Below are 144,179 nucleotides of genomic sequence, written 5' to 3' on the forward strand. Positions count from 1 at the left end.
ACTTTGTTTTCTTTGGCTAGCTCATGGAAGAATTTGAATACTCAGTAAATGTTTTTGCAGAGTGAACATTTTGTTTATTGAAAGGAGATGAGTTGAAGTAGAATCTACAGGTCTAAAGCTCTAAGAGTTATAATCTTGGGCTTCCTTCAGAGTCATTCTGTTGTCAATATCAGAAGGAACCATTTACTTGAATAATTTACCATCTATGCTCCCAAGTGAGTGTTTAAAATTGTCTCTATTTTCTTTAACTTTTTATTGTGGGCATTTTCATACACACAGAAAATTAAAGAGAATAGCATAGCAAGTCCTATATATCCATAACCGTGCTTCAACACTTAGCAACATTTTCTCAATTATTTTGAAACTTTCCACTACCCTCACTTTTTCCCCCTAGAGTGTTTTAAAGAGAATCCCAGACATCACATCATTTCACCTGCATGTAATTTTATTTGCATGGAGCCCTTGTTAAAGGTTAAGGATTGTATAAGAAAAATATTCAAATGAATGTGACAAACACAAGTATCTCCCCTGGATATGCTCATGTGGTACAGTATTGAGGAGCCCTGGGAAGTTTCTAGTTCCCTTGAGTTAGAAGTCCTGACTCAGATATATGCTACCAGTGGGATTTTGGTCATGTACCTTGTGTTCTATGTCCTCAGTTCTCATCTCTAAAGTAGGAATTAAAAACTGTCCTTTAGCTCAGAGGCAAATACTGGCTTGTTATAAGGATGAAATATATAAAGAATACAGGTTCACTTTAGAAACTTCAAATACAAAATATTAAGACACCTTTTATAGAGAATTGAGCATTGTAAACACCAAATAAATGTGTTAAATGGAAGAATGTGCATGTAAAAAACAAATTAAAGTTATTATCTGTACAAGGTTGTGTGGAAAGTATAAAGTTGGATCACTTAAATATTTTGCTCAATTGACAGAATAGGCAGCCATTTGGAAATAGCAATTGTGTATATAGCCTATAAAATGTATGCCTTTAAGCCATTTGTTATTTTAATTTTTTGTCATTAAAACGACCATATAATTGACAGATTTTTTTACTTTGGTGCTTTAAAATGCTGTGTTTTGCACACTACTGCTTATGTTAAATGTCAGATCTTTGCATCTAGTTTCTAACCTGTGTCTTTAGGGAACATTGCTGCCTAATGTGATCACAAAATGAATCTTCTTGCATGGATTCTGGTTGATCATAGATTGTCCATAGTGATCGCAGTGGTTGACTGTGGTCAATAAAGTTTTTTTCTCCCTAAATCTCTTAAAAGTAAGATTTTTTGACCTGGTTAGTTAAACTTAGTTCAATCAGACACGATGTCTCTTTGGAAGCTATGTTTTTTATGTGGCTGTCAGGTATGCAAAGATGAAAAAGCCATGGGCACCACTCTCTTAAGAGCTTGCACATCCTTCCATAGAGAAAAACACGCAAAAGAGATCCACTGCTGGACAGAATAAAACAAGTACTTTCATGGAGGTCCAAATAAATGAAGACAGAGAAAGGAGCAATTAAATCCAGAGGAAAAGAAGAGTGAGAAAGAAACAAAATGCTTAACTAGAGGGTTGCAATTTAACTCCAGAGCCTGAGAAAATCAAATATAAGGTAATATATTTTCTTGCCCTGAGAGACCACTTAAAACAAAACAAAACAATTGTGTGAAACAAGTTTGAAGTCTAAAGAAAACAGCGTAGGTTTTTCTTTCTTTTTTTTTTTTAATCCACAATCTCAAAGGAAGGTTGATAATATGTGTGGTATTTGTAGTCAATAACAGAAAAAAAAATTAATAAGGTAAAAGAGGGTATAATGAGGAGTTTTTCTAAATGTACCATATAACATTGTAGGTTTAAATACTTTCCATGAAAAAAATAGCATCAAATTATAGTACGCTTTTTAGTCAAAGCACCTGCTCTCATGATTTGTATATGGTTTACTGAATTCACACAACTCAAAGAGCTTTTTCAGGCACCACGTGGTTGTTCTTGTTTCATTGCACTGCAATGCTCAGTTGTCTGTACAAACCATAAAAGGTTCACAACGTCTAATAAATGGAGCTGATGAGATTTTTAAGGGCTTCACTCTCGCCATCCTAGTGCTATGTAACAAAGTGTGTAAAATGTAAGAATTTGTTTTTTCTCTTTTAAGAAATGTTGGGGAACCTTTGAGTGTATCACAGCAGCACTGGGAGGATGCAGTGTGAAACTCAGTTGCTGGGAAGTAGAAGGTGAGGGATACATTGACACCCACCAATTTAAAGCCATGTACCTTATCCTTCCAACTTTTATTTCAGGTTCAGGGGGTACATGTGCAGGTTTGTTACATGGATAAATTATCTGTCCTGGAGTTTTGTGTACAAATTATTTCTTCACCCAGGTAATGAGCATAGTACCCAATAAGTAGTTTTTCAGCCCTCACCCTTCTCCCACACTCCCACCTCAAGAAGACCCCAGTGTCTATTATTCCCTTCTTTGTGTTCATGTGTACTCAATGTTTAGTTCCCACTTATAAGTGAAGACATGTGATATTTGGCTTTCTGTTCCTGTGTTAATTTGCTTAGGCTAATGGTTAAACACAGAGTTACCATATGACAGCATTTCTCCCCAAGCAAATGAATATCTCCCCAAGAAAAATGAAAACGTATGTCAACACAAAACATGTACGTGAATGTTTAAAGCAGCTATTCATAATAGCCAAAATGTAGAAACAACCAAAATAGCCATCAACGGATGGATAGACACACAGAATATCCTAACAGTGGGATACTATTCAGTCATATCTAGGAATGTATTGATACATGCTACAACATGGATGGACTTTGAAAACATGCTAAGTGAAAGAAGGCAGTCACAAAAGACCACATATTACATAACTCCATTGATATAAATGTCCAGATTAGGCAAATATAATAGAGACCGAAAGGAGATTGGTAGTTGACTGGAGTGAGGTGTGGGAGGAGGAGAAATAGAGAATGACTGCTAACGGCATGAGTGATGAAAAAGGCCTGGAAGTAGATAGTGGTGATGCTTGCACAACCTTGTGAATACACTAAAACCCACTGAAGTGTACACTATAAAATGGTGAACTACATGGTATGTGAATTATAGCTCAATAAATCTGTTTAAAAAATAATAAATGGGAAATGAGAAGGAAAGAAAGAAAAGTAAAGGCAGATGCTTTTTGCTTTTGCCCTGAGGAAAGCACACTGGCTGGCTCTAGTGGGAGAAGGGGCCTCTTCTGTCCCTCATCCAGACACTCACCTTAGTTCAATCTTCTTTGTCTTTGGAGAAGCCCTGGGTCTGGCTGAGGACAGCAGTTCACAGAATTCCCTCTACAGTTCCCTCTACAGGCTGGCTGGCCACTAAGTAAATGGAGGGGTGTGTGTGTACAGGCCTGTGTCTAGTGTTTCCTTGGCCACACATCCTTTTGGACTCACCCTCATCTTTCCTGAACTCCAGTATAGCACTAATGTGACACACAGTGCCCATCTCTTTTCCCAGCTGTCTGCATGGCTCCTTCTCCAAGAGTGAAGGGGGGAGCATGCTTATTATACAGATAGAGTCGATTGATTTCCATTCAGTGTGAGTCATGTTCACTTTAATTGGTACATATTCAATGTCCATTCTACTAAGACAGTCAGTATGCTCTTTTGATGAATTGCTTTTAATTTTTCTCTGGCAGTTTGTGGATAGATTCTCAAAGGTGATATTACCTTGTTCATCTAAAACTGGAAATTCTAGATTTATAGCCACTGGCAATGTTCTGACATTAAATTAAACTCATTTGAAGAAATATAATACTAACGTTTGAAATTCTCTATGCCAGTTTCTGTATTTCTCTAATTAAAGACAGTAATATGTAGAAAGATACTAATAAAACACAGAGTCAGGGGAAATGACCATTCAATTGATAAGTGAGTTTGTATCTAAGGTTGAATTATAGTGGTTAGAATTGAATTACGAAGAGAAGATTTAAGAGTGGGTTTTAAGGCGCCATTTGTAGTTGAGACAAATGTTTTCCACTACAATTTTATTTAAGAATTAAATTTTTCATTCAGTAGCATAATCACAAAAACAAACCAATTTATCAGGATAGTGTGAAAAATATTAGTCAAACACTGATGGCTTACAAAGATTTTTTTCTCCCACTTTTGTTTTAAACAACTGAATAGAAGTAAGTAAACTTATTGTTAATTATTTGTCTGGGAAACATTTGTAACTTACATAGATTCTATCTACAATCAATTTTATTATCTGATTAGAGGATTTTAAATTTCAAAGAAATATTAAAATTATCTAACTTAACAGCACAGCAAGTAAGAAAGATGTAACTAATATCAGGTCTCTTGAATCCCACAATTTCCACTATGTAATTTATAAGGCTATTTATTACATGTTTTAAATTAATCCTTTTGTAATATTTTACTTGATACATTGAGCTTTTGCATTTCTTTAGAAACCTGCTATATTCTCTAAACAAGAAAGCCAAATGCTGTTATATGTTAATTCAACATGTATTTATCACATTACTACAAGACAAACCCCTAGCTTTACAGAATTTATGCACACTAGGGAGCAAGACCAAAAAGAAAAGAAAAGAAAAAATGCATTATATGCCTGTATCAAAGTATCTTATGAAAAAGAAAAGAGAAAAGCAGGCACTTACAGTGGAGCATGATAGATGATAAAATATAAAGATCATCATATAGCATTTTGATTGCAAAGAAAGGGCACAGATCAAACTTTGGATGTGGTGGGTGCCATATAATGGGGTTAATTTTAACTTGAGTTCTAAATGATTAGTTGTTACCATAGTGAAGAAGGATGGAAATATGTTCCAGAATTAGTGAAGGAAGTGTGGAACAGAGTATACAAAGGCTCAGAAGCAAACTGTGCAGTACTTTTGTTTCCATGGGGTGCTAGAAGACTGATTTTGCTGAAGCTGAGTTTGTTAAAGCTGGGTGAATACTAAGATATATGAATAGAGAAGTAAGCAGGGGTCAGATAATACTTGGACTTAAAACTGAGGGAAATAGAGATCTGTTGAAGGGTATTAAGTAGAATGTACAAAATTCACTCTGATTTGGAGGGCAGGGACAGACACCCCTGTGGCCAGGGTGATTATTTTACTATGTGATGTTCTTGCTTAAAATCATACAATGGCTCCCATTCTCCCTAGGACAGAATGTAATATCCTGATAAAGTTTACAGGAATCTGCCTTGGTTTCTTCCACTCTGATGACAACAGCTACACTGGAACAGACTATTTCATTCTAAGAAGACTGGCCTCCAGAACATTGAAAATGCTGTTTCTGACCTGGGACACTTCTCCTTTTCCTCTTTGTCTGGCCAACTCCTCCACATACTTTAGATTTCAGCGCAGATGTTGCTTCCTCCAGGAAGCCTTCCTTGAAATAACCTACTCTAAGCTGGTTTTTATCTACTCTGTGTCTTTGAGATTCTCTGTACCATCACTATTATACCATTGTCATCCTATAGTATGATTGCATTAAAATGTTTGTGTTCTTAAAAAAATTGAACATGAATAAGATATGTGTATGTGTGTATAATATAGGAAATAAGAATAACCACACCAGCACTAATGAAAGCAGAAGTTATGATTGCAAATTTACTTGTTTCTCTCCCCAGTGGTTATAAACTATGCTCAGTAAATGTTTGTTGAATAAATGAATTGGGATGGTATAAAACTGAGGCAGTGAGTTCAACAGGAAGCAGTTACAGATATTTGTAGGAACTGACCAAGGGAATGGCAGTGGAGTTGGATAGAAGTGGATGGGGTCTCAAGCTATGAAGGAGATAAAGGGGAAGAATCGACTGGACACAGATATCAGTTGTAAGGGATTATGGCAGAATGTTGGTTGACCTTCAGGTTTCTGGCTTGCACAATGGATTGATGATGGTATTAGGCACTGAAATGGGGACCTCAGAGGCCAAGTACTTATGGAGGGTCAAGATGAAGACTTTGGCTCTATGTGTCTTGCATTTTGGGGCCTGTAGGATATACAAGTAGAACTGTGCTCAAGACTATGGCAGGTGGGTCTGGAGCTTCACAGGATAATTTGGCTAGAAATGTGTGAGTTATTGGCATAGGAATGTCAGGGGAAGTATAATAGAGTGGTAGAAAAGAGCTGAGGTGGCAACCCTACTGAACAAAGCATTAGGATTGGGAGAAGAAGAATAATGAAACTACAAAGGTGCAATGAGGTAATAATAACAGTTAACATTTATTGTGGGTTTACTATGTCCTACAGACACTTAAACCCACAATAAATCCAGGCAAGTCCTGTGTCATTTAATCAATCTGACAATACAATGAAGTCTATTACATCCCTATTTCTCACTTTCTCTTTCATATTTTATAGCTTTCAAATTAATATATTCACATACAACATTCAAAATGATATAAATATATAATTTAGAAGATAAATATCCTATGTAATCCACTCTATAAAACAACTTTTGGTAAAGCATAGTGCATATTTCTTTAATTTTGCCTACTCTGAACATTTATATTGCTATCAACAATTCTTTTTTTTTTAATGTGTTATTTTGGGCAACTTACTTTTTCCAAATGATCATAACTGATTTCCTTTATACTTTAAAATAGTTGCCTGGAATTCCCCTGTATGGATACAATAAGCAATCTGCTGCAATGAGTAATATTTACAGTGAAGAAAGTTAGGCTTATAGGGAAAATTAGGTTTAGAGTAAAATTGTAAAGAGAAAGTGGCTAATTGGTGAAAACTGGACTCAGAAAAGCCAAGTAAATATCATATTGTGGAAGCCTAAAGATGACAAGATAATGTGACAAGAAAGATGGGAAGATTAACAGTGCAAATGCTCAGCGATTAAGTAAGATTTAGCAAGAATTTGTTAGTGACAACTACTAATGCATGGCTTCAATGTTAACGGAGTGAGTCAGAGGACACAGCTGAGGATGAATGGAGGGTGGCTAAGAGGAGATGTTACTTTAAACAGCTTTTTCAAAATGTTGAAGAGGAGACGAAGAATGAGGATGGTAGTTAGAGAGGTTTATGGGGTTGAAGAAGCCTACAATCAATACCATTTTTTACAGATGATAGATTTTGAAAATCTAAAGCCATTTCAATAGCTCATCAAAACATCTTCCTTTGATTTGTAATTAAATAACTATAAAAGCATCAGAGAAGAGGGGCGATCACATTCCTAAAGATAAAAATTTATACTAAATAAATGTGTAGCACGTAATTTGGCCTGTATATAAGGTCACCATAGTATATGTATGAATGAAGTAGCTATGATTTTTCATCTTTCTTAAAAGCTTACTATGAAACATTTAAGATAGAAACAGATACAAAGAGTATTACAAGAAAATCTTTATACTCACCCTACATCCTAAAATATAAAATAGTGCCAGATCATTTAAACCCTCATGGGATAACTCTTTTATCTTATCCCTCTGTCTTTACCTGAATAGTTACAAATATTATGAATTTAGCGAATCCTCTGCAAGAGGTCAGTTTTTTTTTCTAAGAATATATTCTCATTTTGTCATTTTCATGGAGGTAGGATGACAGCTAATAAAAATTAGTATAATGTTGTTCTACTATTTGACAGTATAAAAATCTCAATTTTGAAACAGTTCAAAAATATATTTTATACAAGTAGTAAAATGAACTTTAGAGGGTGGCTTAAGCCATAACAACTAAGTGAATTTTTATGTCAACCGGACAGTCTGGGCATTAATGTGAAAGACAAAGCTTATGATTTAAGCTAAAATATTTGCTTTGTCTGATGCTCCTAATTTCGTATCATTTCCTTATTCTCATGGTATCTAATATAACATTTTATGCTCAAAATGACATTTTCCAGGGTAAGTCTCTCAGGCTGAAGCAATTCCTTCTGAACTATGCTATTCATCTATTGGAAGGGACATGTCGAGTCTCACAGCAAAGTTAGGGCAGTGGACCAGGGATGTGAGATGGAGGGAGGCTAAGACAGGACATTATTCCAGACATATCAGTAGATATTTAAGTTCATTGCTCTTCCACAAAGTACTCCTTGTCCATCCAGTGATTTAAATCCAGGTCACATTGAGATCACTCTGCCACCAGAGTACAGCTAACTATTTCCTGTAAGAGCGGAGTGTTCAGTTGTGCATAGAGATGTCAGTAGTTTTGAGTGTTCAAAGAGAAATAGTACAATTTTATGTAAAGAAAGAGGAACTTTTTTTTACCAGATTACTTTTACTTTCTCTTTGTTTTTTAAAAAAATTCTCAATTATACCTTGATTTATTGATCATTTTAAAAACAAATATAGCTCTCGATGCTGTAAGACACCCATTTATTTTCTTTGGAGAAATACAATTTTTAGTCTCATAACTATAACAAATCAAATCGATAGACACTTAGAGTCATATCTTTTGAAACAAGTTTGTGTCCAGTACCGGAGAGTCAATGATGAACAAGGTTCTATTCTTTTCTTGAAGAAGCTGAAGGATCTTGTGGATGCAAGACAGACATAGTTGTGCCTGCTGTTTTTAGTTCATTTAAGCCACAGGATATCTCAAAGGCTGGAATTATACTCAAAGACACATGTAACTCAAACGTCCACGAAATTTCTCTGAACTTCCAATTCTTCACCTCCTTGGTTCCCTTTCATGAGACAGGGGAATGTCTTAGAGTCTCTGCCCTACTTCCAAAAGTAGTTAGGGCAATCACATAAGATGGGTCAGATAAGTCAAATGACTGCTTCCCAGCCTGCAGGCATCCTTATTGAGCTCCTATGCAAAGTCCCTCTGGAGTCCACTCCTTATATTCCACCCACTACCACTATCCCATAGTCTAGCAGGCTACTCTCCTGCAGACATTTGATCATCTGACCTGGCAGGTGCAGTGCCATCACCATGAGGATGATGTTGCTAACCAGCTCCTTCCTGCTTCCATTTCTAGTATTGATAAAAGAGGCCCTGTCTTTTACTGTTAAATGTTACTCTTCTTTCTTCCCCTCTGTAGCCAACTGACTTTTCAACCAGGGTTGCTGGAGAAAAGATACGATGTCTAATTAGATTTAAGTTTAACTTTAAATTTTTAAATTATGTCTCTAATATTGCATAGTCCATACTTATTTTGAAAATTTTTGTTTGTTGTTTATCTAAAATTCAAATTTATCTGAGCATCTTCTTTTTCCTGCGTAAATCCTCCAACATGGCATTCAATAGCCCAGAGCCCAAGTGACCACTAAGCTTTTGGTCGTGGGATGTTAGTCCAGCTCTATCAAGTTTACAGCTCCCTGTGCTGGGAAGCCACACCAAATCTTGAACTGTAACTCTGGGGCTGTGAGCATGGAGGAATGGATGGCACTGGGAGAATGGATATGCTGATTGTAGGAGACAGTGAGTGGATCACTTTGCATGAAGTAGGCAGTATTTTGAAGATTTGGGTTGAAAATTTTTTCTATAAGTTGTTTTATAGTTAAGAAATTATTGCAGCCTTATTAAGTCAATTATTCTTTGACTAATTTTGAAATCATGATGCCAGTATTTTATTTCTTCTATTTGACAATAAATATATAACAAACTCTTTTGCTATTCCCTTGTACTGCCTTTCAGCAAACTTGAAGCTATCTTTAGTGTCCTGTTTTGTAGCTTTTAGAGGATTACAAGATCAGAAGAAAGAAGTAAGATATGATTTTCAGGGATTATTATTCTAGCAATAGATAATTTGAAAGGACTAGATGCAGAAAATTGCTACTAACAGTTTAATGATTTAATATTCTTATTATGTTTTGTCTCATTGTGAGAGTTGCTTATATCTTTTTCAGAGTGACTTGATAGGCATATGCTACAAAGTTGCTGAGTTGTAGGAAAGTATTTATAGTGAAGATGCCTCTTAATTTTTGCAACCAAGCAGTATGAAAATGGACCGCTCACAGTTTGACCAAGCTGCTGGCCGCTTTTACAGGGCAGAGTATCCTGGTCAGTATATTATGAGTGGTTTTCACTCTGGTGGTCAACAACAAATGATCCATAGTTTCTTCAAACGTGGAGATAAACCTACATAATTCAGAGGGTGGAAAACAAAGTCCTATTCTGGCCTATCCATTGCATATTCTTAAATTACAGTTTTGGTGAACTGAGGAACAATGTTTGTTGGATAAAGAAGGAAGGATGGAGCCCTAAAATTTCTCTAAGATGCTGCTAGGCTTCAGGTGTTTATATGGTGGGGATTGCATTCTTAGGTCACAGAATTAGAGGAGAGACCTGCTGTCAACCATGATTCTAGTAGCAGTAGATTCTGGGACCTGGCTGCATGTTCAGGTAGACAGGGTGCAGCCTCCAGTCCCCATCAGGGTGGAAGAACATTCTGAAGTCGGTGGGTTTGTGGTTAGCTTCTGGAAAAATTGTCTATTAATAATGGGTGCCTAATTTCAGATACAAGGCAATGTTCCAGCTGTTACAGGTAGATAGGCATGAGTAGAACAGCAGAGGTCTCTCCCCACACCCACCAGAAATGTCGGGTGATGATTCAGCAATTATTGCATTGCTTCTCTCAAAGTGATACATTGTCAGCCTGCACCAGTGACAGGCGAGTTCCTGATTGTCCACACCTGTTAACATTAAAGTGTTAATTAAAGGCAGACCCCAGGGAAAAGCAACTTCCTGGGCATGGACATTAAGAGACAAAAATGGCCGGGCCTGGTGGCTCATGCCTGTAATCCCAGCACTTTGGGAGGCCAAGGCGGGTGGATCATGAGGTCAGGAGATGGAGACAGTCCTGGCTAACACGGTGAAACCTGTCTCTACTACAAATACAAAAAATTAGCCAGGCGTGGTGGCGGGCGCCTGTAGTCCCAGCTACTCGGGAGGCTGAGGCAGGAGAATGGCGTGAACCCGGGAGGCGGAGCTTGCAGTGAGCCAAGATCCTGCCACTGCACTCCAGCCTGGGCAGCAGAGCGAGACTCCGTCTCGAAAAAAAAAAAAAAAAAAAGACAAAAATGGTGAAGTATGATCTTCCAGGTAGGTTCCACCAGAAAAAGGAAGAAAGCCTTAGATGGTCACGTGTACAACTCCCTAAACACACTGCACGTGCTCACTTCCCAAGGGTAAGGAGGACTCTGCTCATGCGGGCAGCCCACCCTAAGCGAAGAATCATGGGAAAGAGGTGAGCTTATAAAGGTCCTAGGATCATGGTTAAATGGGGACTTGACCTCTCTCTTTAACCTTCACATGCCCTCTTGAATCTCTTCTAAGTGAACTTTCCTTTCTTTCCTGTTCTAATGCCTTTTAAATTAACTTCCACTTCTGCTCTGAAACTTGCCTCTGTCTGGTCTCTTTTTCTGCTTTGTGCTTCTTCAGTTGAATTTTTTCTTCTGAGGGGGCAAAGGCTGAAGTTGCTGGAGAGCCTATGGATTTGCTGCCGGTAACTTGGAGTAACTTAGATCTCTTCCACCACTAACACAGTCACAGGGAGAGCAACCAGAAGGAGCAAATCAGAATAACAGGTGGCTAGCCAGTGTGTAAGGGTCTGGGGCATGCTTCACAGCTCAGTCCTGTGGATTGAGTCCACTGTGGGTCAGATATAAGGAAGTTTTCAGGTGCTGTTGGGGGAGGTCAGTGTGAGTGCACAACTTGAGCATCCAGAAACTGGAATGATCCCCAAAATCTCAGGTTTGAAGAATGAGAGAGGAGTAGCTTCGGCAGAAGGTTTTATGTAATGTCAAGAGTTGCAAACTGGTAGCCAAGCAGATGGTTTGGTTGCCTGTGCAGTATGAAAAGAAATCAGAACATGTGGAGGCTGAGCATGTTCTCTAGTTTGCCACAATTACCATCAGTTCTTGTGGCCTCACATAGGCAGCTTCATATCTTCAGATGCCCTGCTGGGCCCTTAATGACACTGGGGACCTTTGGTTTACACATCACTTTTGTTTTGGTTGATCTGGAAAGCAAAGAAGGACCAGAATCTTCTAATGCAGCCAACACTGAATTCAGCTATGCAAACCTGGGTCAGTCAGAGGCAGAGAAAGTAAAGTTGCTGCTGACACTGCTAAAGGAAAAACTGTCATCGAAAGTACTGTTATCAAAGGCATCTAATTATTCAGACACAGAAACTAGCTAAGCTTCAATTCAATTGATGAAGCCAAGGCCAGTAGCTCTTAATTACAAGGAGCTGACACACACACTTTGTGAATGATCAATTGTGGTGTATTGCATATAATGTGTTGCCACTAGGACTTGAAGGACTGAAGTTTGAAAATTATTGACCTTTACACATAAAATCGACAGTAAAATTCCTGGTTATATTCTTATAACTCATTCTCTTTTTTCTGATATACTTCTTTGAGTGGAAAAATACTGGACAAGGCAAGCTTTCCAGGGATTAAACAAAACCTAAAGGCCTATTTTTCTCTGTGGGTTCATGGATGATGTCCTCACATGTGTTGATATGCTAAACATGTTGAGAAAACATAGTTTGAGTGGCTAAGAAAAACGGAGCTGCTCCTGAAGGGATGCTAAAGGATACCATTTTGGTATAACATTGATTTGAAAAGCCACAGTATCACTGGTAGTGGCTGGTCGCTATCCTGACCGGTTCTGTTTGAATTTATAGATATGTCCCCATCTTAAACTAGAAAACATGACTATAGCAATAAAATCCTAAAAATAAGCTTTTGGGAAATAAGCATCTATTAGATAATTTACCTGCAGTATATTCTACAGCAGTGAGCTGAAAATGAAGCAGAGGGGAAAGTTGCCTAGTACAAAGCCTGCATCATAACTGGTTCTCAACAAATATTTTGTGAAACAATAAACACATTAGTAAGGGACTGAAACTCCATTTGTATGTTAAAACAACATCTTTTTCAAATTTCATGTGAGGATTAACCCATAACTTATTTGAGTGATTTTTAAAGTGGCCTTTAACATATGGCAGCCAAAAAACGTATGAAGAAATGTTCAACATCACTAATCATCAGAGAAATGCAAATCAAAACTGCAATGAGATACCGTCTTACACAAGTCAGAATGACTTCTATTAAAAAATCAAAAAACTTAAGAGGCTGGCCAGGCTGTGGAGAAAAGAGAACATTTATACACTGTTGACGGGAATGTAAATTAGTAGAGCCACCATAAAAAGCAGCTTGGAGATTTCTCAAAGAACTTAGAACTATGATTTGATCCAGTAATCCCTTTACTGGGTATAAGCCCAAAAGAAAACAAATTGTTCTATCAAAAAGACCACGCATGTTCACCACAGCACTATTCACATTAGCAAAGACGTGGAATCAACCTAGGTGCCCATCAACAGTTAACTGGATAACAAAAATGTGGTGCATATACACCATGGAAGACTACACAGTCATAAAAAAGGACAAAATCATGTCCTTTGCAGCAACACGGATGCAGCTGAAAACCATTATCCCAAGCAAACTAATGCAGGAACAGAAAACCAAATACCGCCTGGTTCTCACTTATAAGTAGGAGCTAAATATTGAGTACTCATGGACATAAAGATGGAAACAATAGACACTGGGAACTACTAGACGGGGAGGAAAGAAGCGGGGAAAGGGTTGTAAAACAAACTATTGGGTACTATGTTCACAACCTGGGTGACTGGTCATTCATACCCCAGACCTGGGCATCACACAATACACTCATGTAACAAACCTACACATGTACTCCTTGAATCTAAAATAAAAGTTGAAATTATAAAATAAAATAAAATCTCCCCTCCTCCTAAAAAAGTGGTTTTTTAAAAATATGACTAAGGATGTTATCTTAACAACCCATCAATGAATATCCAACTGGACAGGCTCAAGGTCTTCTTGTACTGTATAAGCAACACTAGTTGCCTAGTAAGCCAGAAGATAAACAGTTTGGAAAGGCACATGAGTATCTGTGACTATTGCCAGAGAAAAGGTCAACCAATGGAAATCTAAGAGAAACAGTTTCAAAGGACTATTCAACTGAAGTGCCAAAGAAATCACAGCAATTGATCACACATCGACTCAAATGTCAAAAAGAATTACTTTAAATAATTTGAAATATTTTATTTGTAGATTATATGAAGTATTTCCATAAGGAAAACATAGCCTATATCTGGAACATACCACTTTTTTTTTCGCCTTCGTGAGTTTCACTTTTCTTCCACTTGTTTGCCTACTGGGTGGCCTTTTGAGTGCTTAATGCACACTAGACATGAGGCCTATGAGGCAGGACAAAGAGACATATGATTTCCAGGTTTCTGGAACCCTGGAAACAAACTTACTTGTGTTTGTGGTAAAAATCATACTTCCAACGCTTATCAAGTTTAGCTAATCATGTTCCACTAAAACAAAATCAGAATCATCAGGTCCTATTGGATGATTTTTAACAGATAGGATGCAATTACAAGATTGTCAATATTTTTGAGAAGAAAATGACTCCTGAGAAAATGAAAGGGGTTCAAGTTTGAACAGTTGGTAGGAAAATATGTTACAACTGAAATTACATGTCTTAAAACAAGAGCAACGAGGCAAAACTGACTTTGTTCTTATCTAGTGGTGAGACATCACCAACGGGGTGACATTTAGTCACAGGCATGTTTGCTGCCATTGACAGTCCTAGATATAACTGAATTCATTTAAGAAATGACAACTCTGGGAGAGTCAGCAAAATAGCAGTTTTCCACATGTTTATCTATTGAAGTATCTTCACCCTAAATAGATGCTTTATGGGGGTTAGCATTGCTCATACCAAGCTGCTGCCCAGGGAGTGAGCACATGGTTGCTGATTAAGTTAAAAACAGTTGAGCCTCTTATATATCCAACCAGAACTTCATCCGTTTTTGCCTGCACACGTGCACACACACAGTCATGCACACGTACCCCTCTCAAACCTGTTAGGGAGTATTTTTCTTTGAGGTGGCCCTTGATGATTATTTCAATCTAGTTCTACCTGTATAATTATGTTGGAACTATTGACCCATGGAATTAAGTGACTCAAGCAAATTATATCCTTTTATGAAAGCCCTTATTAAAAGTAGAGTGTAACATTGCAAAATAAAATAACCAAAAAAATTGACTTAATATGATCCATGAAATGAAAACTGTTAAAAATATTTGTATATAGTATGTCTTATAATTTTAGATAAAACTCTTCAGACTAATAAGATTTAATATAATCACCTCCTTATTACAGCTCAGAAAGAAAGGAGAGCACTACAATCTCCACTGCATCTAACCGGGTATCTGGAAAGCATTTCTATCACAAAGGGACTAGCTGGATCAATTGGCTATCACTGGCTTCTGTGAAGGTGTGATATTATTGATAACACAACACTAAGATGAAATGAGATTTTGCCAACTATATCTGCAACATCTATTCTATGCAGTGCTTTTAAAGGCAATACCCTCATTTTAATTAACTTATCTGTAGTTCTACCTAGATATGAAAAAAAAGGAAGAAGAAACTGACGTAAACATCTGGAGGTAAGCACTTTGCCTATTAAATACAACAATGACAATGGTGATTGTGAATTATTCTGATGACAATGATAATTTCCAAATTATTATTTCATTGTTCTTAATGTTCCCCTGTGTTTAGGAGACTACTAGTTATGAACTCTCTAATACAGCAGGCCTCCCCAGATGCAGAAGCCACTATGCTCCATGTACAGCCTGCAGAACCATGAGCCAAATAAACCTCTTTGCTTTATAAATTACCCAGCTTCAGATATTTCTTAATAGCAATGCAAGGAATGGACTAATACACAAAACTATAGTACTCAATCAGGATATTGATATTGATACAGAAAAGAGTCTGTTCTGAGCATTTGCCAACTACATCTGCAACATCTATTCTATGCAATGCTTTTAAAGGCAATACTCTCATTTTTAATGTAACTTATCTGTAGTACTACTTACAGATAATTTTGGGATCTGTTGTCATTTGTCTGTGTGTGATACTTGAAGATGATGAAACAAATAAGCACTGAAAAAATAAATGCTAAAGGGAAAATTTAGAAATATGTTTTAATGCTTAAGTAAAAAGCTTTGTTGTTGTTATGAACATGTGAGCTTCCGGTAGTGATTTAATAATGCAGACATAATTTCTTTTGGTGAAATAGTTTCTAAATTATACATTAAATATAGACACAGATGTAGCAGAAAGAAGATTCGAAAGTCTTTGATGCCTTTAGATATATTAGGGGAACTGGTCTTTTGGGGTCTGAGGGTGAAATAGAGCTTATAGGAAGTAAGTTGTCTTTAAAAGGGCAACATAATGGATCCCTATGTTGACTTTTTTAGTCAGACTCTTTTTTGTATCAATATTCTCATTGTAACACTGTACCATAGTTTTGTGTATTACTCCATTCTTACATTGCTGTTAAGAAACACCTGAAACTGGGTAATTTATAAAGAAAAGAGGTTTAATTGGCTCATGGTTCTGCAGGCTGCCTAGAAAGCATAGTGGGTTCTGCTTCTGGGGAGTCCTTAGGAAACTTACGATCATGGTAGAAGGCAAAGAGGGAGTAGGCATCTTACACAGCAGGAACAGGAGCAAGAGTTGAGGGAAGGTACTACACGCGTTTGAACGACCAGACCTCATGAGAACTTACTATCATGAGGACATTACCAAGAGGGATGGTGCTAAACTGTTCATGAGAAACGTGGTCCCATGATCCAATCACCTCCCATCAGGCCCCACCTCCAACACTGGGAATTATAATTTGACGTGAGATTTAGTGGGGACACAGATCTGAACCATATCATTTTGTAAGATGTTACCATTGGGAGAAACTGGGCTAAGGGTCCATGGAGTCGCTCTGTATTATTTCCTAAAACTGCAGTGAATGTACAGTTTTCTCAAAATAAAAAGTTAAATAATAATTCCTAAATTTAAAGTTTAATTTAATTATGTTTTAAACCTATAAATCTTTTCTCATACTTTTGGGATCAGCTGTCACTTGTCTGTGGGTGATACTTGCAGATGATGAAATAAATAAGCACTGAAAAAATAAATACTAAAGGGAAAATTTAGAAATGTGTTTCAATGCTTAAGTAAAATTATTTGTTGTTGTTATGAACATGTGAGCTCCCAGTAGTGATTTAATAATGCAGATATAGTTTCTTCTGGTGGAATAGTTTCTAAATATCTTCTAATTATACACATAAATATGGATAGAGATATAAAATTATAATCTCTGACATTAAAAAATCCTCTACCAGTAATAAGAAAATTTGGAAACTGGCTTAAGTTATTCTTCAGTCTTGTAAGAAAAAAGAATCAGTTTAGGTATTTTGGAGATCAATCCTCTGGCTGAGGATGTCTAGAAGTGACAATAAGTATAAGCAAATTCTGCCTAGAGATATCAGACAGTTACTATGGTAGAATCAGAGGAAGTTTAGATGAGGTAAGTCCAGTACTTGGGGCTACTTTTTTCAGTGGAGATACTTTATGATTGAAGAGAGAGCAACTTAGAGTTTGAGAGGCTGACCACTACTTTTGACATCTTTGAAGTTCTACGGGATTGGTTAGAGTCCATAACTCATAAAGGGGAAGTGTATTAGAAGCATCTTAGTCTGTTGTGCCTGCTATAATAAAAAAATACCATAAGCTGAATGGCTTATAAACAGCAGAAATTTATTTCTCACAGCTCTGGAGACTGAGAGGTCCAAGATCAAGCCACCAGCAGATATGTCTGGTGAGGGCTGCTTCCTGTTTCACTGATAGCCATCTTCTTGATGTAATCTCACATGGTTGAAGCGGTGAACAAACTCTCTGGGGTTTTGAAATATCAGCACTAATCCCCCCATTCATGAGAACTCTGCCCTCATGATCTAATCACCTCCCAAAGGCCCCACCTCCAAACACTATTACATTATGAATTAGGATTCTACTTATGAATTTTGGAGGGAACAAAGCGTGCAGCTCATTTCCAAACAGTTTTATTCCCTGAAATGGGATTGAGTTGATCTGCATTTCTAGTACCCAATTGCCCATGAGTGCTAGTGTTTTTAGGTGGCTGATAGAAGCCAATGTAAAAACTCTTTGGAGACAGATAATATCATCCTAGGCCTCAATTTATTTTGTAAGTGTAAGGACAAGTATATAATAAAAAGATAGAGCCATACACTGAAAAAGATAATGCAATACAACTTAAAATAAACACAATCAATAGATAAAATAATAAATAATAGAACATATCTACCAGGGACCCAAATATTAGAGTTATTAAAGACTTTAAAATAACTGATTATTATGTGCAAGGATATAAAAATATTTTTTGTGCATATATGTCTGTGCATGTATCAAGTAGAAATCCTAAAATCGGAAAACACAATAATTAAAATTAACAATTCAATGAGGCTGGGTGCTGTGGCTCACGCCTGTAATCCCAGAACTTTGAGAGGTCAAGGTGGGTGGATCACGAGGTCAGGAGTTCAAGAGCAGCCTGGCCAAGATAGTGAAACCCTGTCTCTATTAAAAATACGAAAAAATTAGCAGGGCATGATCGCAGGTGCCTGTAATCCCAGCTACTCAGGGGGCTGAGGCAGGACAATCGCTTGAATCCAGGAGGTGGAGGTTGCAGTGAGCCTAGTTTGCACCACTGCACTCCAGCCTGGGTGACAGAGCAAGACTCCATCTCAAAAAAAAAAAGAATTCAATGAAGAGACAGCGAAGACAGAGAACAGCAAATTAGAAAGAGCTGAAGAGTGATTTAATAAACTGAAAGCACATTAGACAGAAAATATCCAAAATAAAAGATGGAGAGAAAAAATGATGAAAAATGCACATGATACAGGATGAGATATAGAGAAAATAGTGAGGAGATACAATATGTGTATAACTGGAATTCCAGAAGCAGACGAGAAATAAAATGAAGCAGAAGTAATATTTGAAGATGTCAAGACTTAGATCACTCCAAAACAGATAAGAGCCATCAAGATAGAGTCAAGAAGCCCTATAAATGCCAGGAAGAATTTTTAAAATGTATAAAAAGTAATAAAGGAAAGAAAGAGTGATAAAAGAGTAAAGTAATAGGTGGTTGGCAAGATAGCCGAATAGGAAGAGCTGTGGTCTGCAGCTCCTAGTGAGATCAACCTAGAAGGCACGTGATTTCTGCATTTTCAACTGAAGTACCTGGCTCATCTCACTGTGACTGTTTAGACAGTGGGTGCAGCCCACAGAGGGCAAGCCAAAGCAGAGTGGGGTGTTGCCTCACCCGGAAAACACAAGGGGTTGGGGAACTCCCTCCCCTAGCCAAGGGAAGCCGTGAGGGACTGTGCCATGGGGAAACAGTGCATTCTGGCTCAGATACTACACTTTTTCCACTGTCTTCACAACCTGCAGACCAGGAGATTCCCTCGGATTCCTACACCGCCAGGGCCTTGGGTTTCAAGCACAAAACTGAGTGGCCCTTTGGGCAGTAACCAAGCTAGCTGCAGAAGTTTCATTTGTTTGTTTGTTTTTTCATATCCCAGTGGCACCTGGAATGCCAGTGAGACACAACTGTTTACTCCACTGGAAAGGGGGCTGAAGCCAGGGAGCCAAGTGGTCTAGCTCAGTGGATCCCACCCCCACAAAGCCCAGCAAGCGAATATCCACTGGGTTGAAATTCTCACTGCCAGGACAGCAGTCTGAAGTCTACCTGGGACACTTGAGCTTGGTGCAGGGAGTGGCATCCACCATTACTGAGGCTTGAGTAGGCAGTTTTCCCTTCAGAGCATAAACAAAGCCCCCAGGAAGTTCGAACTGGGTGGAGCCCACCGCAACTCAGCAAAGCTGCTGTAGCCAGACTGCCTCTCTAGATTCTTCCTCTCTGGGCAGGGCATCTCTGAAAGAAAGGCAGCAGCCCCAATCAGGGGCATATAGATAAAACTCCCATCTCCCTTGGACAGAGCACCTGGGGGAAGGGGCAGCTGTGGGTGCAGCTTCAGCAGACTTAAAGTTCCTGCCTCCCAGCTCTGAAGAGAGCAGCAGATCTCCCAGCACAGTGCTCGAGCTCTGCTAAGGGACAGACTGCCTCCTCAAGTCGGTCCCTAACTCCTGTGTCTTCTGACTGGGAGACACCTCCCAGCTGAGGTCGACAGACACCTCATGTAGGAAAGCTCCAGCTGGCATCCGGCGGGTGCCTCTCTGGGACGAAGCTTCCAGAGGAAGGAACAGGCATCAGTCTTTGCTGTTCTGCAGCCTCCACTGGTGATACCGAGGTAAACAGTGTCTGGAGTGGACCTCCAGCAAACTCCAGCAGACCTGCAGCAGAGGGGCCTGACTGCTAGAAGGAAAACTAACAGACAGAAAGAAATAGCATCAACATCAACAAAAAGGATCTGAACATCACCAAAAACCCCATCCGAAGGTTACCAGCGTCAAAGATGAAAGGTAGATAAATTGACAGAGATGAGGAAAAACCAGCGCAAAAAAAGGCTGAAAATTCAAACTACCAGAATGCCTCTTCTCCTCCAAAGGATCACTACTCCTTGCCAGTAAGAACAAAACTAGACAGAGAATGAGTTTGACGAATGGACAAAAGTAGGTTTCAGAAAGTGGGTAATAACAAACTCCTCCAAACTAAAGGAGCATATTCTAACCCAATGCAAGTAAGCTAAGAACCTCGAAAAAAGGTTGGAGAAATTACTAACTAGAATAACCAGTTTAGAGAAGAACATAAGTGACCTGATGGAGCTGAAAAACACAGCACGAGAACTTCGTGAAGCATACACAAGTATTAATAGCCAAATCGATCAAGCAGAAGAAAGGATATCAGAGACTGAAGATCAACTTAATGAAGTAAAGCATGAAGACAAGATTAGAGAGGAAAGAATGAAAAGGAATGAACAAAGCCTCCAGGAAATATGGGACTGTGTGAAAAGACCAAACCTACGTTTGATTGGTGTACCTGGAAGTGACGTGGAGAACGAAACCAAGTTGGAAAACACTCTTCAGGAAATTATCCAGGAGAACTTCCCCAACCTAGCAAGACAGGCCAACATTCAAAGTCAGGAAATATAGAGAACACCACAAAGATACTCCTCAAGAAGAGCAACCGCAAGACACATAATCATCAGATTCACCAATGTTGAAATGAAAGAAAAAATGTTAAGGGCAGCCAGAGAGAAAAATTGGCATATCCACAAAGGGAAGCCCATCAGACTAACAGCAGATCTCTCTGCAGAAACCCTACAAGCCAGAAGAGAGTGGGGGCCAATATTCAACATTCTTAAAGAAAAGAATTTTCAACCCAGAATTTCATATCCAGCCAGACTAAGCTTCATAAGCAAAGGAGAAATAAAATCTCTTACAGACAAGCAAATGCTGAGAGGTTTTTTACCCCCAGGCCTGCATTACAAGAGCTTCTGAAGGAAGCACTAAATATGGAAAGGAAAAACTGGTACCAGCCACTGCAAAAACATACCAAATTGTAAACACCATGTGACACTATGAAGAAACTACATCAACTAATGGGCAAAATAACCAGCTACCATCATAATGACAGGATCAAATTCACGCATAACAATACTAACCTTAAATATAAGTGGGCTAAATGCCCCAATTAAAAGACACAGACTAGAAAATTGGATAAAGAGTCAAGTCTGATCGGTGTGCTGTATTCACGAGACCCATCTCGCATGCAAAGACACACATAGGCTCAAAATAAAGGGATGGAGGAATATTTACCAAGCAGATGGAAAGAAAAAAAAAATCAGGGGTTGCAATCATAGTCTCTGATAAAATAGACTTTAAACCAACAAAGATTAAAAAAAAACAAATAAGGGCATTACATAATGGGAATGGGACCAATGCAACAAGAAGAGCTAACTATCCTAAATATATATGCAACCAATACAGAAGCACTCAGATTCATAAAGCAAGTTCTTAGAGACCTACAAAGACACTTAGACTCCCACACAATAATAGTGGGAGACATTAACACCCCACTGTCAATATGAGACAGATCAACGAGACAGAAAATTAACAAGGATATTCAGGACTTGAACCCAGCTCTGGACCAAGAGAACCTAATAGACATTTACAGAACTCTCCACCCCAAATCAATAGAACTTACGTTCTTCTCAGCACCACATCGCACTTATTATAAAATTGACCACATAATTGGAAGTGAAACACTCCTCAGCAAATGCAAAAGAACAGAAATCATAACAAACAGTCTCTCAGACCACAGTGCAATCAAATTAGTACTCAGGATTAAGAAACTCACTCAAAACCACATAACTACATGGAAACTGAACAACCTACTCCTGAATGACTACTGGGTAAATAACAAAATTAAGGCAGAAATAAATAAGTTCTTTGAAACCAATGAGAACAAAGAACCAATATACTAGAATCTCTGAGACACAGCTAAAGCAGAGTATAGAGGGAAATTTATAGCACTAAATGCCCACAGGAGAAAGTGGGAAAGATCTAAAGTCAACACCCTAACATCACAATTAAAGGAACTAGAGAAGCAAGAGCAAACAAACTGAAAAGCTAGCAGAAGACAAGAAATAACTAAGATCAGAGCAGAACTGAAGGAGACAGAGACACGAAAAACCCTTTAAAAAATCAATGAATCCAGGAGCTGGTTTTTTGAAAAGATTAACAAAACAGATAGACTGCTAGCCATACTAATAAAGAAGAAAAGAGAGAAGAACCAAATAGACACAATAAAAAATGATAAAGGGGCGATCACCACTGATCCCACAGAAGTACAAACTACCATCAGGGAATACTATAAACACCTCTACTCAAATAAACTAGAAATTCTAGAAGAAATGGATAAATTCCTGGATACATACAGCCTCCCAAGACTAAACCAGGAAGAAGCTGAATCCCTGAATAGACCAATAATCGGTTCTGAAATTGAGGCAGTAATTAATATCCTACCAAACAAAAAAAGCCCAGGACCAGATGGGTTCAAGCCGAATTCTACCAGAGTTACAAAGAGGAGCTGGTACCGTTCCTTCTGAAACTGTTCCAAACAATAGAAAAAGAGGGACTCCTCCCTGTCTCATTTTATGAGGCCGCATCATCCTGATACCAAAACCTGGCAGAGACACAACAACAACAACAAAAAGAAAACTTCAGGGAAATATCCCTGAAGAACGTCAATGAAAAAATCCTCATTAAAATACTGACAAATCGAATCCAGCAGCACATCAAAAAGCTTATTCACCATGATCAAGTTGGCTTCATCCCTGGGATGCAAGGCTGGTTCAACATACACAAATCAATAAATGTAATCCATCACATAAACAGAACCAATGACAAAAAACACATGATTATCTCAATAGATGCAGAAAAGGCCTTCGATAAAGTTCAACACCGCTTCATGCTAAAAACTCTCAATAAACTAGGTATTGACGGAATGTATCTCAAAATAATAACAGCTATTTTTGACAAACCCACAGCCAATATATTGAATGGGCAAAAGCTGGAAGCATTCCCTTTGAAAACTGGCACAAGACAAGGATGCTCTCTCTTACCACTCCTATTCAACATACTATTGGAAGTTCTGGCCAGGGCAATTAGGCAAGAAAAAGAAGTAAAGGACACTCAAATAGGAAGGGAGGAAGTCAAATTGTCTCTGTTTGCAGATGACATAATTGTATATTTAGAAAACCCCAGCGTCTCAGTCTAAAATCTCCTTAGGCTGATAAGCAACTTCAGCAAAGTCTCAGGATACAAAATCAATGTGCAAAAAATCACAAGAGTACCTATACACCAAAATAGACAGAGAGCCAAATCATGAGTGAACTCCCATTCACAATTGCTCCAAAGAGAATAAAATAACTAGAAATACAACTTACAAGGGATGTGAAGGACCTCTTCAAGGAGAACTACAAACCACAGATCAAGGAAATAAGAGAGGACACAAACAAATGAAAAAACATTTTATGCTCATGGATAGGAATAATCAATACCGTGAAAACGACCATATTTCCCAAAGTAATTTATAGATTCAATGCTATCCCCATCAAGCTATCATTGACTTTCTTCACAGAATTACAAAAACTACTTTAAATTTCATGGGGAACCAAAAAAGAGCCCATATAACCAAGACAATCCTAAGCAAAAAGAACAAAGCTGGAGGCATCATGCTACCTGACTTCAAACTATACTACAAGGCTACAGTAACCAAAACAGCATGATACCAGTACCAAAACAGATATACAGATCAATGGAACAGAACAGAGCCCTCAGAAATAACACCACACATCTACAGACATAGGAATGGGCAAAGACTTCATGACTAAAACACCAAAAGCAATGGCAACAAAAGCCAAAATTGACAAGTGAGATCTAATTAAACTAAAGAGCTTCTGCACAGCAAAAGAAACTATCATCAGAGTGAACAGGCAACCTACAGAATGGGAGAAAATTTTTGCAGTCTATCCATCTGACAAAGGGCTAATATCCAGAATCTACAAGGAACTTAAACAAATTTATAAGGAAAAAACAACCCCATGAAAAAGTGGGCACAGGATATCAACAGCCACTTCTCAAAAGAAGACATTTATGTGGCCAAAAAACATGAAAAAAAGCTCATCAGAAATATGCTGAAAATTAAAGATGAGAAGAGAAAATAAAATCAGGCAGAGACAAATAAGAGATTACTTTCAAAGGAATAATGAAAAAATTGAGTTAACTTGACTACAGAAATAAGACAAGCCAGAGAAAAAGAAAAAAAATATTTAAAGTATTGAAAGGAAACAGCTGCTAATTTAGAATCCTATAGCTTACAAATATGTTTTTAGAGTAAAAGTAAAATAACTTTCAGACAAATAAAACAAATAATTTACAACCCTCAGATCTGTACTAAAGGACACATTATAATGTGTTCAAGTGAAAAAACAAACAAATCACTACTATATGGAAACTCAGAGATACGGGAAGGAATAAAGAAGAGTAAAAAGGATACATATGGGGTTAAATCTAAAGCATTGATTCTCAAATTTCAGTGTAAATTAGAATCATTCAAAGGACTGAGCAGAAAACTTTGTGAGTCTCTGAATTTTAGGGAGGATTTCTGATTCAATATGTCAGGCATGGGAGTTTACATTTCTAACAAGTTCTCAGGTAATTCTAATGCTGCTGGTCTGGGACCCACATTTTGGGAACCACTGAGGAATATTGGTTGTATAAAAAAAGGTGGAGTTTAAAATTTACATTAAATCACAATCTACTCGCATGTGAAAAATTATTTTTGTGTGACAACAGTTGCGCTGTCTAGTAGGGAAAAAAAGATGATCTTTTTGATAGTCTCCGTAAATGGTACTGAGTAAACAGGTTATTCACATAGAAAAAAATTACTTGACCTATTTCTCACATTATGAGCAAAATACAATCTGGTGAATTGCAAGTCTAAATGTGAAAGGCAACAACAATAAAATTTCTAGACAGTAAACTGGAGAATAAATATCTGAGTAATTATGGGATATTCTAAGCAGGACCTAAAAAGCACTATTCATAGGAGAAAAACTGAATTACCTAAAAATTTAAAATTATGTTGATTAAGAGACAGGGCTAAGAGAGTGAAAGAAACAAGCCATGGACATGGAGAAGATATTCACAACATGTGCAGCTGACAAAGGGTTTATATTCAGAATCTATAAAGAAGCTCTACAATTCAATATTAAAGCAATCAACACCCCACTATAAACATCAGCAAAATCTCTGAAATGACACTTCACACAAATAATGTACAAATGGCCCAAAAAACGTGAAAGTTTAACCTCATTAGTAGTGATGGGAAAGCATACCAAAACCATAATACAATACCCTTGTTCAAAATCAGAATGGATAAAGTTAAAATTATAGACAATAATAAGATTTCTGAGAACATGGCACAGTAAGAACACTCATATATTGCTGGGGGTTGGTGAAACAACCATTTGGAAAACAGTTTGGCATTATTTACTAAATTTGGAGATGCACATTACATATGACCCAGAAATTTTCATTCCTAGGTCTCTCCATGTGCACCAAAAGACATGTGCCAGAATCTTCATACATCATGGTTCATAAGAGCTCCAAACTGAAAACAACCCAAATTTCCCTCCACAGTAGAATGACACACATATTGTAGTAGGTGTATAAAAATGAAATTCTACGGCTGGGTGCGGTGGCTCATGCCTGTAATCCCAGCACTTTGGGAGGCCGAGGCTGGAAGATCATGAAGTCAGGAGTTCATAACTAGCCTAACCAACATGGTTAAACCCTGTCTCTACGAAAAATACAAAAATTAGCCAGGAGTGGTGGCGTGTGCCTGTAATTCCAGCTACTCAGGAGGCTGAGGCAGGAGAATCACTTGAACCTGGGAGGCGCAGGTTGCAGTGAGCCAGGATCACCCCATTGCACTCCAGCCTGGGTGACAGAGGGAGACTCCGTCTCAGGAAAAAAAGAAATGCAATTTTATGCACCATTACTGAATATGAGGGAGCTGCTACATACAACAACACTGACAAAGACAAATCACACAAATTTAATATTGAATGAAAGAGGTCAATCATAACATTACATATAAATGATTACATTTAAGTTCAGAAACAGAAAAACAAAATTGTAGTTATTTAGTTGGTAAAATTTAAAAAAAACAAACAAGGATTACTTTTAAAATAAAGACAGTGTGGCTTCCTTTGTTGGAAAGAGGCCAGTAGTTAGGAGGGGAATGGGAGGGGGCTTTCTGGCTACTGACAATGCTTGGTTTCTTAACCTGGTTGGACACTTACATGTGTGTTTCCCTTGTAAGATAGAATTGAGCCGTACATCTTTATTTTGTGCTCCTTTTTGTGCATATATTTTATTTAACAATAAAGGGAATAAAATGTTTTAAAACATAAAGTACTTACTCTACTCATTTTAAATATAGCAGTAAACCAAACTTTTCTTTCTAGTTACTTGAAAACACCTGAAGTCCTTGATTTAATTATTTTTCCAATAATGCTTTAATTAATACTTTTGTTTAGATAATTTATTCTCATATTCCAGTTCCTACATTACTTTGCATTAATTTGGCAAGGTAGATTAATATTGAATGAAAATCAAATGCTCTGATGTCATCTGAATAAACACCTTGTTTAATTTTAGATGGCTTCGTGTATTCATTTTGGTTTCAGAACTGAGTTCAAATGTATAAGTAGAGAGAGAATAACAGTATAATCACTAAAGTTTTGTAAATATGATTTAAAAATCTTATATATACCTAACTGACCTGCTCCAACAATCCTACTGGGTGATAGAGACTATTTCTATCATATGTAGATATGTTAAAATAAATCTATTTGAAGCAATTCTGTTATTGGTAAATAATAAATAATAAAAATGTCATCCTTCAACCTTCAATACTGGTCATAACATATGCTGGGCCAAAAAATACATTTTATTTTATAAATTCCCTTAAAAATATAGTCTAATATGTCCATCTCAGAGAACAAAATTAAACAACTGTTTTTTCATCAAGGTGAAAGATCTGAATTTTAACTTCACTTACAGGCTAACAAGTTAGCTGGCTGTAGTTTCATGGATGCCGATGGAAGATGCAAAACTCTTGGCTTCGAGATAAAGGATTTTGTCACTCAGGCATAGCGGGCAGTATGAGCATCTGCATATCTTGCATTGACTGGTCCCCTGAGCTCTAATTCCCACAGATAGCTAAGAAAAGAGGATCAAGTGATACTGGCATAAACAATGGGTGGCATTACAGCAGAATAGCTCTGAGTTTAGGGAATTCAAATAAGCTTGCCTACCTTTTGGTCAGGAGAGAGATATCACAGCTTTCAAGGCTTTGTTTCAGATGGAGGTACTATCTCTATCTTCCAATATCTTCCAAGACTATTTACTGTACAAATACCCTTGAGAAGACAGTCTAGAAAAAAGGGCAATTAGTGCCTTGGTCATAAGACAGGTAGAAACACAACGGATCCAGGGAGAATTGTCTCTCCATGTTGGTGATGACTAAAACTTCTTCATACAGTTGATACGAAACATAAATTTTCTTCAACCTCTAAAATATTAGAAAAAATGATTTTTTCAAATGTTTTAAAATGAGAACCAAAAATTTAACAGTTCACATTGCATTCAGCATGCTTGAGAAAGTCATAATCACTTAAAATCCTAGAAGGACCTTATATATAGTGCATATATATAACACACATATACACACACTTAAGTGGTTTATTTTCTGCCTTCCCCATTTAAAACATAAATTCCTTGACAATAATGACTGTGTGTGTGTGTGTGTGTGTGTGTGTAATTTATTGTCTTATTCGGGTTCCTACATTAATTTGCATTAATTTAATTAATAAATGCTCTAGCTCTACCATACAACCCTTTTCCTTCTTTCTTTTTATCAACACCATCGCCATGAGAAGAGCAAAAACAAGTGTGCCTGTATTTTGAGGGTTCTCATAGTCATCAACATTGAAAATGACAAGATAAGAAATGTCAAGATAAGAAAATGACAAAATTTGCTTATCTTCAAGACCACCTCCTATACACAGAATGCAGAAAAATGCCCCACACCTCGTGGAACTCAGTAAATATTAGTTGCATTGAATTAACTTCAATTCAAGACCCCATTCTACAGTTTATAAAGTCAAAAGTTGCTCTTAGTAACACGCTCAGTAATATGTGCTGTGTTTTGAAAATAGAAAATATCCCTTTTCCTCAAATCCATAGATAGTCATATTAAGCGCAAGGACTTCTGTTTATTTATAATGATTCTCATATACAGATGCATACAACTGAAGGAAGGATGGTATGTGTTTCCAGAAATATTTGCTTTATGATGAGATATGAGTGAAGTTCCTATTTTTTTCTTCCTTTGAGAATTATGTTTTTATTATCATTTACCCTAGTGCTCATTTTCATCCTCTTCAACAGAAATTTAGCAGGGAGACTGGTTGAAAAACTATTCATATAAGTTCCTCCGGAGGCTTAATCATCAGTACATTGTCTTGGAACCACTCTGGTGTTTTCTAAATTAAATATCTCTGTCTACAACAAATGCGAAAAGTACAGAATGTTTCCGTACTCCTTCTACATCAAAATTGCCTCCTACAGGAACGAGAAAATGCGTGTCAATGTGAATTACCGTCTACAACAGCTACTCTCCAGGCTGATCTGGGGTCTTGCACACAAAGGGCGAAGAGAGGGGCGTGGGGAGGCTGGAAAGCATGGTTGCCCCGCCTGGCCCGGCGACGCCCGCTCAGCAGCCTGCTGAGGAGTGGGGACGAAGAGCAGCCTAAACTTAGGGCTCGGGATATTTCGATGCCACCCAAATTGCCGTCCTACCCCAACGAGGCAGGGAAAGGAGCGGAGCGCGCGCGCGAGCTGAGTGAGTGCTTACGTCGCAGCGAGATCTGTGCTGGGATAATTAGAGAGGAGTTGGGCTGAGCCGAGTCCTCTTTCAGCAGCAGCAGCCGGAGCCGCCGCCGCAGCCCGGTGGGGCAACCCTGACTCGGACCGCTCGGGAGAGCCCCAGGAGAGGCCAGCGCCGCGCAGCAGCCGCCCCGCTGCGCCCACCTCCCCGGCTGCTCCCGGAGGGCTCACAAAGGCGGTGGCCGCCCGAGTGGCCTTCTCCATCCAGGCGTTCGCGTCCTCCTCCCCACCTTCTCTCCCGAAGGCGAAAATGGCAGGGCCAGGCGAGAACCTGGGACAGCGGTGGCCCTAGCCCTGCGATCCTCACCCCTCCTGCTAGGAGAGGCTGCGGGCTGCCCGCGGACGATGTGGCCGCGGCTGCTCCCGAGCGCATCTTCGGCCCGGGTCCCCGCCGCCACCCCTCTTCTCTGCTCCTTCCATCCCGCCCAGAGGAGTTGATGCCGCTGTCGCCGCCGCCGCCGCTGCTGAAGCCGCGGCTGATGGATGCCAGGGAGTGCCGCATTGCTTAGCGACCCCGCCTCTGGGTTTGCTGGTAGGAGCGGCTGCTCTTTCTTCTTTCTTGCTTTGGGGTTTTATAGAAAAGATAAGGACATTTTTATTTTATTCTTCACAACGTCCTCCCCTTCTCTTCGTTTTTGAAATGTGCATTCCCAGAGATATCCCCGGTCCCCTCCCTCCCCCTCCCCCCTTTTCTCCAACCCCGCGGCAAGTCCGTGGAAATGAAGGGCTAGAGGAAGGCAGAAGTTGGGGGTGGGGTTGGGGGAGCCCACGCTGGTACCAACGCCACCAGAACCCCTGCTGGTGCCTTATGAGATCACGGTGTATCTCAGAGGGGTGGTGGGAAGGTGCGCTATCTGCAGAGTCTTCACCTAATTGGATCACAATAATCTTAAATAAATCACACAAATTTGTCTTTTAAAAATAGCGTCTTTGAATAAGTACAGGGAGAAATAATCTCCTTTCTCCCCCCTCTTTCTCTCTGTCTCTTTTTCTTTCTGGCAAAGATGATCTCTCTCCGCCCTGGAGCTCAGCGCTGAAGAGCTACCTTATTATTAATCAGAATTTCCATCGCCACCCCTGGCAGGCGTATCCTTCAGCAGGGACCGCAGGAACATTCACAGTGCAGGGGCTGAGATGTGCGTGGGGGTTGTTTTTGTTACATCTTGGAAGAGAAGAGAAGAGGACAGTACCAAGATCAGAAACACCCGTGCTAGGTGGAATTAGGGGTGATTTGTTAGGAAAGAGAAAGGACAAGAAGAGGAGTGCGGAGCCCTTCAGGGGTTCACATCTCTTTAAAGGAAAGGAAAGAGGGAGCCAAAGTAGGGTGTTGTATTTTAGGGGGCAGAGGAAGAAGTTTACACCCCCCGGCCCCCCCAGCTTTGCTGGGGGAAAGCAGGAGCAACAGGGCACTTGATTGGACACCAAGATTATTAATTTCCTGTAGGGGAGAGGAAGCAGGCAGCAGGAGGTCTGGGGGCTGGAGTCTGGTGGTGGCAAGGACCAGGTTTGCTTTGGGACAGTCAACAAGGTCTTCTGAGGGAAAGCTCAGAGATAGGCAGAACAATGACTCATTTGCAAGCCGGTCTCTCCCCTGAGACCCTGGAGAAAGCTCGCCTGGAGCTCAATGAAAACCCAGACACGCTGCACCAGGACATCCAGGAGGTGAGGGATATGGTCATCACCAGGCCGGACATTGGCTTTCTGCGCACGGATGATGCCTTCATCTTACGCTTCTTGCGGGCTAGGAAGTTTCATCACTTTGAGGCCTTCCGCCTCCTGGCGCAGTACTTTGAGTACCGGCAGCAGAACCTGGACATGTTCAAAAGCTTTAAGGCCACCGACCCTGGCATCAAGCAGGCACTGAAGGATGGCTTCCCTGGGGGCCTGGCCAATCTGGACCACTATGGCAGGAAGATTCTAGTCCTTTTTGCTGCCAATTGGGATCAGAGCAGGTAAATCCTAAATCCAAACTTGTATTCTCCTTTTACTCTCCCATTTTCCAGAATTTACCCCGAGTAGTGTCATGGTTTTGTAGATTTGATATTTTTGTTTATTTGGCTTGGAGAAAAGAGAAACAAACCAGGAGATGAGTTTTTGGTGGGCACCCTGGGAAGGGAGGAGGGCTTGTATTTTTACTTTTAAAACTTACTTCACTAACACCCACTTTCTACTGCAGCTTTAAGGTGCTACCTTAACCACGTTATTGCACAGAGATCTAAATCACTTAACTTGTAAATAAAGCTTCTCTGTATGTTTCACCTTCTGAAAAAGTTTATTGGGCTGGATAAACCAGTAAGAAAATGGGGACAACTTTTCCTCCTTCTTCCTAAAAAAATTCTTAAACTAGACCCATCATCATTGTCATCATCATCATCATCATCCTCTCTTTGGTACTGACGTTTTATCTTTTAAGCATAGCCTGGCGTTCGACCAAAAGCAAGTAGTTTTGTTGCTTGGGAAGTTCTCTGTTTGGTGATGTGTAGAAGAAGGAATAATATGATTTGTGTCCCTTCAGTGAAAGGAAGAGTTGCATCCTCTGTCGCTGAGCATGCCTGCTGACACTGAAAATGTACACTGACTGGTGTATGTGTCCTACACCTGCCACTAATCTAAAGAATCTGTCTCCTGTCTCATGTGATTTTTCATCTTTTGGAAGGAAGTGGAAAATATTCAGATGTGTCAGTTGGTGGACTTTTTGAGCTCATGTGCTACTTAATAGAGAAGAAATAATATTCTTTTTATCTACATTATTATAGAAAAATGCAGGCAATGACACTTCTCTGTCCTCCTTCAGAACTGTTTTCTCAGACTGAAAGATATAAGAAATTATAAAAGGCTCTTGTGCAAGGTAGTTTCAATTAAGTTCAAAGTTAAATATATTTCATGGGACTTAAAATGCTACCAGAGCTATGAATCATAAGAAGCTGCTTGTTAAAACATTGGTGTATTTTTAGTTCTGTGAATGGTGACTTTCAATGCATCTGGTTAGTTTAAATCATCTCTGGAGCCATCGTACAAGACATTTACAGTTACCAAGAGGGCTTATGGATCATAGAGATTTCCAGATAGGCTTCCGAGTCTTGGTATCTTAGAATGTAAATTAATATTTTTAATTATTTTTTCTCTCATTTTATTGTGATTTTTTTCCCTGTAATTCTAGGTTGACAATCACTCCAATTTTTTTAGGCAAATAGAAAGACAAACTACTACCTGAAGATTCATAATGCTAAGAAACTCATACAGAGTTAGCCATTCAGAGGGAATGGAGTTTTGTTACTTACTTTGGCCAGTTATAGAGATGTTATTCCACTTTTTATCAGGTAGCTGAAAATTTTAAAGAATTACAACTTTTTATTCATTGACCACAATTTTTGTTTAAAAATGTTTTCTTTTCATCCTAAAAGTACATTGTAGGATCATGCAAATCAATGACTGTGTATAACAGAACTGAAAAATTTTATTCAAGGAAAAAACTAATATTCTGTATGTCAGATTGGAACTTTGTTAATTGAGCTATAGTGAAATGGAACCTGGAAATTTTATATTTATATAAATCTCGAAGTCTGTTAGAGATACCATTATGGGGGCAGATTGCATTCAGAGAGGCATACATATATATCAGACCTATTTTCATGAATTTCTATAAGTGAACTAATATTCATAATTATTTGTAAACCTAATTAAGATGAAAGTCACTTATAGTTTTCATATATATGAGAAAGTGATAATTCTGAATTTATTAGAGACACTGTGTTTTAGTTGTCTATCTCATGCTTCCATATAAAGGGCAGACAACTAGTAATCAAATTCTCTTTCCCTAGAAATCTATAATGGAAACGGAGTTAATAATTGGTATATAGAATTACATTTCATTAAACTTACACATAATCTTAAATACTAAAATGTGTATTAGAACAAAATGAGAAGCTGTGTTCTGTAGAAATTTCCTGTCAAGATGTCTAGACTTGTAATTATGAATTCTATTTCTATGGTTGGAAATAAACAGGTATAATCAAGAAATTATCGCACCTCAAGGTGAAAAGGTATACAAGTGATTTAGAGCTTAGTCAAAATTTCAGTTGAATTTCTTCCTATATTAAAAAAATAATAATTCCCTCTTCTTTCCCACCTTCCTTTTATCCTAAATCTACATAACCCAATGACAGGGACTAGTAGACAAACAGATCTGTCACCTTTGCACCCTCTATAAACCTTTATCACTGGAGCATGTGCATAAAAACGTCCTTGGCTCCTGCTCTGAAACTCAAAGGACAGCTGCCTTTCTGCCAATGCCAGGATGTTACCAACACTTCTTAGCCTGAGTCCCTTTCCTCTACCCCGAAGGCTCCTTGACTCCTACAGAAGTCTGCCTCTTTCCCTAGGTGTTTAAGTTACTATTATTGCTCTGTTAGGTGGATAATGCCATGTGCTAGTTTCTCTTATCCCTCATCCCTCCCCTGTTCTGTGAGTGAGATGTTCTCACCTTCCAGGCCCTGATCCCACCAATCCAAAGCTACCTGGATTTCTCCAGAAGACTGCATGTCTGAAAATAATCCTGGCAACATTCTTTGAGTTGTTAAGTGAAGCACCTGGCTTTCAACAACTTTCTTAAAAAGTAGCCTGTTTTAAAGAAACAGTGTGTGAGAAGTGTAGATGATTACATAGATAAATTCTAGAAATGAGGCGGAAGAAAATGCCTCAGTTTATTTGGAAAACAGGTTATTTATAATTTTCCAACTACAAAAGGAAAAACAAGATTTTATGAATTTTGAAACAATTCGTAAAGACCCCCAATAGAATTGATCTAACAAAAAGACTGTCATGTTATTATATTTAGTACGGCACTTGAACTAGAGTAGATGCTCAATAAATATTTGAGTTGAATTGAGTTATGCATTTGTATAAAAAGAATTCTGAGTAGAGATTTATTTGATATACGCTTTCTCCTATATGAAATTTGTAGGACAGTTTTCTGTGCTCTTCAGGACACTGAAAACAGTAAAACCGTGTGAGACAGTGACTATAAATAAAATAGTGTCTGTTTCTGCTGCAATTTAGTGTAGTTTACTTTTAGGTTATTGTAAAGAATTGGATGATTTCCAAAGCCTTTTTGAGAGACATGGCATCATTAAGAAGACTAACATAAAATCCTAATATTTACAGTGTACCCACCTTCTAACAAATCTAAAAAAAAATGGAAATACTCAAATGTCAAAATGAGTTGCAGTGTGGCCTGTGGTTCTTCCAAAAAACAATAGGGCAAGCCCAGATGACCTGTTACATTTATTGAGCTGTACCTTGGAAAAGATTCATATAATTTTATCTCCTTTTAGATTGCCTTACATAATTTCTGACAACAAAAGTAAATGCCATGGAATTAAAAACTATTTGACTGTTACACTGCATCACAAAGATGCCTTCGTCCTCCATGTATTGCATATTGTTTTCCTTCCTAAATGGTAGTGACCTGCTTAGGACTCAGCAAATACCTTCAAATGGTTCGCAGGATCTTATCAACAGGTGTGAGGATAATGTGCCGTAAAGCTAGCAGAGGTTAACACTGCTGGAGAAAAGGAAGCTTGGAAAGAAAGTACATGGCATTCTAGGTCCTAGAGCATGCAAGCATGTATCTAGGAAGTTGAAATCCACTGTCACATAATTGTTGGAGATATTCATGAGTGAAATTGTGTCACCTGAAACATAATGATGATAGGAAGTGTCAGAGTTCACCTGTAAGTTGTCAGCCTGCAAGTCATATTTTATTTCTCTAGATCTCATTAGAAGTATGTACTTCACTATACTTTAGTACAGCAAACAACCATTTATCTGGAATATGGTTAATAGTCATTAGAAACAGTAATTCTCAGTAATTCTCTGAACTTTAGTATAGCAAACAACCATTTATCTGGAATCTAGTTAATGGCCATTCGAAAACAAACACAGTTAGAACCAAAATGATTCTTAATATGGTGGCAATCCAGAAAGCACTGGCCACCTTGCATGGTCTTTGGCTTATCATAGTGGACATTGATTACCACTTACAGTAGCGAAGCTCTGGAAGGGGCAGAAAACTGATTGGTCAGACATTGATATGATACTCTAACTTATCCTGGAATTTGCCCAAAAAACTTGTCAGTTTGCTCCTATTGTGTGGCTTTTTCATTCAAAAGCAAACATTGTATGAATGGTTGCTATTTGTGGTTCAGTTTGAATTATGATTATGCTTGCATTTACTAAAATAATATGGCCAATGTTCAGAATAGAAGGTTATGGTGATGATAACTTACAATTTAAAACATAGCCATAGACTACACAGATGGGCATTAATGCCAATCACAAAGCTTTACTCATCTCTGGAATTGTACTAAAAATAATAAAATAAAATAAAATAAAATAAAATAAAATGAACAGGAATAGATTAAAACAGTCCAGGGCAATTATCCAGATAATTATGGAGAAATATTTTTACTCTGCAACAAAAAAAGCAAAAAAATAAGAAGTTTAATTTTTCAGCTTAATTTTTCAAGAATTCTTTTCTCAGTTTATTAACATATTAAATAATTCCCAGCTTTTTGCTTCACATTGTCATACCTACTGGCAGAGTCTGGAGTCTAGGAGTCCTTTTCGTAAAAATTCTGGAGGCATGGCTTTGCCATCTTTTGGGTGGATACTGGTTAGGGCAAAACCACAAATGGCAGATATGTATTCCATGGGACTTCTCTCCCAGCAGAGCTTCCATCTTGCTTCCTTTCAGGGAAACTCTTTTAACAAATCCTCTGCTAACTGCAACTTATTCCAAACTATAATCTTGGTACATATCATGGCAAATAGGGGAGGAAAAAAAGTTGTCCTGAGAAATGTTGGAGGAATATGGTGATGAATCTCTGCAAAAATAGGACAATCTCCAAAAACTGGGGCAATTATGCAATAATTAGTAAAATAATCCCGAAATAACAGCAAAAACTACAAGTGCCAACCTTCAGTAGGACGTTGACTAAGGCTGGCCTGAGCCAAGCTATTTTCATGTTTCAAAATCAACTTTAAAGAAGGTCGAGAAGCAAAGGACTTGAGGTTACTACGGTGTCCTGAAAGGATGCCTCAAAAGAAATGTTTAAAGATATTTTAAAACATGAGCCAATAGTTAGTATATTAAGAAGTTATCCTTAGTAAATTAATACATCTCCTCCTTTCTGTGGGAAATGTTAAATTCTCTTACTTTACTGAGGGCAGGTACATCTATTTCACTATTATAGTAAGTGGCTATTACACTATTATCGTAACATGAAGGAAAGGATACTCCTGTATGTGGGATCGTTATGATACCATATGACAAACTGAGTGATTAATATTTTGGTCAAATTAATTGAAAAAAATACACTTTGAGAATTTGTTATGTACATAGCATTTTAGTAGGTACTGGGGGCAAATAAAGACACATACTTTGTACTTTTAAGCAATATGTAACCTCTCTGGGAAGAAAAAACATGTAAAGCTGAGTAACTATCAGAGGTCATATGCAGCTAATGAGGACACTGTTTACCAGTGCTAGAAGCTGGGGACAGGTGGGCAGCTGTGGGCTACTCAGTGTTGTGTAGGAAAGACATTGCCTGCTTGGTTAACTGAATTCAACATTTATTGTTCCATTTTATTCATTATTCATTTCAAAATAATTCTACTGTGTGTATTGTAGCAATTAAGTACTTCACTCATGATCATACAACTGGTAAGTGAATTAGTCGCTTTTTGTGTGTGTGTGTGTAGACAGTTACCAACCTAAATCTAGGGAAAGGCAAATGTATAAAAAAAATCAAATTCTGATAATTAAAGATAATTCCATCTATGGTTTAGAAAATCTCGATTAAATATAACAAAACAGGCAATTAGGAACAGAACGTTAAGATGGAAGAATAAACTTTCTGAAGTCAAAGACTTTAGTTAACTAGATGTTTGCTTAGAGTACTTGGCCCTGATAAAAATAATTGCTTTCTGATGTGTTTGTATTCTCCCAGCACAATTCTGTTTTATTTTGTTTTATTTTTTGGTGGCAATAGATGCAAAAGTTTTTTCTTTACCCGTCTTCTTCAGAGAAAGACATTTTGCCCGCAGATGTTTCATTTCCAACGATTCTCTTGTTCTCACTCACCTACATTCCCACAGCAGTAAAATTAAAGCAAGGCTCAGACATCTAATCTTCTGTGCTCAGTAATACAAGCCAGACAGATGAAATTTCAAGAGTTCATATTTATTCCAGGGATTGTAGATTTAGCCATTTCTTATTCTGAGTCCTAAGGATGTCTTATTGCTTTTCCTCCACCAAAGCTCCCTATTGTGGTGAGGCTGGAGAGTGCCAGGATATTGACTTCCTGATCTCCTATTTTCTGACATATATATTATGCTACCATGAAAAAGCAGACCAGGCCAGGCACGGTGGCTCACGCCTGTAATGCCAGCACTTTGGGAGGCCAAGGCGTGTAGATCACCTGAGGTCAGGAGTTGGATACCAGCCTGGCCAACATGGTGAAACCCCGTCTCTACTAAAATTACAAAAATTAGCCAGGCCTGGTGGCGGGCGCCTGTAATCCCAGCTACTTGGGAGGCCGAGGCAAGAGAATCACTTGAACCCAGGAGGTGGAGGTTTCAGTCAGCTGAGATCGTGCCATTGCACTCCAGCCTGGGCGACAAGAGCAAAACTCCATCTCCAAAACAAAAACAAAAACAAAAACAAAAACAAAAAACAAAAAAAAAAAAAACCAATTATCTATTCATCAAACTCTGTTCTGAGTAGGAGGCACCATGGAGAGGGAAAGAGCACTGGTCTATGTGGTATCAGAAAGATTTGGCTTTGAATCTAGGTTCCCCTTTTTTCCTAAGGTGATTTAAAGCAAACTGTTTAATTTTCTCTGAGACCCTCTGTCCTCATCTGTAAAATAATAAGAACAAATCCAGCTCAGAGATTTTGCAATTGTTTTGAGATTAAGATAATGCATTTGAAATTGCTTTGGAAATCTTAAACTATTACCCAGATAGACATATTATTATTATTACCACTCAGTAATATAAAACACCTAGAAGGCTTCATCAGCTTTACCACTAATAATACCCTGAGGCATTAATAAAGGTAATTTTTCTCCTTTTTTCCCCTCCCCCTAGCACCTTCTACTATGAAGTGCTTCAGACATTAGAAAATGTGGCTTAATGAAAACTGAGGGGTGGGGGAAGCCTAAATAAAGAATTTAATAATGGCTGATTGATTTAGTGACAAAGAGAAATTGCTGGTGTTATGCTGCTCAGTGCGATGCCAAGATGCTAGTTTTTTCTTGTCATGCTGAAAAGGTTGAAAAGTAGAGGGATATGACCTATTTGTCATTAAGTTGATCTTTGCACTGACTGAAAGCTATGGTAGAGGAGGAGATGCTGAGAACCCCAGCAAAGAAGCATGGGTCAGGTAGTCACCAAAAAAATTGCATGGCCAGAGGCAGGAGAAGAAGCTTCTCTGATCTAAAAAATTGAGGGGGCTCCTGATTGCAGGCAGGGTGCCACCCCTCCACAGTGTGGCAGGACAAGGCTCTTGTCCTCTTTCTGGTCCAGGAGCATGTTTTGTATTGGGCTGACAGGGAAGCCTTAAGTGAATGTTATATTTAAATGATGCCATTATGGCACTTTGATGACTGTAAATGTAGATATAGGTAAAATAAAGCAGCATGGTCTATGCCCTTGGGAAATAGTTTGATTTTAACATATATTATTGTGCACCCACAGTGTGCAGCGAACAGTATTTGGTGCTGAAGATAGAAAGTGGTATCAAACAGTGAAAGAGTTTTTAAGCTAAGCTTATATGTCTGGGGCCATAGAACAAACACTGAAGCACTATAATTTCAGAATATGAGAGAGAGGGCGCTGAGGTCTCCAGCAGGTCAAGACAATCTTGCAGAGCAGGGAAAGCTGGTGGCGGGCCCAGAGGAGGGCAGAACTTAGGTGAGGTGAAAAGGAAGGGGAATGTTCCCCTAGATTTAAGTGAACATAAAGCATCGGAGTGTACCAGCTTGTTGGGGGTTGAATATGACCTTGACAGCTGGGGTGAGCCTATGCATGGGTGTACAAAACAAGAAGTATGGTTATTAAGGGAATGGTGCAGTTTTGAAAGAGCCATGGGGGAGTGGTGTTGTGTGCAGGACAATTTTTCAGGCCAATTAATGTTTTAGGACAATTTATCTCACAATAGAGGGTAGGCAAGATTTCTGGAAGAGAAAGATGGGAGAGAAAGAAAAAGAGACACAAGTGCCATTATATTAGGAAATAAAGCTAGGACTCTAGTAGAAAGAGTTAGATGCCAAAGATGTATAAATATATAAAAGACAAAAAAATTTAGGACTTGGTGAATAAATGTAGAGGGAGAAGGAAAGGGAATATTTGAGAATGATTCTTCATTAATTGATTAATGTACGCAATCCCAGAGGAAAATGGGAGACACTAAATTGAGTTACACTAATATATGTCAGGTAGCAAGGAGTCACTAAGGTGCTGATGTTCAGATGGCAACTAGAAAGATGAGGATGTTGCACAGGACTGACACTAGCTCTGTGGATATCGAGCCGTCACCAATGTATTGGCCAAGGGGATGAGTGCATGATTTGGTAACTCCAGGAGATACTATATGATGACAGCAGGGGAACAAAGTCTTATTTCTACATTTGGATGATCGCAGCAGGGAACCAAAGATGAAAGATAATAGACTGACCAGAAAAGTGGAAGGAAAAAAAGTTCAATGCAGCGTCACAGAACCAAATAGAAGAGTTTCAACAGCAATAATCGCAGAAAATATTTATGGTTTCTATTATATGTCAAGTACTGTTAAAAACTTTACATATATTATTTTGTTTCATTTTGTCCTCACAATAATTCTATGAAGTTAAGATTAAGTGGTTAAAAAGTACAAAAAGCAAGTATAGAATATGTGATTGTTGAAAAAGCAAAAGTCATACAATTGTAGAAGTCATAGAAGTTAACATTTATTGTTTGCTATGTGCTACCCATTGGGCTAAGTAGTTTACATTCTGTCCTATGAGGTAACTATTATTATCATCATTTTTAAAAGAGAAAAGGGAGACTTAGAAAAGTTCAGTAACTTCAAGGTGTATGAGACTAAGCTGCGATTAGGCAAATAATCAAGGATCCCCATTTTATTTTGTATTTGTTAATAGCTGTGAGTTTTACTTTAAAAAAGGCTTTTAAGTTACATAAACATGCCCCAAATAATTAATTCATGAATATATATCCTACTGTGCAAGGAAGACTGATTTCATAACTGAAAAATTTCAAGAGGTATTAGATGTTTTCCTTCTGATTGCACAGGTAGTACATAGTTGCTATGGGTATTAAAGTCTGCTCCATATGTTTTTTATGTGTTCTAGCAGCTTTTATTCTTTTCAAGAGCAGTATTCTACATAGTCTGGTGTCAGTTGTAAAATTTCTTATTGGTGTCATGATTTCTTCTTACTGCATGCTACACAGCATTCTTTTCACAAATTCAAATTTTACTTAATGCTATTTTGAGAAGCACAATCAGGAGTCAAGAGCTGCAATTATGTGCTAGTTTTGATTTATAGCTTTCTTTCAGCATACAAGAGAAGAATAACAATAGTGGAACTCACACAATTTCAGTGTAAACCCCAAACATGAACAAGTAGAGTATTTCATTGTAGTGACCTCTAATTTGTAAATTATAACAGTTAAAATAATTTTAAAAAGGAGAGTATGGCAGGAGTCCTGAAGAGATAAAATTCATAGATGCTACATTTCTTTGGAAGATATTTTACAGATTCTGGCAAGATCCTGTGTAGTACTGTTCTGCTGAGGAATAGCCTGCTGAGCTGCTAATGGTAATAATGTGAGATGTTTGACAACAGAGGAGTGGAGTTAAGAGTGGTTTTGACCTGCCCATTGAATGGAGTTAGCTAGTGTATTTTTATGTTTCTTTTTCTAAACTTCTAAATTAATGTAATTTTTATAAAAATCATTTGATTCTCTTCTTGGAGCCAGATATTGAATTCAAAAAAGGTGGTTAGACTTACTCTTGATAATTTTGCAAACCTACTTTTCTTCATTGCTGATTTTGGGATTTGCCTTATATTATTTCCTTTGGAATAATGATATGTGTATCAACGTTTATCTTGATTTTGAAACAGTTTAGGAGAACCATACTTCAAGTGTGTTATTTAAAACACATTGCCTCTTGTTTTCAGTCCTTACTGGTACCTTGATTAATTTTTACTACATACAATGTATCATCCTTCCAAAGCTGATTTCAAATTTAAATTTTATTTAATGCCATTTTGGTATTAATGCTATTTGATTTCTTATGGATAACATAAGAATGGTCAACCTCATAATGAGGGAAACCTTTGAAGTTAGACTTTTTGAATCCTTGATTTTCTTCACCGTGATATTATTATGAATTTCAGAAATTAAAACTTTTTTTTTTTGGTGGGGGTCTGAATTTCAACCAGAAATACAGTCTTCCTGCTCCAACCTTCCAATGCCTGTGTTTATAGGTTTCAGGTCCTGACAGTGTGTCAGGCCATTATGTTTAAAATGGAGGTAGGCCAGCCATAAAGGGACTTTTAAAGGTGTTCACCCACACATGTTTCAGAGATTTAATAACAAATACATAGCAGAGCTCTATAAAAAGTTTTATTATTTTATATATTCAGATAGTTTTTTGGATGCTGTATCCCTAGGCCTTTTGACTTTTGCCTTTTATAATACTAATAGCCTATCCTAAAGATTATCATTTCTGATTTATACTCTGCCTAGTAAACTATATCTGTGCTTATCATTCTAACAAAAAGTATGCTATGTGTGTATTCCAACCAACATTTACTGAACACCTGTTTATACCGAGAACTGTGCAAAATTGCACAAATGTTTTCACCTGAGTCATCTCTTTGATGACTCTCTGGTGCTGCCCTCAGTCCTCCCCCAAACATGGCCAATGAGATAATGAGAATAGCATGAGATAGGGACAGTTAACTGATCCTCAGAATTATAAATCAGCGACATATCCAGGACCATATGGCTAATGAGGTGCTGGGCAGAGATTGCATCTTGAAGTCTTCTGACACCATGCCCTGTGCTTGATTAATGCTAGGATTCTAAACAAGATTCTGTTCCAAACTGCTGATTTTACAGGTGAAGAAATGAGGTCCTGAAATGGTAAGAAATTGCCTGAAGTGCTAATGTTAATTATTCTTTCCTTTCTGAACTACTATGCTTTCTCCTAGCACATCCAAGTGTTTTTAGAAGTAAAAATAGACCTACTTCCTCATATATCTTCACTGTATCATACTGCCTTCCTAACGAACTCATCATTTCCACTAAATGGGAATGATTTCGACTCCTAATCCACTCCCCTCCCCATCCTGCCTCTTCCCTGAGGTCCAGATCTCTTTCTCTAGCTATTCCTGAAATCTCTCCTGAGTGTGTCCGGGGAAAAAACTTAAAATGCAAAGTGTACAAAAATTGAAATTGTTAACATCTTCCATAAAATTTCTCACTCCTCTTAAAGTGCTGAGATTTCTAGGGATTCCCTTTTTAGAATAATTATCTGATATTTCTCTTAGCTCTGACTGCATTACCTCCTTCACTTCATTGAACTTAGAGTCTATAAGCTTTTAATTCCAGAATTTTCAGTTTTGGGCTCTCCCCTGAGTTTAGGATCCATTTGTTTCAGAAGCTTGCTTGATATACCTCTCTGGGTATACTACATGTTTCTCAAATACAATAAGTTCTATTCAAAACTTTGTATTCCCAGCCATTTCCAACAGTATCCTATTTTTGCATTATTGATATTGATTAAAAATTTTACTATGTATTCAGGCTCTGAAGCTAAAATATGTGTCATTTTTTACTCTTCCCTAATTTCAGTCCTCACATTGTCACAGTATAACAAGATTGTCTAAAATGCCACTCAAATTTGGCTTCTTATTTTTGTTCTTAGTTCCGTTGCCTCCATTGAAGCAGTGTCTTAATCTCCAACCAGTGTCTTTCTACTCTAGTCAAGTCACTTTCACAGTAATATAAAGAGCATTTATTGGGTTACTGGAACGTTTCAGGAACTAACCTGCTAAGGTGAAAAGCAGAAAACAAAACAAAACAAAACACAACAAAAAAAGATCCAACCCTTGAATTAGGATGGTTTGTATTATTGTAGGTAAATTTCCATGACTTTTCCCACTTTTATTTATATTTATCTCCTTCTCTTTCTATCCCTACCACCTTTCCTTTTCTTTATGATACAAACTCAATACAAGTAATTTGAATTGAGTAACTTTTATTGATAGCTGTCATGTACAGTGTTTTCATTTATTGATGAGACTCACTCAAATCTCATTCTCAGTTTTTTCAAATACGAAGATATGAAATGTCAATATTACTGAAGGCATTCTTGAACCACTTAAAACGTGTGATGCCTAGTTTTGGGTTAGTTGAATGAGATTTTAGAAAATCAAAAGAAGGCCTGGAGGTAAACTAAATGATGATAAAATATGAAAAAGCGTTTCCATTTGTTTGGGCAGAATACATGTTAAATTCGATTATGTTCTTGGAGTACATATAAATTAAACCTCTTCCTAAAATAGGTTTTTAAACAAAATTATTTCCTTAAGATTCTGAAGGTATTTTAAAGTGAATTTTTAGTGTGCTAGAAAATATTTTATAGCTTTTTGGAAAAGTGGTTGTCAGACCTAATTTAGTACTTTTCTGTCGCCGATAGGTACACACTGGTGGATATTTTGCGTGCCATCTTACTTTCTTTAGAAGCCATGATTGAAGATCCTGAGCTTCAAGTGAATGGGTTTGTTTTGATCATAGACTGGAGTAACTTCACTTTCAAGCAAGCCTCTAAACTCACACCAAGTATGCTGCGATTAGCTATTGAAGGCCTGCAGGTAGGATATGGAAATTACCTACTTCCTTGGTCTCTTGTGTTTGACTTCTCTTGTCTAATGTGTTAGAATGAAAAAATGTCTTACTTACAGAATAACAAAAACAAAAAAAATCTGTAGTTTTTGAGCACAAACATTAAAATACTAACTGAAGAAAGGATTATAGAAGAAACGCTGAAGGAAGAGAGTTTGTGACACTAGTACAGTGCTCCCTGTCTAAACAAATACAGGTAATGAGCTGAGATTTTTAATCTGAAAATCAGAACAAGCAACATTTTTTAGATTGTAATGATTAGCTATTTAGGCTTGTTTTTGTTTCTTTTTTCTGTGCCTATTAATTAGCTAAATATTTTCTTCATTATTTCATTTAACCTGGTGAATTTGGGATATGATCAGCAATATGTTCAACTGTTGGAAAGTCAATCAATATGTTTTTTGGTCTCTAAGATGCAAAGATCATCTCTCTAAATTTTCTTTAGACTTCATTGGGTTTTTTTGTGAGTGGGAGGGGCTGTCACATGGAATTTATATAGGAATAGTGCTTCTTCCAGTGAGTAATGTTTAACTACTTGGGAATTAGAAGATGGGAAACATATTATTATTTAGTGGTCTGTCATAAACCTGCTATTGTCAAGTTGCTTTTAACTTCCAGGGTGTCCTTCTATTCTCTCTCTTTGCTTTATGCTACTTTGTGTACAATGCTTATGGAATTGATTTTAAACTTCTAAAAATATTTACAAGTTAGTCCTTGAGTGATGTAATTCATTAGACTGGGGCATCAATGTTGAGTAAGCCCAAGTCATCTAGATTTTTACTCATTAGTAATTTCTGACTGCATCTATACACACCTAAATTGATAACTGCTGACCTCTTAAAAGTGGGCAACTTTTCCAGGTGCTGGAAATCTTCGATTTCTGCCTCTGGACTGAATAAGACACACTGATGTTTCTTCTCCATATAGGTTTTTCCTGATGTAGGCTTCCTGACTTGCTCTTGGTGAGACAGCCTTGCTCCTCTCTTATCTTAAACAATGCTTTTTAAAAACCTCCACAGGGACAGTTAATACAGGATGGTAGACAGCATAAGATAATGCATGTTTGGAAATGTGTATATCATATAGAATCAGTCCTAACTCTGCCCTTTTTCCAGCAATGTATATGGTGTTCTTCAGTTTGTGAACAAGATTGGTTACCACCCACTGTGTTACCTAACACAGAATGGTAACCTAGCCTTTTATAATTGTTATCCCTATTTAACCTGTGTCTTCTCTTTGCACTAGAGCTAGGCTAGGCCTTCAGCTCCTGAAGGACTGGAGAACTCATATTTTTCTTTCCCAAGAAATTAAAAAAAAAACACTTCAAGAATAGACTCTTGCTATTTTCCAACCTACTTTATGGAGTTTTTTAATAATACTGTGATAAGTCATTGCAGGAGAACAAACTGACAATTTGGAGATGTTTGGGAGCTTCCTTGTTAGCTGTAACTACTATCAGAAGTTCTTTAAGTGCTACCTGTGAACACCAAGGAACTACACTCAGATGAAACCTCTGTGCTTATGTCTAGTGAAGGAAATAATCCCATTCTCTGCATGGACCTGTAATGGCTGCACATTTGGAGCTGCCTTCTCTCTGTTCCCCAAAAATATCTCAGCCCCTTTCTCCTTTTTCCCAGAACACAAGACAGAGTAAGAAGGGTTGATTCCTCCTAATTCCCAATTAAGACGCCACTTAAGAGAAAAAAGCTCTTCCTGGGAATAGATTTGATGTGTTACTAACCTTTAAACTCATTTTTATTTTAAGTTCAAATTGACTTTTTAATGCTATATAATTACATCTATACCTATGTCTGTGTCTGTATCTGTGTCTGTGTCTACTCTATGTATATCTAAAAACAATGGTAATTCTGAATAAGAATATAGGATTGCTAGAAATGTTCCGTTGTGACATGCATGATCTCATATTTAGTCTCGTACTGAAGTAACACTTTCTGACTTTTTAAATCAAGTCACTGTTTTACTTTGCATTTGCTATGTGACAAATATTGTGTACCACTATATGTTTCATTCAGAATATGAATAAACATTTTTTTCAATATCAAAATAAGACCACAAAATGTTTGAAGTAAAGATACATACACAGTTTTAGGTTGCTAAACACAGCCACCACCATGCCAAGACCATCAACACCACAACAGTAATAAACCTCTTCCAGTTAGTCAGTAAAATGAAGAAATGAGAAGATTTTAAATAAGTCAATTAGAACTTATGCCATAATTCTGCTATCATGTCACCTTTATTTAGAAAAACATAAAAAAAAATTATAGGGGATTGAACCAAAAATAAGAAAGGCTATCAATCTAGCAGCCAGAGAGGAAACTTACGTGCATTATGAATGGGATGTAACTCTGTTTTGAGGACTCCTTGTCTCTTTTTCTCTTGAGTTGGCTGTAACCTATCAATCCACATCATAAACCTACTTATTTTTTTGCATTTTATTTTATTTTTTTATTTTATTATTATTATACTTTAAGTTTTAGGGTACATGTGCACATTGTGCAGGTTAGTTACATATGTATACATGTGTCATGTTGGTGTGCTGCACCCATTAACTCGTCATTTAGCATTAGGTATATCTCCTAATGCTATCCCTCCCTCCTCCCCCCACCCCACAACAGGCTCCAGTGTGTGATGTTCCCCTTCCTGTGTCCATGTGCTCTCATTGTTCAATTCCCACCTATGAGTGAGAACATGCAATGTTTGGTTTTTTATCCTTGTGATAGTTTGCTGAGAATAATGGTTTCCAGTTTTCATCCATGTCCCTACAAAGGACATGAACTCATCATTTTTTATGGCTGCATAGTATTCCATGGTGTATACGTGCCACATTTTCTTAATCCAGTCTATCGTTGTTGGACATTTAGGTTGGTTCCAAGTCTTTGCTATTGTGAATATTGCCGCTATAAACATACGTGTGCATGTGTCTTTATAGCAGCATGATTTAAAACCCTTTGGGTATATACCCAGTAATGGGATGGCTGGGTCAAATGGTATTTCTAGTTCAAGATCCCTGAGGGATCACCACACTGACTTCTACAATGGTTGAACTAGTTTACAGTCCCACCAACAGTGTAAAAGTGTTCCTATTTCTCCACATCCTCTCCAGCACCTGTTGTTTCCTGACTTTTTTTTTCTTAAGCAAGAGTATTTAAAGTGACCTGGCTAGCACCATATACCTTGTATAAAGATACATGAACCATTATTATATATATTCATACATGAATATAGTATAAGATCAATTAAGGGACAATGTGGGAGGGTAGAAATAGAAAAGCTTCTAAAGGCAGACAGAACAGGATTTGGATGGCAACCCTGCCATGCATCAAATACTTGGGCACTTGTTTGAATCTCAGTCTATTCATTTATACCAATTTTCAAGTGTTATTATATTAGAAATGATACGTCTTCTACCTGGCAGGTAATATCAATGATTAAAGTAATTGATGTGGATCAGCTCATTTTTCAGGTGCCATATTTTTCTGGATGTGTGCTGCCTTTCTCACAAGTCAGTGACTACATAAACTGTGATGAATTAAAGTTGAATGACTTTGGGAATCTGAATAATACCATAGTATTCTTTTGGTGCTCAGACTTTAGATACAGATACACAGACTGCAGTCTTTTCTACAATTTTTCTGTAGTTAAATAGCATCTAGATATTTTTATGTTGGGTGTCAAATAAAATACATTTTCATGTTAGAAGCAAAGAATGAGATTGTTTCACCTGGTGAAATTTCACCTGTGTTTCTTTTGGAAGAAGCTCTAGGCATAGCTGGAAAGGTGAGGATTGTGGAGCTATCCTTGGCTTTGAAAGTTGAGTGAAAGTTTGCTAAGTGGACAAAAACAGGTAGGACATACTGATCAGAGCAACATTGGGGAAGTACTCTGAACAAACATGCAGCTATAGGGGGCTGAAAACACAGGATGAATCTGTATTAACATGGCTAGAATGGGAAATGAATTGAGGAAAATAACCAGAGATGAGGCTGGAAGGGCAGGCTGAACCCTGGCTCTATGGCATAAAAGACTGCATACTATATGGTGTGGCTTGTGCTCTCCAAATATAGGGAGGTTTGGGACAGGAAAGCATCCTAATCACTTCTCTGATTTGGAAACATCCTTTGGATAAATGAACTGACTTAGATCAAAGGAAAGAGAAGTTAGATCTGGAGAACCCCATACCACCTTTGAAATAATTATAATAGTCTCATTTTTATAGGATAGGAAGTGAAACTTTGAGGAGTTTAAGATGCTTAATCAAGTTTTCTCAGCTGACCTCAAGGCTTGAGTCCTGGTTGTCTGACTCCAAAGGCCAATGTCTTTCATGAATCTTGTTTCTATTGTTTCCAGGCCTGTTTCTAAGAAACAGTAGGTAGGCTCAGATCAAAGTAACTTCTCCCACCAATACTCAAATTCTCACATATTAATATAGGTGAAATTTATTTATTGGAATAGACAGTGCAATTCTAACTAAAGATGTCACAAATGGCTGGCCTGTGGCTTTGGACTTTTTTGACACCGCATGGCAGAACCATGTTCTTTTCCCAGTGAGCCATCTCTTTAAGTGACTATTAGCCTCCCAGTTCTCTAGGATAAAGCATGAAGGCCAAGGGGAAGCCACTTTGCTGATCACCAAGGATAACTTTTATTAATATAACAACAAAGTGATAAGCCATTCATAATATTGGTCCAAGGTAAGTTTATATGCTTTCTCTGTGCAAAAATCTTCAAATGTTTTCAAATATGAAAGACAGCAACCATTTTTACCAACAAAATGTATTTCCGTGATAGGTAAGGCACAACATCAGACTTTTTTTTTTTTTTTTTTTTTTTTTTTGTGGAAAGGGAGTATTCAGGGTGGCAAACAGAAAAAAAGAAAAAGAAAAAATTAGAAAGTATTCGGCTTTGATAGAAAAGAAAAAGAAAAAATTGTCTTCCTACTTACAAGAGTTAACTGATTAGGGTAGTCATAGAAACAGGAAGTTTCTTAGAAAATCAATACAAGATTAAGTGAATGTAACTGGTCGGCTAAGATATCTGCCTGGAAAGCCAACTAAAACACAAACTGTTTAGAAATACCTACAATCTCTTAGACTCTGAATTTACAGTAAAATTACGTGCTTTTTTTGGGGGGGAGGGGGAGGGTTACTGTGTTTTTTTAATAAAATGTCTCTAAAACTCTTTATTAATGAGAAACTTGGACTTTTTTATAAATCCAGAATCTCCCAATTTATAGATGATTTTTAGCTTATCCTAGCCCTACCCTGCTGCCCTTGAGACATATTTATGTTTTTCTCCCTTGCCTCTGCCCTACTGGGTCTCTGTGCTTTTGCCTTCACAATTTCACAGAACTCCCCAGACTCCATCTGCCAATAAGTACATAATGTAGTCAAGGCATGGCTTGCTGGCAAGGGGTTTGGCTGTAACAAGGGATTGAATAGCTCTTTGAATTGCTACATAAGACTCAGATGTATGGCCATCACAAAATGCCTAAAATAGTGCCAGATAGTGTAAGAGCCCTTAATAAGTAGGACTTGTGACAGAATAAAGAATATGTAATCAATTCACTGGTCCTTTCATTTGACTCAAGGGCCCAGTGTTACCAGCGGCCACCAATCTGCTAGCTCTGAGAGCTGTGATCATTCATGTGGAAGGCAAAAAGTGCTGCTGCTACACATTCTGGCTCTAAGCGTTTGGAAGCCCAGTCCTACCTAGGGAATCTTGCCAAAAACGCAGGACATGCTAATGACTTGGAACATCACTGTCCAAGGCTGGGGCGTGAGGAGCTCCCTTAGCTTCACTATAGCATTTGCTTATTCAGTCCTTCAAGTCCTACCTATTTGTAATTTCTAACAGCTTTGAAATTGCATGTGTGTATGTGTGTGTGTGTGTGTGTGTGTGTGTGCGTAAGATGGTTAAGGGAGAGTGTAGAAAAGAACTTAGTGAGATATTGACTAAATTAGGAATTCATAATAAAACAAAAGGAGTCTGTGTTTTACAACAGTGTTCTTTGCAGTGGTTGTTAAGCTGCCAATAGTTTTCAGGCTTAGAATGCTTTAGACAATAGCAGAAACCTCTTGTTTACGAGCTACATTTTAAGCTTAAGGCAGCATTATGATACATTGATGGGAGGGGGCTGAAGCAATGCCTATCTTTTTGAAAGTAAACACACAGACTCGTGAACTGTATTCATTCAGGCAGCCTGGAGATGGGAACGTTTATTTCTACATTTTGTATGCAGAGGCATTACCACATTGAGAAACAGTGACAAGGGTAGTGTGTAAAAAAAGTGACATTTTGTTCATCACATGCATAGCTGACTGAGCTAAGTGTGCTTCTTCTTAGTTGTTACTTAACCTAGAACAAAATGAATGAAAACCCTAAAGTTGCTTTATTTCATGGTGTGAGAATGTAGTTTGGCTGAGAGGTTTAGTTCTCAGAAGTAGGACGTTGTAAGTCTTTCTTAAAAGCTGACAATAGGTAAAAGCTATATATAATATTCAGTTCAGCAAGCAGGCTAAGGATTATATAATCTTTGATAATGGACTAGATTAATTCTGTACATATGCCTATGTATGTACATATAATTGATGTATTTTTCTTGTGTTAAAATTGCTGTTCATTTCTTTTGATTTTGAAATCTGTTAAAAGTGTCTAGTTGTAGGAAGCAGGTGTCAACCTTGACAAAAAGTAAAATAGAGAAATGAGTGCTCTAGGGTTATTTAACATTTACTGAATTAAAGAGAATTACTAATTATTAATAAAATTTAATACTTCTACACCTTCAACCACTGACAATGTGACTTGTTATCATTTTGCTTCAAATAATAGAACAATTGAAGTAACACAAAGGAAAGAAGAAAATAACACTTTTTGGTCTGAGTCATTGAGCTAATGACAAATGGATAAAAAGTAATTATCTATAATGAAAAACTGAACAAAGCATATGAACTACTCTGGATTTCATTTTATTGGCTATGTTTAGACATGTCCTGAACTAGAGAACAAAAAAGATGAGTGAATGCAGGCCCTCTCTTATTCTTTTCAGCAGCAATGTAAATGCATCTTGATGTGTTCTTCTTTCCCAGCAAAACCTCGTTTTTTTCTCTCTTCAGATCAAAACTCCAAAATGTGAACATCAATTTATCCTTTTAGAACACTAGGACTCAATGGCATCGGTTTTTTCTGTAGATACTGATGAAATTGACATGCTTGTCTTTTAAATGTCTATTCATTTCATTTTTATAAATTTTATCTCATGAACACTTAATTAAAATCTTTCAAGTATCAATTTAAAGGGTTAGTTTTGTTTTCTTATATTTAAAAATTCTGGTACTATATTGCCAGAATCTTAGAAGTGAGTGATTCTCTCTTATCCATGAATAATACTCTTGTTCTATTCTCTTAAGATTGTTCTGAAAACTAAAATACTCTTTTTTCTTTATGTTCTGAATAGCTTTTTTTTTTTTTTTTTAAAAAAAAGTGGGCTTGATTTTCTTCTCTTCTGCATTTGGAGAAGCCACAGTAAACTCACAAGAGAAATGCCTCTTTGGTTTCATCCTGGGATACCATTTGATGTGCAATTAATAACAGTGTGTTTCTATGACCTAAAGTCAACTACATTTTGAAAGTCTTCAATTTGAGTTTTAAAACATGGATGAGTATAAGGTCATTACTTAATTTAATGAAAGCTGCTGTAACAAACAAACCAAAATGTGTACATTGACTCAACCATCTCTCACATGAAGTCTAAGTGATGGTGCTGCTCCTTTTGATTCAGTGGCCCGTATTCCTTCCACCTTCTTGCGCTGCTGTCTTCTCCATATGGTTTCCAAGGCCACTTTGCTCAATTTTATTCCTTTTCCCTGTAGGGTAAAAAGCAGGGAGAATCACATGCAATAGATTCCTATGGGTCAGATCTGGATGTGTTGCACATCATTGCCTTTTGCATTCCACTGGCTAGAACTCAGACAACGGACAATCATGACAGGGGAGGCTGAAAAATTGAATATAACTTGGTCTTAGGACGAGGAGGAATGGGTGGGCACCTGTACTCTCTTTCACAATGATGACCCTCTAAAATAATTTTGATGATTCTTCAGTTGGCACTGTAAGGGGTGTTTTGCTTATGTTCTGTGAAAGGAAGAGTTGATAATCAGGCAGTGTTTCGAGGAACTTTAATTCCTACATTCAAGTACAAAGGAATAAATATATCATCCCTACAATTCATTCTATGTACTGACTGTTCTCTGTACCTGACTAGCTTTGCATAGGTTAAGGGGCAGGCGATTTCTATTTTTTTGTATCAGTATAGCTATATCTCTATAACAAATGCAATACACCTGTGATTCTATCAATTCTACTCTCCACAAATTTCCCTGGCTCCTGTGATGAGTATTTCCAAACATCCTGAATTTAAAAAGAAAAAAAAGGTAAATTATTCCTGTAAATTCTGAAGACTCTCTCCAGGACAGCTGCATTAGTCTGGGTTCTCCAAAGAAATAGAACAAATATATAAGGCGATTTATTATATAAGACGTTGGCTTATGCAGTTATGGAGGCTGAGAAGTCCCAGAATATGCACTCACCAAGCTTGAGACCTTGCAGGGCTGATGGTATAGGTCCAGTTCAAGTCCAAAGGTCTGAGAACCAAAAGAGCCTATGGTATAAGTTATATTCCAAGTTCAAGTTCAAAGGCAGGAGATGATCAGTGTTCCAGCTCAAAGACAGATAATTAGAGTGAGACTCTTACTCTGCCTTTTTTTTTTCTATTCAGACTTTTGACAGATTGGATGAAGCCTCTCCCCACTGGGGAGGGCAGTCTGCTTTACTCAGTCTATCCATTCAAATGTTAACCCTATCCCAAACACCCTCACAGACACCCAGAATAATGTTTAACCAAACACCTGAGCACCCCTTGGTCTAGTCAAATTGATACAATAAATTATCACAATAGCTACATAGGTTGAATATTCCTTTATCCAAAATACTTGGGATCAGAAATACTTTGGATTTCTGTATTTCTCAGAGTTTGCATTATACTTACCAGTAGAGTATCCCAGATCTTAAAACCCAAGATCTGAAATGTTTCAACAATCATTTCCTTTGAATGCCATATCAGTGCTCAAAAAGTTTTGAATATTGGAGCACTTCAGATTTTGAATTTTCAGATTTGGGATGGTCAAACTGTAGCAATATAGCTGTTGCTTTGCCTTGAAGTTAGAAATCATCCAAATTTGGGATTCAGTTGTCATACAATGAGAATAAGACATTTTTAAAAATGAGGTGGCCTAACAAGAAACTTTCAGAAATGAATACTAGCTGCTACAATACTGAGAGAGTTTCACGATAAAGTCTTGTTGTATGTGTGGACTTAGAGAATAGAATCACTGTTAAGCTTCAGCATGTCAATAGGATTCACCATATTATCAAGATTTATCAAGTACTTTACAAACTGGTTGGAGGTTTACTTACTGTTTAGCCACATACTGAAAACATGCAGAAGTCAATACAATTTTAATCAGTATAGAAATTAATAAATAAAATTTAAAATTACATTATCATTACTTAGTCTATCAATTATATTATATACTTCAAATAATCAACTTTCCTCTTGGGAATATTCTAGAAGCTCTTTATGTTATAATTTTTCCCTCTTTTTATTAGTCCTATATTAGAGCTGTCATCCTAGAAATTTAAAAAATTTCACCTTTGTGTCATCTTAGCTCTTGCTCGAATTTCATTGCTGCAAATCTTAGAACTCTTTTCTCTCTCTTTCTTTTGTTTCGTTAGACTCAATCTTAAGGGCTTTTGTCATTGTTCACTTATCTGAAAGAGTATGGGGGGGGTAAAATTGCAGAATATTTGCATTCTCTAAAATGTGTTTATTTTGTTTTCACATCTGTTTGACAGTTTTACTAGATATACAAATATGACTTCAAAATAATTTTTTTCTTAGTACTCTGAAATTATTACCTTATAGTTGTTAGGCATCCATTATTTCTGATGAGAACTTTGAAATTATTATCTTATAGTTGTTAGCCATCCATTATTTCTGATGAGAACCTTGGCTTCAAACAAGTTCTTATTACTTTGTAGGTAGCTGAAATCTCTCTGTAAAAGATTTTATTACCTTTTTTGTTATGTTTGGCATTTAAGCACGCAACCGGGAGGGGATCTTTTTATGTGTCCACCAGACACTTAATACATGCTTCAGTTAAAAAAAAATTATTATTTTTTCCTCTGATTTTTTTTGGTGTTTCTATAGCATGGATTTTGTATTTGTGTTCTTAGTCCTCTGTATATAATAACATTTCTGTTTTGTAATTACATATATATGATAAATGTTTTATTTTTATTTTGAGACCATTGTATTATAGGTTTATATGCAGTTGTAAGTAATAATGCAAAGAGATCCCATATATGTCTTTCCCAATGGTAACATCTTCTAAAATGATTGTATAATATCACAATCAGGAAATTGGCATTGGTACAGCAGGAATGAAGGACCTGGTTGCCTACGCAGCCTTCTCTGGCATCACTCAGATGGGGATGAGATGCCTTATTACAGCTTGGTGAGGGTGTAACTCTAGGCTCCCCTCTCAGCCTTTGCTGGTATGGGTGAGGATGAGGCCATATTTTTTTTTCCTGATATTTGGCTAGAATAGTACAGTTATTACCTAAAATTGTTGCTAGTATGTATCTTTCCTGGTTCTTTGGTTAGTGAGAACAAGCTTTTCTTATGGCTTTTAGTCTTTGTGTGCCCATAGGATTTTCCAGTTTCTTTAGCTTTAAATTTGGGATCTATGAGGCAAAATCAAACTGAGGAAGCTTATCACCGTGTCATTCTTTGGGTATCAAGGCCCCTAGCTGGTATGCCTTATTCTCCTTACCTTTCAGAGTATTCTTACGTTTATTTTATATATAATGTTTAGGCATTTTAGTTATACTTAATGGGAGGAATGGGGAAAATTATTACCATCCCATCTTTACGGAAGCAGAAGTTAGAGCCACATGTACATTTTATCTTCTAAAATTTTATCAAACTGTCTGATTTACTAATGTTAGTCTGCCTCATTTGGTTTCTAGTAGTGTTGAAAATTCACCATAGTTTGTACTGTCTGCTGTCATTTAAACTTGTGGAGGGAGGTAAGGAAAGTGTGCTTATTCAGTCTGCCATGTTGACTTGGAAGCTCCTTAATGCCTTAAAGCCAGTGATTAGTTTATGATTACAAGATGATAAAAATGAAGGTCAGTAGCCACCATTTTTACCTTAGCATAATGGTGGTAGGAGATAAATTATTCTTTTTCTATATGGTAATTGTTGTATGGTGATGATAATGATGATGATAAAGATGATACTCTTCGATCTGGATCCCCAGAGAGGTCTTTTTCCCCCCCCAGGGTAAAATATGGAAGAAATTTATTTCCAAAATCAAAATTCTAATGGATGTACTTATAATTCTTGGCAAATAAATGCAACCAGCCTTGAACTAAGACTCTTAAGCTTAGAAAACCATGCTTATTTGTAGCTGGATAGTGATGCAAGCAGATTGGCAACTTTATCACTTGATTTCAAAAGACCTCAGGGAGATACATCTGGTCAGCCCATTATTTCTCTTAAGATGACTAAGAGAAAGCACATTCTGCCTCACATAGAACAATGATGGGTTTCTGCAGGACTGGACAACAAACTACATTTAATGATAACTGAGGCATGGTGTCTTAACATAAGGTGGATGATAAACATCAAAGCAGGTCCTATTAAATGCTAAATGTGGAGACATAATTTAGTTAGGGAAAGGGAAGTGAAAACACTCTTATGTAAATAACAGGAAACTGTGTTCCAGTTTTATAGATATTTAGAACTAGGAAGTACCTTAACTCAAAAAGAGTAAAAGTAACTTAAACATCGTTTAGGAACCATCAGAGGAAGCCTAGATTGACTTCAGCAGCACCATGGAGAGCTCTCTGGAACTCAGTTGCTGTGGTGTGTCCTTTTCTCTGCAGTTCTGTTTCTCTCTAGCCATCAAGGCCTTTAAAGAAGGTCTCTCTCTTAGAATAACTTGAGGCTGCTGCAGAAGTAGGGTTTTCCTGCATTGTCCCTGAATCTCACAGTTTATGTGTTTGAGTTGCCAAGCTTCTCCCTACAGGAGTGCTTGTTTTTCATTATTCAGCTCTTGTTTTTAGAGTTGGTGGAATTATTTACTGGAAGCTTCTGTGTTGGTATTAAGAATAGAATTATCCCCTCCCTTTTCTTTTCCCTTGGAGGCTTCCCATAAGGTTATTTATAACCTAATTTACAAGCACAAAACATTCTTAAGTTATATACAATAATAGAGAATTGATGTACTGTGATTTGAGTTTTATCATGAGGCCACATAAGGAAGAAAGAGATTTACTTTTTCTCATCCAAGAAAGCATCTAGGAAAATCACATTTTGATTATCTGCCTTCTTCATAAAGAGATTTTGGAGAACAATTACATAGGATATAGTCCAATCACAGTTTTCTCTTCTCTTGACAACAGCTAGGATAGGTTAGACTTTAGAATCAAGCATTCCTGGGCTTAAATCTTGCCCGTATCATGTCCAGATTTTAATTTTGGATAGAATACTTAACTGATGGAAGTCTTTTTATCACATCAAAAATAGGGCTAATGCCTCTACCTGGTATTGTGATGATTATATGAATTGACATACATGAAAGAAATTGGCATGGTACCCAGTCCTATAAGGTTAAAATCAGCCTTGGTCATTCATTTCTTTTTTGTCCTATGCTCAAGAAGAGAATGTAAGTAAACTTATGTAACAAGAAGATGAACCCTTCAGGCTGAAATATGTTTTTTATATAATGTAATTAATCAGCCAAACCTGGCACATCATACAAAACTCACCAACAGAAGTTTGATATGAAGAACATATACCATCCCCATTTTCTGAAAATAATGTTCTTTTTAAAAAACCATAGGCAGTCATAGGTAGTTTTTCCCTTAGAAGTTTATGGCCACTGCCTCTGGCCTTCCATGTTGTAAGAAAATGATTAAAAACGATTATCATAGGTATTAGCTCTTTACAACAAATGGAAATCACTGGTTTATTCCTAGGACACAAAACTTGAGATTTTCACTTTTGGGAATGTCACAAATATTTTCTACTGAAACCACATGAAGAGATTTGTATATACATGATTAATATACACATATCTCCTCACTGTTCTCAACTACATGAAGAGACCCTCAATGGTAACAAAAACACTCAATTCAGCTAACTCACCAGGTGGCAGCAAGGAGGGTCATGCCATTGGCTCTGGGTGGACTAAAGGCATATGGTAGAATTTTGATTATTAAAACTTCCACCTGACATGAAATAGGGTAGGATTCTCTTCAGAGGCCATACCCTGGAGGGTTCAATATCTCAGGCATTTGAAAGATTCAGGATAAGTAGTCATCAAAAGGACTATGAGAAAGATATCTAATGTATTAGAGAAATACTTTCTTGAAAAATGGCGATAATAAGATTTGGAAATAATACTGGCCAAGTTGTGGCATTTTAACATCAGAAGTATGTTGGGTGCAATTACTGTAATGAGTTGTCACACTTGGAATGGCAGCATAGGGGACGCCTAGTACTCAGGAAGCTTTGGATATAATTATTAAGCCATGTGTTCCTAGGAGAAATATAAATGGGAAGACAATAAAGGTATTAAAATAGTCAACCAAAAGAAATTCAAAGGATGAGGGCAGCTATCCCAATATACGCCTAGGATACCATGCCTACTTTCTTCACCTGAGCCAGTTCTCAGACTCCAAATCCATGAACTGAAGAAGAATATAGATCCCCATGAAGAAAGACCCTGCAATACCAAGGGTATAAAATTACTTCATCCGTTGTTTTCAAAGAGATTTACAGTCATTCACCTGGGTAACTAAACACGAGAATAAGGGGGTTGCCCAGCTATTTAAAGGTCTGTTGGACACAGGAATTAAGCTGACATCAATATCCGGGGACCTGGAAAGCCGTTATTAAGCACGCCTTACCCCCCACATTAGAGTGGGAGTGAATAGGTGCAAAAAAATGAATAAATGGAGTTTTAGCTGTGATCTGATTCACAGTTGGTGGACTGAATCCATAGCCCAGTTCTTGGCTCATTGTCATTGGTTGGGAAAAATGCATTGTAAGAAGGAAGTGCTTTGAGACCAGCAGCATCTGTGAGAGCTGTGATTTGTCTCACTATCCTGTTTTAAGTTCCTCTCCACAAGATAATATGAACATATATGAAGCAAGTGAATCTGAGTGGTATAAAGGGTGAACTGTAATGGATAGTGCGGTGTGCTGCCTAGATTCCCTTCCTTAGGACCAAGGCAGTTATACTCCCAGGTGCCAGGAATGTTCGCTGCTGATAGCTCAAGCTGAGTCCTTCTCCAAGAATTGCCCTTGCTTAAAGGGAGCTACTTTGCCAGACTTTATGTCCCCAGGGAACATAAGTAAACATAATGTGATAGGTTCAATGCACAAGTACAAATACTTTACCCATTTCCTCCATCATGGACAATTCTGAGAGACCACCTCAACTCCAGAGCTTTCTGTGGAGTTTCCTCTGTTGTAACTGCATCATAGTTGAATGTCTCCCTCTGCCTAGTTTCTTTCTCTTTCTTATGAGTTTTGCTCCTGAGATCACTCCCTGATAAAATTTCTGTAAGCAAATACTAGTCTTGGCATCTGTTACCTAGGAAATGCCACTTAAAACACATAGCACTATTTATGATATTTATTATAAATTTATAAATATATTGATAATTTTAATGCTGAAAATTGTGACCCACATAGTAGGCATATAGTAAGGAAATAGAGTGAGACAGATTTCTATGAAGGATGATCTTTCCATGTTAAGAGTAATATTTGCAAAGTGTAAAAATATGAACAATGATTATGCATAATATTAAGTGGAATATGTGCAATATAAACAAATGTAAAATATTGTCACTTTGATGTAAATAATACATTCAAAGAAGAAAAGGCATTGGAATGGACACAATGCTTATATGATACTAATAGGACTATGGTGAAATTTTCTTTTTTATTTTCTGCATTTTACATATTTTGCTATTTGGAACATAATATTTTCACTCTAAAATCTTTATTTCAAAGAGACATGATATATGGTAAAAAGTAAAGCAAATTATTTTGCAAATAAATATACAATGCATTATGTTAAAAAGGTTAGTCTCTATTTCAAAAATAATATTAGCATACTTTGATGAGCAAATTAATAGAATCAGGCAGTTGCAGCTGCTCATCTTAGGAAAATTATGCATTGTGGATACATATAGCTGTGATGGGTCACATTTGGGGCCACAAAGGAAATTTATAGCAAGACCTGAGGAAGCAGAGTTAGTGAAAATGTAAATATGCCTTAGAGAAAAATATCAGACATCTTTTGAAAAGCATATTTTATGAAGTTATCAGATTCATATAAAATCCCAAATATCATGCTAATATTGTACCTGGCATGTACGTATCAGTTTTTGGTAGGGGAAAGGAAAGAAGTTGAATTCAGTCTGGTAGCCATCAATAAGCACCATTTAAAAATAGTTTTATGAAAATCTAGAATAAGATAGCCATGAATGAAGTTAAAACAAAAAAGGGGAAAAGTTACATCATATGAAGACACTCACACTTTTAAACAATATGCATTGTTCTTGTCTGTTAGTTATATTCTTATGTTATTAAAATCAATTCAACAAATGGCAAAATAAGTTTTACAGGATTTTCTTGGGGTATGTGGAGAGATGTACGTAGGGAAACAGCATGAGCTAAGGTACAGAGGCGAAAATGCATATATTGCATTATGGGTATCGTAATGAGTCTAGGCTGTCTGATGTGAAGAGTTGATCAAAGGAAGGCAAGCAAGATAAAGTAAAGAAGTCATCTGTTAGATAAGGGTCAAAATGTGATGCACTTTGAATTTAAACTCTATTTTATGAAGAATGGAGAATCAGTGACATCTTGAGTAGAGGAACAAATCATGAAAAATGGACAATAGAAAAATTAATGTGACACCATTCATTTGTTTATACTTTCACCCTATAAATACTCATAAAATGGGATAATTTTAAAGAGAAAAGTTCAAGGAGTAAGAAGTTTAGAGACTTTCGTAGCAAACCAGCCCAGAGATGCTAAAAGTCCACATTAGTGCAGGCCAAGCGATAATTCAAAGGAAGGGGGAGATAGTTTTGTCTACGTCCTCTCCCATTCACATTTTTCTTCCATCCTCATTTAAATCTGTTTCATCTCACCTTGGTTACCTCAGAACATGAGGACATTGCCTTGCCTTTAGCCTGCCCCTGTTCAGTCTCTCCTGTGCATGGTGATTACAACTGTCTTCTGAAAGCATGATCTCTCTCACAGTCATTCTCTCTGGTCCACTGGTTTTCTCATCTTGTTTCTTCTGCATAGACTAGAAGTAAGGGCTCTGCAATACTATGTGTACCTGGAGCTCATCAGGCTTAACTTAAGTGAAATAAACCAGGAGTCTTGGCAAGACAACAGTTTGGGACTTAATTTAGAATGCTGCTTAAAGAGATTCTTTGAAAAAAAATTAAATAAGTTGTTATGCATGTTAAAATCTCTTGTGGAAAGGATTTGCTTGAGAAGGTTTATATTTGCATTTGCTCTGTATCTGATGATAAATTGTGTTTATTATATTAATGTACTGTGCATTTACAGAGAAGTACATTAATAGCACAATATCTTACATGAATTTTTAGTAATAACATTTATTTTCTTCTAAAATCTGATCAAATGTTGGTAAATCATAAGCAACTTTGTATACTTTAAAGGTTTAAGGGTTACAAATTCACAGTTGGACAAATTATTTTTCATTTAGACTTTCTAGACCAATAATTAAGTGCACATGAGTGAAAAACTGAGTATTAAAATATCGGAGAGCATCTGAATGTGATTGTTCTCATTTAATAGGGATTCTATTTCTTGGCATTCTGTGTTGAACTGTTGGCTATGCTATACAGATCTAATCAGTTTTAGCAGATAAGCACATGCTATATTAGATCCTGTATGAAAAGTTTAGTGCAAACATGTCTAGAATCTTAGAATTTTAGCATTTGAAGGAAACTTAGAAATCGCTGAACATCTTGTGTACACATAACTTCCAGGCACGGTGGCTCATGCCTGTAATCCCAGCAGTTTGGGAGGCCGAGGCAAGCGGATTGCTTGAGCCCAAAAGTCCGAGACCAGCCTGGGCAGCATAGTGAGAACTTGTCTCTAAAAAACAAACAAACAAACCAAACAAGGTCATGCAGCTTTTGTTTATGCACATTCAGAGCATGCTAGTGTACTACTTCACACAGCAGCTCTTTTCATCTCTGAGTTTGGCAACAAAAGTCTTTCCTAAATTTAGCTAAAATCTTGAACACAGGATTAATGCCACTCTACTAAATGCAGTGTCTTGTATGAAACAATTTTTCAAAGACAGGCGCCTGTTTCTTTGAACACTGGAAGCTATCTGATATTATTCATTTTTATATTTTTTTCTCCAAATGTTTGTGACCTGTTTCTCTATCCCTTTCTCTTCATGACGTAGTTTTAAAATAGTGTATTATTCACCTTCTAAACTCGCAACATTTTGTCAGTTTATCGTCAATGCTAGGGACTGAATGTTTGTGTTTGCCCTACCCCCAAATTCATAGGCAGAAACTCTAATCCCCAGTGGGGTCATTGGAAAGTAATTGGGTCATAAAGGTGGAGCCCTCATGGTAAGATTAGTGCTCTTGTAAGGAGAGACACACAAGAAAGTTTGCTTTATCTTTCTCTGTCTCTTCCACATGAGGAAATCAAGAAGGAGACCCTCACCAGAACCTGGCCATGCCTGCACCCTGATCTTTGACTTTCCAGCCCCCATATCTGTGATAAACAAATGTTGTTTAAACGACCCAGACTATGATATTCTTGTTATAATTTTTCATACTAAGATACCAAAGTAGAAAAGTAATCACTCCACTTGTGTTTTGATCAGTGTGGTACACATTTCCCACTATTAGAAAAGTATCTCATTAAAAAGCTAAAGGCTGTGTTAACGTAAAATTTCAAATGCTATGTAAAAGTGCAAACAACATATGAAAGGAAAAGGAAGTAAAAAGCCATTAGTTCTTGCTTAGGGAAAGGACTGAGAAAAGAGATATCCATAGAAAGCCCTTTTGAAAGAAAGAAAATGCATCGTTGGAAGCATTATAGACTAAGAAACAGTTGATGGAGAGGTGATCATATACATGATGCATTTGGGTATTAGGAAGTAGGTTAGTTTAGTTGTATCTTAGCATTCATGAATAAGGAAATAAGGAATAAGGAAATAAGGTTGGAAAGTTTAGTTGAAACAAAATAGTAGAAGGACATGAATGCCACTGTAAAAAAAAATAAGTTTTTTGTTTGTTTGTTTGTTTTGTTTGTTTGTTTTTGTAGGAGAGTTATTGACTTGACAGGACAAGTGTATTTTGATAGATAAATCTAGCATCCCTATGATAAAGAATGTATTAAACAGGGGAAGATATTATAACAGTAGCAACATGCAGTTGGTTCACTTTAAGTATGTCAGCAGCCATATTTCTTACAAATACTGCCTGATGATGGAATTCATAGGTAGCAAGGAGCCTGGCATTAAAACAGATCGATGAAGCAGTTTTTGTCAAGAGCATGGTGTGACCAGTTCTCATGCATCGTCCTACGTGGAGAAAGGCTGTTAGACCTGAAGATGCATCACCTTCACTTAGTGAAATGCTCATAACCTCTGCACACTGGACATTTACCAAGTCATACAGAAAGAGCAAAGTAAAAACTGCGCAAGCGCTGGCTGCCAGAAAAAGAAGTACAGTTTATCACCATCACAGTGTTGTCTTGTAATATTCCATTGTCTCCTTTCATATCATATTTTCTTATTTCTTTGAAATAGAATTTTAAATGGGCTGTTAATAAAAGTGTGTAAATTTAGTTCTTTTTTTGTTCATTTCTATCCGTGTTGGATCTTTCATCTCATCTCTGTTCCTGTGGAGCTATTATAAGAGACAGATAAGAGACTGGATTCTTGAATTCATTGTGTAGTGTTTAATCTTCAGTGGAGTCCCAGTTATCCAAGAACCTTGTCTAATGTTCTGTTTTAATGTTTTCAGGCTCTAGCAGGGAGAAGAAGGAATGAGTCATTTTGAAGTCAAGCTTTATGCCACCTAAAACTATCTGTTGTTCAGACTCATGTGATTGTTTGTTTGGAAAATTGCTCATTCCTTGCTGGCTGAGCATAAAGGTCAGCCCTATCTTCAGTAATATTTTCTCCAGTTCTGCTTCCCTTTGTCTCTTTCCATAGCTCCAAACTGGACTTTGCAGTCCAGGTAATATTGAAGTGGAACTAGGCTGTAGACTGTATATCCAAATGATAGCATATACTTTTTTCTTCATGTTAATATCTGAGACCAGCACATACTTTCTTCTTTATGTTAATATAGGAGTAGCTCAGCCAAACTAAATCGAGTTAATCTTAGGGCTTTAAAGTTTACTTTGTTTGCTAGCATTAGGGCAGAGTCAAAGTACTTTAGTAAGGAGAATATATATATATATATAAAATATATATATATACACACACATATATATTCTCATATATATTTTCAAATATATATATATATCTCATATTCTCAAATATGTATCTCATATATCTCATATACATATATTCTTATTTGAGGCAGGGTTTCACTCTGTTGCCCAGGCTGGAGTGCAGTGGCACAATCATGGCTCTTTGCCGCCTCAACCTCCTGGGCTCAAGTGATTCTCCCACATCAGCCTCCCAAGTAGCTGGGAATATGGGCATGCACCACAACTCCTAGCTAACTTGTTGTATTTTTTGTGCACCACCATGCCTGGCTAATTTTTTGTATTTTTTGTAAAGACAGGGTTTCGCCATGTTGCCCAGACTGTTCTCAAACTCCTGGGTTCAAGTGATCCTCCCTCCTCAGCCTCCCAAAGTTCTAGGATTGCAGGGGTGAGCCCTTATGCCTTGCCTAGAATCTCAATCCTATCTAAAATGTTATCATTACCTCTGTTTGCACAAGCAAATGTCAGTTCTAACTCCAGCTCACACATCTGTTAAAGGAGGGGGAAATGGGGAGATGTTGGTCAAAAGACACAAACTTTCAGTTATGCAAGATGAATAGTTCTGGAGGTCTCATGTACAGCATGGGGACTATACTTAATAATAACTGTATCATTTACTTGAAATTTGCTAAGAAGGTAGACTTTAAGTGTTTTCACCACACACACATACAAATAGTAACCATATGAGGTGATGGATATGTTAATTATCTTGATTATAGTGATTATTTCACAAAGTCTGTGTCTACCAAAACCCTAAGTTGTACATCTTAAATAGATACAATTTGTATTTATCAATTATGCCTCAATAGAGCTGGGGGAAAAAGAATACAATGATCTTTTAAGTGGCTGTTTCCAGAAGATTGTCAGGGAGTAAAACTCCAAACTCTGCTGCTAAGACACCCAGGGATGTATTGGAAGTCTACCAGTAGTACCTTTTTTTTTTTTAATTGCCTTAGCCTCATTATGAGGGACTTGGTCTTATTTTTCTTTCTTTGACTTGATTTAATATTATGTCATGTAAGATACTTACCTCTTCATGAAGATTAAATAGAAGAGATTATAGTTACAAGCCAGAACCCCCTTTTCACTATTTAGTGCCAATATCTTATAGTTAACTTTTCTTAACACTTTTTTGGGCAATTATTTCTATTCTTTTAAAAATTATTCTTTTAGCCCAGTCACTTTCTTTTCTAATTTGTCTAATTGATTCCTGGTCTTGTTGCAGCGCTAATATCCTAGATTGGGTTCACTTAACTCTTAACTTAAACCTACAGTTTCTTGTTTAATTCACGTACATTTTCCCCTTAGTTTTTGCATTTATAGTGCCTTTGATTTTTCCCGGTAGGCTTTTATCTCCTTTTCCTATTTGAAAATACTTTGAAATAATTGATATGATGATGTTTTTCCTCCAGTTATCTCACTATTTGTGCTTTTCTTTTAAAAAATGTTTTTCCTGTCATTTTAAATAAAATCTCAGGAGTAGGGGAGACAAATATGTGTTTTCAGTCTGTCACTTTAAATCAGAAATACCTATTTATAATGATACTTACTTTATCAAAGGCATTCTGGTAAAATATCGAGTAAAAAATCTTATTTCAATTAGAAAGGAAAATCCATGGAAGCAGGCATTGGTGTCTTACACTTACTAGGGGAGTGGCAAAAATGACATTTAACAAATATTCCTTAAATTACTTTATCATCAATAAAATATGATTTTTTAACCTAAACAAAGAAAATTATAAAAGCGAGTGTTGGTTGTAGAGTGGGTGAATGCTGCATGGCTATAGGAGTATGTGAAGTAGCATATTCTTAGTATGATACTCAGCTCTGGTTTAATATTCAAATTTTGATCTCTTTCCCACTTACCAGTGAATACAAAAATTATAGGTAAGTGGAGTAAGCAGTAGATTTGAAACTTTGGTAGGGTCCATGCTTACCTTGATCAACAACAGCTTGATTATATCGGCCTTTAAACTTTCTGTGCCTCAGTTTCTTCAGGTATGAAATTAAGATCATACAATGACAGGTTTGTCCAAGGCATTATGGGTATTCTATAAATCCAGAGCAGCAAAGATTTTTTGTTGTCTATTGTTTCTTTATATAGGTAAGAGTTTTTTGAATTAGTCATTTCTTAGTTGTATTTTTTTCTGCTAATTTTTCTCAGTCTTTAGATAATGTATCTTTGACTCAGGTGTATGGTTTATCATTTTCATGGTGGCATATTAGCCATTTTTGGTTTAAAGGAAACATTTCACACTAATATTATTTGGTTCATGAAGATGAAAAATTAAAATGACAAGATAATCTGTCAGCTTTGGGGGTAAGGAATTATTTTATTAAAAATCAACTTTAATTTATCTTTTAGAGAACAACATAAGATTATATTTGAAAGATATTTTTAATGTACATAGTGAAAAGAAGATTTTGTTCTTTTTTGTCAAATTGATATAGCAGTAATAGTATTAGAGAGATAAATATTAGAATGTGGAACTAACAATGGGATAAACATAGATCAATAGAACAGAGGACCCAGAAATAGACATACACAAATATGTCCAACTGATAATTGAGAAAAGTGCAAAAGCAATTAAACAGTTGAAATATAGCTTTTCAACAAATGTTGCTGGAAGTAATTGGAAAAGCACAGGCAAATGAAACAAAAGAACCTCAACTTAAAGCTCAAACCTTAGGCAAAAATTAATTCAAATGGATTATGTATTTAAATGAAAAACAGCAAACTGTAGAACTTTTAGAAAAAAATAGGCGACAATCTTTAGGATCTATGGCTGGGCAAAGAGTTCTTAGACTTGGTGCCCAGAGCATAATCAAAAAATAAAAAATTGGTAAATTGAACCTCACCAAAATTAAAAAAAAATTTGCTCTGTGAAACATCCTGTTAAAAGGATGAAAAGATAAGCCACCGATGGGGAGAAAATATTTGCAAACCACATATCTGACAAAAGACTTTTATCTAGGGTCATATAAAAAATCATTAAAAATTCAACAGTGAAAAAACAATCCAATAAGAATATGGTTAAAACACACGGACAGACATTTCACCAAGGAAGAGACACAGATGGCACATAAGCACATGAAAAGATGTTCAACATCTTTGCCATTAGGGAATGTAATTAAAACCACAGTGAGATATCACTACATACCTCTCAAAATCATTTAATTTTTTAAAAAGTGAAAATAGTAAAGGCTAGCAAAGATGAGGAGGAACTGGCTCTCTCATTCTTTATTGGTAGGAATATAAAATGGTACAGGCAATCGGGAAAACAATTGGCAGTTTTCTGTAAAGCTGAACATGAGACCATATGATTCAGCAATTGCATTCTGGAACATCTAATGCAGAGAAATGAAAACTTATTTTCACACAAAAACTTGTACACAGACATTTATAGTGGCTTCATTCATAATAGCCAAAAACTGGAAGTAACTCAAATGTCCTAAAATAGGTGAATGGTTAAAGCTGTAATACATTCATACCATAAAATACTACCTTGCAGTAGAAGGAAAAACAAATAAAAAAGCTATTGATACACACAACAATTTTTGTGAATATCAAGGGCATTACAGTAAGTGAGAAAAGCCAATCTCAAAAGGCAGCATACTGTATCATGTACATAAAATTCTCAACAAAATCCATCAAAATTACAGAGCCAGAGGAGAGATTAATGATTACTAGGGATTAGGAATTGAGGTCAGATAGATTGAGCGTTACTCTGAAGGGGTAGCATGAAGCAGCCCTGTGGTGATAGAACATTTCTGTATCTTGAATGTGGTAGTGGTTACACAAAGCTACATAGATAATAAATTGCCTAGAAGTACATACATGCACACATTCACAAATGAGTGCTTGCAAAATTGGTGGCATATGAACAGGCTCCACAGATTGTACCACTGTCAATTTCCTGGTTTTAGTCGTTATTCTAGTAATTTCACTGGGAGAAGCCGGGCAAGGGGTGCATGGGACCACACCCAGCTCAGTTTTTGCAACTTCCTGTGAGTCTATTATTATTTCAAAATGAAAAAAAATAATAAATCAATAGATAGATTCAGGTACTTTCTGACTGGTGTAAAGTAAAAATATACAGTCAGCATCCCACTACCAGCATTGTGCCAATACAGAGTATCGCAGGCACAATAAATACTTGTTGAATGAGAAGAAAGAACAGTTTATTATATCTTTTGAAGAACACCATGGCATTATCTTCAGAAAGCATTTTTGTTTTGCATCATTAAAAGAAGTAGGGTATTTTGTTACTGTTTTGTTTTTGGTCAAATCTATGTGGCAAAGAGAATAAAAGGGATAAAAGCAGAATTCTTCAAAGTAAAATCTACCTATTTGTTAACTTTTACAAGTGAAGGGTTTTTTGATTTTTTTTTTTCATGTGAGGATTTTTTTAGGATTAATACATAAATCTTAAAATGGAACTTACCATTGGGTACACACATACATACCCATACAAACATGAACACATATAAGACATGTTCAAGGAATGGGAAACAGATGGTAGAAAAAAGGAAATATTATCAAAATCTGATCCAATGACAATCTACATGGATGAGGTCGGTTAGAGTGTTGAAGATGAAGATGTTGGGTAAAAAGTCTCATATTTTATCTTCAAAAATCTCTGGAATCTACCTAGTTGAGCTACACTATCTATTCTAAAAAGTAGAGATTAGGTTTCAAAAAAAAATGAAGATTGAAATACCATAAATATGTCACATACTTCCATGTTTGAAATGACTTGCATTGCCCCAGTGGCAGTCAGATTCTCATGTTCTGTAAAACAGGTTATTGAACCAGGTTTTTTTTCTAGTGTCAGAATTGCTTTGTTCAGTTAGGTATCAAGGGTGGGTGGAAAGGCAAGGCATGTAATCTTTTTCACTTGTACTCATACATTTCAAGGAAAAAGTTGAAGCTAGGGAGGTCTCTTAACCACACAAACACACCCCCATATACACAACAACTGTTGGAAAGAACATTTCTTTATTCAGAAGATCTGTTCTTCCTAGAGGATTTTATGCAACAGTGATGTGGCTGGGATGGACATTTTTTCTTTATATGACTGAGATTGTGAAAGGAAAGACTGTAGATGTGTGTGGTCGTCCTGATGTGTACGCTTGGACAAACAGAGATGCTTGCATATCTTCCACATGCATATTAGTAGACCAAATACTAGTATAAACACTCCAATTCCATTGTAAAATTTGAGGGAATGGAAGCATTGAATGCACAATAATGCTAGGGGCAGACAGTAGGTGCTAATCATTGACATCTCCACTCCCATGAACTGCATGATGGTTCAACAACTTGTTGAATATTATTTCCTGAGAAGCTTTATTTGTTGGAGGACTTTGTAGCAATGTAAAATAAAACTTCTAGAGAATAGCTTTGGGTGATTATTACTTTCCAATAAAGTCACAGGGGGTAAAGCAAAAGGAGGAAGAATTCTACTCAGGCCATCTGAATTTCCTGGTGTTTTAATTAGAATCTACTCCAATTAACCAAAATTAATAAATTTCTGTAAGATTTTTTGTAATAAATCCAAGAAAAGCTCAGTAAAATCTTTGAAGCATTGAATTAGATGTTCTTTTTTGTGTTTAGAGGTACATTCATTAAGTGTTTCTGGATTTTGAAAAGAGGGTAATGATCCCAAGCTGAACGCTTGCTTCTTTCTTGTTGTGTTAAATAAAACTAACAGGTAAGAGGAAGTAGATCCTCTTAGATTAGCTAAACTGAGGTACCATCCCCTTTTCCCTTCACCTTTTCAGGAAACATTTAGAGACAGAATTAGAGTTCCTCATCAGCACTTTCAGACTGAGGGGCTGCCTACATGCTGAGCCCCAGTCTTGCTGTTGTTCATGTGTGCTTTTTTGAAGAACATGTGCCTGAAACATCTTTAGATCCTCTCAAGCTATCTTTATAATCTACTGCCTCACCATCCATATGGACACCACACAGTTCTGAAAGGAGGTGGTAGAGCTAAAAGCGTTCTGGCAAGTGATTGGAAATCATCACTCTGGCTCAGTAACCTCCCTCTTCTCTCCAACACGTTAGTCGAGCCAACTCCATGATATTGGTCAATAACTTAAATTAGAGAGAAAAATGTGTATTCTTATTATTTTCAAATATACAGATTACTGTGGCACTTAAAAATGCCTTTACATGTATTCATGAATCTTTTATTTTTTATTTTTTTTCTGTGTTTTTGCTTTTCTACATCTCTACCGTGGCCTGAGCTATCCCAGCTCAGGAACATCTTCATGTGTGTGGTCTACAGACACTTGAAATTCACATCACTCTCTCAAATATGATTCTTTTCAGTTTCTAGTACAATTAGTGGTCTCTCAACTAACCCAGATTAAACTGTGGCAAACTGCTTTCAGCTATTCTCTCCCACATCCCCTCTGTATACAATTGTTCGTGAAGTTGTAGAGCCTCATGTCACTCAAATGTTCAACATGGTTACCTAGTTTTTCTTTTATAGTTAACCCTTTGGTATGACTCAGATTTGGGCTCTGGTTACCCTGCCAGTACTAACAGCTTTGACTTGACATCTCCAACTTCACTTTCTCTCTACTTGAAATCAAGTAAGGTAGAGAATTTTGCAGGTATTTAGCAAACAACCTTGGCAGGCCAGAACATAAAATCACTGTCTTCTGCTCTAAGAAATGTGCACCAAAGACACCTATGACCCTTATTCCACTCATATCTCCATCAGTTCTCAAGTCTGACTTCAGTGCTTACCCAGCCCTGACCCTCACTGCCTTAACTCAGATTTAGGTGGCCATGATGTGAATTGGGGGAACCTGGTATGTGGATGTCTGTCTCACACATTACTTAGTCATTAAAAAAAAGCTAAATTAAACTAAAATAAACTAAACTAAAACTCTACTTGCTACTGCTGTTTTTTCTTTACTTGTGACTCAATGTCTCCACATTAAATTGGTTGCACTAAAATATAAATATTAAAATGTGAAGTTTCTATATCAAGCCATATGCCCCTACTAAATCAATGTTCCCGCAGCACAGCTTTAATGTGTCACACCCTTCTCAAGAATACCCAGTGCCTTTAAGATATGCACAAACCTTTCTGTGAGACAGCAGGCACTATCCAGGTAGGCTCCACATTGTCTTCTCAGCTGTGCTGCCAAGATTTCCTTACACTTACCTTCAACTCCAGACAAACAGTTTTGACAACTGGATCCTAAAGGTGGCCTGATCTTTCTTGTCTCTGTTCCTACTGCCCCTTCTTCCTGGGACACTCTTCTACCAGATTCTTATTGACACTTCTGAGATCCATTCCTAATGCTATTTCTTTTGTGAGTTCTTCCCTCATCCCTCCAACTTTTCAATCTCTCATTCTTTCTCTTCTTTAAGCCTCTTAACACCTTATGGAAGTTATCTTTCCTTGCTTTATGTTACTTATTCTCTACCAGAATATAAACTCCTTCAAGGTAAATACTACTTCATTCACATTCGCCTTACATTTCCTATCCTTGAGTAAGTCTTAGTAAATATTTGTTAAGTTTAATTAATGCTTACAGTGCTATATAATTTGTCTTTGTGCCAATTTTTTTTAAAGGATGTGATATTTTTCTATTATACATATTTGTAAATGTGTATACATGCATGCATATGTATAGTACATTGGCCATTTCAGAACATTTGCAAAATTTAAAATGTACAAAGAATAAAGTAAGTCATCTATTATTACACAAATTTAATCAGGTTAATATTTTGATGTATTTTTTCCAAGCCTTTCACATTATTTTTTAAATAAATTATTTTTTCCTAATTTATTAACCTAATATTGTATATTGATTTTTTTTTCTTTTGGTCATTAGGAATTCTTTGAAAATGCCGCTTACTGGCTCTTTGATATTACATATTATAAACACATTATCCACATATTCTTTTGTTGAAGTAAATTTAAATTGATTCCAACATTTTTCCTAATTACAAAATGTAAAAATGAAACAAACATTCTTGCACAAAACATTTTGCCCAAATTAATGATAATTTTCTTATAACTGATGTCTGGAAGCAACATTATGGACATAACAAGTATGTTTTGAAGTTTATTCCAATAATATTTTACCAGTGTATGGCCCCTCCTCAGAATATGACAGTTCCTGTCTTGCCAAACCCTCGCAGCACTGTTTCATCATTAAATTCAATCTTGGCTAGTTTCACATGCCTGATGTAGGCAGCAGTGTCCTGGAATATCCACTAAAGACTTTAGCCTGATTCTTACTGTAATTTTCTCCTCTCAGTTTCTCTAGCCTACATTCTGCCACTTACCTCCCTTTTGGCAATTTTAGATACGAGAACATCAGCACTTCTAAATGTGTGTTATCTAAAGTAGCTTGAAAGTCAAGTAGGAGACCCAATCCATTATTGATATACTAGCTGGAGTAATAGTATGACCTTTTTGCTGTCAGATGACAAATTGGAGCTACAAGCCTCAATACGGTTCATAGAAAATTAATACACTCACTCCTTTGATTAAAAGTGGCACAGTTATTTGTGACCCTTACTGTGCATTTAGTTTTAATAAAGGAGCCTGACTTAGGAACACATTTTTATAAGGCGGTAGTTTTTGCTCTGCGTTCTCTCCTGCTGTTGTGCTTGATTGAGACTGGTGCTTCCTAGACTGCGAGGTGGTGTGAGAATGACTTTGTGTCACATTCTCTAGGCTATTTTACTCCTGATTGTATCAGGCACACACCAGCAGCAGCTGACTTAAACAAGCCCTGTGTCTTCCTGTTGAGGTGTGTGGCTATGACTTGCTTCCATCTGTTATCAGCCTTCTCTGGCAGAAAAGGTAACTGGTGAGAAGGCCATGTATGTTTTGCTCACAAAAGAGAGATCTTCTTGCCCATTCAGTTATGATGACTAAACATGTTACAGATTAGTTTTTAGTGTTGGTTTTACTTTGAGAAATAGGTAGCTAGGTAAAATTAGCTCTTTAGCTATGTAAAACTCCCTCTTTCAAGGGAGAATATTTTATACAGTATTCTACTTTAAGTTGTCTATATTTACGGTACTCAGGACTCAGACATTTCACTCCATATGCAAAGTTGATGTCATTGAATCACTAATAAAACAGCAGTCACCAAAGCTGAGAGTTTTATCCTGGTATAGAGATCTATCCATACAAATACATTAACATCGTATCAAGGGTCCAGGCTTGGGCAGGGGTGGGTTGTATCTGAAGTGCTGTTAGGCTTCACCAAGTGATCAACTGTAGGCATAGAAAAACTGTAACAAAAGAATGATTTGTCAATAATTGGAATAGGCCTCAGATTTTGAGATAGCCTAATCATGTCTGGCCCACACATGTCAGAGGCCCTGTGCATATAGTCATAATATACTCCTGTAGGTTTTTTCCCCATAATAATTCCTCTGCTCTATTTGGTAATTCTGGGTATATGGCTGAAACTGAAAAGCGGGGATACCTTTGCTGTTACAGACACATTGCCTAATAGGTTAGTGGATTTATTACTGGAAGCTGGGAGTCAAGAATGTTATAGATTATTTCAGTACATGTGTTCAAAACAGACGAGAAAAAGAAAAAAAAAGAGTAACGTTGTGTTCTCCCCGCCATGGAATCAATATATAATTGTTAATTACGCGCCAGGCGCAGTGGCTTATGCCTGTAATCCCAGCACTTTGTGAGGCCGAGGCAGGTGGATCATGAGGTCAGGAGTTCAAGACCAGCCTGGCCAAGATGGTGAAACCCTGTCTCTACTAAAAATACAAAAATTAGCTGGGCGTAGTGGCGGGTACCTGTAAGCCCAGCTACTCGGGAGTCGGGAGGCTGAAGTTGCAGTGAGCCGAGATCGCGCCATTGCACTCCAGCCTGGGTAGCAAAGTGAGACTCCGTCTCAAAAAAGAAAAGAAAAGAAAAGAAAAGAAAAGAAAAGAATTGTTAATTACAAGTGATAATTAAGTGGCAAAAGAGGAAATGAAGTTATTCATTGTATATTTGGACTATTCATACAGTTTTTTTCAGAGTTTAAAAAATTAAAAATTTGGAAATGATAGTCTACATTATGATTACAATAATGATAAGACCATCACAAAACTCTCATTTTTCCATAGGCAGGTGACAGTTGTGTGCTATCTTGTATGAAACAAGTGGAACTCATGCCATTGTATGGGCCTGCATTTTCATAAACTGGAGCAGCCCTGAGCACCACGTTGTTTTTTGAACTTAATTAGAAATAATGCCCAAGTGAAATGATGTTGTCTGATAGGCTCCTCTACAGGTTGCATAAAGAAAAACTTGAAGGACTTAATAAAAGGATAGTTCTGAGTTGCAGGGAAAATTCCTTCCAGTCATCTTGAGTAGAAGTTGAAAACTCTCCCTGTCCAAACTATAAATAGTGATTGTAGAATCACCAAAGCAATGCAGCCAAATCCTTCTGCCTTCAAAATGTTAGTGTGAGACCTGTTCTCCCTACAGTAAATGCCCGCCCACAGTTTAAAGAACACAATTTTGTAAAACCTTAAGAATCCATGGCAGATTTTCTAGTAGTGTGCACCGAGAAGATATGTCACTTGGGCATTATCTCTAATTAACTTTAAAACAGCAATAACAACAAACAAACACCCTCAGACAGAAATGAAACAGAGTAAAGCTGCAGATCTCTATAATGGGAACTGAATTCCCTTAAAGGAGAGTGACAGGGCAAAAGAGAGATTTTCCAGGAGTCACAGTGTTGTGAAGTCTTCTTTAGCCAATATTAACACATATAGAATGGGGAAATGATTTTTTTTAATAGTAATGGCAGAAAGGATATGTATGCCTTTGGATAGAGCATATTCTGTTGACTACACTTAAGAGAAATACATGTTGACACAATTATATTCATGATGGAAAATTTAAACAATAGCTGGCATTTGGCTGAGGGTCTTAAAGAGATACTATAAAGTATCTAGATGTGAATCTAGAACATCAATTTTCAATTTAAAAATTAATGCTAAAAAGTTATCTACATTCTAGTGCATATTTGGAATTAAGATTTTAGCATCTGAGAGGGCACAATTATTTCAAAATATATTCGTATTTCAAAAATTGAATATTCTAAAAAAAGTTACCTACAAAGCCACATATTAATGGGAAATGATTGTATCATTTTAATCACTATTTTAAGTGATTCATTATGGTAAATCCATATTATTTCTTAAAACACTTATTAAAATTGAGACACTATTTTTAAGGAATCATGAATATGTGATTCATGTGCATTTCATTTTAGAGAATGCTCATCAAGTAAAAACCCTTTCTAACCATTGATTTTAAAATACAGTGTTGTATATCTCTAGAGACTGATGTCTCCTGTAACAGGAATTGACTATTCATTTTTCAAGCCATTCAATTATCTTTTTTTCTCTTTTCTCTGATGGCAAACTCCTAAGTGTTAAATAACTTGGTAAGAAAAAATATTATTTATTATTGCTTTCCTACATATCAGACTAACTACTTCTTTTTTCGGGTGAAATTTGGCTTCTACACAATTCCTTGCATCTAATCAAGTTCCTTTATTGTGTGTGTGCCAGGGCAGCATGAGATTTTAATGAGGAATGAAAGTTAAGTGGACAGAGGTGGAGCTGCCTCTGTCATGTGTACAATCCCAATTTAAACTCTTATCTCTGTATGAAGGATGAAATCTTTTGTTTTCAATCCATTCATTCAAATATGGCTCATTACCAGTTATAAGTGAGGCACAGAAAAAGACATTCCAATTAGCTGGTAATTAAATAGTTTCCTGGCTGTCTCTTCTCAATTTGGCAGAAGACACTGGTTGGAATGTTTTGGTAAAAATCTTTGCTTTCGTCAGGAAGGCAAGTGAATGGCTTGCCTGGATCTGTCTGTCCACTAGTGATAATGAGCAGCGATTTGGAACTGGGAAAAGCATGACTTTCTTCAGGAATCAGAACCTTCTAGAAGATGAATAAGACCTGTATACAAACAGCTAATACAACATTCTAAAAAATGGATACAAGGTATCCAAATGCTGTTATACTATCTAGAAAAGACACCCCCAAAAGTCATATTTAGGGAATCACAGTGTGGTTAGCATGTTAAGGCAGACCAAACTTAAATTCAAACACATCTGAAGGAAGCTAATAGTGATGTTCCTGAGGGAATTAGCAATACCAACTGCCACAAAATCACTTCTACTCTCTAAACCAAATCACTTTCAGAAACAGTGATATTATATGTGTTGTACACCTCTGAGCCATTACCAATAACTATTATCATAATTCCAGACAGGTACATCAAGTTTCATATCATCTATATAAAACTTGGAAAAAAACTTGAGCGCATACATCAAGATTCTTAGAGTATTGTGTCTTCCTCTGGTTGGTAAAATTATGAATGATTTTTTTAAATTATACTTTTTTTGTATTGAAAATGTCTAGAGTAAGTATCTTTTATATTTATACACATAGTGTATTCCTAGTGTCAAGTAGGATTAATGCAATATTTTAGGTCCTAGTATAATTTTATGGGTAGAGTTATGGAATTAAACATGTAATTTCTAGGTGCTGGGCGCTACACCTTATCACTATATGCCCTTTGCTATGGGGCCTATAGTAGTTGAAGCTAAATGTTTCAAAAAAGTACAAGAAAGTGATTAAATAAAAATATTTTAAAGGCTGATAGATTTAATTTTAAATAAGTAAATTACGCATACGATTTCTGCTTATGTTCACACTGAAAACACATATTAACACAACTGATTGGTTTAGGACCCTAGACAGTGTTACTTGTGACCAAAGTTGTGGATTTAATTCTTATAGAAAAGTTCATTTTGCTCTCATTTGGAGCCATAAACTGTATCCTGATGACTGTACCAGAAATTATACTGATTTATTTTCTTCATAAATCAGACAATATTACTTGTAATAGTATTTATCCTAACACATCATTTTTGTGTTTCATCAAAATTTATTTAAAAGTTAGAATAATGTGCTATGGTTCGGATTCTTTACTTTTTCTTTCTGAATAGTTAGATATGTGAGGCAAACATGTTTTTGCTAGAAATATATGAATAATTCACTGATACACATACACACACACATATAATGATACATATCAATTAATTTACCCCATAAATGACATCCAACTTTCCATTAATTGAAGCATTGAGGCAAGTCAGTCTTTGCATTAGGCACAAAGTGCTTTGCTCAAAGAAAAACAAAGGAGTGGAAGCAGGTGAATTGGCAAAACCATTTGGAAGTTAGAAATTTTATTACCTTTTTTCAACCCATCTTGGCTGCACTCTTCCTGATTGCCAGGCCATTCTATTTCATTGTCTCCAGTGAAGAACTGTGTAGCCAGCAAGTCAATGATTGGCATATTGTATATTGTGATTTTTATTATTACTTTGTACTTTGTAGGTCAAACAACTGCCGCTTAAACCACAGTGTAAAACTAGCTCTGTAAAACCAAAAGCGCTTTAGATAGATCTCAATCAATTTAAAGGGTTATTTCACCAAAGTTGAGGACGTGCCTGGGAAAAGGAGACCCAAGCCACAGTAGGATCTATGGCCTGTGTTTTTTTCCAGAGAGCATTTTGAGGACTTCAGTACTTAAGGAGGGATGAGTGGGCAGGAGGGAAAGGGGAAAGAAAAAAAAAACAAGGGAGGATAAGTAGTGAGATAAGGGGTCATATTCTTGTGAAGCTTTGATTAGCTGCCCACTGAATCTACATAGTAGGTGTGAAGGGAGGGTCTAGAAGAACAGTCAATTATGCATTCATCTCCTGCTATTTGGTAAATCTGCATTTGTCTCGGCTGGTAGAGGGATGATTTCTAGTCTTGTCTTTGTCCTGAACCTGTGAAGATAAGCTGTTAATTTAGATTGTCAGGATGAGGGAGACCACTTGGGAAGCTATGTGGCCTTCTATCTTGCAGCTATCTATTTAGGAACAAAGGTAGTTTTTTTGTGTGACTCAGTTTCCAAGCTTAACTTTTCCCTTTGGCTTAGTGAGTTTGATGTCCTGACATTTTATTTTCCTTTCACTCTTCCATGGTCATTTCCACATTTGTAAGATGGGGCTTGTGGTTAATATGGTAACCCTGTATCTAGAGGGTGTGCTGAATAATTAACAGATATTGTGAGTGATCAGTAATCCTATTAAATGTTGTTCCCATTTTACAGATAAGGAAATTGTGAATCAGAGAAGATAGTTTACTTAAATAGTTTTTATCTAGGCCTACTCAGTGAACATTTATCTACCTCTTTTGGGACACACACACACACACACACACACACCACATTTTTGAAATTCTGGGAATATAAAGATGAATGAGGCACAGTCTGGCTCAGAGTTCAGTACAACAAAACAGAAATCTCTTTGGATAGTTCAAGAACAAACGGATTTAATACTGGGAGTTAGTGTTTAAGGCCACATTGGAAGACCTAGGGCAGTGGAAGTTAAAGGAGGACTACAGCTGAATCCTTGGTTTTGAGGCCACATCCCTGTGGAAGTGATTCAGAGTCAAGAAACTAGTGCCCACATTGGCTACTGCTGTCCCGGAGGCCTCTCACCTCTAAGTGACACCGAGAAAGAGGAAGGTGGGGTTCAGACATTGCTGCAAACAATCTCTCAGCTAATAAGGTGCTTAGCAGCTGCCACTGCAACAAAAAGGTGACTGCTGCCTCCCTTTGGTCCCTTAAATCTTGCTCAGGTACATCTCATTGGCAGAACTCTCCCATTTAGAATGCTATGTTTAACCTTCCATTTCCACCTTATAGGGTAGGGGATGATGTGAGTGGAAATGGATTACAGGCCAGGCACCAATAGACCTACAGAATATGTAACCTCTGCATTTAAGGAGCTCACGGTTTAATAGTGGACGCAGACAAAGAGACAGTTTCAGGGTCATATGGCAAGTGCAGTGATGGACCCAGGCTTTTGCTAGTGATGGCAGAGAGTGGGCTTTTATGAGTGAGAAGTGAGAGAAGAGATCAAAAAAACTTCCTGGAAATGATGTTTTTGGAGCTAAATCTTAAGGGATTAGTAAAACCAGATTATACTCAAAGGGAGGGAAGGCCACAGTAGGTGTGTGGGAGAGAACAGTTAACAAGCCGTAAAACAGTATGTTGACTACAAAAGTGAAGGGGAGGCAGGAAAATGACATGCACTTGGGCATGACTGGAAGCGAGGAAGATCACAGTGAGGGAAAGAAAGAAATCAAGGGCTACGTTCTTGTTTTGGACTTTGATGCCTGACAGGTGACACTAAGCCAGAATTTTAAGCTAAATCTACTTGATTGCAAAGTCAGAGATTTCCCTGCTCTTTCACTCTGCCTCAACTGTGATTGGGTATTGATCAAGTATATCTAAAGCTGTGTCCAAGAAAGCCCATGACATTGCATTGTGTGCAAGTTATGTGTATATGTTTGCATGTTCATGTTTTTCAGGAGAGAAGAAGAAGCATGACCTTCTTGTGATTCTCAAAGTTTAAGAATCATTTGAGCCGGCCAGGTGCAGTAGCTCACGCCTGTAATCCCAGCACTTTGGGAGGCCGAGGTGGGCGAGTCACCTGAGGTCAGGAGTTTGAGACCAGCCTGACCAACGTGGTGAAACTCTGTCTCCACTAAAAATACAAAATTAGCCGGGCGTGGTGGTGCATGCCTGTAGTCCCAGCTACTCAGGAGACTGAGGCAGGAGAATCGCTTGAACCTGGGAGGAGGAAATTGCAGTGAGCCGAGATTGCGCCACTGCACTCTAGCCTGGTAATAGGAGTGAAACTCAGTCTCAAAAAAAAAAAAAAATAATAATAATAATCACTTGAGCCAAGACTTTTGGCTTAATAGCTGGTGTTCCTTTAGTTTTATTCTAGAGATTGCTTCAGGTAGTGCAGCAGGTTAACAATTTTTAAAGATCTTTTTGCCATAAAGTACCAAGATGTTGGTTTCATCACAACAAAAATATTTCCATGTGCGTTGCTGAACTCTCAAGAATGTGAGACAAATCCTTCTAAGCCAAGCACACACTAAAATCTACAGGAGAAAAACAGGAGAGCAGGTGAAGGCTGGGAGGAAATTCTTAACTACAGGAACCTAGAACTTTGGAGAATAGTGAGTGGTTGCCTGAATTGTAGGGTGCTCAGGAGGAAAGACTAGGCTTGCACACATTGAGGGCAAGTGGGGGACTGGATGCGAGACCTCATTCCTATAGGTGCTACATTCTTAGGGAAACATTAAACTAGGAAAATACCTGCTGGCCAGGAAACCTGTAAGGAAACCTCTCTATGACTCCCATATCCAGGTGAAATAATAATTATTAATAATAATATTAAGATATATGAGTATTTGTCTTAGTATTCTCTTATTTAGGTATATACTATCTTCTTTTTATTTATACATATTTCATAACTTTAAAATATACTATGCCTGTATTCAGATTCATTTCATTATTATAATAACCTCTCAATGAATGAAAACCACATATTTACAAAAGAAGTAAGACACTGGCATAAAAAGTAAAAGTTTTATCTTAAGCTATTTTATTATTTGTTGAACTACTATTGCTTTATAGGGTATTATTCTCAGAGGTAGAAGTTGCTTCGCAAAATGAAATTTGGCAGCTCTGCAAATCAATATGCAAATACTAGATTAATTCACTACTGCTCGTAAGTGTCCAAAATAAAAACAAAATATTTTTATAGGGTTATGCCCTGCAAGTCTTTGACCAGAGACTCTTATTCAAGAGAACATTTAAATTGAAAAAATACAATTATTTTAGTTCCTTTACTTTTCTTTTCTTCCTGCTTGTGCTCTAAATAGAATTCAGAAGAATGCCGAGTATTATGATGCCACTTCAGAGGCACTTCTAGTAGGCTAGTTTTTTTTTTCTTTTTAAAGAAGACCTTTGTAGTGAGTTCAATGTGTAATTTTGAAAGAGTAGCAAGGATCAGATCCATTTATGTAGAATCATTAACATACTCAAGTGCAGTGTCAAATGTTGCCATTCATTTGGGTTAAGGGTTCCCTTCATATTTTGGAATGGGCTAGGGCTGTACCTATTTAATCATGGGTAGGAAGAGGAGGAGGCTGGCTTTACATTTTCCTCCTGTGGAGTGAGATCAGAGAGATTCGATTTTCATTTAACCTAGCAAAATACATCCTTAAGTTTCTTACAGTACAACTCTGCATTTTTATTTTGCTTAAGCATGTTACTTTCTTGTAGTTAAAATAAGGAAAAGATAATGTTTATAACTAAGTTGATAAAATAATAAGATAAAGAGAATAAAATGAGTTTTGTGTCTGGCATTTCTCACACTGTAGATGACTAGATAGGGATTTAATAAAATATTTTATTTAAAAAATAGATTTTAATATAAATATAAATAATTTAAATGAAACCTTTATAGAATGTAGATTCATTATTTGACAAATCTCTAATGACTTTTGTTTTTGTTTCTTGGCCTGTACTGACTATTAGCAGTTTATAGGCTTAAACTACGACCCTCTTAAAAATGCTGAAATTCTTATCAATAACCTATTCTTGGGAAGGATTTGATTTATTATACATTGCTTCAGTTACTGTATGAAAAGTACAATGTTTAACGTGGTAAGGTTCTTCTTTTCTCTCCTTAACTCCACAGATAATCTCATCTAAGTATGTGAAAGAATAAATTTGTATACCATATAACCTTTCCTAAACCTTCTCAGTCTATTAAAGCATATTTTGATTGTTTTTTTCTCCATGTTACTCTAGGATAGTTTCCCAGCGCGATTTGGAGGAATTCATTTTGTCAATCAACCATGGTATATCCATGCCCTGTACACCGTGATCCGGCCTTTCCTGAAGGAGAAAACTCGGAAAAGGGTATTCTTTTCTTTGATTTTTAATCCTTTCTCTTCCGCCATCCAATGAATTATAATGCATAATGTGTATATAATGTTAGCTATAGTAAAATGTACTTCTACATTGTATAGAAATCAACATAGAAGACATTTTAAGATTCTTCCAGATTTTGTGGTTGTGAACAGTATATCTGTGAAAGAAGCATTTAAAAGCTAGCTCTCCTACTTGCTCACAAAAAGGAGGACATTTTAGCATATTCACTGTTTGTTAAAGACTCAATTTAAAGGCCAAAAAAAACTCTTATGCCATGTTACTATAGTGTTATTGATGCACTTAATTTGAAGTAAAGTCTAAACAAAAGTTATAATTTTATATGCTGGTAAGTGGATGTTTTTTCACAGTATGTACCGCAATGAATGTAGTGAAATCTGTGGTATCTAATATAATTTTTTACAATGATTATCATGATCAGTCACACATTTTGAAAAGAATGCTAATGTGTGGAAATTTTAATATTTCTTTAAATTATATGTTACTTGAAGTCTCTTTAAATTCACTTTAATCTAACAATGAGGATAGTCAAAGTGCATAAAACAAAATAATTTTTCTGAGATTGAGATAATTTATGTAAAACATTTGATACAGTGTAGGGCACAAGGTAAATACTGAACACATTATTTTTATTAAAATAAGTCTTGATGTACATTTCACTAATTCTTGCAACAGCTCTGAAAAGTAAATTTAGTAACCATTATTTCCTGTTTTAGAGCTGAAGAAACTAAGTCCTGGAATGGATAAATAACCTGCTTACTCACATACACAGAAGAAAAGTTGCAGAGCTAGTATACAAACCCAAATATTTCAGCCCCATGTATAGAGCTATTTTTACTTCCTGGTGCTGTTCCCAGTTTTCGAATGATTAGTTCCACAGCAAAATACATTTTCCTCTAAATCTATATGGAAGATAATTTTCCATGTTTCTCAATGACCTAGAAGGCACTTCAGGTAGAAGCTTTATTGTGAGTGTGAAAGTGCAATAAGAACACATGGACACAGGAAGGGGAATATCACACACCGGGGCCTGTTGTGGGATGGGGGGCGGGGAGGAATAGCATTAGGAGATATACCTAATGTTAAATGATGAGTTAATAGGTGCAGCACACCAACATGGCATATGTATACATATGTAACAAACCTGCACGTTGTGCACATGTACCCTAAAACTTAAAGTATAATTTTTAAAAAAGTGCAATAATTACACGTCTATATCAAGCATTAATGAACAAAGGGCTTACTGTAAGTGAATTTGCGCTCCTGAAAATACAATAATTACATGTTCATATCAAGCATCAGTGAACAGAGGGTTTACTGTAAATGAATTTGTTGACAATGTTTTAATAGTTTAGGAGGAAGAATTCTATAAACAATTATAATTTATAGTAGAAATTGTTTCTACCACCAAGTATTAAATTAATTCATATTTTGGAATTCAGAAAGTTTATTGAAATGCCTCACAAGTGCTTTTGCAAGATTTGCTTTAATGAAAGGATGATCAAGTGATCCAAAAAACCTGCAGGGGCTTTTAGTACAAATTATACTGGTGAGTGCTTATACAGTATTCACTCAATGCCACATGCTGTTCTCAGTGCTTTGCATAAGTTAACTCATTTAGTACTTACGACACCACTTTGGAGTATATATTGTTATTTTTCTCATTTTATGGATGGAAAAATTAGGCTTGGAAGGTTAACCAATTTGCTCTGAATCACAGCTAGCAGATCGTAGAGCCGGATACGTGAATTTATGGGAAAGAGAGTTTCAGGCAGAAGGAATAGCAAAGACAAATGTCTTCAGGTAGAAACACACCTAGTGTATTTGACAAACAGCAAGAAGGTAGAAAAGCTGGAGCAGAATGAGCTATGGGGGCAGATGATAGGGGATGGAGTAGGTGGTAGAGGATGGGATAGGGGGGACTGCTTTGTACCAGATCGCACAGGGACTCATATACCATTGCTGGAATCTGGGCTTTCAGTCAGAATGAAATTTGAAGCCCTTGAAGGTCATTGAATACAGGGGTTACTTGTTCTGAAATGATTTTTAACATGATTCTGCTCTGTTGAAAAAGACTGAAGAGGATCAATTCTGGGAAACAAGGAGTGCACTGCGTTTTGGGGTTTTGTAATTGAATTGGACAGCTTTGACAACCTAGAAGCATGCACTGCTAGCATTATTCCAGATGGAAGGAAGGTATCTAAACTTTACCATTTTAGTTAAAATTATATGACTTGGAAATTTTCATATGAGAAAATAATTATATATTTAAATACTTTAAATTTCTACTTATATAATCAATACACAGTGCAAAGCTATTAAATTTCTTCACTGATATTCCAAGTGAGTCAGTATCACAATATTACTCACACACCTTATGCTTCGGATGCTATAAGTCTATGTTCTGAAAAGCTAGTAAAAGAGAACTGAGGAAGCAGTTGTGAATCTTTTTCTACAAACTCAGGTGTGCAAGAATCACCTGCTTCATTTTCTTAAATTAAATTAAATTTGACTTTGAGTCTCCAACTTACTGGGCTGCTGGGAATATCACCCTTAGTACAGGTGTCCTTTTCCCTCAAAAGCTCACCAGTATCTGGAGTCTTTCACGCAGAGCCAAACTTCCCATCCATCATGGCCACTTCTGATGTCCTCATTGTTCAAACCAATATTAGTTCCTTAAACTAAGGTCTCCTACTGCTCCCAAGTTATCTGTGAAAAAGGGGTATCTTTGCAAAAGCTAAAATCCAATGAAACCCACTACCCTAGTGTATTCTTCAGCAAGTCAATAGTTGTGCTCCTGCTACTTAAAAGTTGATGGGAAACAGGTTTTCCTACTAATTGGCACAAATTTCTTCCTTTTAGTCAATATGGCCAATGTTGTCTTCTACTCCTTGTTGATTCTCAAAAGACTTTCATCTGTTCTTTTTCACTCCAGATCACTTAGCATAATCTCTTTAATAGCACAGTGTAGAAAAGTAAAATAAAAAATGGAAGTATTATTCAGGCTAATTCTCAGAATTGTAAGGTATTCAGAGGCACAGGAACCAACAAGGACCAAACTTCTTGCATGAAATGGAGGAAGGAAAAACATATAAGGAGAGAAAAATAGTAAAATGTTAATAAATGATGTTATTACACAGAACTAGTGAAAACAAAGAAAAATCCAAAAGTAGAAACTTAACAATTGGGCAATTGCAATGCATCTTTACTGCCTGGTCCAGAGATGCAATTCACATGTAAGAGTTCTAAAAGAGCATCATCATATAATATATATTTTTTCAACAAATCTTGGCTTTGGAGAAATAAGAGCATTATACTTAATGAATTGCCAAGACAATATATGCATGATTTAAGTAAGGAAATTATATGATATATTAGAAGTTGGGAGGTGCTGTCAAGAAACATGATACATAGAAAGTGGATAGGCTTCCCAGGTTGGGCAGGGTTACAGTATTAAATAGGTTTACCAAGGAAGGCCTTCCTGACAAGGGGCCTTTTAAGAAGAGATGTGCAGGATGTAGGTCAACAAGCCATGAGGACATTTGGGAGTAGAAATCTCCAGACAGAAGAAATATCCATTATAAATGTTCTGAGGCAAGTGCATAGAAGGAGATGGGTTCAAAGAAGTAATTCTTATAGGACCTTATAGTTTCATGCTAAGAGAAAGAAGTCAATGGGGAATTGTGAGGAGAAAGATATGACCTGACTTATATTTTGACATGGTCATTCTGGCTGCCCTGTTGAGAATAGAGTGTAGGTGGAAGAGTGGATATAGAGAGGACAGTTAGGAGGCTCATGCAAGAGCACACCTGAAAGGATAGTAGCTGTGTTATGGGTGTAGGGGTAGAGCTAATCAGAATGATTGGATTTGGGATACATTTTGAGGATAGCACCAAAAAGATTTACTGACAACTGAGATGATGAGGGGAGTAAAGGGCTGAGTTGAAAGTTTTGGTCTGAGAAAGTGGAAGAATAGTGACACCATTAACTGATGTTGGAGATAGGGAGGAGCATATTTGAGGTGGGGGAAGATTATGAGTCCAATTTTGAACACGTTAAATTTGCAGCAGCCATTGAATATTTAAGTGGATATTTTAAGTGGAGAGTGGAAATACAGTTATGGAGTTTGAAAAAGGGGCCTGGATTCAAGACATATATTTCTAGTGCAGGGATATTATTTTAAAGCCACTGACTGAATAAAATGAACTTAAAGAAATCACCAATGAGAAAATATAGTTAAAGAAGAGAAAAAATCCAAAGACTGAGACCAGTAGTTCTCCAGTTAAAATATTAGGAAAATCAGGCCAGGCGCAGTGGCTCGCGCCTGTAATCCCAGCACTTTGGGAGGCCAAGGCGAGTGGATCATGAGGTCAGGAGATCAAGACCATCCTGGCTAACATGGTGAAACCCCGTCTCTACTAAAATACAAAAAAATTAACGGGGCATGATGGCGCGCCTGTAGTCCCAGCTACTCGAGAGGCTGAGGCAGGAGAATCGCTTGAACCCAGGAGGCGGAGGTTGCAGTGAGCTGAGATCGCAGCACTACACTCCAGCCTGGGTGACAGAGTAAGACTCTGTCTAAAAGCAAACAAACAAACAAACAAAAAAGATATTAGGGCAATCAGCAAAAGAGACTGCCAAGAAGTATTTAGGATGGTAGAAGAAAATCAGAAATGCATGAAGAAAATGTTTCAATAAACAGAGTCATCTATTATACCCATTGCTACGGAGGGTTAAAGATATATAAGGACTGGGAATTGGATACTGAATTTAGCAATGAGAAGGACCTTGACAAAAGTTGTTTTCATTCAGTGGTAAGAGACAAAGCCAGACTGGATTCCATTTAGGAAAAATGAGGAGAGTATTTGGACTATGAATATAGACAATTCCTTGGGTGAATTTTGCTATAAAGAGAAGGAGAGAAATAGGAAAGCAACTGGAGATGGAAGTAGGGCCGAGAGAGGTTTTATGTGTCTGTGTGGGGGGCGTGGAGTCAGGATGTTCTTTCTCTGATGGGAAAGATCCAGCAGAGAGAGGAAATCTGAGGATGTGTGAGAGATAGGAGAGAACTGTTAAGAAATACAACCGAGTAGGGGAGAGAGGACGAATTCTAGTGCGCAGGTGGAGAGGTTGCCCTTTGTAGGGTTTATCTGTTCATTGTACTAGCAGTGAAGGCAAAATACATAGACACAGATGCTGGTGGGTGGGTTGATGTCATCTGGTTGTCCTATTTTCTTAGTGAAAGTGGAAGCAAGGCCAAAGCGGAAAATGATGCTGCGGAAGGAGGCAACAGAGTGTTAGAGAAGAGAGAGGAAGTAGCGTGCTAGGATTACACTGACTGCTCCAAGGATTTATTACCATGACTCTTGCATGAGTTGAAGAAGATTTCTTATGTGAATGATCCCATTTGATAAAATAAAAGTTATATATCTAATAAAATAAGGGTTGCATGTGCCATAACTTAACTTTCACAGGAAAATTATTTTCATTTCTTCTTATAAGAAGAACACAGGGGTGCACATGTGTTTTCCTGGATATAAATACTGGCTGTTGTGCCCTCAGACAGGAGAGGGAAGGTGTAAAGTTTGCAGTTAACCTGGTGTACTTTGGGGCAGATGGCCTCTTCCACCTCCTGTGGGCCTCATGTCATGTACTCCAGACAGCTGTTTGCTCTGCCTATTTTGGCCAGTGACCTGCTGTTTCTGCTTTTACTCTTCTATAATTTGTTGAAAATGCTTATTAAGTGGCAACTACCATCTTCTAATTTTATTTGATATTGTAGAGTAATCTTTCTTTGTTTCCCAATGTATTTACTTCAGTGGATTCTGAAGGTACAGAAAGCAAATATGAATGTGTTAGCTTATTCTTCTTGAACTCAAGAATGAAATTATTTTTATGACTTACTATAATTTTGAAATAAATATTATATAAATGTAGATGAGACAACAGTGTTGTAGCAGAGAAGGCCAATCTGTAGTTTTGAAACTGAAATGAAAGAAGAGCAAAGGTAGCAGTTTATGGAAAAACAAATCTTGAGTATGTGGCTTGAATATGCCTCAAGTTTTTTTTTTTTTAAAGCACTATTTAGGATGGTAGAAGAAAATCAGAAATGCATGAAGAAAATGTTTCAATAAACAGAGTCATCTATTATACCCATTGCTACTGAGGGTTAAAGATATATAAGGACTGGGAATTGGATACTGAATTTAGCAATGAGAAGGACCTTGACAAAAGTTGTTTTCATTCAGTGGTAAGAGACAAAGCCAGACTGGATTCCATTTAGGAAAAATGAGGAGAGCATTTTGTCTATAATCATAGACAAAATGATTAAGGTATGCATACAGCTTTACATTTTTAATTCATTGTTTCTTTTTCTATTTGGACAGTCAGTATGGAAATCTTTAGTAGAGAAGATACTGGCAACATTACAGAACATAATGTCCTTTGGGACATGAACTTCACTCAGCCTTTCATTATGACGATGCTAATCTACTTTGGTTATTTACATCACCCACTTTGCATTATAAAACAGTAATTTAGTGGTTACAATATTCTTATTTTTATTGATGATAAAGAGAAAGCCTTGCAAGTGACAGCTTTTTGGTGTAATAACTTGCATAGGCTCTGTAATTGATGAGTCCCTTATGAGAAGGGTCTGTTTTCACAGCATTCATTATACACATCATCAAGTTTGCACAACTAACACCAGGATGATGTACAGATCAGCATGTACGTATTATTCTGCCCATGTCCCTGCCTATGAAGAAGGAAACCAAATTTGTGGTTGCAGCTCTTTTACCCAATAACTCTCTGACCTTCCAGAAATTACTTAAAGTGTCTGAGCCTCAGGATTTTGGTATGATATATTAGGATAACAGTACCAGCTCTGCCTGTTTTACAGAGTAGATGACTGGCTAAAGTACTTTAACAGACATGCGAAACTCATATTTGCTATTGCTATCCTCACATCCCCCCTGTAGGATTTAGATGGTATTTAGTTTCCTCTGTGTCTTTCCCTTCCTCCCGTCTTCTTGCATTTATAGATATTTTTGCATGGTAACAACCTGAACAGTCTACACCAACTAATTCATCCTGAGATCCTGCCCTCTGAGTTTGGAGGAATGCTGCCTCCTTATGACATGGGGACATGGGCAAGAACACTGCTAGACCATGAATATGACGATGACAGCGAGTACAATGTAGACTCCTACAGCATGCCTGTGAAGGAAGTAGAGAAGGAACTCTCCCCAAAGTCCATGAAGAGGTATGCTGGAGGTAGACTGGGGAGTGGGCTGGGCCAGGGCAGGGAGAGGCATCCTGAGTCAAACTCAAAGCTTTCTGTTTTTCTGTATACATTTTTCTGGTGGGATTTTAAAACTCTTTATGCCCTATGATTGTATGTCTAAGAGTTTTGAGTCAAAGATAAAGTCATTTTCTTATAGTGAGAACATTTAAAATTTATTCTCTTAGCGGTTTTCAAATATACAATACATTATTATCATATATTTGAAAACTGTAGTAACCCTGATGTATGATAGATCTCCCAAACTTATTCTTCCTGTCTAATTGAAACTTTGTACTTTTTGATGAATATCTCCCTATCCACCCCCCCAAACCATCCTGCCTCATCCCAGTGCTTGGTAACCACCATTCTACTATCTATTTCTATGAGTTCGACTTTTTTTAGATTCCACATATAAGTGAAATCATGCAGTATTTTTCCATCACATTGTATTCCATAACTATATGCAATTATCTGTCAATTAAGGAAAAGATAAAGTAATTTGAGGTAACCTCAACTTAGTGTTGTTCCAAATTCACAGACAGTCTAGCAGGGCCCTTGGAAGTCACCAAATCTGGTGGTTTTCAAATTGTATCCTGAGAAACCAAAGGTTTTGAGGGGGTGCCTTAGGCCAAGTAGGTGGAGTAGAGAGAGTGCCCATTTCCACTGTTGTGGGAGCAACTCTCCTATAAGCAATTTATTGGATTTCTGTGTAAGATTTCTTTTGAAGAAAGCAACCACACACACCAGTTCAAACACTGTGTTCAAAGTTTCTGGTCCTTTTTCAATATCTCTGCCAAGTCTTTGTCTAAAGGTCTAAACATTACTGGTACAAAACATTGTATTTCACTTCAGTTTTAATCTTTATAGAGTTCATTGTTGAGTCAGAGTCCAAATACCTGCTTTGACTCTCACAGCACTTTTATGCCTTTTATCTTTCAATCAATAGTCTGGGGAGTTGTCAGACATTGCACAAATGCATACCTGGCTCTGAGTTTGCATTCTGTCACAAACAAGTAGATGTGTAATTCTCAGACTTCCCAGGCAACCACAGCTCAGGGTCCATTTGGATAACAGTAACAAATATTACTTCTCCAGTTCATTTCACATTCACAGAAGTATGGGCACCGTAGCCCCTGCAAGTCTCCCCTCACCTAGCTCAGGGAGGATACAAGGACAATGAACGGGTCATGCCAATGTCTGGCATCCTTCTCTGATGAAAGCCTTAAGGCCCTTTGCCCATAGCTCTGACTCATGGAGTAATGTGCCTGTTCTTTAAGGATGGTCTTCTTTTTTTTTTTTTTTTTTTTTTTTTTTTTTTGAGATGAGTCTAGCTCTGTCTCCCAGGCTAGAGTGCAATGGCGCGATCATGATTCACTGCAACCTCCACCTCCCTAGTTCAAGGGATTCTCCTGCCTCAGCCTCTGGAGTAGCTGGGATTACAGGCTCCCAACACTGCACCCAGCTAATTTTTGTACTTTTAGTGGGACAGGGTTTCACCATCTTGTCCAGGCTAGTGTCAAACTCCTGACCTCATGATCCACCTGCCTCGGCCTCCAAAATACTGGGATTACAGGAGTGAGCCATTGCGCCTGGCCAGGATGGTCTCTTTTATGCTGCTGCCTCTGTTGTGATTGTTGTTAGTATGTGTGTGCATTGATTTCCTCTCTCCAGGCTGCTGCACAACTCCTTGGAGAGAACGGAAAGGCCAGAAATTTTCCCTGCTCTAATTTTCCACTAGTTAGCAAGCTTATATTTAAACCAACTTTAGGCTTCTTAACTCCCTTCTTTTAGAACAGAACTTCTCAAGATCTCTGCTCTCCTAAGGGGTTCATGGATGGGCTCTCAAAGGATTCTGTTAAGTGCTAAAAGTTGTATGCAAAATTTTGTGTGCGTAAGTATGAATGTACTATATGTATATGTCATGCATATATTTTCTGGGGAGAAGTCATATATTTCATCAAATTATTTGAAAGTTTTTAAAAACAAAAGTGGTTAAAAGCAACTCCCCCTAAAATAGTTTTCTTCTAATAAAATAATCCTAATGATAACAGTTGTTATAATCTATCATTTACTAGGTACTTTTCATGAAGTAGGTGTCTTTTTTTTACATTAATTTATAAATCCTCACAACAACCGTGTTAAACAGATACTGCATCCTCAACGTTAGGTAGTCTATATATAGTGGAGCAGAGGGCTCCACTGCATGAGATGTGGAGTCTTTCACACCACTGACATAAAGCCTGCCTACCCTTCGTGGCACAGAGGCCCTTTCTCAGAACTGAACTACATAAGGATTTGGAGGCAGCTGTCATCGGTGTCCACTAGTGTTCTTCTTTGTCAGCTAATGAGGCCCTTTTTCTTCAGCCATTCTGCCTGAGGCATGATTCCTCATGTGGCCCATCACGTGAGCACATTTTTCTCTGTATCTTCTACACATCACCTGCACTCTGCTCAGCTGCACCCACCCCCTAAAAATTATTTAACTGTTCTTGTTGATTCCAGCCTTACCTGCTCCCCTACTCCCAATTTATTATCCACATGGCAATCCAAAAATCTTTTTAAAATATGAATCAGACCATGTCACATCTTGGCTTTATTTTTATTTTTATTTTTGTTTTTTTGAGGCAGGTTCTCTTTGTGTTGCCCAGGCTGGAGCGCAGTGGCGTGATCATGGCTCACTGCAGCCTCCAACTCCCTGGACTCAAGCAATGCTACCACCTCAGCTCCACAAGTAACTGGGACTACAAGTGCCTGTCACCATGACTAGTTAATTTTTTATTTTTATTTTTTTGTAGAGACCAGGTCTCACTATGTTGCCCAGACTGGTCTCAAACTCCTGGCCTCAAGTGATCCACCTGCCTCAGCCTCTCAAAGCACTGGGATTACAGGTGTGAGCCACCAGGCAGGCCTTAGCTTTATATTTTTAATGACTGCTATTTATACAATGAATACAATCACCTCCTTATCATGGCTTACAAGATGCTACCTGATCTGACCCTGCCTCCCTCTCTCCTCCAGGTGTATCCTGTCTGCTTCCTCTTCCCCTGCTTTTCAGACACATTAGTCTTCTCTTTTTGCCCTTGTCACCGCCACCTGGAATGTTCTTTTCCTTCATCTTCAAATGGGTGGTCCCAATCAAAGGTCAGCTCCTCGAAAGAGTCTTTTGATCTTTGTCACCCACCTGGTCTTAGTCAGTTCTGTTTCCTCTTCATTCTGGTCACTCCCTGTCCATCACCCTTCTTTATTTTATTCTCTTCATAACACTTTTAGCCTTTGAAATTGCTGATTTTGTTTAATTTTATATCTGCACCCCACCCCAAAGTAAGCTTCAAGGAGACCATATTGTCTATGTTTACCTTATTCTCTGAATCCCCAGTGCCTGGAGAAGGTCCTGGAAAAACAGAGGGTGCTCAGGAAATACCAGTTGAATGCATGGAGGAGTGCTCTGCTGCCCATCAGTGGCCCCCTTTAAGTGCAGTATTCATAACTGAATAGGGAACATCTAACCTGGTATTGGCACTTGCATTTAAGTTGCAGAGTTCTGGCTTTGCAGGATAGACCTCACTGGCTTCTTTGGGTTGCTGTTGTTGTCACTGTTGCTATTGTTCAAGCAGCCAAAACTGACTGGTATGGGGGTTCCTAAAACTGGAAAGTCTCTTTACTTACCAATCCATATCCTCCTATTGTTTAGGTTTGTCCTCCAATCACATTATTTTAATTGATTAAGGCCCATCTTGTTAGATATAGCCTAGTCTATCCACCTTTTGTATCCTGATTCTTTTCTCCAATTAAATAGACCATTTTCTCCCCTACACACTTTGCTTGTAGCCCATTAGTGGCCCCAGTCCTGAGTTTCCTGCTGGTGTCATGGGCTGATTAGAGTTTTAGGCATTGTTTGGTGTACGTTTGGTATCATATGAAACATTTATGATTCTATGGAAAACTGAAAAATGAGATTAAGAAAGGTGTTGCACTTGATTCTCATGTTCTCTATGTCAGGGAATGGCAGTTCGCCATCCAGGACAAGAGAAGATTGCTCCTATGTTCCACACTGATTCCCCTTGGCCCTTTTCTTTTTGTAGTTTTATGATATCTTTAGATTAAGAGGGAGAAAATAATTCCATCACTAAAGAGTTGTGGATAATTCTTCTTTTGGGTAAATGTAGCTAGACATGCAAAAAGATGACTTGTCTTTTTGTATTAATTTCTGGAGGAGAAGCATAGTCATGTGTAAATATGCAAAGTTCACTAGACTAAGTATTTTAGAACTGGAGAGTGTCTTTTACCTTATGCCGCCAATGCCTAAGATAGTGCCTGGCACATAACAGTAGTGAGTAAAGTAACCATACCTATTTCATGATACGCACTTCTGATTATTGAATATTGAATATATTATTATTGAATAAGGTTAAGCATTTATTATTGCTTTGTGCCAAACCCTGTTCCAATGCTCTATGTATGTTGATTCATTTGCTTCTTGAAGCAAGTAATAAAGTAGTAGTATCCCCATTTTATTGATAGAGAGACTGAGAAACAGGAAAGGTAAGTGACTTCCACATGTTGCATAACTACAAAGTAGCAATGCTAATATCTGTACATAGGCAATAGTATTCCATGAGCCATTTCATTAACCATATGCCAGAATTTGTGCCGGGGTTTATGGATGCATTGTTGCATCTGATACTCATTATAACTTTATGATGTGGGTATTATTTTTCCCATCTTAAACAATAAAGAACAAAATCTTAGGAAGTTTAGTCTTCCCATGATCACACAGCTAGTAAACTGCTGTTATTAGCAACTGGAGTTATGATCTACTTCTGTCCGAAATCTAGTTTCTTAAACACTATGTATTGTAGATGCATGAGAAATGAGTATTGGATATCTAAATCTAAATTACTAGTTTTCAAGAAAGAAAGAAAAGTTATTCATTGTGAAAACAATAGAAGCTGCATAGAAACCCCTGAGATGGGCTGGGCACAGTGGCCCATGCCTGTAATCCCAGCACTTTGGGAGGCCAAAGCGGGTGGATCACTTGAGGTCAGGAGTTTGAGACCAGCCTGGTCAACATGGTGAAACCTCATTTCTACTAAACATACAAAAATTAGCCAGGCATGGTGGTGCACGCTTGTAATCCTGGCTACTTGGGGGAGGTGGGAGCATCAGTTGAACCCGGGAGGCGGAGGTTGCGGTGAGCCGAGATGGTGCCACTGCACTCCAGCCTGGGTGACACAGTGAGTCTTTGCCTCAAACAAAACAAAACCGAAAAAAAAAAACCCAGAAACCTCTGAGATGTATGAGTTAATGATAGCTCCCTCTGCTGTGGCTAGAATAAATCAATTCATTAATACTTCTGATCCTGCACAAATAATCCTGTTCTGTCATAAAAGAGACTAAAAAAAAATTGGACTAAAATAACTATACACTTGGGACAACTAAATACCAAAAAGAAAAAGAATTAATCACAAATTGTTTCTGACTCACTTTTGTTCTGTGATTGAGGCATTGTTTCACATATGGAATCAGCATTCATCATCCAACAATCCTCATATCTGTAGTGCATACTAAAAGCAAACTAGAAACTTAATCCCAGCTTGAATAATACACTGTAATTTAAAATATTTTGTTAAAAATGTCATATTCTCTAATATTGTTTTCAAAAACAGTCAGGAAACACACAGACTTAGAATGTGTATATGTGAGCATGTCTGTATAATGTGTAATAGTATATTAGGGCAAATGCTTAACTATTGTGCCTTGTGCAGTCTGAAGAGCTTTGGTATGTACTTATGGAATATTATTAGGATATACCTCAATATTTATATATTTAATTTTATGAAAAATTTAAAATTTATTTTCTATAAAGAAAACAGAATTGCTTTCTTTATTATCCTCATTACTCTTCATTTTGAGTTCTTAATACTGAAGTTCTTTCAATTTGGAAATTATTTACTGGCTAGAAGTCAAGACATGAAGAACTTACTCTTTTCCAAGCCCTATGATGCATGTTGTATTCACAATAAGGAAAGAAACTGATAAAGTCCCTGCTTATGGAACTTGCAGTCTAGTGCATATCAGTTGTCAGGTTAATACTTTAGCACAGGACATTAAATGAGCCTCTTTCTCTTTGAACATGAATTCATCTGAGAGCCAATTTGCTTGGTTGGGTCTTACCTAAAAACAAAGTTAGAAGTCTAATTACTTAGTCTTTTGTGCAATTGTCTCCTTTGTTAAAAAGTATTTTATTCATGTACTTTAAATAAAGATGATTATGTATTATTGCATTTAAAAGTGACACAAAATCTCTATTCTCTCTACTCTTTCTCCTTATTGTCCTTTTCCTCATCCTATTCTTATATTCATATCTTATCCTATTATTATCTTATATCCTCATCTATTCTGTCTTACGCTCACACACACAACTTTAGCAAGTCTTTTTTTTCCATGATAGGCATCTAATGCCTATTTAATATTGAGATAAAATAGTGTAAATGACACTTAGGAAACAAAATCTCTCAATTTTTTAATGCTTTCACCTTCATTTTCATTCCCTCTTTAGGAAATAATTTAAGTTTATTTAAATTTAATCAGTTTATCAGTTAATCCTGTAATTATTTTTTCTTTGATAATTAGTTCCGTTGCTGTTCTTTTTCATTTGCATGTGCAGTTGTGTTTTAGCTTATAGTCTTTTCAGAAGTTAATGAGGTCTGCTAAGAGGCATATTGCCACAGCAAAAGCCAATTGGCTGGAATGCAGCAGCAGGGGAAGAATTCATTACCAAGGAGAATTCTAAAAGGGCAGCTGCTTACTAAATGCTACAGCTATTAAGATGGCAGCTTCCTGCCATGACAGAGCATGTTTCATTGATTTTCCTCTTTCCCATTCTCATATTGTTTCCTAATGACAAATTGAGACAGAAGCCCCACCTGCTATCAAAGGCATGTATAAGTGGGTTTTCAAATTATGTGCTTTCCTAATCATAAACTGTTGCTGCCTAAACAAGAGGGGGTTTTACTTTTTAAAAATCTATAACTGTTCCATGAAATTCTCAAGATGAAGGTTGATTTTATTTGGATATTCTACTAGGACATTTAACAGAAACATACAAATTTTGATCTTTTGGTTGATACAATCATTAAAGTTAAAAAATGACGGTCAAAAAAGGTGCATTCTTGTTGCTTTTTTTTCATATGTTTTTTAAAGACTGGAATTAAGCCTCCTGTTATTTCTATTTAGTTTATCATAATAATCATTTCACTGTAATTTTTTTCCATTTGGAGATGTTTTATTGGAAAACATCTATCCTACACTAGAAATTTGTGATATCTCAAAGAAAAGAATCTTCCCTAACTGTGAAGAGCTCTTAAGCCTGGTATTGTCTATTTAGAATCATTGGCGGCTCACTATTCTATTTAGAGGCCAGAGGGGATTTTTTTCCTCACTCCAGTGCAAAACATCACCAGCAGTGGTTTTTCTCTAAATGTGCAACATCCACAATTCATAAATTTCTTGATATAGAGGAAGGGAATTCACATTCCTGGGAGAAGTAATGACAAAAAGAGGAGAGAATGTCATCTGCACAATTACCTGGTAATAACTCACTGACGTTGGCTTTATCCTTTCCAGATCTCAATCAGTAGTGGATCCTACAGTACTAAAACGCATGGATAAAAATGAGGAAGAAAACATGCAACCATTGCTTTCTCTGGACTAATAACTTCTCTACATCCCCTTCATGGATTAGAAATGGAAAGTATTGGTTTTCAGCAACAGGGACAACACTGTAGAGGAATTACCAGCTGGAAACCGACTTATTCATGTTAATGTAGCATAATATATAACAAGGCATCAGGCTTTCCTTGGCCTGAACCATGGGGGCCCTGGGCTGGATTTTTAAAATGTCAATAATTTATTCTGTAAGTGCCAAGTTGTTTGTAAATATAATGTAATCTTCATGTCAAGTTTGTAAATTTCAGTAGTAACTCAGTTTGGAAAAAGGTTGGCTCAAAAGTCCATGCCAGTGTTATGAACTATAACAAAAAGCAGAAAAGACACAGTCAAAGCTAATTAAATGTAGCCCTCTTTCCTATGAAGCCATATTTCAGCTCTCATAGTGATTGTTTCATTGTTTTTCTCTGAAACTCTGTCAGTATTCAAACATACTCTTAACGGGCACACACAACTAAGTGATTCCAGGAAATTTTATGATTAATGTATTTCCTGTCTAGTGATTTTCATTTCAGAGAAATGTGTCTTAGTAACTATCATTGGCCTTGCATTTTGGAGGCAAGGAATGGCAGATGAGCTGGTAAACTGAACACTTGAACTCTTCTATGTTGTTTAATTCTTGGAATCTTGTGAAAAGATGTGTTTCCTCAATTAAGACGTAGAAATGTAAAAAAGAGTGGATTCTTTTTAAATTGCTGTCTTCACAATGTGCCCTTTATTCAAGACCCTATTATATTTCTTCCTAATGTACTCTAAGTACATTTCCCCTCCAAAACTCTTTGACTAAGAGAATGAGAACTCATGTGAACAGTGTTCTGACAGCTAATTTTGAACATAAAATTTTCCACTTACAGATGAGGGGCTAATTTCTAATTGTTGTGCACTGGTTAAAAAGTATATATATATATATATTCACACATATATATTTTTACTGAGCTCTAATAAATCCTTAATGTGACAGGCTTATAAAATAAATCATAGATATTCAATGATCTTATGGATAATTACATGAGATAACTCTGGAAAACTACTTCCACTGAAGTTAATGAAAAGGAGAAATAGTGAAACTGACTTTCAGTGTACCTATTTAAAGGAATTCCAAGTTAATTTATAATGCAATCTTACATATGTGCCATCTTATTTGAACTATATTTTTCCTTCAAAGAAGCAATAGGTCTCAACATAGTGTAGGTAGCATCAGGTGACAGAAAGCCAATTTTATTTTCAAATTTAAGTTAATTATCTTCGTGATCCTATTTATCCACAATTTCTTTCAGAAAAGACTGAAAAAACACATTATATTCAGGAGATATAATGAAATTATTGGAAGGCATCTATGACAACATGTAATCATTTATACGTGGATTTAGAAATTTGCATATTTAACATTTTATTTCATAAAATTTATACAATTACAGCAAATCTTAATTTTTTAATTTTAAATTTCAATGTGAAAAAATGATTTTTATCACCCATAATAAATTTTGAGATTGAGAGTTTACCATTAAAGTATTCTTTTGGAAGAAAAATATCTCAGAAACTCTTGGAAACCAACAAAAATAAAGGCATGTGTCAGCCTTCATATTTTTTGGCCAAAAGCTCCCAAAATTTGTTATAATTCTGCAGCCAAAAATTGTAAAAGCAAGCTGAATACACCAATGTACAGTGTATCAATGGACTGCCTCATGTGTGTAAAAATACATTAATTAACACAAATGAAAGATACCTTAATAATGCCAACCTCCAGTCAAGTGCAGAAGAATAATGACTGTCAGGCACTCTGCTCTCCTTGTGACTTTTACAGAGATTGGAATGCACTGGGGACAACATGTCTCAGCAGTTCTTACCTTTATAAGAATTCTAACCATTGATATTCTTACATTCTTGCCTACCTGACATACATTTTGTAGCCATGGGCTTTTTAGACTATATAAATCTTAGGCAGTATAATCCATTGGAATAAAATAGAAACATTGTAAGTGCAGAGGGCAGTCAACTTTTCATTCTCATGAGTTTCTCTTGATGTGTACCATTTATTGCCAGTTTTCAGAATTCTGCCAGTTTCAGATGTCAACCAGCATTGGCAGCTTCTTTCCCCTATCGTAAAGTTAGTGTCATATATAAAAATAACTAGAAAGGCATATTTTATATGTATGCCTATCTAATTATAAGTATCATTCACACTGTCTCCCAGACCCACATTTGGAAAGTTTGCATTGCATTACTGCTCATCTTTAGATGAGCAATTGAGAGTTGGCTAGATTGTGTAAAATATTTTAAAATGAATGAACAAATTACAATGATGATGCCTTTTGAAATTACCATATCTAGTTCATTCTGTGAATAAACTCATTTTCTAGTAATGTTTGTGAACCTTAGTCAAGGGATATTCATTCAACTTTATAAATTTACCCCTCAGCACCAGCTATCTAGCACTGTTTAGGAATTTTTCCCTTCATGATATTCTGTGTCACATCCTATGTCTATGAATAACCTATACACTATAGTTGTATGCCTATAAGCACTCCTATACTCTTGTATTTTAATTGCAATAGTATACCTCCACTCTCTCTCTCTCTCTCATACACACACACACACACACTCTTACACACACACTAACACACTAGACTGTTTGCCCTAATGAATTTTCCTCTGTACTTCGAGAGCTATTTTAGTTGTCTTGTCACTTGAAATTTGCGGGCTTCAAAGAATTATCGCATTTGACTTGGAATGGTCCAGTAGTCCATTTACTTCTTTCACCCTGCCTGTTCCATCTTCTATTTCTGATATTTTTTCTTTCTTCCAGTTATTTCAGGGGCAGGTGATTCCAAAGCTGGTTTAAAAATAAATAACTTCTCTTATGTTGTCAGTGATGTTTGCCTGCATTTTTGACTACTATTTAAGAGGGAAGAGATTATCATGAAAATATACTCTAAGAAATATGAAGAAGTGCCTCTTTGAAAATGGAATAAAGCAACGTTACTGGCATATGGATTTTATTTGTACTCTCTTCCAAAAAGTAAATACGTAAATCTATATTATATAGGTGAAATATAGATATCATTTGAAGAAGGATATTTAAGGCCTTTATTTGAACATACTCATACAGTATTAAGTCTCTGTTGTGTAAGTTAAATACAGTAACTTTAGTACATGTTAATGATAAACGTGGCACTAGGCTAAAACGATATACGAGTATTAAACAGAGTTTTGCAAGCAAGTTTTTGAAGTGGGCATGCATGAATTCTTTCATTTCAGTAATGGTTTGCATAAGTGTAGACAGAGATATTTCCTAAGTTTTTTCATATAGAATACTTATTTACTTTATAGTACCAAAAATTCATACATTCATAAGCAGGAAAGCCAAAAATTCATACATTAATACTTAGCTTTTTTAATACTGTTAACTAGGTCATATTGTTAAACATGTGAAGCGTCTGTAATATTCCTGAGGGAAAAGAGGTCCCTCTATTGCATCAAGAAATTGGAGAGTTGTTTTAGACATTGGGGAATATGTTTATGACTCTTCACATAAAGAAACCTTCAGAGCCATGGAGTATGTCTTCAGGGACAGGGATCATTTGCTTCTACAATGTAAAGGTTTATGGACATATCTCTGGTCCTTTAAAGAAGTTACATTAAGAAAGCTTGCTGAGAGGCTGTACACTCTTCTGTTGTTTTATTTAAAGGTCTGCCTTGTGTGGTTGGTGAATAATATCTCAGCTTCTTTTTTTGTGTATATTTATTAATGATTACATGAAAAGTTGCCATCAGCCATGAGGACACTTCAAAAATTTTCAACACACTAAATAAAATGAGCAGAGCTCTAGCATGATATTTGAACTTTCAGATATGGTATATGTACATTTTTTACAACAATAAGCTCATAGGCATATATTCCATTGTAGATCTGCTATATAAATACATAGCCTGAAACATAGTAATGCATTTGAAATTTGTGAGGTCACTGATCATACAAGAAGAGGCAGATTATAAACCAACATATTGGAACAAAAGAAGATTGGTTAAATATGCAAGGTGTGTAATTATCTTCAGTAATGAAAAGGATTTGTTTTCTTGTTTTTGTCTTTGGTTTTAGTTGAAAAAATAGCTTCCCATATGCTACTGGAACTATTTGACATTATTTGCTACATGAAAAAAGGCAAATAAGTAAACATACAAAAGAAGCTTGGCTTTGTAACATTATTATATTATGATCTCAATGGCTTAGAGAATATAATCTTTTTTAAGAATTAAAGATTTTATTTTATAAATATTTGGAGGTTAACATAGGACATGAAAATAGTGCTGTGGATTCTGTTATGTACTAACTATGGGAATGAATTCTCCAGTACCATAGGAAAATATATAAGATAACAACTTTGTGGATTGAAACACTCAAATTAGCCTTTTTTTCAAGGAAGCAGGTGTACAAATGATGCTATTGAAATAAAAAAATGTAGAAATCACTTAATTATAGGAGTTAAATATAATCAATGCACTCATGGTAAATAATGGAAATTGTTAAAATTTAGAAGAGTTTTGTCATTATTTGACTTAGATTTAAGTCTCAGTGCAAATATGTCTGTCCTTGATATAGTGCATTTATTCTGTAAGACTTATTTTACCTGGTGAACGAGATGGACTTAGGTGAAAATAAATTTTAACCACAGTTTTAAGGGTCACCCAATCCTCAACTACTTTAAAAAATTGCAATGAATTTTAATTCATTTACTTTTAACAGAGATACAAAGCACTGTCTTGTTTCTAATCCAATTTTTCAATTTTTCAGATTTTATATTTGCTTAAACAATAAATAAAACTCAGAAAACCAAATAGTTTTTGTTTTCAAAGCTATCCAGGAAAAATAAAAGATGTCTAACAGGAAATCATACAAGTCCTTGAAGAATACTGAGTATATTATTTGCTATTTTACTCAAATGTTATTAATTTTTACTACTACAAACTACTTATTTAGTACTACACGGCATTTACTATTTGGCCTTTTGAAGGAGTTATAAATTCCAAAACACTATAATATAATTTTTGGACAAGTATACATTTCTGTTTAAAAGAAATGTATGCTTTTATTTTGTATATTTTATATTTTAAATGTATACATTTATTTTGCACATTGTTAATGTTAAATTTGGTAGTCCTGGATCTGCTGCATCTATAAAATGGAGATTTCTTTAAAAAATCGTCTAAAAATTAGCAATATTTTTATTTTGAGAGAAATTGTGCTTAGCTATTTAAGTTAAGATTCCTCAAGTTTGTGATATTTGTATGTGTGGGGATCAAAGAGGAAAATATATAGTAATTTGTTTCATCAAAATGACGTATTCAATATTCTATAACTTCTAGTCAAACTTTCAAATGAAAGTTTGAAAGAAGTAAACTAATGTTTTAATTACATATAGCAAAGGAATGATCAGTAAATAAAATAACTAGGGTTTTCACATTTGCAATAGAATGACTGGATTAGGCAAGAGATTAAATTTAGAAATTTGAATTACAGAAAAGCATTGGTTTAAATAAATCCTCAAAAAAGTAATCCCAGGTCAAAATATGATGTGAAATTAAAAAAAAAATTCAGCCTGATTTGAGAAAGAATGCTTACTCAATAAATATGTATTTGTGTCTTCTGTGAGTTTCCCTCATTTATCCTATCTGTGGATGAAAAGTCATCTAATAAGGTATAAGAGACTCAATTACATTTACCTAGAACCATCTACAAGTAGACTTCATGAATTTCTTTGGCTCAAACTCAGAGGATTTTCTTTACACAGGATTCTTGAGGTTATCAAGAATCGTTATTGCTGCTCCCTCCTAAAGGCAGGCCAGGAGAAGCCACATTTCCAGCAGTAGTATCCTCAGTGGGAATGAACCAGAAAACAAAGAAAAAGCCAGAGATATTGTCTCCACTCTCGTTACAAAAAAGTGCGTTCCTTCTTCAGGAGGATCGAGTAGAAAATATTTTCTACTCGAAGAGGCCATGGGGAAGTGATGGTCAAATCTCTGTTGTGAAGCAAGTTTCCACACAGAAACATCATCAAAAACACGTACCTCTGAGCATCACTTCTTTCTCTAAAAATAAAAATAAATATGCTGTTTTCCTCCCTTTTTTCTAATTGGCATCATAAAAGTATAAGAAGCCACAAATGCATTGTTGCCACTTAAGAAAAAAATCCTATGTTATACATATATGAACATAATTCACTTAGTTGCATATGATTGAAATATTTGCATGCTGGTTTATAAATTATTACCTAAAAGTTTTATGAAATATAATTATTAAGTTTTAGTGCTAGAAAAATTGTTGTTTTTTGTGTTTTGTATTCATAGGGAAGACTAGTAATATCCCTTACTCCTCATTCATATAGCTAACAATTTTAATTGGATGGCTAATGGATATGGCGGATTTAACATTTACAAAACCAAACTACTTTCACTCTGACCCTGCTTCCCCTTTAGCCTTCTCATCTCACTATGTGTCGACCCCAATCTTCCAGTTTCTAGGAATAAAAATTTTGGAGTCATCCTCTCTTTCCTTCCTCTTTTTCTTTCAAAACTACATCACATCAGCTAGCTCATGCTGTTGGGTCTTCAAAATATATCCACACTCTAACCACTTCTCCAATCTTCTTCACTGTATTGGACCAAGTCTTCAACATTTTCCATCTGGAATATTTTAATAATCTAAAAACTAGTCTTCTTGCTTCCAGAGTCAATTTTCAACACATTAGCAAGAGTGAGTCTCTTAAAATGTAACTCAGACCATTTTGTTCTCCAAACCCTCTGAAAGAGTAAAAGCCGATGTCTTTATATCAGTGTATGAGAAGTCTTGATATGAAGGCAGTAAGCACCAGTACAGCAACATAGCATGGTTTCTGATTGGGCTGGCATTTTTGCTGGTACTATGAAAAAATAGTTGTTAAATACTTTAATTTCTTGCTTCTGAAGTTCTCTACCCCGTTCTTGCCTTTTCTTAGATAATCTCTTAAGAATCTCTCCTTTATTTACTGCTGCCAAACTGTCATCTTTGCTGTTCCAGGAACTTGCTAAGCATGCCTCTACCTCAGGACTTTCGCATTTCTGTTCCCTTTGCCTCTAATTTCAGATATCCACGTGGTTTATTCCCTCATCTTCTTCAGGTATTTGCTTAAATGTCATCTTCTTTGTGAGGACTCTCTTTCCTAATTTTAGATGAAACAGCCCTGTGGTTCTTCATATTCTCCTTTCCTGCTGTATTTCCTCTCCATAGCATTTATCACCTGATACACCATACAGATTATTTATTTACTTTGCATTTCCCCCCAATAGCAATGTGAACTCCACAAGGGCAGGAATTTTTGTCTGTTTACTACTGCATTACTGGTGCCTTGTACAGTCCCTGGAACTTAACAAATCCAAAATGATTTCATGAGGATCCTAATTTGTTTCAGCAAGTTATGTAACGGCCAATAGTATGAATTGAAAGAGTTTCTTGTTGTCTTAATTTAAAAAATTTTGTTATTTATCTTCAAAGGGGAAATTTTACCCTCTCATGATAATAGAATCATGAATCAAAAATGATATCCTCTTCTCCCCAATTGTGATCTCTATCCCTGAGCCTAAGTTTTACATCAGTATTTCAGTTTTGTCTTTAGAAGTTACTCAACGATCACTGGACCCTATATCTATCCACATGGCTTACTCTTGGAGAGACTACAAGATAGCTCAGGGGAAAAGTCATTTTGAGATTAAAACTACATGGAATTGTTCTTTATGGATTATCATGGTTAATTTCAATTTTTAAAAATATGCAGGAAGTTAAAAGACTATAATTCCAGTATTGGAAGCCAGTTTAAGAGAATATGACTATGTAGTTACTTTTAATGGAAAGGGGAAGAAGAGGAAGAAAAAGGAAAGACATTGTGTTCGTATCTTCTCTGCAACAATTATAAAATGAATGAGGAAGTATTTTGGTGTTTCTAAGGTCTTTCCATGATCTTGAAATCTATATATTATAGTCATTTAGTCTGTGAACCATTTTAACAATTGGGTTTCATGTTACATATCTTTAAATTTTTATGTTGAAAATTTATAGCTGTGACACAAGATGATAGAAATTGCTCATGCTCACATATATTCCAACTGGCTTTTCAGCTTGCTCCCTTCTCTTTTAATTTCAGCTATCATTTTTAGAGCCTTACAGTCACAATTGTTCTTAACTATCCCAAATTTTTATTTCCTATTTGGACTGACTTCTCCATAATTTTAGTAACTAAATGACCTAGATATTGGTTCTTGTTGTGATAGGTTTCTGATTTGTATCCTTTGCAGTTTAACTTTTAATCCTTACCAAACATATGTTATTCCTTTTCTTCAGCTACATTGTTGTGCCTTTCCCAACACTGTAATAATTTAAGCCTCCTGTTTTATAATCTTCTATCAGAACATATATTAAGAAGACACTGAATTTAAAGAATCAGCAGGTGATGTTGAAGAAGAAATATAACCTGAAATATAAGAATAGATGTTTGAAACTGTTTCAGAAGTTAACCAGTCTTTTAGTGGCTTTGTAATGGGTAGGGGTTTTATTCCTCTTTGTGTGCTATGTAGGACATTGTTAACCAATATAGATTATGTTTCTTGTCAGTTACACAAGGATAGGTAATCAGGGTTAACAGTTCGGAAAACATTCTCTAGAGAAGAGACTAATGATTCTTGCTCACAAACAAGGCAGAATTTCCTTATGTTTCTTAATATTTGATCCTTGATAGTCTGTACAGTGGAAACCATTTCCCTCTGTGATATCCTTTTTTGCCAACCTATATGAATGTGTTTAGCGTCACTTCAGATATAGAGTTCAAGCTCAAGTATACACAGCACATGAAAGATCCTATAGTTCATGTTCTCTTAGGTTGAATTTTCTTTTCATAATTTTTTATGATTGAATTCTAAGGGTATGTTCCTTGGTAAATTGTGTTAATTATGTCCACTTTATAATGGATTTAACAATTTTACAAAGCAGATCATTGTTTATTATATTCTGAAAACCATTATATTAATATTTTATTTCTTTTTTTGCAGAGAAACTATTGTCTTTTTTGATTTCTGAGGATGAATGAAGTACTGTTAAATAAAATGTCACTAAATGAAACTTCAGATTCAGAAATGCGTGTGTGTGTATATGCCCTTACAGTTTTTTCATCATTAACTAAATTTCTGTAAATTTAGAAAACATCATATCAAATAGCTATGAAGAAATGTGTCATATAGAGACATATGAATTTGGTGCTAGCATTTGGACACATAAAATGCTTTAAAAACTGACTTTAAACATATATGGCTATGTTGTTATATTTTGAATTTATTGTTGATTTGATCAAGTATATTTGATACATTGGTATTATCTCCAAGTCATTAGAAAGAACTTCCTGACTTCTAGAATGATAGATAGAATGGAGATACAAGAAAGTGTCAGTTATATATAAAGTCTTCCCCTTAAAGCAGTGGACTGGGTTGAATAATGATTTCAGTTTATTTCATTTTTTACACTAACATTACCTATGTTCTGTGTACTGGGGGTATGGGAATAAACAAAACAATGTCTTTGCCCTTCTGAAAGTCACACTCTAGTGGAGACAACATATAAAAAGCCAGTAAGAGTTGCAAGTGCAATGAAGACCTACTAGTTTAATTGTGTGACCTCCAGCACACTGTTTTCTCATCAGTAAAATAGGGCAATAATTGTACCAACAATATGAGCTAAGTTTCCTATGTATCCTCTTGAAAACTTGGTTCCTTCCTTTCCATGGAAAACCCCAATATAAACTCCCCTTATCCATGCTCTTTTGAGAATGGCGTTAGGGTCATGTGGTTTCTGTCTTTCTGCTCAGAGGTGGCAGTGATTGCCAGGGCTGTAGATGCTCAGGGCAAATGAATCTCCTAATCAGTGCTTTTCAGGGTCATTCAGAGGTGCTGGCTCCTGCAGAGTTTAACTCTTTTGAGGTAAATTCCATACTCATTTACTTTATTGTAACTGAAAAATAAACTTTGATTTGCCATCAGAAGACAAAAAAGAACAAAAGATTTTAAAATTCTGGAAATTGCACAATTTACTCTTTCCATTTAATTTGTTATTCCCCCTTACCCACAGTCAGAACCACAATTCCTGGTTTCCATTGATGGGCTTGAGTATACTTTATGTAATACAACTGATGGAAAGCCCAACCATTGTGGTTCCAGACGTGCTAATTTAGGTAGTATTAAAAGGATCATTTTGGCTGGTATGTGAAATGTAATGAAAACATTTGCTTTTTGTATGATGATCATACTATAAAACCTCTTGAAAAACTCATAAGAAAGTTTCAAAGTATGGGCAGAGTACAGAAATCCCATGAGTACTGATTGTACTCATCTAGGAGGAGCCATAAGTAAATAAGTTTCTCTTATGAAAAAAAAAGTAACAACCAGCAAATGATATCTATCTTAAGGAAACATGTCTATTTCTCTTCATATAGAAATATTACTATAGGAGAGTTTCTATGTTAGTGCAGGCTGGATGCCATGTTAATTAATGAACATAAAATTGATTCTTCTTTCATATACTGATTTTCATAAAGCAATATTTCAGGCCATCAACGATTGAGTCACTAGATTTATGATGGAGAAAAATCAGAGCCTCTATTATGATCATAATAAAGAATACTATTTTTGGAGGCAGGAAGGTATACATACCTTTCAGATTGCCTTTAAAAAAATAAATAAACTGTTTTCTTTATGAAGTCTTTATAAATTTATTTCCATCATTGATTGTGTACTGAAATTTAAGCCAGTCTCTGAAAAAACAAATAAATTGTGACTTTATACAACTTATTTACTAAAAGACATTTGAAAGCATTTTTTGAGATGAAAGAATTTTAAAACTTATTTTGCCAAAGTTGATCTTTTAACATTTAGTGAACATTATAAACATGTTTTAACAAGTTTCTCAAAAATAGTAAAATAGGCCAGGCACTGTGGCTCATGCCTGTAATACCTGCACTTTGAGAGGTCGAGATGGGTGAATCACCTGAGGTCAAGAGCTCAAGACCAGCTTGGTCAACATAATGAAACCACATCTCTACTAAAAATACAAAAAGTTAGCTGGGTGTGGTGGCACATGCCTGTAATTCCAGCTACTTGGGAGACTGAGGCAGGAGAATAGCTTGAACCCACAAGGTTGAGGTTGCAGTGAGCCGAGATCCCACCACTGCACTCCAGCCTGAGCAACAGAGTAAGACTCTGTCTCAAAAAAAAGAAAAGTAAAATAAACTGTAGAAACAATTAAATACTTTAAAAATAACTAGAAATACCTAAGCAAAAATATTTTTAAATTTAGAATAATGATGAGGATATTTAGCAATTATATAAAATATTCAAATAGCAGATACTGCCAAGTAGATAATTATCAACATCTATGAAAATACACAAAGTATAAACTTTCCTATTTCTTCTCACCCCATTGAAAGCTACCTCTTTTCTTTCTTTCTTTCTTTCTTTCTTTCTTTCTTTCTTTCTTTCTTTCTTTCTTTCTTTCTTTCTTTCCTTTCTTCTTTCCTCTTTCTTTCCTTCTTTCCCCTTCCCTTCCCTTCCCTTCCCTTCCTTCCTTCCTTCCTTCCTTCCTTTCTTTCTTTCTTCTTTTTTTCTTTCTCTTTCAAATAATAGATGCTACTGCTAGAAGATCCTTTAGAGCTTTAGAGATAATCAAAACATGGCTGGGTGCAGTAACTGACAGCTATAATCCTAGCACTTTGAGAGGCTGAGACTGGAGGATCACTTGAGCCCAGGAGTTTGAGACTGCAGTAAGCTATGATCATGCCACTGCACTCCAGCCTGGGTGACAGAGCAAGACCTGAAATCTAAAAAATAATAAAAATCAAAATCTTTAATTTTATTAGTATATAAATAGAGACATACCAGGTCTGTCTTGATAAAAGTAACATCACTAGTTAAGAGAAATACTAGTAACAGAACCAAGATTTCAACTGGTCCGGTTATGCTGCTGTTCCTTTTAATACTTTTCCCCTGGCTCTCCTAAAACTTTTTCTATTAAATTCTGTTCTACTTGGACATAACCTCATTTCATTTTCTCTATATCATTAATTGTGCTCAGAATTATTCATCAGTATTATATTAGGTAAACATCTACTAATGCAAAGGGGGACAACACTCAGGAATCTTTACATTGGAAACAGATTGTACATATCCACTCTCTCCAGCCTTTCAGGATTTTAGCAATCAATGGATTTAGGATGAGCTCAGTCCAGTAGGAAGAAGAGATTTCAACAGGCCTATGTCTAAATCAAATGATAGTCACTCAAGGAAGCCAACTTTCCTGATTTTAGAAGCATGTGCTCCTTAACTTCAAGAAGAAAACTGTGTTCTCTGTGCCCTTTTCACTTTCCCTTGTGAATAGCCTTCATTTGGCCGATCAAACGGGGAGCAGGTCAACACAGGTAGTCAATTTAGCTCCTGACTTTCTTCTCTACATTTGTCAGTGATTTAGGGCAAGTAGAAGCTCAGGATGTTGACTTTTTCTATCATTACAGCTGCCAAGCAACTATGTAGTGTATCAGAAAGCTCTGATACTGCATGGGAGAGAGTTCTTCCCAAACGTTGATTCAGGAATTTTCCCCTATTAAATTAACTTATGAAATGCTTTTCTAATAAGACTTACCGTAGTAATTTTATGGATTAGAATGTTAACACATTGGATTATCTTAAGTCTTAAAAAAATGGAGAGAAGTTGTAGATCTTAATAGATTGGTTTAATCTAAGCATGCAAAAATATTTAATTTGATTCACTACAAGGTAATTAAAAGGTTCTGCATCATATATTGCTTGAGATTATGTTAGCATTGCTATTGTTGAGTTTGGAAAAAGGCAGCCTTGGAGTTACTTGGTCTCTCATTTTATCTAAATTTTAACTGTTTTTATATGGTTTTAAAAATAATGTGTGAAAACATTGTATTAGACTCACACCAAGTATATAAACATCACAGAGTCATACTCTCTTAAAATAATGCATTTTAAAAAACAGTATTTATCATAGCATTCTCTTCTAAGCTGACAGTAATCTATTTTAAATAGGATTTCTTTCTGAGAAAAGAAATTATGTTTAAAAACAGCACAACTCCATGCATTATACCATACATTATAAACTCCAAATGTATTATAAATTTCAAATATTTAAAAAGAAAACCATAAAAGTATCAGTAGAAAGCATGAAAGAATGTCTTTATAACCTTGGTGTAGCGACCTTTATGCCAATTATTCAAATTCCAAAAGTTAAAAAAAGAATACATTTCATCAAGTGAAATTTAAAATTTCTGTATGAAAAAATTATAAACAAAACCAAAAGACAACTGACAGACTGGGAAAATTTTTCAACTCATATAACTGACGTAGAGATAACATCTCTAAATTAAAAAGCTTCTAGAAATTAATAAGAAAAGAAAAAAACTTAATAGAAAAATAGCTAAAACTGCTGGGCGCGGTGGCTCACGCCTGTAATCCCAGCACTTTGGGAGGCGGAGGCAGGCGGATCACCTGAGGTCAGGAGTTTGAGACCAGCCTGGCCGATGTATAGTGAAACCCCGTCTCTACTAAAAAGTACAAAAATTAGCTGGATGTGGTGGCGCAAGACTGTTGTCCCAGCTACTTGTGAAGCTGAAGCAAGAGAATCGCTTGAACCCGGGAGGCGGAGGTTACAGTGCGCCGAGATCGCGCTACTGCACTTCAGCCTGGGCGACAGAGCGAGACTCCATTTCTTGAAAAGAAAAAAAAAAAAAAAAAAGAAAGAAAAGAAAAATAGACAGCTAATACGAACACATGGTTCAGAAAAAAGAAAATATAGTGGCTCTAAAAATAAGAAAAGATGCTACACCATATTCAAACTATGCAGTAGTTTCATAATACACCCTCAGAGAGGCTGTGGGAAGCATCTTTCCCCTACCTTACTATCAGCAGACTACATGGATACAATTTCTGTGGATGACAATTTGGCAATATCTATTAAAACTACAAATGGAAGTATCCTTTCACTCACCATTTCTCTTCCGGAAATGTATCCTTCAAACATACTTGCACATTTGAGAAATATATGTACAAGGATACTCATAGGTAAATTACAAGAACAAAAAAAAAATGAAGAAACTAAAAAAGTTTAAAAATATATAATGTAGCCAAAGAGAGGATACTATACAAATCTAATGTAATCTACTTAAATTGATATAGCCAATCAAAAGAATACTATGCATATCTAAAAATAGTAAGGAAACACTTTATGCACTGATATAGATCCCTAAGATATCCTACTCAGAAAAAAAGTAAGGTACAGCTGCTGTACTATGTATAGTATATGTGATGTTTCATGTAAATATGTGGCAAGGGGGATAAAAATAAATGGTCATATTTGCTTGTATATTCTTAAGGAAATGTAGAAGACTATATAACAAGCTAATAACATTGGTTGTTTGCTGGGAAGAGTTAGAAATTGGGTGGATTGGGACAAGGTGAGAAGAAGATTTTCACTCTTCTACAATTTGTTTTCATTGTTGAACTTTGTGAATGTATTACCTATTGAAAATTTTTTAAATGACTTTATCTTTTTTATCTTACATTATTTTGACATCGCAAATAAAGATTGTAATACAGATGTGTGTATATATTCTGATACATAGATATATGGTATTCCATCCATATATATATATAAACTGCTCAACCTAAGATACAGACTACTATACATAGTTTTAAATCCTCTTGCATGTCTCTGATTTCCCCTTGAGGCCCTCTGGTTTCCACTTAAAGCTAACTATCCCAAATTACGTTGATTATTATTTTTATTTTTTGTATAGCTTACCACTTACGTGTATATCTCTAAAAAATACCTTTGCATGCTTGAACTTTACATAAATGTCTTACTATATGCATTTTTCCACAACTTCCTATATTCACTCAGTAGTATGTTTTTCAGTTTCATTCATGATGTTGCACTGAAGATTATATATTTTCACTCCCGTAAATTTGATTATCCAAAAGAGTTCATGTAAGATTGGAATGCTCACTTCTTTGAATGTTTGACAGAACTCAGTTAAATTACCTGGGATTGGTGTCTTCCTTATGGAAATATTTGAATTATCAATCTCACACCCTCAATGATTTTAGGACTAGTATTATTTTCGGTTTCTTGTTGAGTTCATTTTGTTATTGCATTTAATTTTCTAAGAATTTGACTATATTCACTGAATTTTAAAAAATCATTGCTTGCATTTTATAATATTCTCTACCTTTGAAAATATAAATGCTGCATTTGTCTTTATTGCTCCTTTCTATTCTTCATATTATTAATTTTTAAATTAATATTTTAATTAATTGAAGCCTTCTCTATATAACTTAGCTGAAATTCTTGTACCTTTGCTTCCTATTCACTAATTCCACTATAATGTTTATTGTTTGCTTCTTTCTTGTGTAAAATTTTGTGAATCTTGTTTTTTTTTATAATTTCCTAATTTGGTTCTAAACTATTAAATTTAAGTCTTTCCTATTTTCTAATAAAATTTTTTTGAAAGCGATGGATTTTCCCTTGGGAAATGATTTTTTTTCAAAATATTTTACATTTTTGCCTCTCATATTTAATTCTAGACCTATGTGGAATTGATATTTGTATGTAGTGAATGGTACAGATCAAATACTGCTTTTCCCCCTTCTGACCAGGAGATAGTGTAGCCTGATGTAATTACTTATTGCTCTGTGTTTCAAATGACCCAGACCTGTTTTACTCTGTACCCTCAGTAACTATTCAAACCAAAACTTTAGATGAAACAAAGTCAGCAGAAGATCCAGCTCTATGGATGTCATTGGTCTCTGATATCCTTCCTTGGATTCTTAAACCTCTCTTGTATTTATAAAGTGAAGATTTCCCTTATTTTCTTGCCAGTTTAGCTTTATTTAAATAGTGTGGGGTTTTTGTTGTTGTTGTTTGTATGATAGCATTTCTACTTGTGTTGTTGAAGGAGAAGTTGATAGTGTATTACATATGAGTAGTACGAGAAATCTATTAAATTGATCGTCATTATAAGAACTTGGAACTCCCACAGAATAAAGCCTTTAGGATAATGAACCTAACTTAGTTTTAAAGAAATTTACATTAATGTTGCTAATCCCTTTATGTGTTTTTTTAATCATCAACACTTTTGACATATGTCTCAATACAATGTGTTCCAATATTGTTCATTCAAGAAAAGAAAATTATGGGAGTAGGATGCGAAACAGCCACTGATTTAAAAACATATATTCTAGACATTGTAGGTGCACATTAAGTAAGGTATTCCATATTGGCTGTAATTGATGGTAAGTTTCCTTGGAATCAAAATTGCTTCTTTTATTTTTCTCTTACAGACAATTTATGTATTGGCATAGGCAAAAAGTTTTGTCACCTGGTGCCTGTGTACTCTTCCATAATATTAGGCAGCACTTTCTGAAGGCATGGATACACAAAAAATATTCAACAAAGAGTCTGTCATTTCTTCTGCATTTCTTCTTTTTAAACAATCACATATGAGAAACGAATTCATTTTGGGATTATAGGAGGCTATGTTAAGATAACCAAAATAATTGGGTAGGCTTCTTTCTACTTCTAATTTTTCAGAACCTTCAGGTTGTCTCTAAAGCAGTTTATTAACAAAATTATTTTATACCTTATAGAATGAGTGGTCCAGAATTACACAATTTTCTTACAAAACTTTTGCCTTATAAGATTTATGATGGTCTCTTACAAGATTTGTTATTTGTGGACCAACATGAAACCTATCAAACATTGCTCAGAACCTAGGATGACTTTTAGATTCCTAAATAGTTTTCTACAATTGTCTGGATAAAAAGGTTCGCAGTGGGTATTAATAATATGAATAGACTAGAACAACTGATACTTATGAAAAAATCAGGGACAAACCAAGATAACCATGAGAGTAAGCCCTGATACCCTAGAATGGTGGTTAGGTGGTCGCTCAGATCAGACTCTTGAGTTTAAGTCCTTTGTATTAGCTTACAAGGGCAGTCATAACAAAATCCCAAGGACCAGGTGACTTAGACAACAGAAATGTATGCCCTTACAGTTCTGGACTCTGGAACCCAAGATCGAGGTGGTTTATTCTGAGGGTTGTCTCCTTGGTTGTGGCTGACGCCTTCTCAATGCCTTCACATGGTTCTCCCTAGTGTTTTCTGTATGTTCAAATCTCCTCTTATAAGGATACTGGTCAGTTTGCATTAGGGCCCATCCTAATTGCTTCATTTTAGCTTAAATACCACTTAAAGGCCCTATCTCCATGTCTTAGTTCATTTTCACAGGCTGCTGATAAAGACATACCCAAAATTGGGAACAGAAAAATGTTTAACTGGACTTTTAGTTCCACACGGCTGGGAAGGCCTCAGAATCATGATGGGAAATGAAAGGCATTTCCTTCATGGTGGCAGCAAGAGAAAAATGAGGAAGACGTGAAAGTGGAAACTCCTGATAAACCCATCAGGTCTCATGAGACTTATTGACTATCATGAGAATAGCGTGGGAAAGGCCAGCCCCCATGATTCAATTACCTCCCCCTGGGTCCTTCCCACAGACGTGGGAATTCTGGGAAATACAATTCAAGTTGAGATTTGGTTGGGGACACAGCCAAACCATATTATTCTGCCCCTGGCTCCTCCAAATCTCATGTTTTCACATTTCAAAACCAATCATACCTTCACAACAGTCCCCCAAAGTCTGAACTCATTTCAGCATTAACCCAAAAGTCCACTGTCCAAAGTCTCATTTGGGCCAAGGCAAGTTCCTTCTGCCTATGAGTCTGTAAAATCAAAAGAAAACTAGTTACTTCCTAGATACAATGGGGGTACAGGTATTGGGTAAATGCAGAAGTTCCAAATGGGAAAAAATGGCCAAAACGAAGGGGTTACAGGGCCCATGCAAGTGCAAAATCCAGCAGGGATGTCAAATTTTAAAACTCCAAAATGATCTCCTTTGACTCTAGGTCTCACATCCAGTTCACACTGATGCAAAAGATGGGTTCCCATGGTCTTGGGAAGCTCTGTCCCTGTGGCTTTGCAGGGTATAGCCTCAATCCTGGCTGCTTTCATTGGCTGCTGTTGAGTGTCTGTGGCTTTTCCAGGCATGCAGTGCAAGCTGCCAGTGGATCTACCATTATGGGATCTGGAAGACTGTGGCCCTCTTCTCACAGCTCCAGTAGGCAGTGCCCCAGTAGGGATTCTCTGTGGGGGCTCTGACCCCACATTTCCTTTCTGCACTGCCCTAGCAGAGGTTCTCCATGAGGGCTCTGCCCCTGCAGCAAACTTTTGCCTAGGCATCAAGGCATTTCCATGCATCTTCTGAAATCTAGGTGGAGGTTCTCAAATCTCAATTCTTGCCTTCTGTGCACCCACAGGCTCAACACCATGTGGAAACTGCCAAAGCTTAGGGCTTCCACCCTCTGAAGCTACACCTGAGCTATATGTTGGCCCCTTTCAGCCACGGCTGTAGCATCTGGGACACAGGACACCAAATCCCTAGTTTGCACACAGCACGGGGACCCTGGGTCCGTCCCATGAAACCACTTTTTCCTCCTGGCCTCTGGGCCTGTGATGGGAGGGGCTGCCGTGAAGGTCTCTAACATGTCCTGGAGACATTTTCCCATGGTCTTGGAGATTAACATTAGGCTCCTTGCTACTTATGAAATTTCTGCAGCCAGCTTGAATTTCTTCTCAAAAAATGGGTTTTTCTTTTTCTACTGCATCATAAGGCTGCAAATTTTGTGAACTTTTATGCTGTTTCCCTTTTAAAACCGAATGCTTTTAACAGCACCGAGGTAACCTTTTGAATGCTTCACTGCTTAGAAATTCCTTCCACCAGATCCCCTAAATCATCTCTCTCAAGTTCAAAGTTCCACAAATCTCTAGGGCAGGGGCAAAATGCTGCCAGTCTCTTTGCTAAAACATAACAAGCATCACCTTTGCTCCAGTTCCCAACAAGTTCCTCATCTCTGTCTGGGACCACCTCAGTCTGGACCTTATTGTTCGTATCACTAACAGCATTTTTGTCAAAGCCATTCAACAAGTCTCTAGGAGGTTCCAAACTTTCTCATATTTTCCTGTCTTCTTCTGAGCCCTCCAAACTGTTCCAACCTCTGCCTGTTACCCAGTTCCAAAGTTGCTTCCACATTTTCGGGTATCTTTTCAGCAGCGCCCCACTCTACTGGTACCAATTTACTGTATTAGTTCATTTTCATGCTGCTGATAAAGACAAACCCAAAGCTGGAAATAAAAAGAGGTTTAATTGGACTTACAGTTCCATATGGCTAGGTGGACCTCAAAATCATGGCAGTAGGCAAAAGACACTACTTACATGGCAGCAGAAAGAGAAAAATGAGGAAGAAGCAAAAGCGAAAACCCCTGATGAACCCATCAGATCTCGTGAGACTTATTCGCTATCATGAGAATAGCACGGGAAAGACTGGCCCCCATCATTCAATTACATCCCCCGGGTCCCTCCCACAACATGTGGCAATTCTGGGAGATACAATTGAAGTTGAAATTTGGGTGGGGACACAGCCAGATCATATCACTCCAAATATATTCACAGTCTGAAGTCCTGCAGGTTAGGGCTTCAACACATGATTTTAAGGGAACACAGTTCAGCCCATAACATCCGTCCTTGTCATTTAGTAGCTGGAGAGACATCAGGCCATTTTTTTTCCTCCTTTGTATTTCTCAGGATTTTTGTGACTATTAAAGGAAAAGGCACATGCTGAGCACTTAGCTTAATGCCAGGTAAAAGCAAATGTTGGTGATTGGTTTTAATTATGATGTAATAGAAACTTTACATTTTCACATTTAGGTGAAAAATTATAATATACAAAGAAATAAGATAATAGTGTGAAGTGTGGTGTTAATGTAAAGGAAGGCATCGAAAACTGGAGGTCATAAACCTAGTGCCTCTTTTGCTCCAAATTAGTCTTTTATATTTATAAATGTAGTAGGTTTTTCCCAGGTCCTCATACCTCATTTGAAGACAGAAGAAACAAAAAGTGTTTCTGGCCTGTGTCTCTTGCCTTGTAGACCATCCATTTCTATCTTCTCTTACCACTGAGTAATTCTTGCCCCTACCCCCCATCAATGGGAGCTTGCAGCTTACAAAGGGCAAATGGGAAATGGAAAAATGTCAGCAGAGTCATGAAGTTGAACTAGAAGATGGGGAGACAAGACTTTTCAGTTTGAGATGAGTATTTTTAAGCAATATTGAAAACTATGTCAAAGAAAAGTCTCAAATAATAACGAATGTTGAAATAATATTGGTCGTTATGTTCACTAAGTGTTGTTAACAGTACAGACAATGTAACAAATGATTATTGAGTTATTAAGTCACTAAACACTGAATTATTTTACTTTATTATTGAATATATAACATTCTACTTTGTAAACATTTTTAATAAACATGAAATAATGGAGACCATATTATGTGCCATGTACTTTTTAAATGAAAGTTCATTATTTTTATACTTTATTTTGATGAAAGTAAAGATGTTCTGAATATGAGTTCAGAGTAATAAATGATAGAAGCAGGATTTTTTAAAAAGTACTTAGTTATCTAATACCTAAGATATTTCCACTACAGCTTTCTGCTACCTACATGTACCTTGATATTACCAGAAAGTTAATTTAATCAGGATATTCTGCTTTTTAAAGAATTCTAATTCATAGAGATTTTGCAATATGTGTTATACTGCGCAGCATATCAAGCATGTTATATATAACATGTTTTGTGTAATCTACACAGATTAGTTGTTTAACTGCTAATGGAAATGATCTTAAGTCATTTTATAGTAATAAAAAATTTCTCTCTGTTGTGCTTACAGCAATTTGGCTTTCACTATTGATATATTTGCAAAATGTGTCAATAAAAGCAAGATCTAAAATACATGGAAGATCTATCCCATAAAAACAGTTTTATCTACATATTTTGACAGATTTTTAGTGCAATGTAATGACCAGTAATGTGAAAATTATGGTGTGTGAATGCCATTATTTCTATATCAAAGGCAAAGCTGAATGAAATATATGAATTGAAAATAAGAATGGACACTCCCAAAAAGGAGATTCATATTGGAAGCGTATGTTAAATCTAAGCCTCTTGGAAATAATCACCAGGAAATAGCTTCTACTGTTCTGTGAATATAGTACAAATGTGGCATGTGCATTACATGTGTTAGAATTTTTTAAAGTTTACTTTTTAAGCAAAATCACTTTATAGGCTGGGCATGGTGGCTCATACCTGTAATCCCAGAACTTTGGGAGGCCGAGGTAGGCAGATCACTTGATGTCAGGAGTGTGAGACCAGCCTGGTCAACATGGTGAAACCCTATCTCTACTAAAAATACAAGAATTAGCTGGGCGTGGTGGTGCACACCTGTAATTCCGGCTACTCAGGAGGCTGAGGCAGGAGAATCCCGTGAACCCTGGAGGCGGAGGTTGCAGCGAGCCGAAATCATGCCACTGCACTCCAGCCTGGATGACAAAGCGAGACTCCAACTAAAAAAAGTTTTAAAAATCACTGTAAAAAAAGAAGAAAAGTGTGAGAAAACTATCTCTAACATTTTGTTATTCGCAAACAAGTGAGTTTTATTAAGGTATACATGATCTCCATTGCATGGGGCATGGCTCCCCTTCCTCCAGACAGGCTTGGCAAGTGAAACGGACAAAACACATGGCATGAGGATCATTAAAATGCTCATCTTCATCCTTATCTCTGTTAATTAAAAAAAAAATCTCTTATGCTGGCTCTGTTTGTCTGATCTTATCATATTACTTATTCTTCCAGATGACATAGTGAAAGACACGTTGAATAGATTTCTGGGAACTCTAACAACTAAAGCCTACCGTTACTTGGTTGATTAGATTAACCATATGCCTCCTACCAGTTTCCCATAATAAATAGTAACAGACGTTTTGAAAAAATTAAAGAAGTATAAAGAGAGAGATGAGAAATATATAAAATAAAATTTTAGTCGGTTAAAAAAATTTCTGGATGAAGCCCTCTGGAATGAGAAACAAAAAATTGCATAACGTGAATCATTTGATTCTTTCTATAGCTAGATAGGTGATATAAAGGATCTTTATAGGACACAGAATGTTCTTTATGGAACAGGGAAACATTGACATATTTTGAAAAAAAAATTAAATTGGCCCAGCTCTCACTCCCAAGTGGTGGGGGTGGAGAACATTGCTTGATAGCACAATATCTCAGTTGGGTATTTTTGCAATTTACATGACAAAAGTAATTTGGCTGCCAGTCACAGTCGACGGAAATTCTGAAAACTAATAATTCATAGTGCAGTGCTGTTTATGGGACATTATTCCTAATTTTAAACTCTTTAATTTACCTCCCATGTGATTCCCATTTAGAAAGAAAATGCATAAAAGTACTGAGAAGAAAACAGAAACCATAGGATAGAGAGTTTTTGCTAATTGTTCTTATAACATAAATCCTGCTTTTCCCAATTGTAGTAAATCAGTGAGTCACTTGATATATAATATTTATAAATAGAAAAACAGGATATTCATTTATAGCAACATGTACAAGCAACACAACTAGAATGGGTACGATACTTAAATTTTTTTAAAATGAATACCTGAGCAAACAAGAAAATAAAGGAAATATTCAACATAAAATGAAAGTCCTGAAGCACTTGCATTAAACTGGGTGGTGGGTGTGTGGAATGGAGAGGTGGGAAGTTGGTGGAGAACTTTGCTATTTTTGGGTGTAAGAAAAGGGTGACAAATCAGAACTGAGATCCTGCACTAAGGTAGGTCCCACAAAGGGGTGTACTCTCAGTAAAAGGTTAGAATAGAAAGAGCCCACTCACCCCCAAAGGTAAACCCACCCTCATACGGAGCCTGGTAAACCTCAGTCTGGCTTCTTGTGTCAAATATAAGTCTCCTTTGAGAATTCATAACCATCCACCTCCTTCTCGCTCGTGTGGACTACAGGTTCCAATTTATACTACATGAGTGGTCCAGAAAACCATAATCAGAAATCGTATTTAAAAAGTAGTCCCAACTGGCAGCACCCGTGGAAGGCCTGTCAAAAACAAAAGCACCATTCTGGAGACATGGCCAACCCATGTTCTCAGGATCTCCACAGAGATAAGCTTCCTGAAGAGAAGTTCACCATCCAGTTTTAAAATCTAGGAGGAATAAATTTACCATGAACAAGAATCATCAGATACGAGAAACTGTAAAAGGCATATCATCTCCGTGAAAGTTTTAGATATTAAACTATCAAAGATTATAAAAATGGTAAGTGTGCCTACTGACTTATTTAGTCAACTTTCTTAACAGATTCACACACTTGTTTTTGCATTCAATAAATTGAGGACTTGAATATAAGAATAAAACAAAAATTTTAGAAGAAAGTACAGAATACCTAATGCTAGAATAGGAAAGAATTTATTAAATCCTCCTTCCAAATAATTGTAAAGTGAGAGATAAGTTTGATTATATTAAAATTAAAATTCCCTATACAGAAAAAGATACCACAAATAAGTGATAAGCTAGAGACTAGCGAAGGCTTTTTGGGAAGAACATATCCAACAAAGATTTGAATCTGGAATATATAAATAACTTCTGAAAATAAAAACGAAGAGGTAGATAATGCAGTAGAAAAGTGAGCAAAGATCAGCCAGGCGCAGTGGCTCATGCCTGTAATCCCAGCACTTTAGGAGGCCGAGGCGGGTGGATCACAAGGTCAGGAGATTGAGACCATCCTAGCTAACACGGTGAAACCCCGTCTCTACTAAAAATAAAAAAATTAGCTGGGCGTGGTGGCGGGCGCATGTAGTCCCAGCTACTCGGGAGGCTGAGGCAGGAGAATGACGTGAACCTGGGAGGCGAAGCTTGCAGTGAGCCGAGATCGTGCCACTGCACTCCAGCCTGGGCGACAGAGTGAGACTCCATCTCAAAAAAAAAAAAAAAAAAGTGATTGAGAGAAAAATAAGAAATCTGAATTGCCAAAAAAAAAACCCATACAAGATGCTCACTAGATATTAGAGAAATATGAGTTAAAGTAACATCATGATACTATAGCACACCCAAAGATTAGGAAATTTCAAAATATTTTATAACACCAAGTTTTGCTGAGGTTTCTGGAGAGAGTATAATTAGTGTCACCTTTTTGGAGAGCAATTTGGCAATATCTAATAAAATTGGAAATATGGAATCCTTTCACTCTCAGGGGTACATTCTAGAGAATTTTAACATGCACACAATGAGATTAGGTAGAATTCTCCTTGTATGATTCGTAGTAGCTAACAAATTAAAAACAATCTCAACATTCATCAAGGGAAGAACAAATAGTTACACTGTGATATATTTCACCCTGGAATGCTATACAACAATTAAAAGAACTGGTGCTACAAGTACAAAAAATGTTGAAATGATACCTATATTATTATGCAACTTATGTAAAATTTAATAATAAGAAAAAGAGCATTCTATTCATATAAAGCAAAGCTATAACAACCTAACAAAGTCAAAAAATTGATTACCTGTGGGGAAGGAAAAAAGGAAGTACGATCAAGCAGGAATTTAAAGTACCTTTAAATATATGTATTTTTAAAAAAGAAATACATATTTTAAAAATATATATTTTTAAAAAGAATTATCTTAATTTCTTTTAAGTTTTGATCAAGAAGCATGGTGGGGTATGTGAGTCTTTATTTTATTATTCTTTAAAATTTCTTGTATGTTTGAAATATTTCACTATAAAAAGGAATGTCATGATTTTGGCTTACTCCACCACTATATAAATATTGTCCTGACAATTAAATAATTTTGATGAAGTGCCATTCTGTTAATCTGCTGAAAAGGCCCACATGTGTCCATGTTTTCCAGGCCCTGTAAAATGTGGTTAAATTAGGTCCAGGTGCCATTTAAGGTGAACATTGTTCTCTGTGCAAGCTGCTTATAGGGTAGTGTTTAGCTATCTCAGTTCCATTAAAGAGAGTCAGAGAGATTGATCCTCATTAAATGACTAGTCTGCAAGACTTTTTATGGACTGAATTGTGTTCCATAACCCCCAATATGACTGTGGTTGGAAATAGGGCCTCTAAAAAGGTAATTAAGGTTAAATGAGGTCATAAGGTTGGGGCCCTGATCTGATATGACTGCTGTCCTTATAAGTTCTTCTTATAAGGGACATGAGAGGTGTGCATATGCAGAGGAAAAAGTCACAGCAGGAAAGAGACTGTCACAAGAGAGAGAGCTCAGGAGCAACCAAACCTCCCAACACCTTGATCTTAGACTTCCAGGCCTTAGAGCTGTGAAAAAAATGCATTTTTGTTGTTTAAGTCAATGAGGTTGTGGTATTTTGTGGGATGGAATTTTGTGGCATGAAATTTTATGATTTGGAAGCCCTAGCAAATAAATACAGCGATTACAGCATGAAAAGATATGAGATTGAAAGCCCAGAAATAGATGAAAGACCAGAAGTAGACAGGTTAATTAGTCTATGAAACTGAAGATATTAAAAGAATACCAAATGGCCTTTTCAGCAAAGTTGCTGGCAGTATCAGATTTCCTAATATAAACATTTCCTAGCAGCATCAGGTGGCCCATGGCCTTATTCTAACATCAGGTGATTGTCAGCATGGCTGAATACCCAAGTATAAGTCATGTCTGCAAGAAGAAATAGATTTTTTTTTAGCTATTGTTACAAATAGCTTTCTTTGTTTTGAGTTTTATACTTTGTTTATATTACTTCTCACACAATACCCTATAAATTCTGGCATATTAGTAATTACTCCAAGGTTTAGTGCCCAGCTGCCTAATTTAAGTCCATTTCTGTTGTTAATAATTAGAAACTGTAGGAAAAAACAAACAAACAAATAAACAGAAACAAACAGCACAACCAGGTCTTAAATGGGCTTTGGGTTCCATTTTAATGATATGTTAGTCTTTGAGTGTGTTTTTTTTTTTTTTTTTTTTTTTTAGATAGACTTTCACCCTGTCACCCAGGCTGGAGTGCAGTGGCGCAATCTCAGCTCACTGCAAGTTCCGCCTCCCGGGTTCAGTTCACACCATTCTCCTACCTCAGCCTCCCGAGTAGCTGGGACTACAGGCACCCGCCACCACGCCTGGCTTATTTTTTTTGTGTTTTTAATAGAGACAGGGTTTCACTGTGTTAGCCAGGATGGTCTCGATCTCCTGACTTGTGATCCATCCACCTCGGCCTCCCAAAGTGCTGGGATTACAGGCGTGAGCCACCGTGCCCGGCCTAGTTTTTGAGTTTTAAAAAATAATGTTACTGTTACCCATTACTGCTTCTTCTCAGACATGAGAAAATTTTTTCTTTATTCCTTTTGGATAAATGGATTGTTTCAAACAGAAAGAGAAGATTTGAGATAAAGGGGCCTGCTGAAGACAGTTAAACTTAAGGGAATGACTAAACAAGAAGAATGAATGAAGATAGTGACAGCTAAAAGAACATTGGATTACTATGGAAATAAGACATTTAATATAACACTCATAATGATATCTACCAGTTTTTGAGCCCTTATATTACACTTGGGTCTATGCTCTGCCTTTTATATATTTTATTCAATTTAATCTTTAAAACCACCCTATAGAGTGGATACTAAGATTAGCCAAAATTCTCAGATGAGAAAACTGCCATTTAGTGACATCAATTAATCTGCTCAAGGACAGTGCCAGGATCTGAATCCAATTCTTTCTGATTGATAAACCTAGGACTTTGTCTTAGTCCATTTGGAATGCCATAACAAAATACAACAGATGGGGTGTCTTATAAACAACAGCAATTTATTTCTCACAGTTCTGGAGGTTGAGAATTCCAAAATCAAGGCACCAGCATATTCAGTCACTGATGATGGCAAGCTTTCTCATAGACAGCTCCTCTCACTCTAACTTTACATGGCAATCCATAGAGGAGTCTCTCTAAGGCCTCTTCTATAAAGGCCCTAATCCCATTCATGAGTTCTCTGCCCACATGACTTAATAACCTCCCAAAGACCCCAGTTTCTAATACCATCATCTTAGGGGTGAGGATTTGAACATACAAATTTTGAGGACACATAAACATTCAGATCACAGCAGCATCTTTAACCACTGCAACATACTGCTCCACAAAAGACAGATATTTCTTTTAAGAAATTACAGAAGTCAACGTGAAGCATTATAATTGAAATCTCTTGTATATTATCAGGAGTCAGAAGACAGCAAAGCTGAAGTCTGACTCTGCTTTGCCCTGCGTAGTTTCAGGACACCTTGTACTTCAACTCATGTTTGCTCATGACTCAGTGTGGCTGACATCTCCATGACACACAAATTAGACCAGAGAAGCAAGACTCTCCCTGAGCTGGAGCTGGCCCTCAAGGTAGTGTATACCAATCAGATATATCCTTGGAGGACTCCATAATCAGATTTGGGAGGTCTGGAAGGAGCCCAGACTTTCTATTCAGCAGGAGTGGGCTGAGATTCAGCTGTAAATAGAAGAGAAAGGCTGCCATAGCAGTGGAAAATAACTATGTAGCCCTGGCTTGTCCATTTCACATAAATGCCACAATGATTCATCTTTGAGTTGATAAACATGTTTTCCTAAGTGAAAGTCAGACAGACAGGATGTGATTCCCAGCTAGAAGGGCTTCATTACTAAAGTATTATAGAGAGAAGCTGCTGAGCCTATGCCTTTGCCATGCTGGAAATGGATTTTTGCTAGGGGCACAGTTTTTCATTTCAGTGAAATGCAGATAAGGGGAAATTCTGGCAGTTTATTGTAGTGAGTCTTTAGTCTTACTTTCCTTTTAGTTCTCATAGTGACACAGGTCTGGTGTCATATTCAGGGCTCACATTAAGAATATGAGCAATGCTCACTGACTTCATTGACATAGTCGCCAATGTATTCCCAAACCTGAGGGGGAAAAAAACACCACAGACTCAGGATTTGAAATATAGATGGCACTGTTAGACTCAGGATCTATGTTTAGAAAGAAATTAGGCACATAGCCACCAGATAGATGCAAGGAAAATACCACACCTCAGTTATTAAGGCATCAGGTTTTCTTACAGGCTCTTGTTTACAAGTACAACCCAAGTTCACCACCATCACCCCACACTACCCCATACTTTCAAAAATCACTTTATAATTCCCAGGGGAGAATTATAAATCAATGTTGATTGATTGCTCTGTAGTATATGTAAACAAATAAAACCAATGGGCATGGGGAGCCCAATTCACTGCTTCTCTTGTGACAAGATTAATTTCAAGTCAATCCAGCACTGAACAAACATATATTGGGCATGTAATATTTGGTGGTCTCCATCTGGTTGCTGGGATAGGAGTATGAATAAGAAGGAGCTTTTACTTGTGAGGGCCTTACAACCCAATAAGGGAGACAGAAGCACAAACACCTGTCAGTGTAATGTGGCATGAGAAATAGTAGAATTAGAAAGTATGATGAAAAGAATAATGAAAGAATAATTTTTTCCTGACTGAAAGTAGAGTTAGGAATGAAAATAGAATTACAGAAAGCTGAAGCTAGGAGCTTGATAAGGTCTAAATGTGTGTCCCCTCCAAATCTCAAGTTGATGTGTGATCCTAAATGTTGGTGGAGGGGGCTGCTGGGAGGTATTTGGATCACTGGGGCAGATGGCTCTTAAATGTCTTGGTGCCCTCTCCGTGGCAATGAGTTCACTTGAAAGCTGGTTGTTTAAAGACCCAGTACCTCCCCACTCTCTCTTGCTCCCTCTCTGACCATCTAACACACTTCCTTCCCTTCCCTTCTGATTTGACCAAAAGCTTCCTAAAGCTTCACCAGAAGCTGAGCAGATTGCAGTGTACAGCCTGTGCAGCCTGCAGAACCGTGAGCCGAATAAACCTGTTTTCCTTATAAATTACTCAGTCTCAGGTATTCCTTTACAGCAACACAAAATGGACCAGAACAGAGATGATACTGTGATAGATTTTAAAGCCTGAGAAAATCATTTTTCAGGTAGACTAGTGAAGTAATGCATTCTAAGCCTGGGGAAGAATATGGGCAAAATCATAGCAGAGGGCCTGTTTGTGGTATAGTTTAGGAATGGTGACACATCAGGCATGGCTGTAGAGTGAGGTTTTGTGAGGACAGTGTGGAGGCAAAACTAGAAAGGCACATTGCAAGTAGGTTGCGGGGTAAGTGGGGCAGGTTGTAAGTGGGAGTGGGGAGGTGGGGAGTAACATTGTTGCCTTTTTTGCTCTAGAAGGTGGAATACCAGCAGAGGCCTTTAAAAAAGAATCTGACAGGATCTGAGTTCAGATATAGATAAACCACCTCTATCCATTTATTTATCTTTTATTAAATTATTCTGCATTTTTCTTGTATGTAAAACCTGCTTTTCATAAGGCCATATTTTAATCAGAAGTGCATTTATCAGGCAGCGCCATCAAAGTAGAAGACAGAACATGGGAGAATGGAAAATCAGGAGAGTAATTTTATCTTCAGGAATGAAAATGAGCATTGAAAGGTCATTGTTCTGTCCTTTGCCTCTTGAGGCTGGCAAATCTAGACACAAGGAGTCAGAGTTGGTACTCTTTCTGGCCTTAATGATAGTAACATCAAGATTCTTTCAAAGCACAAAATGACACTCATAAGAAGGATCCTGCTTACCAGACAAGCCTCATTCTTCAGCACTGCCATGTGGGAACCCCCGGCTTCCTTTTTCAGCATGAGTTTCAGGAGACTGATTTCACCATAATTTCTTCTTTCTGTGCTTTTTCATATTCTGATAAATACTTAAAATAGTCTTTCATTTAATAACCTTTTTTACTGGATGATTCCTATTTGATTCCTATTTATTCTTTCAGCTCATATATAATCTGCTCCAGGAAGACTTCCTTGAACATTATGAACTTGGGTTAGTTCTTCCCTTATGTGTCTCAATGTTATCTCACATGTATTTTCATTATACCAATTTTCCCATTGTATTAAAGTTGCTTAACTTTTTCTACATCAAATTGCAAGCTTTTGGTAGGCAGGCACTTTAGCCTACCACAGTATTCTCAATGTCATATACTTAGAAGATCCTCCAAATGTTTGTTAAATCTAACGCAAGAGAATGAGAAAAAGAAATAAATTTAATTATTTAAAGTCAGATAAGGAACTCTTCTATAGCCAAGGCCTGGATGGTTTTAGCAAGTAAATATAGGTAGATAATAAAGAAAGCCTTCTCTTTCTTTAACATGGCAGAAAAGTCAAATAGTTGAAGAGTGGGGCCAGCATATAATGGAGTAAAGGACAATAAATTACCAATACTTGACAAAATGTATATGTGCTTGAAAAACAATATCAGGTTTAGGGAGAAGGTCATTAGCCTCTCAATGGCCCATTTTCATTTCCAATGATGAAGAATCTTTCAAGTTTAGGTGTAAATGGTGCCTGTGGGAACCTAAGATAAACATCATTATCTCTATATCCTTGTTTGCCCCTTAAAACCTTAATAAGCAATAGTTACTCCATACAGAAAATACTGAAATTTTAATGTTTAACAGGCTTTTCAGATGACACCTACTGGAAGAAGAAAAAGTTTATAGTTACTCTTCCAGAAACAGAAACTCATTGACTTGGATTTAATTTAGAGATAGAAGCACAGTGTCTCAATTTTAGCTCTTACACCTATCTACACAGCATCCAGTTACCAAGTCATGTTGATTCTGCCTGCTAAATAGTTCTCAAATCCACTTACTTTTCTATGTCCTCTTCCTTAATCCTAGCTTTATGGACTATCTCAATAATCTTTTATTTGGTTTTTCGTATTTGACACATTCTTTTGAAGTACAAGACTGAGTGTACCAATCCTAAAATTAAAATCCTTCCAAAGAAGTCTTCCTAATGTTTTGGGATTAGATATAAAATGTGGAGTGTAGATCCTCCATTCTGGGCCCCAGCAGCTCCTGTCTGTGCTCTCCTTCTTGCACACTTTTACTGCTACCCACCCAATCTCTGCCATAGTGACTGTCACAAACTACTTCTCATTCTTAACATTTTCCTCATCTGTGTGCTTAGAAAATATCTATGGGTTTTCTATTGCCATCTAATAAATCACCACAAATTTAGCAACTTAAAACCATAGTTTTCAAGAGTCAGGAGGAGTCTAGGCATAATTTAGTTGAGTGTTCTGCTTAGGGGCTCACGAGGTTGCAATTAAGATAAAAGCCTGGGATATGATCTCATCTAAGCTTTAGGTACATTTCCAAGTTCAATGGTTGTATGCAGAATTCAGTTCCTTGTGACCATAGGATTGAGAACTTCAGCTCCTAGAAATCACCAACATTCCCTGCCACATGGGTCTCTCCACAGCATGGCAGTTTGCTTCTTCAAGGCCAGCAGGAGACTATTTCTGCTCCTTCAAGTCTGAATTCTAGATCCTCCTTGAAAATGCTGACCTGACTAGTACAGGCTCACTCAGGAAAAACTCCCTTTTGAGTCATTTAAAGTCAACTGATTAGGATTTTCATTACATCTGCAAAATCCCCTTACTTTTGCCTTATAACCTAACCTGATCAAGGGAATAACATTCGATCATATTCACAGGTCCTACTCAAACTCAAGAGAGGGGGCTTATAGGAGTATAACTCTTTGGAGGAGATCTTAGAATTTTGCTTAACTCCCTTGGATATATAATCTCATTTTAGTTCATCTTTCCTCATTCTAACCCTTGCTGAAACTGTAATCAAATCAGGTATCACAAGCTCAGATGCCTACAGTGACTGGCAGGTTTTGTTAATGAATAAAGTGACAGTAAAGAGTGGTAGTAAATGTGGTGATTTCAAAGGCTTCTGGCCATTAAAGTAATCCAAATCTCCTCAATTCTAATCAATCATTGCCTTGCAGAATTATGGCCCAGCAGCTTTTTCTAATTTTTTCAGATCAGCCAGGAATCCAGATGTTTGTGTGTGTGTGTGTGTGTTTGCATGCTCGCGCATGTGTGTGTATGTACGTGTGTTTGTCTATTATGCAGTGTGTGTCTGTTATGCAGTGTGTGTCTATTACGTGTGTGTATGTACATGTGTGTGTCTATTATGCATATCTTGAAGCCCGATTCCCTGATGTGATGGTATTTGAAGATGTGGATTTGCGGAGTTAATTAGGTAATGAGGGTGCAGCCCTCATTAATATTTGTGCCTTTATAAAAGGGATCTCAGAGAGCTCGCTCTCTTTCTGCTACATGAGGATACAAGGAGAAAACGACCATTTGCAAACCAGGAAGAGTGCCCTTATTATACACCATATCTGCCAGCACCTTGATCTTGGATCTTCCAGCCTCCAGACTGCAAAAAATAAATTTCTGCTGCTTAAATATTCTGTTTTAGTAGTTCTAACTGACTGACACAGTGTCTGAGTATAAAATATTCTGATTTACAAATGTTCTAATTAATTCTAATAATAAAAACTCTCTCCAGGCCAACAGTATGCAGAATAAATAAATATATTTGCAGTCAGGATTTTTCCTTGTGCTATTACTTTGAAAATTTTAAGTGATTCCATCAAGATTATAAGTTATATGTATCTTTTTCAATACATTTTTATCCTTGTAGACTATAACTCCATGAGAACCTGGATTGTATCTCTTATTCATTTATATATTTGAGCACTTAACACACTGAGGACACATAATGGATGATCAATACATATTTGTTGAATGGATTAATAAATGGAAACCTTGTGAATTCTCAGGAAGATAGGCCTGGGTTAAAATTATAACTTGCCAACTAGGCAGTTTGATCTTTGATGAATTGTTAACATTCTGAGCCTTACTTTCATTATATACAAAATGTGATTATATATAACTACTAGTTTTATTGTGAGGACTAACTGGAATAATGAATATAAATTACATAGGATAGCAGTTTCTCATTGTAAGATGATTTTTCTTTTTCAGAGATGGCTCACAGATATGAGTGAATGAGTGTACACTCTGTTTTAGCACTAAATGCTTCAACCATATACTTTTGTACAATTTCTATGTTTTAGAGTTACAGTGGTGGATGGTCTTATCAAATTCAAGTGTTATATCGGAAAATTATGTATGTATGTTACTATATATACATAGAAGATATATATATATAAATTACATTGTATATATACAATTTACATATTTCAAAGGTTGATAGTTTTGGTTAAGGTAATAGAGTTGGATCTTTGGCAAGGAGAGCAGGGAGCAGGGAAAGCTGTGGTGCTGAGGAGAATGAGGCAGTATGATATTGTATGCAGAGCCTCTTTTCTGCCTCCCACACAGAAAGCATGAAAAAAGAGCTACTCTCTAGTAACAATATTCCTTTGAAATATTTTCAAAGGAAATGAAGCCACAATTTGTTCCTAACTGCTTTATTTCACAAACACTATCAGGAAGGGAAATTCCTATTGTACTTAGTGGATGCATTAAATTCTGGACATTAGTATTGTGCTTTTTCCAGGTATAGTTACAAGCATTTTCATAAGTAGACAATTATAGACAGCTTATAATTTATTATTGTAGGGTTATAAAATAAAGGAACAAAAAAGAAAAAAAATCTTCTTTTAAAATAATGAATGCTTTAGTTAAAATGATCAGATAAATCCACATGAGCAAAGACAAAAAAAGTCACAGGAAGCACTTCTGCAGAAAGATCAGTCCATCATGTTAGGAATATTCAATGATATTGTCCTTATTTCATTTTTTAGGCTTCTACTGTGTTTACAGTGGAAGCTATTTTATTTTGTTGTACATCAGAAGATGAGAATGTGCTTAAGGGAATTTGATCCAATTAGTATTACATTGCTGGCCTTTAGTAAGGAACATACCAAATGAATTCAAGAGTAGAACTGAAATATATTGGTTACACATAGTAAATATTCTAAAGGTTCAAGAGTACCAAAAATTTAACTTTGTAATTACAAGCAAATGCATTATAAGATTTTAGAATCTGAATTGTTCATAGCTGTAGGGAATCATTTCAACAAACGATTCTTGGGGAAGAAGTACAATCAAATGAAGCTGAACCACGTAATAAAATTAACAGTATGCACTTGGTAAACTCCTTCTTACTAAATGTGTTAATATCATCAAAGACAATCTCTCCTACCATCTGCAGAAGCAGTGAGAACCTACAAGAGTAAATAACTCCCACAATTGTTCAATTTGTTATTAACAAACTTGTAAAATTATTTTATAAATTTCTTTCTAAGACATTATCTTTTATAATCATTAAAAATTTTACACTGCTAGTTGGTGTATTTTTAAATGTAGATGCAAGCAAAAAAATAATCTAGCTGCAAAATAGACCCAAATACATTTCTGCTTTTTATTTTTTTCAAGGTCATAATAATTCAATTTTTACCTTTTGCAAGTACTACACCGGAACTAACCAGAAAAAATATTTTTGACTACATAAAACAGGACAGATTTGGGATTAAGAAATAGGGAGTTTAACACATGTGGACTTTGTTTTACATAGTAAACGTATTTCCAAAATTATATATTAATGTGAAGCAAGCAAGGAGTTATTTATGCATGTAAATGATAGCTGAACTTATATAAGTAAATGATATTGCCAAGGGAATATTAATATCCATCCTAGTGCCAACTGAGATGCCCACATTTATTCCTTAGTCAGTGTAAGAAGGCATGCTCACCATGGCCTGTTTGACTGACAGGGTGTTGTAGAAAATATCTGCTGCTGCTCTAAGCTAAGAGCTGACAATTTTGGAAGGAAACTCAAGTGTTAAGCTGGGGTGGCCTATATGACCCTCGCTTTTGCTCCAGGAGCTTGAAAATATGGCACTCCTCAATCCTGTGTACCCAGATCAGACCATTTATGCTCTTAACATCTTTCTTTGTGTGCTTTCATCTTGGCATGTAATGCCTTAGTCAAGGACTTCACTCCAGTTTTCCCTTCTTCTTGTATCACTTTCTTTTCTTCTCATTGGATCATTCATATCAACGAAAACATATACTGTTGTTTTCCCCACCTTCAAAAGAGAACAGAAAACTTCCTTTGACCTCACATTCCTTTCTAGCTACTCCTGAATTCTCTGCTCTCTTCTAGAGCAGATCTCTTGTTAAGTACTCTTGGTTTTTGCAGTCTCCACTTATTCATGGCAGTTGTTTCTTGAATTTGTTCCAGATTTTCATCTCCACCTCTCAACAAAAATTGCTAGTGTCAAGGTCATCAATAACCTCCATAGTAATAGATCAATAAATTCAAATTCCAGCCTTCATTTTTCTTGATTTTTCAGCAACATTTGAAATACTCTCTCCTTCTTGTATTAAACATTGTCTTGTCTTGCCTTCTGGAAGAGTGTTCTTGTTTACTTTCAATTGTTCCATGTGGATCGAATCCATCTTCTTCACAACTAAACATGTCATGCTCCAGGCTTAGTTCTCAGCTGTCTTCTGTTCTCTAACTGAACTTATGCTCCTTCATTCTTGGGATTTTGATATCATTTATATATGGATGACTCTCACATTCATGTCTTCAACCCTGACTTGCCTCCTAAGCTATATATTTTTATCTCCAAATTTATACTTGATTTTCCTTTAAGATATGCAATACTTGTCCCAAATTAGCTTAAGTTAAAATAAATTCTTGACAATTGTCTTTCAAATATCTTCCTTCTTTAGTCTAAAATAGTGGTTCTGGGGAATAATTTTGTCTCCCACAGGACATTTGACAATGTCTGAAGATACTTCCAAGTGTCACAACAAGGGGTGTATGCTACCGCCATCTATATTCAATACACAGCCAAAGTGGAAAACTTCGTTCTCCTCTTCCTCTCACCCTCATGTTCAACCCATTGGCAAACCTTGTCAAATCTACTTTGGAAATATATCTGGAATTCCTCATCAATTCCAGTGCTACTTCTCCATTCTATGCCACCATCAACTCTCACCTGGATTAATTCACCTCTTGTCCCAACTAGTCTCCCCTTTTCTACTAGTGCAGATGAAAATTCTACACATTAGCCAGAGCAATCCTTTTAGAACACTTAGGAACCTCCAGAGACTTCTTGTCTACCTCAGAATGAAATTCAAAGCTTTTACTTTTCTTCATAGCCTATTTACATTTGTTTTTTTTTTTTTTAAATCATTTGTCTCATCTTACCAACAGTATAAACTTAAAATAACAGTGACTCTGTTTTGTTTATTGCAGTATTCCAGAGCCTAAAAGAGTATAGTATACATAGTAGGTACATAATACATATTTATGGATTGAATAAATATCCACAAGGTAAGTGTATTAGTCTGTTTTCACGCTGCTATAAAGAACTGCCTGAGACTGGGTAATTTATAAAGAAAATAGGTTTAATTGACTCACAGTTCCACATTGCTGGGGAGGCCTCAGAAAACTTACAATCATGGTGGAAAGCAAAGGAGAAGCAAGCACCTTCTTCACAGGGCAGCAGGACGGAGTAAGTAGAAGCAGGGGAAATGCCAGGTGCTTACAATTCCATTGGATCTCACGAGACTCACTATCATGAGATCAGCTGGGGAAACCGCCCCCATGATCCAATGACCTCCCATCAGCTCCCTCCCTAACATGAGGAGATTACAATTTCAGATGAGATTTGGGTGGGGACACGGAACCAAACTATATCACTGAGTCATGCTTGATGACCCAGTTAGTAAGGATCTTCCAAACACTCCGGAGTGGACAATACTGACCGCAGAAAAAGCCATTAAGTTATATCAGAATGTGCTTTTAAAATATCCCTTCTTAGTCAAATAGAATGTTGGTAGCCCTATGGTAGCCCCCCATTTAAAAAAAAGTATTCATGTCTTATAAAATTCAAGTTCTAGGGATCCTGGTATAGATTTTTATAAAGTCTTTCCATCCCCCTTTCTCTTTCCACAACTCTAAATTAGGACCAAATGCTTTCCTGTATAAACTACTACAACATCCTCCTGACAAGTCATTAACTAACTTAAATTCACCATTTTCTGCATTAAAAAGCATTTGAAAACTAACCAATTGCTTGTCAAATTAAGATAAAGAGTCTCTTTTTGGCATTGATATTCTTGATGATACAAGTCCAAATAAATTTCCAATTTTAGTTTTCACTATTCCTTCAGAGAGAAGACAGATTTGCCACTGAGCAATTCTAGGTTACCTTTTAAGTCTATGTTTTTTGAGCTCCATGTCTTTACTTAACCTGGTCTCTCTAGATAAAATGATGGAATTCTCTTATTACCATCTGCAACACCCCAACCTTTGACATTCTACAGAATCCTTGAGGTTCATTTAAAATGACATTTTTCCTTATAAGACCTCCCCTATATTCCCTGAGAAGTGACTTTCCTTCCCTTAAATGCCACAGAGCTCAATTAGTACTTTCTTTATGTTCTAGTCTTCCTTCAACCAGGAATTGAAACTTACAGATTTGTCTTTTCTCTTAGATGGCACATTCTTGAGGAAAGTTTTTCTTTTTTTAAATTTTTATAACTTTCTTAAAACTTATCAAAATATATTTGGATTTAATATAATAACATATAATGTGTGTAAGCTTCACATTTTCAATAGTATTGTAAGTTCCTTAAGGTCTAAAATTATGCCAGATCTTTTTGCATTGTATAAACTATCTTTTGAATACCATAATTCCTAGATCCATAGTAAAAGCTCAATAAGCAATTATTGAACAAAATGCCTGAAAACTTTTAACATTTGTAATGAAAAGAAGTGTGTTAGAAATATATGTGTTTATATCTATGATAAACAGAATTCTAAATTTTATTTGTGAAGAAAGACATACAAAATACAAGACCTTGCTGTTTTTATTTATGAACATTTTAATTTACATTAATATTTTGATGGTATTAGTTTTCCTTTTAACACAGCTAAACAAAACTCTTTTTTGGACTCAGAAGTTATCATTATCCTATGAACTGGATGTATTGAATCTTCCCCATATCGTACATTCTCTTCTCCCTGCTGGGATAACTTCTATGAATTTCTAAGAATAGCTTAAAATGTTTTTATCAAGAAGGCTTACCTGAGCTTCTCAATATAATCTTGATAGAAGACTATCTAACTGCTTTAAAATATTAATAAAATGCGGTTTTGTTATTTTTCTCTATCTCTAAACATAATTGAATGTCTTATATAGCTAACGAAGTTAACATATGGAAAAATTAGCACACCACTGATGAAATATATTGTCTTTGTGTTAAAAAACTGAAAATATATATCTTGGCTATGAAGAATTGTGCTGACTTTCTGTGCAAATTCTCACACCAGGCTAGGGTCTCTCTCCTGCCTAAGAGATCTGGTCTAGATATACATACCCTTCTACATCATCCATTTTTCTCTTTACTGAATATTCCCCCCAGAATACAAAATATGCCAAGTCTTTCCTATTCTAAACAACACACCACCCCTACACACAATTGCCTTAGAATCCTCTAGTTCCTGCTTGCTCCTCCCAAACCTTCTGCAAGAATTGTTAGAACTTCCTTTCCACTTCACCAATATTATTCAAACCAAGGCATTCTGGCTTTGATCCTCATGGTGGTTGACTCTATGTGTCAACTTATCTAGGCCATGTATACCCAGGTATTTGATCAAATATTATTACAGATGTTTCTGTGAAGGTATGTTTTTTAGATGAGATAAACATTAAATCAGTAGACTGAGTAAAGCAGATTATCCTCCATAATATGAGCATACCTAATCCAATCGGGTGAAGGCTATAATAAAAACAAGACTGACCTCTCAAGAAAGAAAGGGAATTCTGCCAGCAGACTGTCTTTGGACTGAAACTGCAATGTTGGCTTTTCCCTAGGTCTCCAGCTTGTTGGCTGACCATGCAGATTGTGGACTTGCCATCCTTCAAGATTGTATAAGCCAATTCCATAAAACAAATCTCTCTCTCTCATATATATGTCGTATATATATATGTGTATATATATGTCATATATATGTATATATATGTCATATATATATTTGTATATATATATGTCATATATATGTGTGTATATATATATATGTCTTGTATATATGTATATATATAACTATCAGTGACTTCCTCTCTACCCACTCCTTTCAGTCAATTTTAAACTTCTTCTACTCTTTAAATATTTCTAGTATTGGATTCTTTTAATTAATGTGATTTTCATTAAATCTAATGGATTTCATTGCCACATGCATATGGATAGTTCCAACATCCATCTTAGGTCTCTTTCTGTAAGCATGTTTATATACGCTGGTGTCAAATAATTTGCTTTTCAGTTTTTTCCTCTTCCTATCCTTTTGAATTCTAGAACTCTTTTCACCATCCACTCCAAAATTGAAGTGGAAAACATGTTAGATGGTCACAACTCTTCATCAGTTTCCACCTTCAAACAAATATCAACTTCATTCACTTTTATTTATGTGTTTGTGTGTATTGGAAGAGTTTAAGATTTGTAGTTTTTTTTTCCACAGTCTAAAGATATTTCACTATTTTCTGGACTCTCTTGTTCATTGATAGGTCATCTGCCATTCTTGCTGTTTCTCTTGAAAATAATTCAATAATTCTCAGGCTACATTGAAGATCTTTTTTTTTTGTCTTTGCTTTTAAACAATTTTACCCTAATGCTCTCAAATATAGGTTCTTTTAAAAAATACTGCCAGTTTTGGAAAATGTTATGTCATTATCACTTTAAGTTATTTATCTGTCCTATCCTTTCTCTTTCTGAAATTTTTGACATGTATCTTAGACATTTTCATGAAATTTCATAAATGACTTAGACTCTTTTTAATGAATTTTTATTGTTTTCTATTCATCCTTCAGTGTGAATATTTTCTATTGACCTATTTTTCAGTTTAGTAGCCTATGACTAACAAGCTGATAAATATCTATTAAATCTTTTTTTAAAATAATTTCAACTTTTTTTTAGATTTAGGGAATACATGTGCAGATTTGTTACATGGGCTTATGTGTAATGCTGAGATTTGGAGTATAAATGATCCTTCCACTCAGATAGTGATCATAGTAGCCAACAGGTATTTTTCAGCCCCTGCTCCACACCCTCTCTCCTTCATCTAGTGGTCCCTAGTGTCTATTATTTCATCTTTATGTCTGTGTGTATCCAATGTTTAGCTCCCACTTATAAGTAAAAAAATGCAGTATTTGGTTTTATGTTCCAGTGTTAATTCACTTAGGATAATGGCCTCCAGCTGCATTCATTTTGCAGCAAAGGACATGATTTTATTCTTTTTTTGGCTGCATAGTATTCCATGGAGAATATGTAACACATTGTCTAGTGAATAGTGCTGCAATGAACAAATGAGTACATGTGTCTTTTTTATAGAACAATTTCTTTTCCTTTAGGAATATACCTAGTGATCAGCTTCCTGGGTCAAATGATAGTTCTGTTCTAAGTTATTTGAGCAACCTCCAAGCCACTTTCCATAGTGGATGAAACGATTTACATCCCCACCAGTGGTGTATAAGTAAGTGGTGTACAAGCGTTCCCTTCTCTCCACAGCATTGCCGGCAACTTTTTTTTTTTTTTGACTTTTTAATAATAGTCATTCTGATTGGTGTGAGATAGTATCCCATTGTCATTTTGATTTGCATTTCTGTAATGATTAGCGATGATGAGCATTTTTTCATATGTTTGTGGGCCGCTTGTGTGTCTTCTTTTGAGAAATCTCTGTTCATGTCCTTTGGCCATTTTTTAATGGGGCTATTTGTTTTTGCTTGTTGTGTTGTTTAAATTTCTTAAAGTTTCTGGATATTAAACCTTTGTCAGTTGCATAGTTTATGAATATTTTCTTTCATTCTGTATGTTGTCTGCTTACTCTGTTAACAGTTTCTCTTGCTGCACAGAAGCTCTTTAGTTAAGTCCCACTTGTTAATTTTTGTTTTTGTTGCAATTGCTTCTGAGGTCTTCGAATAAGTACTTTGCCAAGAGTGAAATCAAGAAGAGTATTTTCTAGGTTTTTTCTAGGGTTTTAAAGGTTGAGGTCTTACATTTAAAGTTTTAACCTATCTTGAATTAATTTTTGTATATGGTGAAAGCTGGGGCCCCTGTGTCATTCTTCTGCATGTGGCTAGCCAGTTATCTTAGCACCATTTATTGAATGAAGAGTCCTTTCCCCATTGTGTATTTTTGTTTACCTTGTTGATGATCAGATAGTTGCAGGTGTATGGCTTTATTTTGGGGTTCTCTATTATGTTCCATTGGTCTATGTGTCTGTTTTGAACCAGTACCATACTGTTTTGGTTACTGTGGCCATATAGTATAATTTGAGGTCAGGTAATGTGATGCCTCCAGGTTTACTCCTTTTGCTTAGGATATATTTGGCTATTCAGACTCTTTTTTGGCTCCATATGAATTTTAGAAATTCTTTTTAAGTCTGTGAAAAATAATGCTGGAGTTTAATAGGGATAGTGATGAAACTACAGACTTTTTGGGGCAGTATGGCCATTTTAATGATATTGCTTCTTCCAATCATGAGCATGGACTGTTTTTCTATTTGTTTGTGTCATCTATAGTTTCTTTCAGCAGTGTTTTGTAGTTCTTCCTGTAGTGGTCTTTCACTTTTTGGTTAGATATATTCCTAGGTATTTGTGTGTGTGTGTGTGTGTGTATGGCTATTGTAAATGGGATTGCATTCTTGATTTGGCTCTCAGCTTGAACACTATTGGTGTACAGAAATTCTTCTGATTTTTCTGCATAGATTTTGCATTATGAAACTTTATTGAAGTTGTTCATCAGTTCTAGGAGCCTTTTGGCAGAGTCTTTAAGGTTTTTTTAGGTCTATAATCATATCGTCAGTGAAGAGAGATAATTTCACTTCTTTTTCTATTCAGATGCCTTTTATTTTTTTTCTCTTGCCTGATTGCTCTTGCTAAGACTTCCAGTACTATGTTGAATAGGAGTGGTGAGAGGGAACATCCTGTTCTTAAGGGGAATGCTTCCAGCATTTCCTCATTCAGGATGACATTGGCTGTGGGTTTTCCATAAATGGCTTTTACTATTTTGAGGTATCTTCCTTTGATGCTTAGTTTACTGAGGGTTTTTATCATGAAGGGATGTTGAATTTTAACAAAAGGTTGCTCAGCATCTATCAAGGCTATCATAAGGTTTTTGTTTTTAATTCTGTTTATGTCATGAACACATTTATTTATTTGCATATGTTGAATCAACCTTGCATTCTAGAATAAAGTCTTCTTGATCCTGATGAATTAACTTTTGTTGTGTAGGGATTTTTGCATCCATGTTCATCAGGGATGTTGGCCTATAGTTTTCTTTTTCTATTGTGTCTTTTCCAGGTTCTGGTATGAAGATGGCTTCATAGCATCATCCCTCCTCCTGATGGCTGGATTCCCTCCTCCATTTTTTTTTTTTTTGGAATAGTTTAAGTAGAATTGATACCAGCTTTTCTGTTAAAATTTGGTTGTGAATCCATCTGGTCCAGGTTAGTTGGTAAGTTCTTTATTACTGATTCAATTTTGGAACATGATACTGATCTGTTCTGGGTTTCAATTTCTTCCTTTTTTAATCTTGAGAGATTGTGTGTTTCCAAAAATTAATCAATTTCTTCTATATTTTCTAGTTTGTGTGCATAGAGGTGTTGGTAATAGTCTTTGATAATCATTTGTATTTCTGTAGGATCAGTTATAATGTCCCCTTTGTCATTTTTTATGTGCTCTCTTTTTTTCTTTGTTAATCTAGCTAGTGGTCTATTGATCTTGTTTATTCTTTCAAATAACCAACTTTTGGCTACATTGATCCTTTGTATAGATTTCTAGTTCTCAATTTTATCCACTTCTCTGATTTTAGTTATTTATTTTCTTCAGCTAGTTTTGTTGTTAATTTGTTCTTATTTTTCTAGTTCCTCTAGGTGTGTTTTTGGATCGTCTATTTGAGATCTTTCTATATTATTGATGTAGGCATTTAGCACTATACACTTTCCTCTTAACACTGCTTTTGCTGCATCTCAGATATTTTGTTATGTGATGTCTCTGTTTTCATTAATTACAAGGATTTTTTAAATTTCAGCCTAAATTTCATTGTTTACTAAAAAGTTATTCAGAAGCCAGTTGTTTAATTTCCATGTAATTGTATGGTTTTAAAAGATCTTCTTGTTGTTGATTTCTATTTTTATCTCACTGCAGTCAGAGAGTATGTTGGTATGATTTTAAATTTTTGAATTTATCATGACTTGCTTTGGGGCCAAGAATGTGGTTGATCTTACAGTATGTTCTGTGTGCTGATGAGAAGAATGCATAATCTGTGGTTGCTGGGTGGACTAGTCTGTAGATATCTATTAGGCCTAATCAAGTGTCTAATTTAAGACAATAATTTATTTGTCAGTTTTCTGCCTTGTTTCACCCAGGAGAAACCGCGGCTACTGTAGCCTTCCTCCTGCCCCAGACCTGCAACAGGGAAGAGCACGTTCAGGACCTATTGCTGGGGCACCTTCCACACTTGTCACACAATTCTGGCTGTTTAGACCCCCACCCTACTTCAGAGCCCCAGTGTTCCAATCTCTGTCTTGAGACTAAAATGCCTGTGTGGCCATGCTGCCAGATTGCCAAAGAATGACTTATTTGTATAAACCTGGATTAAAAATGGTATCCTGCTGCCAGACCCAGGTGTGGGAAAATGCCTGTAGATTTTTCTGGTATTCTTCCCGCTCATTGTCTTCAAGCCTCTCCCCAAGTTTGTGCCAGAGCTTGAAAGAAAAGAAGAGTTCTCCCATGGCCTGCATTGCACAGAACGCCGGGGGAAAGGTGGGTCACAGAGAGGGAAACTCTGCCCGTCTTACATTCTGGGGCTTCATTAATTTTTATCAGCCAGATGCTGTCACAGGAGCTGTTTGCCTACCTACTTCTATAGGACTTCTGTGTTCTTTGCTATTGTAGTGGATTCCTGTTTTCCTTCTTAAAGCTCACAGTGTTGATCCTTACACACGATTTTGCTATTTCCAACTGGCTGAGGCATGTTAGAAGCCTCCAGTCCACCATTTTGCCCAATTAAATCCTGAATTTATGTTATTATATTTTTTGTTTTACAGTTTCATCATCTTTATAGATTCCAGGTTTCTGATGAAATTTTATATTTTATCATCTTTTGATCTTATCATCTATTTGAATATATTAATCACATGTGTATTAGGCTCTTCTTGCATTGCTATAAATAAATATCTGAGACTGAGACTGGGTAATTTATTTTTTAAATTTTGTTTTGCCATTCTGAATTATTTTATTATTTTATTTTATTTTATTTTATTTTATTTTATTTCAAGTTCCAAATTACACATGCAGGATATGCAGGTTTGTTACATAGGTAAACGTGTGTCATAGTGGTTTGCTGCACCTATCAACCCATCACCTAGGTATTAAGCTCAGCATGCATTAGCTATTCTTTTCTGATGCTCTCCCTTCCCCCAACCCAGCCCCACAACAGACCCCAGTGTGTGTTGTTCCCCTCCTTGTGTTCATGTATTCTCATTGCTCAGCTCCCACGTATAAGTGAGAACATGCAGTGTTTGTTTTTCTGTCCCTGCATTAGTTTGCTGAGGATAATGGCTTCCAGCTCCATCCATGTCCCTGCAAAGGATGTGATCTCATTCCTTTTAATGGCTGTATAGTATTCTATGACATACATGTACCATATTTTCTTTATCTAGTCTATCATTGTTGGGCATTTGGGTTGTTCCCATGTCTTTGCTATTGTGAATAGTGCTGCAATGAACTTGATATGTGTGCACTTATCTTTATAATGGAATGATTTATATTCGTTTGGGTATATATCCAGTAATGGGGTTGCTGGCTCAAATGGCATTTCTTGTTCAATTCTTTGAGGAATCTTTACACTGTCTTCCATAATGGTTGAACTAATTTACATTCCCACTAATAGTATAAAAGTGTTCCTATTTCCACACAGCCTCTCCAGAATATGTTGTTTCTTGACTTATTAATAATCACCATTTTGACTGGTGTAAGATGGTAGTTCATTGTGGTTTTGATTTGCACTTCTTTAATGATCGGTGATGTTGAGCTTTTTTTCATATGTTTCTTGGCTGCATCCATCTAACAAAAGTCTAATATCCAGAGTTTATAAGGAAGTTAAACAAATGTACGAGAAAAAACAAACAACTCCATTAAAAAGTGGGCAAAGGACATGAACAGACATTTCTCAAGACTGGGTAATTTATAAAGAAAAGAGGTTTAACTGGTTCATGGTTGTGCAGGCTATACACAGGAAGTATGGTTCTGGCATCTGCTCAGTTTCTGGGGAGGCTTCAGGGTGCTTACAATCTGGCAGAAAGCAAGGCAGGAGCAGGCACTTTCCATGGCAGAAGCAGGAGCAAGAGAGAGTGTGTAGGGGTAGGGAGAGAGGCTACACACTTTTAAATGACCAGACCTCCAGAGAACTCAGAGTAAGAGCTGACTTATCACCAAAAAGATGGCCAAGCCATTCATGAGGAAACCACCCCCATGACCCAAATACTTCCCATTAGGGCCCCACTTCCAGCATTGGGGATTATATTTCAATGTGAGATTTGAGCAGGGACAACTATCCAAAGTTTGTGTATGTGTTATTTCTAAGTTTGTGTTTGATAACTCTAAATGTGTACCAGTGTGTTGGTCCTTAATCTGTTGTCTAGTTTTGTCATCTTCTTTTTATAACTTGTTTTTCTTGATAATATCATACAGATTGCCATATTATTATATGAATAATTAGAGTTTCTGGATGATTTAAAGGTGATTTTCTTTTAACTCTAACAGAAAGAGTAGAATTTTTTATTATTTATTTATTAATTTTTTTAGATAGAGTCTCACTCTGTTGCCCAGGCTGGAGTGCAGTGGCATGATCTCAGCTCACTGCAACCTCCACCTCCTGGGAACAAGCGATTCTTGTGCCTCTGCCTCCCCAGTAGCTAGGATTACAGGCGCACACCACCACATCCAGCTAATCGTTGTATTTTTAGTAGAGATGTGGTTTCACCATATTGGCCAGGTTTGTCTCAAACTCCTGACCTCAAGAGATCTGCCCACCTCAGCCTCTGAAAATTATATTAATCCAATCTTAGGTAGCAGTGATTAAATTCTGGGCTTTCAATGTATGAAGTGATCTATTTTGAGTTTTCCCTTGCTCCTATGGTGCATCCTTTCAGGTGACCATACTGGTAGCCCAAGTTTTATTTTTCTCCCTCATTAAATTCTTGATTGAAAAATGATTTCAACAATGTACAAGATGGTTTTCATAATGATAATGTGATATTTACTGTAATAACCATGGAAGCCCACTTTGAATAAGGCAGCAGTGAAAGCAAAGAGGAGCATTAGCTAAAGAATCAAGTAGAGGCACTAAATCAAAGGGATTTTTCTGTTTTCTCGTGAGAATAAATTCTCCTCAGAATAAATAATATTGTGTGGTGTTGGGAGCATAAAGAAAAAGACACAAAGGAGAAGCTTTGATGGAAAATTTAAGTAAAGATTAGCGATACAGTTGATAACTTTTATATCCAAAATTAAACTATCACTTTATCCCCCTAAGACAACAAGAAAAAAAAAAATCCTCAGAGTTCCACTTTCTACGTCTGCCAGAAACGTCCCAGGAAAAAAAATTTCCTACATTGCATTATTTCAGAAGCAGTACAGAGTTGTCTCCAGGGCTTGTAGAGCAATTGCCAGCTCTACAAGCCCTAAAAACAACTGTAAGACTTGAGAGATATCTTAAAACAAGGATAAGACGTACTCTAAAACAAGCATAAGAGATATCCTAAAACAAGGGTACAAGCCCTAGACAACGCTAGACATGGGCCTCTTACTCTGTTTTCTTTCATAGAAATATATACCTATGTATTTATTTTGTGTGTATGTGTGTGTGTTCTGTCTGCTCAAGTTGGAAAATAAGCTAAATATATGAAAATGATGGTATTAGACTAGTTTTTAATCAATGAACAATATCTACGTTGTAGAGATTCAGTAATGTTAATAAAATTTCTCTGTCCCAAAATATGTATATAAGCACTGATAATAATACTAATTTGCACTCCTAGGAATGGTTTTCTTTGGGAATTGAAGATTCTTTTGGTCAGCAAGAATCTTGATAATACTCCTGAGAAATACGTGTTACTATTGAACAGCTGGCATTATAAGGGGAATTATCTTGCTTCCTAAATTACTAGCAGTTAAGAGAGCACATGC

At 36.5% G+C, this 144,179-nt stretch overlaps 1 protein-coding gene and 1 long non-coding RNA gene across 3 annotated transcripts; one reads left to right on the forward strand and one right to left on the reverse strand.

Annotated features, from left to right (window-relative positions):
- Nucleotides 1-26,449: 26,449 nt before the first annotated feature.
- On the reverse strand, nt 26,450-28,075 carry LOC124901392 (uncharacterized). Its single transcript, XR_007059733.1, has 2 exons — nt 27,737-28,075; nt 26,450-27,641 (listed from the first exon to the last, which is right to left on the reverse strand). It is a non-coding gene; the product is annotated as an uncharacterized LOC124901392 (long non-coding RNA).
- A 1,314-nt stretch (nt 28,076-29,389) lies between these two features.
- Nucleotides 29,390-106,080, forward strand: CLVS2 (clavesin 2). 2 transcript variants are annotated; one of them, NM_001010852.4, is made up of 6 exons: nt 29,390-29,901; nt 30,374-31,321; nt 44,140-44,314; nt 81,777-81,887; nt 88,961-89,181; nt 96,829-106,080. In NM_001010852.4, the coding sequence occupies exons 2-6, from the start codon at nt 30,933-30,935 to the stop codon at nt 96,914-96,916; spliced, it is 984 nt and encodes a 327-aa protein (NP_001010852.2). In that variant the 5' UTR covers nt 29,390-29,901; nt 30,374-30,932; the 3' UTR covers nt 96,917-106,080. The 2 variants fall into 2 exon arrangements, with proteins under 2 accessions (NP_001010852.2, XP_047274152.1); XM_047418196.1 differs by lacking the exon at nt 88,961-89,181.
- The last annotated feature ends 38,099 nt before the right edge of the window (nt 106,081-144,179 follow it).

Source organism: Homo sapiens, chromosome 6 (assembly GCF_000001405.40).
Source record: "Homo sapiens chromosome 6, GRCh38.p14 Primary Assembly".
Classification (NCBI taxonomy): Eukaryota; Metazoa; Chordata; class Mammalia; order Primates; family Hominidae; genus Homo; species Homo sapiens.

Excerpts from the sequence above, each read along its gene's own strand:
- CLVS2 (NM_001010852.4), top strand. The coding sequence starts at position 30,933 with ATGACTCATTTGCAAGCCGGTCTCTCCCCTGAGACCCTGGAGAAAGCT. Across the intron at positions 44,315-81,776 it reads TAGCTATTGAAGGCCTGCAG|GATAGTTTCCCAGCGCGATT; the intron begins GTAGGATATGGA and ends ATGTTACTCTAG. Across the intron at positions 81,888-88,960 it reads AGGAGAAAACTCGGAAAAGG|ATATTTTTGCATGGTAACAA; the intron begins GTATTCTTTTCT and ends TTGCATTTATAG.